Source organism: Telopea speciosissima, chromosome 7 (assembly GCF_018873765.1).
Source record: "Telopea speciosissima isolate NSW1024214 ecotype Mountain lineage chromosome 7, Tspe_v1, whole genome shotgun sequence".
Classification (NCBI taxonomy): domain Eukaryota; kingdom Viridiplantae; phylum Streptophyta; class Magnoliopsida; order Proteales; family Proteaceae; genus Telopea; species Telopea speciosissima.
In genome coordinates, this window is record NC_057922.1 from 51,754,088 (window position 1) to 51,898,266 (window position 144,179).

Here is a 144,179-nt window from a genome sequence, read left to right on the forward strand (position 1 = left end):
GCTAGATGGTCGGAGATTGCCCGCCCTTTCACAGACTTTTGACTGACATAAGTTATGTCAAATTTTGATAATAACAACAACCACCTAGTCATTCTCCCTGTCAATGCTGGTTTCTCGAAGAGGTACTTAATTGGATCCATTAGAGAGATCAACCTGACGGGATGTGACACCATATAGTGCCTCAGACGCTTAGTTACCCAAACTAGAGATGTGCATGTCTTCTCTACTGGAGCATATCAAGTTTCATACTCGAGGAATTTCCTTCTTGCATAATAGATTGCGTGCTCTTCTCCATCTGCCTTGCCAACTTGGGCCATCATTGATCCGACTATTGTTTCTCCTACTGACAAAAATAGGAGCAAAGGTTCACCGAACACTGGAGGGATAAGCATAGGAGGAGAAAGTAGATACTCTTTGATTTTCATAAAGGCATCTTGGCATTTCTCATTCCATTCTTTCGGCTCTTTCTTCCTTAGGAGTTTGAAGATAGGTTCATAAGTGGATGTCAACCAAGATATGAATCTGTTGATGTACTGGATGCGGCCCAAAAACCCTCGTACCTCTTTTTCTGTCCGGGGTGGTGGCATTTCCGTGATGGCTTTTATCTTGTCAGGGTCCACTTCTATCCCTCTTATGCTGATAAGGAACTCCAGTAATTTTCCTGCTTTGGCCCCAAACACACACTTCTGAGGGTTCAGTCTTAGCTTGTATTCTTTGATTCTTTCAAAAAACTTTCTGAGAGCTGCAAAATGGCATTGTCGGTCAATAAATTTGACTATCATATCATCGACATATACCTCTACTTCTTTGTATATCATGTCGTGTAGGATAGCCGTGGCCACTCTTTGATATGTTGCCCCAGCATTTTTCAACCCAAAAGACATTACTTTGTAACAAAATGTGCTCCAGGGTGTGGTGAAGGCAGTTTTCTCTCTATCCTTCGGGCACATACTAATTTGGTTATATCCTGAGAAACCATCCATGAAGGACAGTAGAGCATGGCCTGCAGTGTTGTCTACCAAAATGTCAATGTGGGGTAACGAAAAATCATCCTTCGGGCTAACCTTGTTTAGGTCACGGAAATCCACACACATTCTGACCTTCCCGTCTTTCTTAGGGACTGGGACAATATTGGATAACCATTGAGGGTACTGGGTTACTTGGAGAAATCCTGCATTCCATTGTTTAATGACTTCTTCCCTAATCTTCTCACTCCATTCCGGCCGCATCCTTCTTAACTTCTGCTTGATTGGGCGAGCCTCCGGATATGTTGGTAGTTCATGTTGCACAATCTTTGGATTGATGCCGGACATATCCTTGTAGGACCAGGCGAAGACTTCCTCAAATTCCTTAAGGAGAGAGATCATTTGGGATGTTTCATCATTGTTGAGAGAAGCGCCAATTTTGATCATTCGAGGGCATTGATTGGTCCCTATATTTACGGGGTGGGTGTCCTTTCGGATGGGTTAAGCTCTTCTTTGCTCCAATTGTTCTAACAGATTACAATGTTCTAGGACATTATCATCATCTGAAGAATAGGAAGAAGAAGAAGAAACATACTCAGAATCAGCAATTTCATTCATGATAAGGGGAAGAGTACAGACAGACCCAATGGACTGGACATTTCCATAGGACTCAGATACAGACTCAGAGACAGACTTAGACAGGACTATGCTAGAGCTGGTTACAACTTCAGACTCATTAATATGGAAATCTTCCATCATTCTTGCCCAATTCGCTATGGATCCTTGGAGAGGTTGTATGAGAAGATATGGTGCCGGTCCTTCTTCCTCTTCTTCAATGATCGCCACTTCGAACAGCTCGCCGATCCCTTGATCCCCTGTAACTTCCTTCTTGCTGGCTTGATCCAATTCCATGGCTATCCAGTCCACTTCATGCTCAAAGAATATTTCAAGTCCTGGTAGACGTTCGCCCTACTCTTGATTGAACCATAGTTCTTGACTTCCACAGTAAGGGAAGTCTTCTCCCTCTTTCACGAAGTACCCGTTCAGAGTCTTGAAGTATGGCATGCCATTCGCTGCATTGTCCCTCTATCCTGTGGCTTTCTTCCTTGGGTCCTTCAGGTTAAACCCTAATCCACAAAGGTTGGCATTGGCTGGTATCTCCGAGAATGCCGGTACCCCCTGTTGGTTCTTTCCCAATCCTAATCCAGGAAAATATTTCATCTTTTTCATGATCTTTACAGAGGCCTCGCTCCACATCTTCAGAAATTTCCTTAGACTCTAATCTTCTTCACTTACAGAGGTAGTATAAATGTGGCCGATTTTAAACCCACTCAGCTGCACTTCCTGTGAGGATGAACCACCTACTTCAATGTTGGCCAAAGTGTGTACCATTTCTGGGTCTCCAAAGATGGTAATTACTTTTTGGTCATATATCAACTTCAGCTTTTGATGAAGACTTGATGCTAGGGCTCCTATTGAATGTAGCCATGGTCTTCCAAGCAACATATTGAAGGATGCTTGAATGTCGATCACTTGGAAGTCTATGGTAAAGCAAGCTGGTCTAATCTTGACACTGGTGGTAAGAATCCCAATTACCTTCCTCCTGTTGGTTCTTTCCCAATCCTAATCCAGGGAAATATTTCATCTTTTTCATGATCTTTACAGAGGCCTCGCTCCACATCGTCAAAAATTTCCCTAGACTCTGATCTTCTTCACTTGCAGAGGTAGTACAAATGTGGCCGATTTCAAACCCACCCAGCTGCACTTCTTGTGAGGATGAACCACCTACTTCAATGTTGGCCAAAGTGTGTACCATTTTTGGGTCTCCAAAGATGGTAATTACTTTTTGGTCATATATGAACTTCAGCTTTCGATGAAGACTTGATGCTAGGGCTCCTGTTGAATGCAGCCATGGTCTTCCAAGCAACATATTGAAGGATGCTTAAATGTTGATCACTTGGAAGTCTATGGTAAAGCAGGCTGGTCTAATCTTGACATTGGTGGTAAGAATCCCAATTACCTCCCTCCTGGAATTATCGTATGCCCTAATGGTTTGACTGGACGACTTCATCTTATCTAGAGATATACCTATGCATCTGGCTGCTTTGAGGGGCATTACATTGAGGGTGGACCCATTGTCTATCAGAACCTGGGGAACCTGATTCTTGTTACATTCCACCGTAATGTAGAGTATCCAGTTGTGATTCTTTCCTCCCGGGGGTAAATCCTCTTCTGAGAAAAAGAGTGACTGAATGGCATAAGTGGCCCCCACTATGTGAGATAATTTCTCAGGCCCCATTTCTATGGGCACTTGAACCTTGGTGAGAGCTTTCAAAACAGCTTCTCGGTGGGTTGGTGACGCCATTAATAATCCCTAGATTGAGATGTTAGCTTAGGCCTTCTTCAATTGGTCTAGTACTCGATTTTCTGGCTCAACAACCGTCGTTGATTGGCTAGACCGATATTTTTCCGCTGTCAACTCCTTATTCTTAAAGTTTCGGCTGCTCCTGGTTTCCGCAACCTCTAACACTCTTTCTTTAATAACTAACTGGACTGGGCAAAAGTCTCCATCTTCTTCGTCACTATCAGTGATGATAAGAGGACCCTTGGGACAAATTCGGGTTTTATCTCCTTCATCAGACAAGGCCACAATAGACTTCTGAGCCTGATTTAGGATTCTTGATAAGGTTTCTTGCTTTTCAGTAACCTGCTGGACTGTATGAGATTCTTCTGGTATCAATTGGTTAATGGCATGAAAGGCTTCCGAAGCCTCTTGGTACATCTTTCTTGCTTCCGCCAATGACTTATAGAAGTTGCGATCCTTCTTTTCTTCTTGAGAAACGAAACTTTTGGACCTCTCTTCTGGGCTTGAAATAACTGGGTAGATATTCCTTGTTGGGTCAGTTACTGCTCCTCCCTCATTGATATGACACATATAGAAATCGTCATGTGCTCTTACCCACGCATGGTATTCTCTGTTAGCCTGATACAGAGACAGGGGAGGAGTCCCACATAGGTCTTGTGCCAAGGCTAAAGTTAGCTTTACAGAGTTTTCCAAATGATGAATTGCTTGAGGGAGCGCCCACTGTTCTTTAATAGGTTCCAGTTGTTGAAGCTCTTCTTGGTACTTATCATCCAAGACCACTGTTCTCATAAGCATTTCCTAGATTTTATCCACATCCCGATGGATCTTGTTCACCTGGAATGATAATTCCCATGGTGCGGGTCCGCAAATGTTCTCATACTTCTCCAGACGTGTCCTTAGTTGCCAAGGTTCCCCATCCTCTATTTCCTCTTCCCCTTCAGACCCTTCATCATCGGATTCTTCTGATGTAGATTCTTGCTCACTTTCATCTTCTTCGGATGATTGTTCTTCTTCTAACGGTTCTTCCCCTTCATCATCGATGTTCATAGGAAAGATACCTCTAGTGGGGTCATTCTGAAATTCCCTTAGGCCAATATCATTGATCCATGCGTCCCATGTTTCACTTCTTCGGGGTCGATCCGGATAGGAGAATGAATCTGAATACAAGGCTAGGTCTTCTGGAGGAGTTCCAAACAGATCATGAGCCAAAGCATTGACTAACCAAGTCATGTTTTTTAGGTCATGGAGGGTCCGAGCGAGTACATCGCTCTCATTTGGCATTACCAAGCCCTCACAACGTGCTGCGAAGTTACTACATTCCAGATCTGGGAATAGAGAAGTAGCCTTGTACAGGATCTCTTGAGTATTGGTGGAAACATCAAGTATATCTGCAACCTGGTAGAAGGCGCTCATGCTCCAACGCTCGAAATCTTCTCTTGACACCGTCCAATCGCCTCTGGGGACCTCTGGAGAAGATATCTCCTCATCATCTCTGCTTTCATCCCCATCTGATGATATGGGTTGAATAAGGCTGGTAGGATCATTATTATCATCGCTTCCGATGTTATTTACCCAATCCATCGCTTCTACTCCTTCATCCTCCATCGTTGGACTTTGCTCGGCATACTCTATCCATCCCTCGTGAATTTTTTGGTCGTCCACCTCATCTGGGCTGTCGTCAGTATCCCCCCTATATGGATAAGAGAGACTTCTTCTGTCAGAGCTTGACCAATAGCTAGTGCTGAGACTGCTTTAAGGAGCTGAGGTGTGACTCTGGTGATTTCATTCCCTTCTTCTTCTTCAGGAACCAGGTAACATATTTCGGATGATGAGAAACCATATTTGCACAATGGTGTCGTTGTCTCGAGACCTTCTAATCCATATTCTAAGAAATACAACTTTCGAAGCCGGTTGATGGATGCTATACCTCTGCCTTGATCACATGGTTGCCCACCTGTTCGGATATTCCTGTCACAGTTAGTTCGGTCGCAGTAAATGCAAACCTACATCCTTTCTGCCCGTGCTTGCCATGACTGCTCATCTCTTCCCAAATACCACAGGATGGGCTAGATCAATGTAGTAGGATCTTGGAATGGTGTCTCTTCCTGCAACATGTTTACTGACCCTGTAGATGACTCTAGAGAATAGGTCCCCTTCACCAGTGGTTGCGAGATTTTTTATGCAGGTATCTGGTACTCTACCCAGGTGGCACCTTTTGACTTTGGATGATAGAAAGGGGAATTGGGCCGATCCACTTCCTGAGACACCTCTTATTGATTCTGTGGTTCTTTTTCCTCCTTAAGTTTCTTGGTCAACATTGTTATATAGATGTGTACCTTCATTAGCTTCCTCTTCCCGACTAGATGAATCAAAGTGGTAGGATCTGCTTGCTTGGCATCCTCTTGAAGCATATTTACTCCATGGTTAGGCAGAGGATTTGTGGTGACATTTGGCAGTTGCTTCTTCTGAAGTTCAATTTTGCCCTCGTCAATCAAGTCCTGGATCGCATGCTTAAGAGATAGGCATCTATCCATATGATGGCCTTGTTGGTCATGGTAATGACAGTACAGATTGGACTTATACCAGGTAGGTGGATTGTTTAAATCCACAGGCCTAGGAGGAACTGAATTGATCATTCCCTGCTTCTTGAGCTTGGTGAATAACAACAAGGGTGCCATTCCTTCAAAGTTGAAATTCCTCTTGGATGCTTCAATTTCTGTTTGGATCACAAGAGGGATGGATCCTGTGGCTACCACCTGGACTTCTGCCGCCTGGCTGCTTGTCCCTGCAGTATTTCCTCCTTTGGCTCTTGGGCTTTTCTTCGTCGAATAGCTTCTTGATGCTTCACGGGTCATACCCTGATTCTACCTTTCTTTAAAGATCTTGTCTTCAATCTTCTTCCCAATCGTCATAAGAGCATCAAATGTCTTGATATGTTGGTAGTATATCTTCTCATGGTACTCCCCGTACAGATTTTCTAACAATATCTCGACCTGCTCCTCCTCAGTAGGGCGGTTCCACATCTTTGTAGCCTTCTCCCTGAACCGCATGATGTAGTTTGAGAACTCTTCACTTGGTTCTTGCCTCAAGGTTTCCAATTCTCTTCGAGTAATATCCATCTCGGTGTTGTATGAATATTGCTTAGTGAAGGCTTTAACCACAGAGGCCCATGACTGGGTTTGAGTGTGGCAAAAATCTTGAGATGAGCCCTAGGATCTCCCAATCCATCGAACTTATCCAATTTCCACTTGAAATCTTCGGGAATTTTCCCTTCGGGAAAGAACACCAGGTCTTCTTCATCTTTTTCTTTGACTTTGCCCTTGACAACCACTTCCAACTCGGCTACTTTCTCTCTAATTTTCTTCTCCCTTTCAGTCTCAGGAGGGTCCATAGGATGGCTATCTTCCCCTTCTTCTACTGGTATGATGATTGGAGTCTTGAGGGTTACGGGGTTAGTTTTTCGGACTTCCTGCTCTGTTAGTCCAGCTATGGATCCACCCTTAGATAGTTCATTGACCAACTGAACTAGTTGTGCCATGAGTTGCCGCATTTTGGCTATGTCTACTTACAGCCTATCCACTCGATCTTCGACGTGACTTTCAGACAAGTGATCCTCCAGAGGATTCATGTTACTCACAAGTGATATCTCAGAAGATGAACTAGAAGAATGAGAAGGAATCAGGGATCTTGAGAAGAATGGTGGGCTGGCTCGAGTCAGCCTTCCACCGTGTCGGATCCAAATGGGCAAGGACGGAATTGTGCTTCTACGAAAAAGAGAAGAATAGTCTAGTTCAGGTCCTAAGAAGGAATAAATCTTATTCAACAATCCCCTTTTTTTTTTCTTATTTTAATTCCCCTTTTTTTTTTGTTATTATTATTTTTTTTTATGACATTTTTTTATTATTTTGTTTGGCTCAGGTAATTGAAACCATCATCAGAGTTCCGGTTGGGCTTCTCTGAATGCGGGCTTCAAATGCCGTCATTGCCCAAGCATGTTTGAACACAATAAAGAAAACAAACAAAAGAAAGATCCTAGTTACCGGGTTATTGACGATTATGTCTGGAGTCAAAATGAGATGCCCTTATTTTGAGGGACATGTAAGGTTCCATCATTTGGAAGTGAGCTTCTATTCTTCTTCGAGGGACCATCGTGGGACTACGGAATTCCTTACCTTCGGTGGCATCTCATGTCAAAGCCAGGTTAATCGTCAAATGACCCTAAAACTCTGTCTCTCTCTTACAGCTAACAAAGGTTAGTTTGTGTCGTACCCTAGTCATATATGGTCTATTTTCCTACATGATGGATGCAATGGGTAGGTTTTCATAGGACAGAACAAGGTCACCCTTGACAGAACCGATATACCTATCGCTCGTGGTCGCGAATTGTAGGCACGTGGTTCTTTTGATATACCTGGAGAATAGGTCACACAAACTCAGAGTAATCGAGCTAGTGCCTTTTTTGAGTGGCAAAGCACTCCACAGCATACTAGTGAATACCCTCGCTGGTGATTCTAAACTCGTATAGTAAATATCAAAGGTTGTAGCTTCGCCGCAAATTACCCATGACTACTCGTGGGGTCCAACGACTAACTACGGGGGTAAGAGGGGTTCCCATACAGTGTATGTGTGCAAGAAAGTGGTACAGGAAGCGGCTATCATCCGATCTCAGAGTACTTAGTATGATATGCCTCACCTCCCCGGGGGTAAAGGCATGACAGGGAGTACCCTCGCCGTTTGATTTCACTTCGAGCACTATGCATGATGCGGTTAGTACACACAGGGGTTAGCCAGGCAAACATATTATGGTATTTATTTTTTTGTATTTTATTTTGTATATTTTTTTTTCTCTTTTATATATATATATATATATATATATATATATATATTTTATATATTTTTTTATTTGATTGTATTTTTACATAAAAGTTTGGAGAGAACATTCTGTCATTTATTGATAGCACCTATTTAGAAAGTTTGACCTCAGGTGGACGTTTGTCCACCTTCACCCTAGCGGAGTCGCCACTGTAAGTACCGTGGTCCTTGGGACGAGGGTTCCCCAGCCTTATGGCCACAAGGGTTCGGTGTATGGATATATATATATATATATATATATATATATATATATATATATATATATATATATATATATATGTATATGGATATGGATAATATTGTCAATGTATAATATTGATAAATAGGGGATTGGGATCATGCATTAAAATATGCTAATATAATGTGAAGTCGTCACCTAGGGTTAGGGCCTATGACCCATTAAGTGTAGCCCTATCCGTTGTGAACGGGATCGGGCTACGTGACTTCATATGATCTGACCAGAGGTTTGGGTAAGGGGTCAGGTTACGAGTGTGGGAAGGTGTTAGGCACCCACCTTGCCTGGCCGAAGCCGGTCTCTCTATATTAGGTGCTACATAAGGACGAATGTTCTCTCACTTTTATTACGGGGATGGGGGATATTATGAACTATATTCAGATGATATGAATTGAACTAAAACATAATAAACTACATTACATATATGAAAAATATGGACTAAAACGATGGAATACGAAAGGACTACATCGAATCAATAAGAATGCAGTTATTATACCTGTGTGGTTGTATTCCCCTGGGTTAGGGGATATAGACGAATAGATTGACGCTGATTCCTTTCTGGGTAGAGTAACATCTCTTTCAAGTGATTTGGAGAGGAGTAAACAGACAGAATAATGTCTGTAATAAAAGGGTTTTGATTGTTAGCCGCACACTGGCGGGATAACAATGCCTAGGAGCAAAAACACTCTATAATCAGAGGGATAATCGAAGGATCTATCCGCAACCAAGAAAACTTCACTCACTCACACTCTTATGAGAGAAGGAGGAGAAATGAGGGTGAAAAGGGAGAAAAAAGAGGGTAGGAATTACTTGGGGAGGGTCTCTCCACCCAAAAATTCCTTGAAAAATATGGGAGAGGACCCTCCTATTTATAGGGAGGGACCCCCTCTCTCTCCTGGCCAGATAAGTCCTCCACGGCGTCATGGAGATGTCCACGACGCCGCGGGGGACTTTTCCACGGCACTGTGGGTGACATCAGCAAGCTGATGTCACACCCCCTCATGGCGCCGTGGAAATCCGATACACATCCCCACGGTGCTGTGGGGGCGCAGTGCCATTTTTCTTTGTTTTTGGGCCTAAAATGGGTCATTTTGTGTTCAGCATGGTTCTTGGTCTTATGAGTCAGGTATCTTGGGTCTAGAAAGAGGGAGAGTGCGTCGTCCATCGTCCATGTCCCGATGTCATCATCGCCAATTAGGGGGTGACAAAAATCAACATCTACAAATGTAAAGGAAAAATATACAAAAATTGAAATCCACAATGGGTGAGGAAGCAAATCCTAAAAATTCAAGTTCTAAGCTTAAGATGCATGAATGATAATATTTCTATTTTAACAGTGAAAACTACCAAAGAAGAAGATGAGATGCATAATAAATATGAATTGGTGATGCATAAAAATCCTAGACAAGGGCAAAATTCATGAGCAAAATGGGCCTAATATAAGATGCATGAGAAGGAAAAAAGACAAGTTGAAATCATGAGGGTGCAAACTAAGCCAAACATGAGGAGAAATCCTATTCTAACCATGAAATCCATAAGAAAGGAGAAAACGCACGAAAGACGCATGATGATGCATAGAGGCATAAAAACATGTTAATGATATATTAAAGAGAGGTAAAGAAGGACATAGATCTAAACAAGAAAAAACATTGATGTGAGATAAAGAATGTCTAAACTAAATACATGTATGCAAGTAGCTAAGATAGCACTGAATGTGAGGATGTAAGCAATTATCCATAGATGATCATCACAGCATAACAGTAAGAGAAATCAATAAGCATATAAATCATTGTAAGGATAACGAAGAAACTAAACATGAACATGCTAACCACATACAAATCAATGACATCTATGAAGCATAATCTAAGAGAACATAAAGATGCATCTTGTCATTTATGTAGAGAAGATGAGTCTTAAACTATGGGGGATAAGAATCACGAATTGTAAGCAAGAGAAGTATAACAACAAGAGTATGTGAACAGCATCTAAAGAGATGGGATCACACGTCACTAAGAGATGCAAAACGAATGTGAGAAAGAAAGCAAAAAACTCAGTTAAAAATAAATAATATAAAAGAGGACGTTACCTAGTTAGAAGAACTTGCACTTGAGTAAGAGTGAAAGCTTCCCTTTTGTGACTCGGGAAGTTGGCACGTAGAGACAGCATCACTGATAGTTTCGACTTCTCTTGTCTCTCTTTAGACAACAATTCGTTGTCAAGCACCCAAATCACAAAGTATGATGACTCTAAGCTATGAACTTGAAGCTTGAAGTCTAAGGACCAACTAGTGAGTTGTGAGTGCCGTATTGAAAGAGTTATTAGATACAATGCCATTAGTGTTGAAAATACCATTGGTGTATTGCAAGGTACGTTGGGAATAAATTTGGAGGAATTTTTCTGATCCTGATTCACCCCCTCTTAGTGTCCACCTGTGAATATCAAAAGATTTTCAAAAATAATTTGAAAGTGACATATTATTATGTCGTTATCAAAAGGTGTCATCGTCATGCTAATTGTTTAAGTATACATATGAAATGACACTATTATCCTCATTAGAAAGAATTGTGTATCTCAATAAAAGGGTAAAAAAGTAAGGTTGCAAATTATTTGACGTCTTAATGGGTGTCAATAAGAAAATCCCTTTATAATGGGTATGTTTGTTTGTAACCAAGTAGGTTACAAAAAGAATTTATAACCATAGTTTTTTTGCCCTCTACACAATGACATGACACTATAATAAGATGTCTATAAATGTAATGGAAAAAAGATCTCTACTTGGTAATGTTTCCTACGCCCTCTCACAGGGCACTGTGAGATGATGCCTTTGCCCCCTGGGCAGATACCCAGGCGTGCTCCCCCATTGGCCCAAACGCTTGTGTAGAGACCATGCAACCAAGTAGAGATCTCTTGTCCTAATGTAATTTAACAACATCGTCTAACCACCTCTCTCTTATCTCCTCTGACCACTTCTCTTCCTTCTACTTCTCCGGCAATAGGTCTACACTTTCACCCTCTAGGTTTGTTAGAGGGCTTGGGAAGGAGTTGCAGGTTGACAGGGTGGGGGCGGGAACTGGGACAACATGGTGTGTGGGAGTGATCTGCAAGGACCAGAAGTGCAAGGAAGAGGAGGGGTGGGGTAGAGATTGCCAAAGGGGTGTGGCGGGAGTTGCAGGTTAAGTGGGTGAGGGCGAGAGTTGCAGTAAGGTTGGGCAAGAGTTAAGCCATCATCAACCCTACAACTGGTACAACTTCATTAGGATGTATGGTGCTAGTTCCCAAGTCCAAGGGGCAGGTCTCTCGAGAAAATATCTAGTTACCTCTGTAAATACCCATCCTTCGTTTCTCTAGCTCTTCTCACTCTCAAACTTTATATATACATACGAAGAGGAAAAAAAAAGTTGTTCCTAATTTCATCTATATGCACGCATTAACAGAATGAGAATAGATTTTTTATTTTTTAAACAAAAGCTTGAAATGTCAAGTGGCAATAACCATTGCAGATGACCATAGCATACTGCCTTTCATCTTTCCATCTAGAGGGCGGAAGAGCTTCCAAGGGAATATCATGCTAGTATGTCGTTGGATATCACTATAAAACAAATCAAAAAGGTTCGTGTACAAAGCTAACGACCCATCCCATATGAACAAGGAATAGACTCTGTTCTATGTTGAGAGAGAGAGAGGTTTTCCAAGGGGGTTGCAGAGTAGGGGGATGGCGGCGAGGAGAGGGGAGAGGGAGGTCAGAGACGGATAAGATAGGAGAGGGGGAGTGAAATTAAAAAAATAAAAAAGATCGGTATATAAAATCAAGGGTTAAAAGGGAAAATAAGTATGGTTACAATCATAATTGTAACCAAGGTGGTTATAAATATATTTTGGGCTGATTTGGTACGATTTCTATTTCAATTTTATGGAATGATTTCTATTTTGGAAATTGTTTGGTTTGATTTTACACCTTATTTCAGAGAAATAGAAATCAAATGTAATAGAATCCGGAAATACCTGAGGAGTTCTTGAGGAGTTCTTTCAATTTTGAAGTTGAAATTAATTTCACTCTTGCTCTTTAATGAGCACATGGTTAATTTGATGGGTAAAGTAGTAATTTCATGTTAAAAATAAAATACCATCCTTATTCGGATTGGGCTCCTATCTTGTGAGCCCAATGCCCAATGAGTGCCTAGTGAGGCATCCATTGCCACCGCCACTATCACCACCATTACCACCACCATCGCCACCACCCCACCACCACCCTGTCGCCACCGTCACCAGCTCCTCCCCGCCACCATCACTTTGCTACCACCACCATTGTTGCCACCTTCACCATCACCACCATTACCACCATCGCTGCCACCCCATCACCATCGCCACCATCATCACCATCATCACCACCATAGCCACCACCACCCTCTCCTACAAAAAATACAGAAAATATATTCTTAGAAAGTGACCAAATGGATTTCTTAGTCTTGAAATATTTCAGATTGATGCAACTAAAACAATTTCAATTTCTTGACAAAAAAACTATTTTTTTATTATTTTTTTAAATCAATCTAAAATTAAAATGGAAATCATAAAAACTGGCCTTAGTATAAACTAAAGAAATACTTGTATTATTAACATTTCATACTTGTTTCTACTCTTTTTCAATGACATAAATATTTTTTTTTCTAGTTTTACCATACAACATTTGTTGGTTTAAAATACTCGGACTTGAGTGGGTTGGTTTAATATTTGTTTTTTTTTATTATACGACATTAGTTGATTTAGAATACTATGCTTGAACGGATAAAATCAACATTTGTTAGTTTCAGAAATAGAAAAGAAAAACAACAGAATCAAAACATTTTGGAACATAACATTTGTTAATTTAAAAGCACTAAAAAACATTAGAAATACCAAGGTCGCGTTTGGTAATGCTTCTATTTTAGAACAGTTGTGTTTTTTTTTTGTTTCTGTGTTAAAAACACGTTTCTGTGCTGTAAAATGGTGTTTGATAAACTCGTTCCAGAAACGTTTTTAAAACAAAAAAACAACACAATTCTATTTGGTAAAACCTATATCAAAACACTTTTTACCAAATTAATGGATTGTTACAGAAATGCCATTACTTGACCAAACTTACTTAAAATTAAGATGAAAACATCTAATATGATCATCATGTATGACCATCTAAAATTAATGACAATATCTGAAAAACCATTTACTCACAAAAATTACAATATTTCAATTCCTTAAACAATATTCTAAATTATTACAGAATCATTTATCAATCTTCTTTCTCGTTTAACTCCAATTTTAATATGGCATTGAGAACGTCTTTCAAGCTCTTCGTATGATCCTCTGACTCTTTAATTGCACCTTCAAGATATCCTTTCATATAATATGATGTAGGGAAAAGAAACGTAGATGTTAATGTTTCCGAACATGGTGACGTAGACAAAGTATTCTGTATGAAAGAGCTAGACGTCGCCACATCTATCCATGCGAACATACCACAGCCACGGTTGTTAGCCTGTTGGAAAATTAAACATGATTATCATACTTGCTAATACTAGCCATGGAAGCTGACAATATAAGAGTTACAGTCAAATAATATTTAATGTACTGATCATTTGATGGGAATATGTTCATATGTACTATCATAACATGCATAAGTACATTAAGTTTTTCTGATACACCAACCATTAGTGCATGACACAACAAAGCAAAGACTAAACATAAATACTCACACTCACACTCACCCACCCCTTGCTGCCTCTACACACACACACTCATCCCCACCCCTTGCTGCCCACCTACACACATTTGGTTAGACTCTTACATAATTGCATATATAACAATCTACATTTGGTTAGACTCTTACATAATTGCACGAAATTGGGGTTGAATCTATATCATGATTTGATATGTATGTAGTAACTTTTTACTTGCTGACTAGTCCTCTAAAGTTTTGACAATCATTCATTTTTTTACCCAGAACCATCAAGCATGTTTCAGTTCATCAACAGGTTGTCAGATATGACTGTCTAAGCATGACATGCCTCACAACTTATTAGTTATTCCACATCTTTTGCTATGTATCCATCAAGAAAAGGCTTTACTTAGAGAACAACTTGAAATAAGAGACAATCCTTTGTTTTACTTGCAGAAAATTTTGAAATCAGAGACACTACTGACCAAGGTAATGCCATATCTTGTATTTTTCTGATAAGAACACAAGTGACCAAATTTAAAGAAGTTCTTCCTCATAAGATGCCATATCATAATTTAGCATGAGAGAGCTCAGAACAAAGGATATAAGATACTAGTTGGATATGATCTCAAAATTGTCATCCAGAAAAGACAAAATTACTTTGTATATACCTTGAAAATTCCACTTAGTTCCTCATAATCTATAGTAATCCTACCATATACTGTGGGGTGATTGTCATTTTATCCAGTTTCTGTATCTGTTTATCATCATTCAACATAAGGGATATTCTACAGGAGGAGAGCAAACAACTTATGGGGAACACTTAACTAATGTGACATGAACAGAAGAATTATAATGATGATTGCTACATCTGGTTTTCTAAATCCATAAAGAATAAACTCATATCTTAGTACAATGCAACAGAAGCATGTTCTGAAATAAGGTAGTTCAGAACCACATAATTCCTTCTTTTGTGACACTAATGGAAACCTCAACAGCACCTGAGGTGATAGTTTTTACAGTATGGATCAATGACAACATTCAAAGAGAGTTACCAAAATGAAGACTTAGATTGAATAAAATTACCCAAACAAGAAAGACAGTCACTAACCTAAGCTTAATCGCGTAGATATGTGCAAGTGGAAAGCCCTCTGTAATCTGCAACTACCCAAATACCCTTAGAGGGGAAAAAAAGACGTGAGATATACAAGGTTTCGAATTTTACAATATGAGAAGGGGAAAAAAATATGAGTATTTTCCAACACTGATTTTCTGAGATCTGAGACGATAAAAGGTTTCGGATTTTACACATTAGACGTTTCCAAATTTCTGAGATCGAAATCAAAAGGAAAAAAATGGAAAAAAGGACAAATAGGTAATAAAAAAAAGGGAAAGGGCTTACCTGTGGAGATTCGATCTACTTCGAACTCGGTGAGAAGATGTGAACTTGGTGTTTCTGCAAAATCAAAAGTACAGGTTAGACCTAAATCACAAGAAAAAATAGGTAATAAAACAGAAGAAGATAAGCAAAGGAAGAAGAAGATGAGCAGAGGACGATGAGCATACATGAGTTCGATGGAGCTTTGCTAGGGTTTCAGTAGGGACGATGGCGAGAAATGTGGGAGCTTTTGGGAGTGGAGTTGGATTTATGGCGCACAACGTTCCCAAATCTCTTCAATTGTTTCAACCAAAACGTTTTAAAAATGCAGAAACATGTCTGTTTCCTTGTTTCTCTAAATGGTGTTTTGGATGTTTGTTTTCCCGATTTATTTCATTGACACATAAAAACATACCGGTGAATCCAAACGTAATATTCTATTTTTCTATGCTACTAGTAGGGGTGTCAATGGGCCGGTTTCGATTCGGGTTTTTTGGTTTCGGTGTGACTTTTATAGAAATCGAAACCAAACCATTAAGAAATGTTCGATTTCAATGCGGTTTGGTTTCGTGTCGATTTTGATTTATAGTAACGGGTTGATATCGGTTTGGATTCGGTTTGGTACCGATTTTATATAACTAGTAAGGTCCGATTAGTGCTAATTTTTCTTCTCTTTCTCTTTTAAGTACATAAAATATTTCAAATACAATGCATCTTTGTATCCTATGTCCTATGGCCTATGGATACAATTGGTTGGGTAATCACTAACAAAGGATATGAGATAAAATGAGAAACTATCACAACACATTTAGGGGGCAATGGGGCATTAGGCATTTATTGATTTACTTATTTATCGGGTTAGGTCGGTTCGGTTTGGGTTCGGGCTACCGGTGCACCATCTGGCTAGCCCAAACCAAACCAAACCGTTTGCCTCTCTGGATCCACAAACCGAACCTGAACCATTAAGAGTTCGGTCCGGTGTGGTCCGGGCTCGTTCGGGCCGATTTCATCAGTTCGGGTTGGGTATTGACACCCCTAGCATAAAAAAACACAAAAAACATGAAATAGAAACGTTACCAAACACGACCCAAAAGATATTTCTGATTCAGGAACACTATTTTGGAGCAGAAACGGTCTTATGCACATCCGTAGCTTCTATTACAAGTCGATAAAGCTTCTATTACAAGTCGATAGCGTATGGACCCTCTCCCGAAAAACATTGAATTTCATTTCAACAAGAACGAAAAAAACAGCTCCGTTGCATTATTTCGAGTCTCTCTCTTCCTGATCTCAACTCGGTGCAGTTTCTTCGAAACCCTAATTCTGTGTCTGCAATTCCAATTCGAGCTCCTATGCTTCTAGACTCCTTTGAATTTCACAGCTTCTTGAGCAATATTAGGGTTTTTACTCGCCGACTACTTTGGGAGTCCGTCAACGGGTCTGTTGAAGCTTCAGAGCTCCAGTGTTTGAACTTTCTGTATTGATAGAATTGTTGAGTTTGGAGTCTTTTCGAGGTTGTACTGTTTCGTTTTTGATGTAGGGTGCTTCGCCATCAGTAGGATTTGGAGTTTGTTAAAAAGTTCCGACCTTTGAAGCTTTGGTTCTCGACATTTTCGTGGGGCCTTGAAGTGGTGGATGGATTGGTTTTTAGGGTTTCAGTGAGGTGTGAGGAAGATGTTTTATTCGCAGTTTATATTGGCCAAGAAAGGGCCACTTGGAACCATATGGATTGCGGCACATTTGGAGAGGAAACTTCGGAAGAATCAGGTGGCTGATACTGATATTGGCGTCTCAGTAGGTTGGTATCCTTTGTGATTTAATATTTTGGCTTTCCTGAGTTTGGTTTTTGTCCCACTCCTAAGATTTGAGAAGTTTTGTGAAATTATCAGTTTTACTTTCTCCCTCTCTCTCTATTGCAATGGGGGTAAACAGACACTACATTTGCTTAAATAAACTAGAGAAGTTTCTTTAGGAACTAGTGATATAAATTGGAGCCAAATATATTCTAAAATTGTCTTACAGGATCTGGCAATTTGATAGTATTAAATCCGAACTGGCTTTAACTTTGTTTTCATGAAATTTATTTGCTTATGCAACCCTATAGGTTTGTTGTTGGTGTATGTATTTTTTTTTGTGTCCACCAAATATCTTAACAAAACCTGAATTAGAGTGTAATGTTTTTTCTTTGGCTGGGTTCTTTTAGTTAAACTCAACAACTTGTACTTATCAATTTTTTTCCCCTTCAATTCAAGATGGGATTGTATTTCACACTGCCCATCCTATCTTATTCCAAAGTTAAAAACTAATGGGTGAAAGTATGAAAGAAGTCCTGGAAATTATCAGTGATGGGGACTGTGAGGAAAGTAGCTGCAGAATACAAAAGTGAACTTCTGAGATGCACTACAACGTTAGGTTCGGATCTTTGTTATATTCCACTAAAGTAAGCCTTATGCTTGCTATTTGAGGTGCCACATGGAAGGGCGATGTGGCATTTCTGACTGTTGGATATCTGTGGAGACAAGCATACGCCCCCAACGTATTGGCATATACTCCTGTGCTTTCAGCTGTCCATGTTGTCATGCACCCTTCCATTGTTTTGTATTTTCAAAACTATATTTTGCTACTTGGCCAATTCCATTTGTGATACAACATGACATTTGGCGTGGGAACCTTGGGCAGATATTGGCCCTCCCAGTAAAACCATTAGGCAGGTAGTTGGGAACAATTTTACCCAAATTAATATCTTAAATCTTGTAAAGATCCTTTGGGAATTAGAGAAGGTGATGAATAAGTTTTTTCACTAAAGAAGGTTGGATGAGTTGGACATCAAGTATAGAAAGATGGTTGCCTGATCTATGAAGCTCTTCCAACTAAATTGCTTTGTTAGTTTAGTGAGGGGTCTGGCATATGGTTATACTGTTATAGTAGCAAAAAATGTGGTGGGTTTTGATGGGTAGTTAAGAAATGTAGTTCTGATTTAGTTGATAAACCCACACTAATAACAGAATCGATACAGAGATAAAATTCCAGAAATAGGAGAAAACATATAGAACCAAATCAAATAATCAAATCAGGCTGAAAGCCTGGTTGAATTCTCCTTTTAGAGGGTATGAACCTTGCTGAAAATCACAGCTTATTCCAATGGCTTGGTGCCTGGATCTGAAATTATGGAGGATTCCTAGTGGCACTAGGAAAGGGGTAAATCTATCAAACTAGAACTCAGATTAATGATCAGATTACATAATTATAAAACCTAGTTGAAACTTGATTTGAGATGTCAAAACAAGATGAAACAGCTCAGTATATGATAGATTTTGACTTCAGCATTCAACCAACAAAATCCAATTCTATTCGAAGTTGGACTGTAACAAATAGCCAACAGAATCAGGTTATGAAAACAGATTCTGAAAGAGGGCAATATCGATTGAAGATTTAGGAAATCAGAGTTTAATTCAGAGTTGTAAATCACCTTCAAAATCAGCAGTCCTAGTGAGGATAGGACTGAATATCACAAGAACTAGAACTGAACAGAATTTCAGAGATTATATGGACAGAACAGTACCTTGATGACTAAAATAAGAAAAAAAAAACAATGGCACTTGGGCTTCCCACCACAAGGTGTTAACTAGATTCACACCAATCACACCTTGATTATCATAAGGAAGAATATCCTGAATCACCACAGAACAGAAGGCAAAAGCCAAATTTTATTCATTAAATTCGTGTACAATGCTAGTCCCACTTACAAACTTATATAGAAGACTCAAAAGCAGACTCAACCACTAAGAAGGAAAGGCCTAACCCAATCCTTAACTAATAAGGTAACCTAAATTGAATAGGAAACTAGAATAATGAAGGAAACTACCTCAAAACAGGACTAGGCATATAGAATCCTAATCTAGCCTATATAGAACTTAATAACAATTAAAATAAAGAAATAAAGACATTTAATAATACCATATGCCTAGACTCAACCCATATTATAGGCCCATTAAAGTGGTCCATTACAATGAAAACACATAAGATCAAAGGCCGAACACATACATAACCCAACCCAAAGCTTAGTTCCAATTAATAACCCATTTAGGTGATTTAACTGCATCAATTCTCCCCGGCTTGAACAAACTCGACCCTGAGTTTTGCAAAGTCAAGGAATCAACTTTATGTGGTGAAAATCCATCTTCAAACTGTGATAGAACTTTGATAGCTAGTGGATGCTAAGAATGTAGTCTTCAAGGCGTGGAGCTTTCTCTTTAAAGAACGTTGGTGGCATAACAAATTTTGTGTGCTCTACCTCTAAATCAATATCAACTGTGAATGTCATATTCATAGAGTCCTCAACTTTGGTAGCCTTTTCATCGTGAACTTGAGGCACAAGCTCTACCTCTTGAATAACAACGTCATGAATGTCGACGATTTCTTGTGGAATGCTCTCAACCATTGCCTCATATTCCAATTTTTCAGATTTGTTGACTTTGATCTCTTCAACATAGAGTTCTTCAATAGAATCTTCTACCTATTGATCTTCCGCATTTGAAGCTTCAAGCACAATCTCTTCTTTTTTATCATCATAGTTCATTGTGATCACTTCAACTTTATTTTCAACTTCAGGCTCGTTTTCTTTGAATGCTTCCTTCGTGTCTTCCTTTGATGGTGCAAAACTGTGCTTTAACAATATTGGTGTCAGACTTTCGATATTCTCCAATTTGCGAATTGAACTTTATATATGGCTACTTAAGTTCTCTTCAGCTTTCAACGCCTTTTGTTGGTTCTCTTGTTGAATGGGGAGCTTTCTTTGGATATGCTTTGGTAGGTACTTTTCCTTCAGGTCTTCTTTCATCTCCTCCCACGTAGTGGGTGCTCTGCCACGAGTCTTAAGCTTCCTTTCATAGGTTCTCCACCATTCACGTGCTGCACCAAACAATTTGTTCGAGTCAATTTCATCTTAGAGTTTGAACCAGTCAAAATAATCATCCAAGGTTGCTAACTAGTCATGGAATATTGTGGATCATGTTTCCCATTGTACTCCTTCAGTTCGAGCTTGACCTTCTGTTTGTCATCAAGCACCATTGGGGTACACCATTACCACCATTACAATATGCTCGTTTGTGGCCTTCAAAAGTTGCTTAGGGTGTGAACCCTCTGTGGACCTACATCCATGAACCTTTGAGCATGGTTGTTAGCTGTGACAAAACCTGATCTTAACAACCAGGAACTGTGTAGGGAGAGAAAAGAGCCATGGTTAGATTAGATAGTCTAACTGTAGGCAGCAACTCTTATTTATGTAGTTGGTTAAAATAATTAGAAATAGAAAAATAAAAGACTTCTAACTCTATCTAAACTTTGCAATAAATATAAACACCACCATGACTAGAATTCTGACACGCCCCCTCAAGCTGGAGCATATAGATCCTAGGCTCCTGCTTGGAACAACAAGGACAAACATAACCAGCAGAACCCAACTTGATCAGATAACCATTTGTAAAAACCAGTAGTCAGCAACATCACCTTCCAGTCACAACACAGTCATAAGCACATCAACCATCATCACAACAATAAAAAAGAACTCTGGTCCCTCTTACAAACTTATATAGAAGACTCAACAACAGACTCAAACACTAAAAAGGAAAGGCCCAACCCAATCCTTAATTAATAAGGTAACCTAAATTGACTAGGAAACTAAATAATGAAGGAAACTAACTCAAAACAGTATTGGACTTGCAGAATCCTAATCCAGCCTAATTAAAACACTTAATAACAATTAAAGCAAAGAGATAAAGACACTTAACTAATCCCATATGCCTAGCCTCTACCCTGCTATAGGCCCAATAAAATGGCCCATTACAATGAGAACACATTGGATCAAAGGCCCAACATACACAAATCTTTGTTTTTTTCAGACTCTTTCATTTTTTTTCTTAGTTCCTTATAGTTGTTTACTTGTTTTTGACTTGCACTGAAGTCCATATTGTGTTATTTCTCTTTTGCTGTTGAAATGAATTCCTTATTGATTTCTTTGACTCTCAATTGATGTCCATCTATTGCAGACTCAATTCTTTTCCCTGAAGTACCAATTGCACTTCGGCTATCTAGTCATCTTCTGCTTGGGGTGGTGAGGATATATTCCCGAAAGGTGAATTATCTTTTCCATGATTGCAGCGAGGCTTTGCTTAAGATAAAGCAAGCTTTTCGCTCCACTGCGGTTGATCTGCCACCGGAAGAATCTACTGCACCCTATCACTCCATTACCTTGCCAGAGACTTTTGATCTTGATGATTTCGAGCTACCAGACAGTGCACTTTTTCAGGGGTTGGTTTCTAAATGTTTAATCTACTCTTTATTGTAATGGAATCCAGTGATTGCAGAATCTGCCATTGAAGGGTCCCATCAAGAATATTCTTCTATATGAAAAATTATCTCCTTGTGATGGTTGCAAAACTATGCATTGCTTTTAAAACCGGGTCAGGGTCAAACTGAAAAAGGGCCTTCTGATTTTATAGTGGTTTTTGGGAGAAAGCTAGGAAAAAGCCAGGAAAAAACATGAACCAGGAAAGAAGGCAGTTCTTTTTTTTGTTTTTTTCCTGGTTTGACAGCTGGCTTGGTTTGGTTTTAAAATTGAGCCTACTTACTTATTTTGGGACTATTCGTCTGATATTTTAAAATTTCATTTAATGCTATAGATTTATGATTACCAACCATCATTTGAGTGGGTTGGATTATAGATGACCGTCAAAGTGGAATCCATTTAATGGTGATTCTTTCCTCTCGCTGACTTTTTTTTGGTTAGACTACAGCAATAGGTGACATATTAATGGCGTCCAACCCAAAAGCCCGAGCTTATGGGTGGTGAGGGCCTTCCAAGGTCATAAGCCAAACTGCCGTACACTACCCGACTGATGAGGGACAACTCCCCTCCCATTCCTGGCCATGGAGCGCATTCACTGCATCAACTCCCCCCAGCTTTGGGCCATTAGCCCCCACATTACCGGTGCACGGACAACCTGCTTTGATACCACTTAATGGCGTCCAACCCAAAAGCCTGAGCTTGTGGGTGGAGAGGCCCTTCCAAGGTCATAAGCCAAACTGCCGCACACTACCCACCCGATGTAGGACTAAACTCCCCTCCCATTCCTGTCCATGGAGTGCATTCACGGCATCACATATGTTCTGTGTTATGTAATCATAAGGAGGGTATTCTTCCTTTTTAATTTAGCATTTACATTATGCTTATGCTGAAACAGGAAACAATGGCCAATGAGATAGAAGTAATGAATTATAAATAGAGTTCAGGTTTGAATTCCATAAATAATATAGATGGGATTCTCTACAATGATAGAGAAATGAAAGACTTCCGTATGATTTTTATTTTTTCTATATGATACTACTTGAATCATATTTTACCTAATTGACATTTAAAAAAAAGTTGGGTGAATTTTATATTTAAATTCACTCGTTGAATGCTGGATGAGTAAAGGATTGGATTGGATTGGATTCGGTCGGATGGTACCAACGAAATCGAATGCATACTCCTGTATCTTATTGAATTAACCAATCAACTTGCTATCGGACATTTAATTTATTTTTTATTTTTGATATTCTTCATTTCTAATCAGAATCAACATTACTTAGCTGTATCTCTCATGCATGCAGTAACTATGTTGACCATCATGTCAGTACGAGGGAGCAGATTACACTTCAAGATACCATGGATGGTGTGGTCTATTCCACTTCACAGTTTGGCTTGGATGGTTAGTATTTACTTTGGCATGGCACGACCTAGGATTTAGTGGATTAGACAATGTTGTTCACAGCACCTCACATTTTGCATTTTTTCTTTTTAATTAGAGCGATTTGGTGATGGTGATACTTCTCAGATTGGCTTAGATCTTGATGAGGTAATTCTATAGCTTTGATCTGTACCATAAATCATTGATCGTACACATTTTAGTTTTGCTTTAAATACACACATGTACACGTGTGTGGTTTCAAGGATCAGTCTCAGTTAATCTACCCGGTTTGTGATGGATTTCCCTGTCCATTGTTGAGATTGGATTATGTGATGTGGGTCATTTGTGACCCTTTTTTGTAGCAGGATCAGCTGATTTTAAAATGATTTCCTGGATCAAACTTGAACAATCCTTAAAACAATGATGTAACCCTATCCGTAAGGGTTTGCTGAGTTGCTGTGAACTATATAATACTTGCATTGAAATCTTTCTATGTTTATATAATATGGATTTGCTTATCCATACTGAGAGAGCTGTTAAGGCATGGATTTTGAAATATGTGCATGATGCATAGGGAGCATTTGCATGACTTGTTTGGTTCACCAGTGCTATGCATCATTCCTTGGTGAGCATGTATGCTAAAAGTTATCATCCTAGTTGATGAATGCTCACTTCTTTGAGATGCAAACTGTAGCTTCTCAGTGCTACAAATTTTTTTTTTTTTTAATTTATTGCTATCTACTGTTGGTTAGAGTTATAAACCAATCCAATGAAAATAATTTTTTTAGCTCTTGTCTGATTTTTCCTAACTAACAACAATTTTTAATTGTGACCTCGGACTGTAGGATATCTGTAGTTGGGCAGTTTAAGAAAGGCCACTAGTTGCCTGGCAATGATCTATGAAATCTCATTTGGATGTCCTTGGGGCGAATGTGTGACAGTACAGGAGGTGAAGTGAAAAACTTTATCATGAGCAGCCTGTGTCCAAAAAGGAGAAAATATGGATTTTAGTGTTGGGGCTCAGATTACAGAATTTCTTATTGCTTAAACATATTGTAGACGTCATTTGTACCTTGAAGCAACTGGTCAACTGATCCTGGTTGCCAGGCCGATACTTGGTCTCTTGGAGGTTACTACCAGTTTTAACTTTTAAGTGATAGCTGATTTAATAGTAGGAGTCAAATAGTCTTCTTTGGCTGCAGCTCAACTCAGCCCAGCCATACTCAATTTTAAGTGAGTCATGGAGTGGCTCATCACTTCTCTTTGGAACTAGGTGAGGCATTGAATTGTAAATTAACATGAAATGGACATAAATACATAGATCTTGTCCAATATATGTTTGTCATAACCCAAACATCAAGATGTGCAAGAAGATACTAGCATTAAGTATTTTCCTTATCACGGTTTGGCCAATGTATAATGCCCTCCACATTGTTAATAATTATGCTGAATCTGAAGCCGCTGAAATCATATTGAAGTATCTTTCCTTGTGGTGATGAGGTGGATGAGTAACCATTGATGATTTGTCCTTGGTTGCATTGTGAAGTTCTTTGTCAATACCTCTCACCACCCTTGCAACCACCTGTCAGTGTCCTGAAAATCTCTTCACACTCACTTTGATGATGCTGGATTCTAAGAAGTAATGTATGAGAGAAACTCTCTTATAAAGAGATGTCGGTATGACAATGGTGGTTTTATATGGATGTCAATTTAATTTCAGAAGTTGACTATAAGGGTTTGCAACCACTAAATGACAATCATGAGCAGTGTAGTAAAAGTAGAGCTCCCTATTAGTGCCATCTCCCTTTTATGCCTGTGTGTTGTCAGTAAAGTGAGGGTGGGCCGAAGTTTGGGCCGAAGTTTGTTTTTAGAAACCAGAGGGGATCTATGTCTTATATTTTCCTTTATACAATTGAAAGTATCATGTAATTATATACCTGTAGGGTTTTTTAGTTAGCCATTAATTGTGTATTTTGCTAAGCTGCAGATTTGGTTCATTGGATGGGTTTATAATTGAAGAACTGATTGATATATTTCTCTTATTTAATTACTTAACTATGGTTTCCATTGTTGGCTTGGTCAAAATCAGGACTTGTTTTTAGATAAGGCTATAGCGTCTCGGCATGCTGAAGATTTGTTGGCTACAGAAAAGTAATGTCTCTTTCCCTTTTCTAGTTTTGAATATCTACTCTGTTATTCAATTATCAGAGGGTGGGCTTCAGCGCAATGGTAAGGTTGCTCCATTGCGATCTAGTGGTTGCGGGTTCAAGTTGGGAAACAGCCTCTCCGCGAAGTGGGGGTAAGGCTGTGTACATTATGACCCTCCCCAGACCCCACAGTGGTGGGAGCCTTGTGCACTGGGTACCCCTTTATTCAATTATTTCGAGTTCTGATGGGAACTGTTCCTCTCATACTCATTTGGTATTTTCATTTCTTATGGATGACATGAATGGTTTCACTCTAGCATTAGCATAATGAATCAAAGGAGCATGGGTTACTTGTCTCATTTTTATTTGTCTTTTATACTTCCAGTGTGGATCCTCCTCAGCCATGTGGTGAACCCATGACACCATTCACTGGCATGGACATTGATGATGATGAGAATTATGCCGAGAGGACAGCTGGAATTCCAGAAGTCATATTGCCTGATTGTAGTGGCAAACAGATTGGTTCAAATGCCCAAGAGCTGAAGATGGATGATGAATCTGCTATTCATAGTGATCGAATTGAAACTCCAGATCTAAATGCTGAGGGCTTTCGATACGAACAGATTGAAGGCCGGTGTACAAATCCTACAACAGATTTGGTTGACTATACTGTGTCTCCATCTACCACGGCATTAGCGGAAAATGCAATCCTGGCCAATGTTGAAGTGGATCCTAACCAGATGGCTTCATCATTTCAGCCTGAAGATTGCAATTCAATTAATTTGGTGGTGACAGGGAAACTGGGTGATTCTTTTAAAGAACCAGATGTCAATATTGGAAATGCAAACAATGCATTGGAGTGTTCTTTGCATAATGGTGAGAATCCTGGGGCTGATGTCCTTTGCATGCCCGTTGGGGAAAATGAGTCTCTTATGGGTGGTGTGCAGGCCATCCATGTAAAACAAGGAAATTCTACACCTGTTGCAGGAAGTATGGATCTAGTAACTTCAGATATTTCTCGTTGTGTGTCCTCACCTACTTCAGTTCTAGGTGAACAACCTAAACCTGTTTCTCCTGTTTTGGAAAGTTCAGACAGAATTGCAGCTGTGGTGGATGGTCAGGAAGGGATTATAAGTAATAATGGGTTGGCTGTTTCCATTGCTGTTCAAAAACATTCTGAAGATATGGCCACACAGACAATTGCTGTTGACACAACTGCAGCATTTCCTGCTTGTTCTCATGAAGCTCTCATGTTGGAGGAAGCCTGTGGTGGACCATCTTGTATTAATGGCAGTGTTTCATACAAGGAGACCTCTGAGCCAGAAGATTTCAAGAGGGGGAAACTTGTTGGGGATTGTGCTGAATCATGTTCCTGTAGCCATGAATTGCAGTCCAGCGCTGATTTTCTGTCAGGATCAGCAGGTAGACATGAGCTTGGTCAAGTTGAAGATAATGCTTCTGCACAGCCACAAGATTCCAATATTGTGAATGCATGTGGTTCCAGTGAAAAATCTCATGCTTGCAGCCATGTACTACGACCATGCAGTTTCCACTCTAACCAACCTGGTGTATCATCTCTCCCAGATGGTAGTTTAGTAGAAATAATCCCTGATGTATCCTCCAAAGGAGATGGGATGTGCTTAACCAAGACATCGGAAAGGGAGGAGATGGCACAGGCTTCTACACTTTCAGCTGATATGCAAGGTCTGAAAAGCTACAAATATTATATTGCTTGATAATTTCACTGCAATTTGTTGTTTATACATGTTATTACTTTCCAGGTGAAGGGTGTAACCTAGGCTTTGAGGCAAATGTAGCTACAGAACCATTTCGGCCTGAAGAAGTTCAGGCACTTGGCAAGGCAGATGAGCATCCTGATGGTGTCATCCTGGGAGACACTCAATTGCAAACTTCCAATTTTTCAACCAGTTCTGACTTGCCTGCTCCTGAAACATTGCTTTCAGCCCCTGCAGGGGCTGAATTACCTGCTGATGTAATGATTGAACTAATTTCAGATAAAACAGAAGTAAGTGGGGATGGGTCCAAAATCCTTTCTGGTAAAAGGCGTCGTTCAATGGAAAGTACACCAGTTCTACATTCAGCTGAGCTTTCTGGGTTGCCTCAATCAAGAAATTTGGATTCTATTCCGGATGATAATGATTTATTGTCATCCATTTTAGGTATGAGATTGGTTCTTGGGCTAGAAGTTGAGAAATCATTTTGTTTAATGAATTTTATTATTATTATTGTTGTTGTTGTTGTTAGTTGTAGTAGTTGTTGCTTTTATAATTATTTTTATTGTTTTGCTTTCTGTTGATGATGCTATTAACTAGTATCTGCCACTGGAATATCATGCATTTGTGATCAAGGCCTTGACTTTAGCTGAACTTACTTGTGCTTCAGTTGGAAGAAGAACGTTAGCTTTGAAAGTGAGACCTACTCCGCCACCTGAAGGACCATCTTCAAAACGCCCCCGAATGGCTGTCCGTGCCCATGCCCCCAAGAGGAAGGTGCTTGTGGATGATACCATGGTCTTGCATGGCGAGTATGTTCCACATCTTTCTTGATCATTTCATAAAGTGTTTCTCAGTTACTATGCTCTCACATTTTTCCTAGTTTCCTTTTGAGCTTTAGCTTAGCCTTATCGCAGCTGCTTGGGGTCAACTCTACATGCTCTGTTGGACCATTTACTTCATAACTTCAACTCTAGCCATTGCAGCCTTTCCTTTAAGACCTTCAAGATGCAACATATAATTCTTTACTTGTGTTCTTTGGCCTATCCCATTGTTTATAGTGATTGTTTCTCTTACCTATGAATTCTTGATGGAATGGTGTGCTTCATGCTTTCCTATGGCATGTAACTGCCTAGTGCCTACTAGTGAAGCTGGGCAATTCTTATGTTGGACTGTTTATCGTGTAAGGTAAAGTGCAAAAAACTGTACATCTTCAATCTTGCCTACCCAATGTGTTGTTTCTGTTTTGATTCTGCTATTGAATGGTCTCCTCTAAGGCAGTCCAAAAATATTGGGAGTTGCATGCAGAAGATGAATTCTGTCCCCTTTGTTTACTCAAGTGTATTCTGTTTTCTTGCTGCACTTGGTTTCTGAAAGTTGAATTAAAATGGATTTGGAATAGAGGTTGTTTATTATCAACACCCATATATTTGCATGTTGATTCCTTTGTCTTTTTTTCTTAAATAGTACAATACGACAGCAATTGACAAATACTGAGGACATACGCCGAATACAAAGGAAAGCTCCTTGTACCCGTCCTGAAATTTGGATGATTCAGAAGCAATTGTTTGAAGATGAAATCTTCAATGAACCCATTTTCACTGGTGAGTTCGTCATCTTGAGTATTATTTCTTAAGATTATTCATAGTTTGAGTACTAATGCATCCTTTTGTCCTGCATTGGGGAATACAGCTCTTGGTTGATCACAATATTGATCCATTTTTTTTCACATGGTAAAATTGTGTGTGAGGATTAATTCTGTACATTTTGGTGACACATAAAATAATGGGTACCTTCTGTACAAAAGGGGGAAAAAAAGATGGGTACTAACCTTTGTGACCTTCTCCCCCAAGAAATTGAGTTCATGGGTTTAATGCCTGCATTCCTTTTATTTTCTTTGAATTAGTTATTCCCTTTCTGATTCTCCAAAATAATGTGAAGTGTAGCCAAGGTGGCTAGTTGTTTGTGTTGCCAAGGATATTAGTTGACTAGTTCATTATGAAGTGTTGCCTGGTTGATGAAAAATCAAAATAATCATTAATTAGGCTGTGTTTGGTTGTCAAGATGATGGGAAATGTGTGAAAACGAAGTGAGAGAGAATTCAGAATAGTGAAGTAAAGTGAAGAAAATGAAACATTATCCAATTTAATATTTGGTTGTTCTAAGAAAATGGTTAGGAAGTGATAAAAAGTTGGATGGAACCCACCCTCAAAAGATAGGAGAGCACCCTTCTCCGGAAGTTATGGGGTCATTTTGCCGAGTTCCTTCGACATGGTTCTCTCAAGTGCCCTAGTATACTTTACTTGTTCACCTGTGTTGGTTTGGGGTACGGTCAGTTCACCGGGAGGATTGCCCTCCCAATTCGAAGTCCTTTTTGAGCTTTCATATGCTCTCTCTCAAAATCTGACCAATTTTGGGAGAAATTTGTAACAAATCTACTTGAGAAAAATTAGAGACTGTTAGAAAAGTACAAACCCCAAGAAATTGATTATTTAAACAACCAAACATGGAAAATGTGAGAAAGTTGCCAGAAAGTGTACTTGTTACACATTATCTCACATTTTCTTATACTATCTGAACCAAAGGTTCCAAATTTTGGTTTTAACCAGGATCAAAATCCTGGTCGAAACCAAAATATACCGTTGAACTGCGAAATGGGCTTGAAGTTTAGTCCATTTTGCTGGTCAACTCAAAATGGCCATTTAAGTGGCCAAGTGATGGAATTTTGTCTTGAAACTTTCTTGTAGTGTCTATTTAAGTTTGTTTACACATATTTAATCCATTAGATTAGAAAAAAACCCCAAAAGTGGTAGTTTGGCTGCAGACCCTCGGTTGTTAGTGCAAACCGTAGCCTAATGTATCCTTTCCCTTATATAGCTTATTACACACATAATTTAATCATATGACATACAACATTCAATAAAAATTGAAATATGCAATAGGAATGAAGAATCATAAAATTACAATTTCGAGTAAAATGTGGCATTTTATGACATTGTACCGTTTCGACCGAATCCTTGTACAACAGCAACAACAACAACAATAAACTCAGCCTTATCCCAACTGAATGGGGTCCTCATATGATCATTCCTTACTTTATCCTTCCTAGTTTTTTCGCACATCCATCTTAACATCCTCATCTCTGCTACACATAGCTTCTCTGTATGATACTTCTTGACTGCCCAACACTCCACCCCATACATCATAGCCGGTCGAACAACAGTCCTTTAGAACTTTCTTTTAAGCTTTAAAGGAATGCGTCAGTCACATAGTACTCCGATCGCGCTTCTCCACTTCATCCATCCCACTTAAATTCTTTGTGAAACATCATCGTCTATGTCACCTTTCTTGTTTATGATTGACCCTAGATATCTAAAATAGTCACTTTGCGGTATCTCTCTCTCCTCAATTTTCACCATGTCAGCGGTGCGACTAAAGTTACACCTCATATACTCTGTCTCTAACTTAGTATTGATCCTTGCTTTTGTCTCATCCACCAAAACAGTGTCATCAGCAAAGAGCATAAACCACGGGACTTCGTCTTGAATGCTCTTGGTCTCATCCATGATAAGCGCAAATAGATAAGGGCTTAGGGCTGATCCTTGATGTACTCCAATCGTAATTGGGAATTCCTTGCCCTGGCCTCCAACAGACCTCACACTAGTCACCACACCTTCATACCTATCTTTAATAACATCTATATATTTGCAAGACACCCCTCTCTTCACATGAACATGCCAGATTAAGTCTCTAGGGATTCTGTCATAGGTTTTTTCCAAGTCAATAAAAACCAAATGGAGATCCTTCTTGCTAGCTCTACATCTTTTCATGAGCCTCCTCAATAGGTAAATAACTTTGACCGAAACCTTGTAAACCTGTCAAATCTCTGGTGGTTTTGTTTTGGTCAGGGTTGAAATCTTGATAAGCCATTGAAATTTCAGTATTTCAACCAAAATTTCAAACTATGATCCAAACAAGCAAAAAAAAAAAGACAGCCAAAAATCAAGAAGAAAGAAAAAGGCTCGTCCCGTGCGGTACAACATTTGAGCCATAGTGCTTGTTATAACCATGTACAATGCGATGGAGAGTCTAAATCATATAATTCTCTGTAAAGCTTTGTGGACCTGTTTTCCATCTTTTCAACACTTGCATGAAAATATTTTAAATTATCAGAAGAAAAAGAAGCATTTCTAATTATTTTTGTTCTTAGGCTCTTCAAGTCTTTTTATATTCTCTCACCACACACATGGGCATTTGGCCATTAACTCAATTCAACCAAGCTTCTAAGCATTTTCCCAACTAAATGGGATTTGCTACATGGATCCTGTTTCGCCGTTCATGTCTGTTTAAACTTCAAGGCCACTTTTTTGTTGATGCAAAGACACTTATTCCTTTCCCTGTCGGTTCTTTCCAAGTGATTTCAGTCTGTCCCCTGCCCTCTTTTAACATCTCTAGTCTCTCACATATAATTCCTACTTACCCGTGCACTCAATGGCCTTCACTGCGAATGCCTATGCCACCTCAATAGGGCATATAATGTGCATTCAGTGAAGATAAATGACAAAGAAGAGGCCATGTAATCAGGAGCAGCATAATGTATAATAGAGCAATTATTTGAGTTACTGTCTCGAGTTGAAAAATAATCAAAAACATTTGAAGAGCAATAGCATTTGGTTTTTTTTTTTTTTTGGGGTGTATGGAAAGAATAACATCAACATTCTTTCTATTTTTCTTCTAATTCTGTTGCTGATAAAACAAAAAAGTTCGTCAAAAAGTTCACCTATTTTGTTGATTAATGACTTGTACCTGTCAACACATGGTCCATTCTAGCCATGTGAATGGTCAACATTGTTCAACATGTACCAAAGTCATGTTTCTATGAAATGAATTCTTATTTGCTTAGTTGTTGACTAGTATGACATTTTAATTGCTCTGAATCTGATGAATAATATGGACTTTTTTTCTTTTGGTTTTTGTATTTTGGGTGTATGATTTTCTCTGCACCGCACTGTTAATGCTTCTCACATTGATGGTATTTGTGATTTTATTTTGCACTTAAGTGGTGGTTTTAGCCCCTTTGCATGTAGCTTCTCCTTGTGTTCGAGTGAAAGAGCATTTGTTTCTTGACCTTTTATTTTTTTTCCTTGTCAATGGTCGTGGTCTAGTTAGAGTCAGTTGTGAGCCTTTGGTTTCACCTTTTCTTATTAACTTTTTTGTTGATTTTTAAATTTATAGTTTTATTTCAGATATGTATGTGTGTGTATTTATTCTCTGTTTTATTTCTTCTGATTGTACTTTCCTATCAATAGTAAGGTTTTTTGCATGTAGCATTGCATGATCCGTGACTCGGTATCCATTTATTCTTTTCAGGAATGTCAATGAAGTTGATTGGTTTGCAGAATCGAACATATGATTTGACTAAAGCTGGGCTTGACCAAGTTGATGCAAATTGCATTCCTTTTGGAGTACTAAAGGGTAGGGAGCATGTGGTGAGCACAGATATTGCCAAAGAAACTAGTTTGGAAGGTTGCAGCGAGAATGTCACTGTCAGAAACGATGGGGAAGCACTACCTGCTGGAGTACATGGCCAGGCCAAAGACCAACATTTCGAAGAGTATACAACCTTAGAGGGTTGTGGTGAGGCTGTATTAGTGACAAAGGAAAGTGAAGCACAAACAGCTGAGACACTTGTACAGACTGAGAACCAGCAGCAGGGCGAACATTCCATTAGGTCCTGCAGGCATGACACTCAAGGGCAAACAGGGAGTCCAACTGACACAGCTCCATTGGGCTCATCAAAAGATGGACAGTCGGAAGAAATAACTGCCATGGAGTTGGAGAGAGTGGATGATGGGATTTCTGATGTAGTGGATCATGTTGCCACTCCTGGGGCTGAACTAGTGGTACCCTCTGGTCCTCTCTCTGGAGATAATAGTAATTTGTCAACTGATTCTTTCAAGTTGTCTTCTGTGGATAACAGTGGTGGAGCAGAAGTTATTCTGCAGAACAATGAAGAACATTCCTCTCCAAATCAGAAATTGGACTTTGAGCCTGATGAAAAGGGTGCTTTAACTGTGTGTGGTAATGATGGCAATGACATTCAGGCCATTCATATTGTGGAAGTGAATGGCAAAAGTTCAATTCCACCTGAGGTTTTACCTGCTGCAAAGGATGAGTCTGTACTGGTGGAAGCCGAAAGCGGCAGGTTATTAGCTCAAGACTGCCAGATTGGCGAGGGGAAGGATACTTCTTCTGCAGTGTCTGTTGCTGAACTGGACAACTGTTCAGTTGAAACAAGCGCGGATGTGCAAGTAGCTCCCTCTACCCCCTCATTTGAAAATATAAATTCTTCCTTTCCAGGCATTTGTTTGGAAAGTGGTGAGCAAACTGATGTGGTTCTTACAATCAGTTATCAGAGCATTGGAGAGAATAATGGGTTTTTAGATGAGAGTGTAACAAAGTCTGAGCAAGCCATGGATGAGGATGGCCCGACTATTGGTATTGATTACCCATTAGAACCTAACGTTGACATGGAAGATGTTTTCTTTCCTGAAGGAGAGGATCCAAGCTGTGTGGGTGCCAATCAAAATAACACTACAGATGCTAAAGTTTGCGCGTTTCATAGTTCTGCTGGAGATTCTGATGTAAGTGATGCACTTCTACCGAGTTCTGAATTTTCTCTTCTTTAGCTTTTCCCTGCATCAGTGAAAGGATATATCTCATCTGATTTGTTTTACTTTAGTTGACACTTTCTTGTAAAGCAGTATCTCTGCCTCATATCTACTTGGTATGGGTAAGAGATCTTCACCCATTTTTAACGTATGCTCCAGATTTATTTGCAATTTTGTGCTCTAAACTTCTCCATCGAAACATTTTATAACCTCTTGGTTGTTTTTTATTTATATTTCTTGATTGAGGTTGTGCCTCTATTTTTTCCCCAAATGAAGTTTTGGCATAATTGTCTCGATACTTTTATGTATAATAGCATAGTTGTCATGGCGTCTAGGCGACCCAAGGCGGTGGAGAGGGGCCAAAATCAAGGAGACACAAATTAGGTGACCAAGGCATCCAAGACGCCTAGGCGACGCTTTGACAACTATGTATAATAGTCTCGTTTCCCTTTATAACCTGCTGGTGTATGTAATTTACTTTTGTGCATGTGTTTATAAATGCTGGTGTTTGCAAGAAATAATTAACCGCAAGCGTACGGATCAATCGTAGCTACGGGTCGAACTCAAAGAGATGTACGCCACTCTATTTTACTCACTTAAAAGTAATGCAAAGTGAACCAAATTAATTAAAATTTTGAATTAAACTAACGACAATTAAGCAAACGGATCCTAACTCACAAGCATCTACGGCCTAACACACATCCATCTAACCTATTATGCATCTAACGCGGATTGACAAAATTGGAGGAATTAAATTGCCACAACCACACAATCAAAAACTAAAAATCAAAGAAATAGAACTAACTAATTGAAGCTTGAACCGGATTGAAGTTGATATCACACGTGAAATGGCGCTACCGAATCTGAAAAATAAACAAAAGTAATTAAATTAAAATCCTACCACAATGCATGATGATAATAGTGAATAAAAGTCCTAAAAGCATGATTGAATTAGAGAGATAGAGAATGAAAATGAAAATAAAAATAATGGAGAATGAAAATTCCTAATAGAATGGAGGGATTAATGGAGATGAAAATACTAATAAAATAAAACTCCTAGAAGAAGAAAGAGGTAGAGAATAAGAAGAAGAAATTAGAAACTAGAAGAATTAAGAGGTTAAGAAGAAGAAGAACACAAAAATAAAAATAAGAAATTGATACTCCCTTCTACCAAAGTTGAATTGCACGAACTAATTAGGCTTTGTATGAATGTAGTTGAAGAAGCTTGAACACTTGAATAATCCTATCATGGCTTCCTCTTCCAAGTCTTCTAAATCTTCTCACTAGAATTTAGAAGCCTAGACTAGAAAGCTTGAAACTAAACTAGAATTATTACAACCATATTGAAGACATAAAATTAAAGCATGAATCAAAAGCATTACAACCATGGAATTGAAATCATAAAATCAAACTAGAACTTAGAAAGCCAAAAACTAGAAGAAGAAAAGAAGAAATTTCACTAATTAATTGAACAACTTTACAAGAGAGAGGCTAGGGGTATTTATAGGGGGAAGGGGAGAAGAGAAGAGAGAAAAGGGAAGAGGGAGAGGGGCTCCACGGTTTTGAGGCCTCTCTCCTTCTAAAAAACGTGGAGAGTGAGAGAGAAAATCCAAAAATAGGGAATATTCCCTTCTCCTTCCTGTTTTACAATGCCTTGAATCCCAAGAAAAAAGAGAAAAAATAGAAAGAGGGAGAGAAAAGAATCTTAGCTACATAAACCTTCTAATTCTAATCTTGTGCTTCCTTATCTTTGTAGGTGTCTTCTCCAAGCAAGGAGATCAAGTTATCTTTGACTTTTCAACCTTCCAAGGATAAGAGCATATTTTTCAAAAGAAATCTATCTATAGTAAAATTCCAAAAGTGCCCCTGAAAAGTTGGAGGAGAGAGAATAAGGGTGATGACTAGGATTCCACTCAGTCAATTAATCAATACCAATTAAGTCCTCTAGAAAAATCGTGGAGGGTGTGTGTGCACCCTCTAAAAATCGTGGACAGCTATGGGCCTTCAAAAATCGTGGAACCCTGTGGTAATGTGGGTCCCCCCCATGTGGGTAGCAGTCCTTCTCTCTCTTCAAGAATGAAAAATTGCCGAAACAGTCCTGTACTTGCAGTAGATCTCCACCACTGATTAGAAATACCTCTTTTGATGCCAAAAATATCCTTGGGAAGTGGCAGAACGGCTATGGGCTTGCTACATCTATTGGAGCGGCGTTTTTGGCCTTCCCATTATCCTTTCTTGGGCTGAAAGAATAATCAATTGCATGGAGGCCTAAATGGATGCGTAACTGAATTCTGTCACGTCCATCTTGCTCAAAATTTGGCTCTGAACACAGTCATGCAAAAACATTGGGCAGCTTTACGTGTAAATTTGGAGATGCAGCCCCCGATAGTCCAAAATAGCAATAAATATCCCAAAAACCTGAAAAGCACAAGAAAGCATCAAAGTAACTCTGTCCAATGTGGTAAAATGTATGCTCTATGCCCTAGGATTTCACACATAAATGTGCTCATCAGCTGGCATGCACATATTTGCTGCTGGTAGAATCAACTTAAAGTTCCTAGTACTTTAATGTCAACTAGTTTTGCTTCCCTTTGTAACCTGCTGATGCATGTAATTTACTTTTGTACATATACATACATGATTTTATAATTAATTTACTGTTGAAAGCTGTCTTTTGTCCTAGCTGCGGGTAATATTACAATCTTATGGTTGTGGGTGGGTAATGCAGCCGCTAAGAAAAGAAGAGACTGGCCTGCTTGTGTTCCTTTAGCAATTAAGAGTTGGATTTTAGTCTGGTCGTGGGATAGTTATTTAGGAGTTTTTTTTTGTTATTTGAAGGCAGTTTGGTGGAATCCGGATCAGCTACCACATGGGGACGGGTGGGGACAAATCTGACCCCTCCATGGGGCGTGGGTCCCACACCCTAAAGGCAGGCCCCACACCCCCATGGAGGGTTCAGATCTGTCCCCACCCGTTCCCATGTGGGTAGCAGATCTGAGCTCAGTTTGGTGTCCCAGAATTGATAGGTTTTGAGTTGTATTTTTTCCCTTATTTTATTTATTAATTTCTAAGTGTCCTAGTCGGATTAGGATTAGTCCATAGCCGGCAGCAGGTCTGTTCTAGTTTACTTTCAGTCTCTGTTTCAAATCAGTTCTAGGAATTTCTAACCAGTGTTTGATTATGTCCAGGGTCAAGTCTATAATAAGATAAAGGGAAAATTACTCATACACCCCCCATGTACTATGGCCCGATTGCTTGATACACCCAACTTTTCAAACAATTACTTGACACACCATGAAACCTGACGGATTTAGTCTGCTGTTAGTGGTTACATGGAAAAGTCCATTTTACTCTTATCTCCTATTCAATTGAAATAGTAAAGTTAAAATTACCAACTTACCCTTTAACTTCTTCTTCTTCCTGCAATCACACCTCCTGTTGCAACCCACCCACCCACCCACCCACCTCTACCCCCTGAACTTCACGCCACCCCCACCGCCGTCCTCCTCTCCACCCCTGTCCCTGCCATCCCGGCCACCCTTGCTCTGCACTCCCAGTGATCACCGCCAAACCCACCCCAGGTCCTAAATCTCCTTTCCTCCTTTTAATATTTCTTCCTTTTCTTCTTCGAATTCTCGGCTTTGGTGCTTGGAAATCGCTAGCAAACTTCATTGTTTTCGAAAAAACCTTGTACATTTTGGCTCTTGAAAGTCACTTCGATACAAAATCCCTATTTTGCAGCTCTTTCTGTGAGCTGAAATGAATGGTATTGGAATTTCCGATAATGGTTTTGGATCTGAAAATCTTGGCTGCAACTGGAAGTCTGTGATCTCTGGTTTCTTCCCAACTCGCTGCCACCATTTCCATTCTGCCACTATATCTGAATGCGACGAATCAGACACCTCTACTATTGATTCCGGTAGATGGGTCAGCTTCCAAATGGCAGCATCACCGCCTTTTGCAGCTCCGGCATCTCCTATGTTCAATCTGGTGAAGCCCCTGGTGGCTCAGACGAACTCAACCCATGACGACCCCACCTCAAGGTGTGGAGGGATAGGTTGGAAGTGAGGACCAGAGTTTCAATGAACTTTCAATTTTAGGTGTGGTTTGACAGGGGTGGGTGATGGCAGGGACAAGTTGCAGGGGACGAATAAGTGAGAATCAGAAAACTTAACCCTCATGTGAGAACGTAGGCCTCAAAAGCCCTAAAATCACCGAACCCAACTAGAAGAAGAAGGGTAAAAAGGTCGCTTCACTACCCTTAAAGGGTAGTTTGGACATTTAGGATTTTTCTAACCTATGACGTCATCACTAAACGGTGACTGACTAACGGACAGGGGTACTTGTAAGAAATCGTAAAATGCAGGGGGTATTCAAGTTATATTTTGAAAAGTTGGGGTCATCAAACAATTGGGCCATATGTGTGATTTCTTATGATAGTTAAGACCTCTCTCTCTCAAGAGGAGAGTTTCCTCAAACAAAAATCTTGTATTAAATGGCTTGAGCTTGGCGACTCGAACACTGCCTTCTTTCATCGTTCCCTCAAAGCCAAATCCAACTCCAACTCCATTCTCTCTCTTACCACCTTTGATGGCTCGATTCTTTCCTTTGTGGAAGCTATCAAATCCGAAGTTGTGGCCTACTTCATTGGTATCTTTTGCCCCCCCTCCACCACCCAATCCACCATCCCGGACGACTTAATCAACAAATTCGTTCCTTCCCACCTCTTCAACTCCCTCTGCTCCATCCCCTCTTACTCCGAGATTGTCTCTGCTGTTCGCTCTCACAAGGCTAGTAAAGCTCCTGGCCCCGATGGTTTCAGCATGGGGTTCTTCTCCACTTGTTGGGACATCATCGATGCTGAGCTTATTAGTGCCATCAAGAGCTTTTTCTTTAACCTCCACCAGATCCAAAGCATCAATCACACCTTTCTCTGCCTCATCCCTAATTCTTCAGTAGCCTCTTCCATGCCTGACTTCAGACCCATCTCCCTCTGCAACCTCCTTTATAAGTTCATTGCCAAAATTCTTGCCAACCGCCTTCAACTTGTCATTGACTCCCTTGTCAGCTCCAACCAGTCCGCCTTCATCTCCGGAAGAAGCATCACGGACAACATCATCCATTGCCAGGAAATTGTTCGAGGCTTCGACCGTAAATCCCACTCTCCTTCAGCCCTTTTGAAGATAGATATCCACAAAGCCTTCGACTCCATCCGTTGGGATTTCATCTCCCAAGTCCTTCTTAAGATGTCCTTCCCTCCCACCTTTATTAACTGGATCCTCTTCTGCATCTCCACCCCTCGCTTCTCTGTCCTCCTCAATGGCAGCTCAGCTGGTTACTTTACCTCCTCTATTGGTATCTGTCAAGGCTGCCCCTTTTCCCCTTTCCTTTTTTGCCTTTCCCTTAAGGTCCTCTCTCATAGTATCCAATCCAAAACCGACCTCCATCTCATCTCCCCCATCCCCAAATACAAGCCTACCAACCTGACTCACTTTGCCTTCGTTAACGACCTCATGATCTTCTCCAAGGCTGACCCCCTCTCCATTGAGTCCATTATGTCTTCCCTTCACCTTTTCCAGGGGTTTTCCGATCTTCGCATCAGCCTCCTTAAATCCCAAATCTTCCTGGCTGGTGTTTTCGATACCACCAAAGCTTCCCTCTCCTCCATCACCGGCTTTTCCCTTGGCACCTTACCTGTCCGTTACCTTGGCCTCCCCCTCATCCCTGCTAGACTTTCAGCTCACCACTGTAACCCCATCCTTGACCTCCTCTGCAAGAGGCTGCAGCTTTGGAAAGCCAAACTTTTATCCTATGTAGGTCGTCTCGAGCTCATCAGAACGGTACTTCAGTCCTGCTACATCTGTTGGAGCGGTGTTTTTGGCCTTCCCAAGGCTACCATCAAGGCTGCCGAATCTATTATGTGTGCTTTCCTATGGAAAGGTGTGGATTCAGCTAGGTTCCTTCACCCCAAGAGCTGGTCTTCCATTTGCACCCCCAAATCTGAAGGAGGTCTTGGTCTCAGAAGGATTAAAGAGGTAAACATTGCTCGTTCTATCAAGTTGTTATGGAAGCTCCTCACCAACAAATCCAGCATCTGGACTTCCTGGGTGTATGTTGGGCCTCTCCGTAGAGACTCTGTCTGGACTGTTAGCTCAGTGCCAGACTCCTCTTGGGTGTGGCGCAGAATTCTCCAAGTGAGGCATATAGCTAGGGGCGCTATATCTTGCAGGATCGATGATGGGTTGCAGACCTACCTTTGGCTCGATAAATGGCACACTTCAGGTGTCCTAGCTTCCATTGTCGGCTCCCATGCCATTTATGCTTTCGGATTGGACAGATCTACCCTTGTGGCTTCCATCATCACCAGAGGTTATTGGTTCCCCCCTCCCCCCCTCCCCTCGTAGATCTTTTGAGCTCCCTATCCCCCCTGGTCACCGAGGTAGAGGCGACACCATCTTGTGGCTCCCCTCCCCCTCTGGCAGTTTCAGTTCCCACTCCGCTTAGGACATGGTTAGACATAGAGGGACCCCCTGTCCTTGGCATAAAGTTGTCTGGTTTAAAGGGCACATCCCTCGACAGAGCCTTACCGCTTGGCGCGCCCTGGCGAACTGCCTCCCAACCCAAGCATTCCTCATTCATCGCCACATGCAAGTCTCCCCCAGCTGTTGCTTTTGTTGGAATGGGCACGAAGATGCAGATCATCTGTTCTTCACTTGCTCCTTTGCTTCCTCCATCTGGAACCGTGTTCTTCGCCACTGTTGGCCTGCTCGAAGAAGGCCGCTGCCCCTTTCTAAGGAATGGGTTTGGATTGATATGACTTTCAGGGGCAACTCGATTTGTGATTCGGTTGGCAAGCTTGCCTTTTGTGCCACTATCTCCCACATTTGGATGGAGCGTAACCTTAGAAGATGGACGTCCAACTCCCGCTCTTTCGACAAGATTTGGAAGGCCATCTTCTTTGATGTTTCATCTAAAACTAGTTCCCTCCCCCTTGTTGATGTAAAGGATACCCCAAGGAACAGGATCATTGTTGTCTCCTGGGGTCTTCCTACTTCCATTTTGCGCCCTAGCTAGTCTCTAGCTTCAGTTTTGTTGCTCCTTGGGCTTGTATATTCCCTCTCCTTTCTTCGTAATTAAATTTTCATTCATCCAAAAAAAAAGTTCAGTTTTTTTTCTTTTTGAAAAAAAAAATGCTCTGCTGTAAGGGAGTTACAGTGTTATACTTGGTGGATTCCATGAGTGGCCACAGACGGATTCCTGTTGTATATATTTCTCTTCTATTGTCTATTTCTTTTTCTTCTAATCTCAGGTCAGTATCGCCACTTCCCTCAAGCTTGCTGTACCCCCGTTTTCTACTCAATTTTGCATGCTGTGAGCATCTCTCTCTCTCAATACTGCATAGAATCCTTTAAAATTTGATATCTCAGTTCCTGTTTACAGCCTACTGAAATCTGTTCTGAAAATCTGAATTTGATTGCTCACAATTTTAGTTTCTATTCCCTGCTCTGTTTTTCTAGTGACACTAAGACTTGCCTTCCTATCTCAGATCTCTTAAGACCTATTGCAGTATAACAGTATTCATAGAGTTGAGCACTCAACCTGAGTTTCACGTCACTCTTTAAAGTTATAAATTTTCTCTATTATTCCTTCGATTCTGAGTTTGCATACTAACCTCTGTTATTGGAGATTCTATTCAGCAAAGCATCCTTAGTATCTATGTTGTTAGAACTTGGATATTCTGATTTTCTATCAATGGGCTTGGGTTTTCTTAGTAGACAAAATATTTGTTCTTTGTGGCTTTAGATAGTTTGTGAGAGTGAGGTATAAAGGTTTTAGGGCTTGTGTTTGGGATCTTAGTTTGCTTCTGTTGACATGGTTCTCATAGTGAAGAACAAAGTTGTATCATGCTCCCCATGGTATAGGTTGCATAGTCGAATCATGTAACTTTCTTTGTTTTGTGTTGCTTTGTTTTCCCCCCCTTGGGCTTCGTTTGGTTGCATACAAAGGAAAATGGAGGGAAGTGAAATTAAATTGAAAAAGGGAAAACTTTTGTAATCATGATTGTGTAACTAACTTAAAATCTTACAAAATATGGTAATAAAAATTGTCAACTGATTTCTTTATTTTCTTTTTAAATCCAAACAATTTTGGTAAAATGTGAAGTACAAATTAGCTATTAGATTTGAAAGTTTTTGAGTTAGTTGCACAGGCATTATTTGTTGACAAATTTTATTTTTTTTGGGTTTTAATCTAAGATCCCTTCCCTTCCCTTCACTTCCAACCTGACGGAGCTTTCAGTTTTCTCTATGAAATCCTGGTGAATAGGTGCCACAAATCACAACACACGTTTGTTGTTGATAGAAACCATCATAAAGTTTCTCATTTGGTTATCTCATTGTATGATTGCAGTGTTTAAGATACATTTCACGCACCAACCACTGGAAGTTCAGTGAATACCAAACATATATGAGATTTTTTTCGATCTATCAAAGGACTTTATTTTATTAATTTTTAAACAAGCATTATTTGCAACGAGTCAGTATTATTTTCAAGAATCGGGCCTGCCTGTTGTTTTTGCTTTTCTTCATAAGCAATATTTTATTTTTCATGCATATCTGCTAAAGAAATTGTTTCTTGTTGTTCTGCAGGTTTTTGAGGATGTAATAGATGGGAATGACACAGGTTAGTTTCTTCAGTTTTTCTTCTTTCCCCTCCCCCTTTTCTTTTCTGTTGTCAAGAGTGACATATTTGATCTTATTTTTTTCTTTTAGTTTGTGCTCTCATTCTAATGTAAGACTAGACCAGAATGGGTCTAATACCAGGCAGAATCAAAAAGAAAATCAACAAAAAACAAGAAAGAGAGCAATGGAAACAAAAATCATGAGGGAACCAAGAGAACAATGGGAAGTACGAATAAGGGAAAACAAGAGAACAATGGGAAGTAAAACTAAGGGAAAACAAGAGAACAATGGAAACTCAAATGAGGGAACAATTTCCTTGGTTGAAGTAACAAATAAAAAAACCACAAATTTGTAACCTGTTGAAGCAACAATGATCTTGATGTAATAATCTTCAAGAAATCAATGTAACAATCAGTTGAAAGAAATCCCAGCAGCTTGTAGCACTCTTGAACATGATTTGAACAAAATTAGGGTTTGGATTCAATAACCGATGGAAGGGGATGGGGAAGGGAATGGGAATCTCGCCCAACTTATCTCAGGATTTTAACAAAGGCTAAAGCCAATATTTCATTAATCAAATTCGTGTTCAATGCTGACCTCCCTTACAAACTTATATATAAGACTCAAAAATAGACGTAGACGCTAAAAAGGAAAGGCCTAACCCTATCCTTGACTAATAAGGTAACCTAAATTGACTAAGAAAGTGAAATAATAAAGAAAACAAACTCAAAATAGGACTCTAACTAAACTAAAGAAGTAAATCCCGTTTTCCTATTTTCTACCCATATTTTAGGCTCATTAAATTGGCCAATTACAAAATAAACCCATGGGATCAAAGTCCCAATACATATATGATCCAACCCAAAGCTTATTTCCACTAAAATAAGCTCCAAGTGACTTATCTACATATTCTCTTGTTCTCGGTTTTCATGGGCTATTTTATTGAATTCTTCTCTACTATTTGATCATTACTCCTTGACGAGGCATGTTGGCTGAAAGAATTTTAACTCATGAAAGATATATTCATCTATTCTATGAATTCTCCCCTTTTTTTTTGTGAGAGAAAAGTACAGAGTTTTTGTATTAATATTTTAAGAAAAAAATGTAACGTCTAGTCTCTTGATTTGAGTGTACAAGTGGAGCACTGAGGATGCTGAGTTCCTCCCCGCGTTTTGTTTTCCTCCATCTTTCCATACCTCTTTGTTTGGGGTTACCTGGTGGATTGAGCTAATGGTTAAGGGAATCTAGGCCCAGCCTGAATCGTGGGCCAGATTGAGGCCCAATACTGTGTTAGACAGTCAATGTGTGGGGTACTTTAGTAGCTTTATTTAGTTTCTATTTTGATACTGGTTTCTTTTATGTACTAGTTACTATAGTAGTTAATAATTTTAGGACTGTTTCTATTTTGTTAGGTAGCTACTAGTTAGATTCTATTTTGTATTTAATTTTTAATTAGAGTTACCATATCGTAAGGAGATTTCCTTTCCCACGCAAGGAGGGACCCATGTTGCTGTTATCACTAAAATAGGGGGCGTCTAAACACACCCCACGATTTTGAGTATTAAAAGAAAAAAGCTTTGCTTTAGTGGCTGTGAGATTTAGTTATGGTGAGAGACTGACCAAGGCCATGAGTGAAAGGCTTTGGTCATATTCCTCTCCCTTCTTCTTCTCTACCTTTTCTCTAGAGTATCTATTCTTTAAACCTGTAACCAGTGTTTTGTTGTGAGGAACCAAGACTCCCTTTTAACTCTGTTTGATTGCTGTTACAACCCTTAAAATCTGCTCCATCGATTTCTCCAAGTAGCTGGTGTTAGAAGGTTCATATGCACCTTGAGGCACTGGTGGTTTGGTTCCCTGTTTCAGTCAACAACTCTAGTTCAAGTCCGCAGTGGTTTGTTTCCTACCAATCAATTGTAAGAGATGGTAGCTGTTTGGTAATATCTTCTTGTCAACTTGAGAGTTCCTGTGGTTCTTATATGTTGACTTGTATTCCCTGTTGAAGACAACTATCGATTAAAGAGTCCAGGAAGTTATAATTTCCTATTTTCGTGGACTACCCCTAACAGTTCTGTTTGGTTCAATTCAATATTCTTTACTGAGATAAGTGATCTACCTTCCCTAATCTCAGTTCCTGGACAGAATCAAATACTATGTTAGATTGTCTGAAGTTGTTCAGCAATTAAACTCAGATTTGAGCTTCATACGGATACTCTGTTTTAGGGAGTTATTTATCAGATTTGGACACTAACAGAACACTGCATTCAATCGATCACTCATCATTGTGATATTTTTGGACCAGATTCCTTTCCTCACTTGTCACCTTCAACCAGAAATTCAGATGGATCTGACCTGCTGATCTGCAGTTCTGTTAGATCTCCTAAAAAAATAGGAGCTCAGTTATTAATTCTGTTATTGGGCCATAATCTCATATTCAGCCATTGGGTGATCCTGAAAATTTGGGATTTGTTCCCTCATCTGAGTATTATATTTGACCAGAATTCTGTCTAAACTCTAAATATGAAAATTGGATTTTGAGCTCCAAATCTGGTGCACATTATGCCCTGCGGTCCTACTTGCTGAGTGGGAACTTGTAACCTGTTGAAAGGTTAATCCTACTCCAGCAAAGAATTTGGCTAGTGCCAATGGTCTTGGGTGGCCGGTGCTTCTGCAAGTGTAAGTGATTACAGAATCAAGAATTGAAGGTCAATTTGTTAGGTAGAGTTGATGAGAGGTGGGAGATAAAACATTGGTGAAGAAGAAATCCTTGCCCAAAACATGAAACCCCCCCCCCCCCCCCCAAAAAAAAAAAGTGATAAAAATCCCCTTTCTTAAGTGGGTGGGTCCAGCCAGGCTGAAATGAATTATAATGATCTTTCAGGTCTGTGACTTTATGCCTAAATTCCAACGCATTAGTGATTAAGCTGTCAGGCATTACCTTCTGACAGCCCATTTATTAATTGGTCTGGATATAGGGGGTTAGATCGGGGTGGGTTCTGTCGAGCTAAAGCAAGCCAGGCTGAAATTGCCACCCATACTGTTTATGTAGTTGTAGGATAGTCCAGTCTTATGTTTAGCATACCAACACTTAAATTTAGGAGTACAGTTCTAGGTTATTGTATATGTCTCCATTGATTGTGATGCTGACTGGTCATATATATACATAATGATATTCCTAGGCTGACACTGAGAGGGATGAATATGTATATTCATAATGATATTCCCAGGCTGACACTGCGAGGGGTGAATGAGTGAATCAGTGTATTTAAAAAATCTCCCAACCGACCCTGATGATCACTACACTCCCGGCATTGTTTTTGGCACACACACAAAGGCACTATTTCAAAAACACAGTCATGTACACATCCACCCTGCTACCACAAAGTGGCCAGGTCCACCTGACTGTGCACACCCATTCTGCAAGCAGACACAACACTCCAATCCACAGATACAATCACACAATACACAGTCAATAGGTCGCGCGAAAGAATCATTTCCGCCAGACGACCGTGCCTTGAGTGCGCATTAACTCTGGGCATCGGATTGGTGCAAGGGGCTCCTTTTCGTTCCCCTGAACGATTGATTGGCACCAAGGAATTTTGTCGATGTCACTGCGTTGTGACAAATTGGTGCAGCACGACTGACATGTATTCTCAGGGTTTTAACTTACCGAGAGCTTTTCATTTGGGCTCTTCTCAGAGACAATACGTTGAACAAGTTGAGAGCATGCCCATACTTGGCCATTTCTTGTGGTTCTTCTTGCGCAGATGTTGGCCCGCTGTGGCCCTGCTGCGATATGCATGCACAGCTGTGCCATGCTTGGCCTTGACCTATGGCCTGTGTCACCCATGACCATGGCCCTTGGCCTATGCATGACATTTTGCAGCAATTGAGTGCCCATGTGCACATGAGCTATGGCTATGCCTTGGGCCCTTGTGCCCATGGATGGCCCTTTGGCCGTAACTCTTCAGGTTTTCTCTGTTTTCACGCGAAGATACAGAAATCGCTATTTCGCCATACAGTATCGGATCGGTGTGATTGTAGTTGCGTTGGAAAGAAGACTCTACGCACTGCAACTTCCAAGAGCAGTGCTCCTTCCAATTCTGCCACTTGGCCTGCTCAAAAGGGTTGGCACAAACAAAGCTGCTTCTTCTTGGCATCACTTCACCCCTTCCCCCAGCTACAGCTAGAGAGCAAGATGGAGGCAACTTTGCTTAAGACTTGGCATTGGAAGTGGGATGGGATGGGTATCACCTTGAAAGGTAAATCAATCGGACTAGGCAGTCTGTCCCTGTGATCCAGGGCGTTTTCTGAAAGCTCCTCCATATGACGCCATTTCGATTGGTGTTTTTCTCCGTGCGCCATTTGGAATGGCGTCAAGCTTACCAGGATGCAGATCTGTGCTCTCTTTTGCCCAGTGACATATTCTGGGTTCTCTGGTGATGCTGCTTTAGTTTTGTTGCTTTGCAGTCCTTGTTTGAAATCATCATGACACATCTGCGCGAACCTATAAGTTACTTTTCAAATTGCAATTGCACTTCACGTCTTCACCCGAAGCTACCATATGCTGCCAAACACTGCCAAATAAGCTTGGATACTTCAGAACCCAAACTGACACTCATTGCCATGTCACTACCTGCTCTGCCCATTCACCTGCCCAGTCATCAGAACACACTGCCGCATCACCTGTGCACTCTGTACAGTTACCAACAATGACAACACTCCTCCAGTTGCCCAACGCATAATTACATGTGTTTTTCCATGTCTTGAAAAATAAGGCTGAGAGGCTTACATGGCAGTGGTGCTCATTTAGTAACTGTTCTTTGTCAGATGCATCGAGTTCATGATTTCCTGTAGTCTTTTTACCACCCCCTTCAGTTGGTGAGCTTGAAGGGGAGCTATTGCAATGGTAATTAAATCACTGAATGTATAGATGGAGAATATTATCTCGATGCATGCATGAGTGTGAAGTGTTCAGGTGTTCATTTGTCTCTGTAACATCATCCTTCGATAACCATATCGAAACTTCTAATTATGAAGAGACAAAAGATTTCATTTAAGGCAGTGCATGGTGCATGGTCGTACTGATAAAGCCCTCTAAAATACCAAAACCCATCCCCTATTTACGAAGCTTTTGTTTTTCGAAAGCAGTCGTACACAAAACCCCTCCCCTTGTGAAAAATAAATAACAGAATATATGGCCAGTATGAAAATAAAATTGAATATATTCTAATGCTGTGATCTTACTGTTACAATCTAAAGAAATTTATGACAGTTCTACATGTGATCAAGGGATAAAGTTACAGATGATTACACAAAAATAACATGGAAGATAAAATTAATGGAAAATCAGTGTGAGAAGTAATATGGTCTACTCGACTAGTATAGAGCTGGAGAAGTCCACTCTAATTATGTGTTTTCGAGTCGGAAACAAGAAGGTAGGAACAAAGAAATGTATGCGTTGTCCTCACTTTTTCTTGGGGGGGGGGAGGGGGTTGGGGGAAGAATGGTGAAAGGGAAAAGAACTAGAATGAATAGTTTGTGAATGGAGAAAATGATAATGAAGATACATCCCTCTTTGGAAAAGACGACAAGAAAGCTCTCTTTCTGAAGAGAACTTCAAAGTAATACTTCTATGCCTTAACTTACTTTTGTTCTATGATCCAACTTGTGTGGTTATTTGTAGTACAGTGTCAAAATTTCTAACAAGACCAATATTTAAGGAGTCTATAACAATTCATTGTGCCTTGAAATATAAGCCTGAAATGGTCAAGGAAAGTGCTCAAAGTTTAATTTGAAGTTCTAAAAAATCATGAAACTGCCACAAGAAGGAAACGAATATAAAAGTGAAGATGAATCTTCACAATTTTTAGCCACTTCCTATACTCTGTTTGGATTTTAGAATTGAGATGGGTGGGTGGTTGTCTTATTTCATGGACCAACCCGTGTATTGCCACGGGATGGGTCATTCATACTTCAGTGTACATAGAGAAGTGTAGTTTTTCCCATATTTTAAAACCTGGCCTGGGCACAGAACTGAAGAGGCCCCAGGTTGGTTCTACTAGGTTCAATTGCCAGTTTGTCCAAACTTTTCTCACTGTTGATGTGAAGCCAATTCGTGATTATCCTTGTTCTTTGGCAAGATAATCACAATAACTACTCACCAATTGTCTAATTAGGTAAATAGATATCATTTCCAAAGAATAGTTCAGACTTTCTAATTTTAAAAATTATCACTTTTTTAATGATCGTTTAATTAAGGTGAGCTTTCAGGAGATTGGTAATATAATTATCTAATTATGAACGCTTAATATCGTCATTCAAGTGGTTAATAAATAGTGCACAGAAAGTTGAAGTGTTCTTTTTGTTCCTTTCTTCCTCTAAATGATTGTAAATCAAATAATGTAACTGAACTGTCAAACCATCCAGTCAAGTATTATGTCATGAACTAAATGGTTTGGACGGTTCAGCCTGGTTCCTGAACCTTTTGAGGCAATCATCAACTGACCTGAAAGTGTCTGGTTGATGTTCGATCCGGTCCAACCATTCAAATGGTTGTGATACTGACTGAACTAGACACCTTTCTGAAAATGGAAAAATCCAAGTTTTAGAAATGAGTGAATGACTCAATTTCAATGAACTTTGGCATGGGGTGACTACTGATGGCATGTTGCTCAACTTGTTAGAATGTGGTTGGCACGTGGTTTTAACTTATTTTATACAGAGTTCTTTGCAGTCTTCACATTCCCTTTTTTGTTTGGTTATGTTTTTTTCTTTCAACATTTATCACTTATTGCCTTTTTTGTGCAGAGTTTCTTAATGTAGATGATGATGAAGTGGCCGAAGAAGAGGACAACATTATGCCAAGTGCCGAAGATTCACAGTTTTTTGAGAACAGTGGATGGTCCTCCCGCACAAGGTGGGTTCTTTTCTTGATGGTATATCATTTAAAGTGGTGTTGTTGAACTTTTCCTAGGAAAATACTTGTCAAGAAGGCAGACAGGATTCCATATCTGGCTTTTCCCTACCTCTTTTACAGAATGAACCAGAGGGGAGGAACTAGGGTGTGCATTTTTCACAAGATCCACAACAAGTGTGAAGACACATTGAATGCAGTTAGAGGGTTTGAGTCAAGGGAATGATTATTTGACATGAAACGATTAATAAACGGGTTGTGGTAGCTCTGGGAATGTGTGCAATCTATCCAATCCATTTGACACATTAACATTCTAACTGTAAAAACTAAAATGAAACAGGAAAAAGGGACAACAGCTGAATCTAGGAGGGTATACCCAGACAATTGCCTACTTTTGGCATGTGGATTGATATGTAGGTCATTCATTCTGAAGAACTAAAAATAAACAGGAAAAAAGGGGACCTTGGCTTAATCTAGGAGAGCATTCCCAGAGAGTTGCCTATTTTTGGCACCTGCATTGATAAGGTCATTCTTACCATTTCATAGCTAGTCATGGATGGGCTACATTTCAAATTTAATGGTTATCTCAAGCATTGGCCTTGCCATGTGTTTTGAGTGGTTTGATGGTCCATGTTTTTCCTTGTTCAAAAAGAAGTGAGTTTTTCACAAAAGTTTCAACACTTTATTCTGACACATTGCAATGTTGGTTTGGGCTGAAGTCAACTTGGGTAGATGATGTGGAGATGTCCATGACCTATGAGCTTCGATAAGCACTGCAATTACGGACAATGTGGCTCAGATGCCCTGTTAGAGTGCCAGTCTAGGTTCCCCTCCCTCAATTAAATATTATTTACATTATACTCACACATATGTAAGATGTCTAGCTTGGTGATTTGAGTGTGCTTTCTATGCAGGAGTTGAGGAGTTCACTTTTTGTTATTGCCTTTTCCTGAAGAACTGTTGACTCCAGTAAATCCAAATAGGTCTTTATTGCCATGAATCTAACATGATCAGAAATAAACCATTGACATGAAACTGACGTGTCATTAACAAGCATTGGTGGGTTCTCCCCGAGACACATTCCATTTATCAATGGGTGTGCTATGGTTGGAATACTTTAACATAATAAAATAGCAGTCTTGTTCTGGCTAAAGACAGTTTCAAACTTAATTGGAGCGCAAACCTGCACGGACCATCACCAAACCCCCCTAGGATGACGGGATCCTTGTCCAGTGTTTTCTCACCTTGGAGATATCTTGTGCTTGAAATTTTACAAGCTTGGGTGACACCTGATCCTTTGTTCTTTGTCTAGTTTACTAAGATATAGCGCAGTCTAGCATTTATAGATAGATGGGTCAATCCATCCATCAGGACTCCTTGATTGCTGCAATATCTCCTACATTGGCCCATAATTTGGTGTCCTCTGGCCGACTGCATATCAGCAGAACGGTATCATGGGTGGACATTTTTTCCTGTTCAACTTGGAGTAAAAAGTGTCTTGTTCATTTTTTCTTTCATTTTCCTTGATTCGTAAGGCTTCAACATTATTTTCTGAAGTTGATTTCCTGTATACCTTTTCCAATAGGGCTGTTGCAAGGTATCTCCAAACCATGTTTGATAATGATGCTCGCCATGAAAGAAAAGTTGTTCATATGGACAACCTCTTGGCTGGTAAAACAAGGAAGGAAGCAGCCAGGATGTTTTTTGAGACTTTGGTAAGTTGACAAAATCTCTTTCGTAACTTGATCAAGTTTTGAACTATTAATTGCATTGTAATTTCTATTCCTTCCTACTTGTTCCTGGTGCATTACTACACTAGTATAAGAGGATCCTTTGATTATTCCAAAAATATGTCTCCCCACCAGGGTGAGAATGTTAAAAATAGATAATAAAAGATAAAAAGATCTGTCCATCACTCCATCTTGGCCTCTAGTTGCTGTATGTTAGCTGCCAAGACATGCCTCATAGTGATGATAGTTTATTGAGGGTGGAAAGAAAATCAAATGGATACAAGTGTTAACCCTAACATGTAAGTAGGACAAGTTAACCAAAATGGGCTACCTAGGATACATGAATTCACTGTGATACTTAGATCAGGGATATCTTATGTTTGGAATTCAAGTTTCTTCATCGGTTAGAATCATTTTTTGGTACAGCAGTTGGTTTCAGCCAGCTGAGACGGAGGGTTTGCATCGCAAAGTAATCATTGTGAATTAAGACATGCAAGTTGTGGAGGACTTACAAATAACAAAATATTTCTTTTAAATTGTATTACATTTCCATACTAAATTAGGAGATCTCTATGCAGTAAATTACATTATCTTGTATTCTCCAACTCTGGTCGCCACAGTAACAACTTAACTTTCTATAGTGGTAACCAATGTTCTCCACTTTGCTTTCGATGCATGTGTTTAAAATGCTAACTAACTGTAATGCCATTTTAACCTGGATGCTTCTAACCAAATGCTTCATTGCGTGTGAAACACTTTTTACTGCACTATCCATGGTGTAACAGAACAGAACCCTAGGCTAATCAGTGGAGAACAAAGAAGAAGAAGAAGAAAATAGAGAACAAAAGAGAAGGAGAAGGAAGAGATCGATTAAGAGGTTAAAACTCCCTCACGATTTGATTAATTTCAAATCGTGGGGAGGGGGATATTATTTATAATCTCAGCAATAAATTTAAATACAACCAATCTCCCCAAAATACCCTTAAGTCAATAGAACTAACTAGAAAACATAAAACAAGACTAAAATACCCCCAGAATATGCTAAACATAAAACGATAATTCTTAACACTCCCCCTCAAGCTAGAGCGTAGACATCACCAAGATCTAGCTTGGAACAACCACTCAAGAACTGAGGTCGAAATAGAGCCTTCGTAAACATATCTCCAAGCTGAAACTGGGAACGAACAAAAGGGGTAGTAATCAGCTTCTTCTGGACAGCATCTCGAACAAAATGACAGTCAACTTCAATGTGCTTGGTTCGTTCATGAAAAACGGGGTTGTTGGCAATATAGATGGCAGCTTGGTTATCACAGTACATCTCCATGGGCTGATTACTAGAATAACCAAGCTCATGAGCAAAAGAACGAACCCACATCAATTCTGCAGCTGTATGAGCCATAGCTCTGTACTCAGCCTTTGCACTGGAATGAGCAACAGTGGTCTGCTTCTTGCTCTTCCAAGTAACCAGATTACCTCCAAAGAAAGTACAATAACCTGTAGTCGATCTTCTATCGCCATCAGAACCAGCCCAATCAGCATCAGAGAACCCAACAATGCTGGTATGACCATGGCGACAATAAACCAACTCCTTACCTGGAGCACCCTTGAGGTAGCGTAAAATTCGACAAGCAGATTCCCAATGTATTTGCTTAGGTGTCTGCATGAACTGACTAACAACACCCACAACAAAGGAAATATCGGGACGAGTAACCGTAAGATAGATAAGTTTACCGACCAGGCGTCGGTACTGATGTCACTAAATTCCTTGTCATTAGCAGAAGTACCAAACTTAGCATGGGGACCCATAGGAGTATCAATAGGTTTGCAACCCAACATTCCTGTTTCATCAAGTAAATCAAGGACATACTTCCTCTGAGATAAGCTAAGACCTCGAGAACTGCGAACAACCTCAATACCAAGAAAGTACCTGAGATTACCCAAATCCTTGATCTGGAAGTTATCATGCAAATACGTCTTCACCTGTGCAATTCCAGAAGCATCACTACCGGTAACAATGATGTCGTCGACATAGACTACTAAGATGACCACGTTAGACCCCTGACGCCTAACAAAGATAGAGTGGTCAGAATAACACTGAGAAAACCAACCAGCCACAACACTGCTGAATTTATCAAACCACGCACGGGGAGACTGTTTCAGTCCATAAATTGCCTTATGAAGGCGACAAACCCGGACACTATCCTCCCCCTGAGCAACATAACCAGGAGGTTGCTCCATGTAGATTTCCTCCTGGAGATCACCATAAAAGAAAGCATTCTTCACATCCATCTGAAAAAGAGGCTAGTCAAGGTTGACTGCCAAGGAAAGCAAAATATGGACAGAATTTAACCTCGCAACAGGAGAGAAGGTCTCGAAGTAGTCGACCCCATAGGTCTGTGTAAACCCCTTGGCAACCAAACGGACCTTGAGCCGCTCCACAGTGCCATCGGGATTGTACTTAACTGTGTACACCCAATGACACCGAACAAGATCTTTACCAGGTGGTAGATCAACCAATAACCAAGTCTTACGAGAAACCAAGGCATCCATTTCCACATCCATAGCATGTTTCCACCCAGGGTAGGACAAGGCAGACGTATAAGAGGTGGGAATAAAAGTAGAATGTAATGCAGCAGCAAAAGCACGATAATGGAGTGGAAGATGAGAAACAGAAACATAATTAACCAATGGGTAAAGAGGATTCTGAGTGCAAGTACGAGTACCTTTTCTCTTTGCAATGGGGAGATCATCCGTGGCTAAAGTGGGATCCGCAGGCAAGGAGTCGGCTGGTGGCGGTGGAGGGGCAGCCACAATCGTTTGAGATGGCAATGATGGCGGCTGCTGTTGGGCACGGCGTGTGTAGACCTTAACATTGGTGGAATCAAGATTCGCAACTAATGGGAGAGGAGGAACAGGGGTAGCAATAACACTACCGCCACCACCAGTATCAAACTCAAGACCAAGGTCAACAAAAGAGCCAACAAAATAAGGAGAGTTTTCAAAAAAGGTAACATTAGCAGAAACAAACTGCTGGCGAGAGACGGGATCAAAACACCTGTAACCCTTCTGGGTACGAGAATAGCCAAGGAACAAACACTTGATGGCCCTAGGAGATAGTTTGTCAAGACCAGGGTGAAGCACATGAACAAAGCATTGGCAACCAAAGACACGAGGAGGAAGAGAGAAAACAGCCTGGTCAAGAAAAACAATATTAAAAGGAATTTGATTATTAAGAACAGAGGAAGGCATACGATTAATTAAGAAACAAGCTATTAATACTGCATCTGCCCAATAGAACTTAGGGACATTCATATGAAACATCAATGACCTAGTAATGTCTAACAAATGGCGGTTTTTGCGCTTTGCCACACCATTTTACTGTGGTGTGTATGAGCAACTAGTTTGATGAAGGATACCATTGTCAGAACAAAAGGAGGAAACCTCACGTTGGACTATTTCTGGGGCATTGTCAGTGCGCAAAATTTTCAAATGAACACCAAATTGAACCTGAATTTCATTAAAAAATTGTTTGAAAGTAGATACAAATTCAGATCGATCCTTCAAGAGGTACAGTCATGTCATACGAGAATGATCATCAATAAAACTAACAAAATAAGAAAAACCTAACTGACTCTTGACCCTACAAGGACCCCAAATATCAGAATGAACTAACTGAAATAAAGAAGTACTCCTAGATTCTGGACTCAAAGGAAACACAGTACGATGATGCTTGCCAAGCTCACAAGCTTCACACTCAATGCGGGAGACAGATTTGCATCTAGGAACAAGATGACACAGCTTGGATAATGAAGGATGTCCTAGCCGATAATGCCAATGTAAAGGAGACACACTAGAAGAAGTAGCAACCGCTGCCGTAGAAGTAGATGCCAAATCAAAATAATAGAGGCCACCCTTCTCATTCCTGCCACCAATCGTCGTCTTTGTTGCAAGATCCTGAATGACACAATGAGAAGGATGAAAGGTTATAGAACAATTCAAGGTCTTAGTTAATTGACTAACAGATAGCATAGTTATCAAGGCGGGAAGGCGGCCATGGCGGCAAGGTGCCCGCCATGACGCCCAAGGCGACCAAGGAGCCTGGACGCCATGGCGACGCCTTGATAACTATGACAGATAGAAGATTAAGAGGAAGCTTAGGTACATGAAGAACATCAGATAAAGAAAAAACAGAAGATAAGGGGATGTCCCCATGACCAGTAACAGGTATAAAGGACCCATCGGCAATAGAAATCCGAGATGGGACAGCAGACTGGGTAAATGATGAAAACAAATTAGGCTTACCAGTCATGTGGGAGGAGGCACCGGAGTCAATGACCCACGGAGAAGGTGAGGAGGCAAGACATGCAGTAGTTGTACTTGGGTGAGCAAGAACAGCTGTAGATGTAGATGAAGATGCCTCAAGTTGCTGAACGCGTTGTAAGAGCTGAGAGACCAGGTCATTAGAGGAACTACCACTATCGGTGGAAGACCCATGTGTAGTGTCAGGAGGATGCACAAAATCAGCTACTCCATCAGAAACTGCAGCATTTGCAAACTGCTCTCGCGCCCATTGTGGTTTACCATGTTTCAGCCAACATTTATCAATAGTGTGGTTAGGATGACCACAATGAGAGCACCACCGAGAACCACTATCACCAGAAGACGAACCAGCAAGGTGAGAACCAGTTCCACGACCATTAGAACCAGCCCCACGACCACGACCACGACCAGATCCAGAACCACGACCTCGAGAAGAGGTACCACCACCACGACCACGCCCTCCAGTAGAAGTGAAGAGGGCAGAATTATCTTTGGAAATAGGGGCTGAATCAAATTTCACCACCGTAGGGGAAACAGCTCTCTGAATGCGACAATATGCTTCATTCATAGATGGAATCTTCTCACCAGCCAATAATTGGCTTTTGACAGATTGAAGATCAGAGTCCACTCCAGAGAGAAATTTAGCAACCAAAAATTCAGATCGTTGGGCTTTAATCACAGAAGCATCAGTAGATATAGGCTGGTACACATTGAGTTCTTCCCACATCCCCTTCAGGGAACTATAATATTTGCCAAGAGACTTTCCTTCTTGCTTGAAAGAGAAAAACTTCTCATACAAATCATAAATTCGGGACAGATTGGTATCTTGAGAATACCTCTCCTTGAGTTCTTCCCAAACTCCCTTGGCAGTTTTATGAAACATAACATTAGAGGCAATGGAAGGCTCCATGCTATTCCAAAGCCAACATAGAAGGGTTGCATTTTCTGCCTTCCAATCATCATATTTGTCATCAGCAGGATCTGGTGGTGTCATAGTGAGATACTACATCTTCCGGCGAACAGTAACGTAAACTTCAAAGGCTTGAGACCAAAGGAGGTAGTTGGAGGCACCATTTAATTTAATGGTGGTAATCTGAATATAGAAGTTGTCCGTAGGAGGCTTAGAATCAGCCAGTAGAGCAAATAAAATTGTGAACCAATTCCTGGGATAGATAGAGAGCAGAGACAGCCAGCAATAAAGGGGAATAAGGCACAGAATCGATTCCAGCAAAAACCCAGATTAGGGTAAAAGTCGACAATCTGCAGGAGGCTAAAACAGCCCAATATTCGATCAGTTATTGGTGTAAAATAAAAGGGAATAAAGGTCCCCAAACCGGCAGCAGATGTGAAGAAGAAATCCCAGGAGATGAGAAAAATCGATTGCGCAGGGTTTTGAGAAATCAATTTCTCAGATGTAAATAACCATCACTTCAATCTGCAGTAAACTTGGACAGCAGCAGATGCAAAACACGATCAATCTTCAACATATCAGGGAACCCTAGTCCTTCATTAGTGTATGACTAGGGTTCAGACAAGAGTAGACAGCATTTGGTTGCTGTGGACCACGGTAAGGGAGCAAGGGGAAGGAGGAGCCTTCAAAACCGCAATACTAAGGACTGTGGATCAGACTTAGGGCTCTGATACCATGTAACAGAACAGAACCCTAGGCTAATCAGTGGAGAACAAAGAAGAAGAAGAAGAAGAAAATAGAGAACAAAAGAGAAGGAGAAGGAAGAGATCGATTGAGAGGTTAAAACTCCCTCACGATTTGATTAATTTCAAATCGTGGGGAGGGGGATATTATTTATAATCTCAGCAATAAATTTAAATACAACCAATCTCCCCAAAATACCCTTAAGTCAATAGAACTAACTAGAAAACATAAAACAAGACTAAAATACCCCCAGAATATGCTAAACATAAAACGATAATTCTTAACACATGGGATTGGTACCTATGTAGGGAATTGGTTACTTCTGAGCTACCGAATTAGATCTCATGATTAATTGCCAAAATGTTAATGGAATTGTGGGGTTATATTCTAGAGTGTATTGTGTTGCCCAACCAACAAATAATGGTTTGTACACAACCCAACTTAAATCTTTGCTGGTGATTTTCAGAAAACATAGATAATCCATATGTAAAATTCATTCAAAAGAAGAATCAAAATGCCACTAGATACACAAAGAGCAAAGCTCTACAAGAGGAGGGGGAAACAAAAGAAAAAACAAAAGATACTGAAATAATCACCCTAGGACCAGAAATAAAATGGACTTGAATCTCCCAAGAATGTACCAAATGTCTATTGACTGGAGAATCATGGCAAGCTGCAACTTGACTACTGAATCGATTCCGGACCTCTTGAGTCCCTAGTCTGATTGATTGAGCGAGATCTATTCTGAAACCTCTTCATACTCCTCTCCATCTAAATGTAATATATGGCAGCACATAATAACAACTTATCCACTGTGTGTAATGGTTTTCCCTTCAGAGAGAAGGGGGAGAGGATAATGGCTTAATAATAGGGAAAAAGATGGATTTAGTTGGCTACAGGGCATTCAGGTAGAAAGATAGATACATGATTCTGGTTAAAGATGGATTAACAGGCTGATTGATGACACTGTTGTAAGCAAGGATTAAAACTCAGAATCCAGATCTTCCACCTCAGAACACAAGATTGTTGGGAGAGGGGGGAGGGTGCAGATTGTTGGAGATTTACTCAAGATATGAACTTTGGAGATTTACTCCAGAATGTTATAGACTCGGCCAAAATGGCAAGTCTCCTTGTATTTCTGTGTTTTTGGAGACCAAAGGGAGTAATGGTAAAAAATGCATTGCTTGGCCAGTACATTTCTTTTTTGGTGTGGAGAACTGTCATAATTAGGATTTGCCTCCATGTATGATGAGCAGAATTGACTGATTCACCAAGGCTTATTCCAATTTTGAAACCATGATTGTAAGTGCCAAATGTTACTTGTAGTTGGTAGTTTCACTCTCGACATCAACGTAGATCTGAATTGGAAGTAGGCTAATGTCTTAAACTATAGAACCTGTTGAGCAAGAGAGGAATACGAAATTGTGGACTTAGCATACTACTGATTAATTTAAAATGAATATTAAACTATGTCTGCTGAACTTTGTTTTTCATTTTTGTAACTAGATGAAAATCCTAGGAATCCAAAGAGAGCTATGATTCACTCTTTCATGGCCCATGAGAAGGCCCATTATGAGGCCCATATTTAGCACTCCTTTGGTGTTTCTCTAAGACCACACCCTTTTGGCAGGGTCATGAGTATGATAGATCTTCTGCCTCATCCCCACATTGGTTATAATCCAGTTGCTACTAATCCATGCTTTCTCCCTGTCGAAGGAAAACATTTTTTCAAGTTCGATTATGTTTTTTTGTCAGGAAGCAAAAATCGAAGTTTTAGTTTCATGGTTAGAATTTGATGCTCAAATTGTATTGTGGTGCATGTGTTGTTTCTTCACAGGTTCTTAAAACAAGGGACTATGTCCATGTTGAACAAGAGAATGCATTTGCGGGCATCAATATTAAGCCTAGAGGAAAGCTCATGAAAGCAAACTTCTAATAACCTCTGTAAAAAAAAAAAAGGGGCTTTAGAAAAGTAGCTAGCACATACCTCTGTATTCTACTACACATGCTCGACCCTCTGGATCATCTGTCCTCTCAGCTGTTGTATTCTTTTTTGTTCTGAGCTCTGGGTTTTCTACTGATAAATTTAGCATAGGTTGGGGTCGGGGGTTAATGTATTCACTGATTGTACCCATATGTAAATATGTTGTAAAATTATTTTGCCTGCCATTGAAGGCAATATTTAACTGGGCATTCTAAAACTTAACACTGTCATGGTTGTTTAGTCATATATTTAGTTGTATATTGTTATTTTCCTTTGCCTGCACAGGCCTAGAAGCTTATTCAGTGGATGGTATCTATGCATGAAATGCCTTTGCTCTTTAATTTTTATAGTTGTGATTATTGAGTGAATCTATCTAGTTTTATTATGTAAACACAATGGTGCATTTTCCGGTCTCTATTCACTTGAAAGGTCATGCCTTGCACTGTCCATCCGTATTCTTATGGAGGGAGGAAACATCATTGCAGTTGTTGAACTCTTCTAATCTAAATCAACTGCAATGTGCTGTGGATTGACAGTGCAAGGTCATGCCTTGCACTGTCCACTTATGTTCCAAGATATTGTATTAATAAACGAGGAGATTGTACTTGTGCAAGTTAAGTAAGGCTGATTCAAGTATGTATATCTTGATTTTGGGATTAGAATTTGATGCTCAATGTGATTCAAGTGCTGCATTACCTTGAATCACTTATGTTCCAAGATACTGTAATGTATTTTAAAATTTATTTGTAACATATATATTTTCATCAAATAGATGATGATGCTACGGAGCTAGTTACAATGCTAGTAAGATCATGTTTAACAAGATGACATTAAAAAAGATGGGAGACGGTCTCCTTTTTCAGCCATAGCACCAGTTGAGCAAAATCAGTCCATACTACTATGTGCTTGATGCCCCTGTCCTGTCGCTTATTGTAATCCTTGGTCAATAGCTTGTCTTTCTGCTTCATCTGTAGATTTTACATATCTAAAATCAAATGAAAAAAAAACATAATTCTCATCTTAAAACTTCCATATGTAAGGAATGAATAACCTTCTTGTGAGCTTAAACTTTGGAACTCAAGGGTTATAGGTGATTCAGGATGATTCATGATGCATCTGTTAATGTTGGACAGAATTCTATAGGGATTGGGTTGCTCATTTCTGTTTGGAACTAGATTCCTTTCATACCAAATAAAATACATGATTATAGAACCTATTGATCAAATGTATTTAATATCTGATTTAGTATGTTCTGTATTCGTCAACAAAACACCTATTAAGTCCTGAACTGAACTTGCTCGAAGAAGTCCTATTATAATTCCAAGAATACTATCAAACCATTTTCTTTAAGGAAAAAAAAACCCAAAAAACAAATGTCAGTAAGATTCATTAGCTAACTGACAAAAAACAAAAAGGGCATAACCAGTGCACGAGGCTCCCGCCACTGCCACTGCAGGGTCTGGGGAGGGACATAATATACATTGCCTTACCTCTGCTTTCGTAGAGAGGCTGTTTCTAGACTTGAACCCGTGACCACTTGGTCACAATGGAGCAACATTTACTGTTGCACCAAGGCCAGCCGTCAACTGACAAAAAACAAATGGTGTATCAATTTAAAAAAGCCTATTTATATTAACCCTTGTAAGTAAACCATCATGACAACATTTTGATAAATAAAAATTTTGTACTTATGCACATTTAGCTTTCAAATAAAATTCCAAACATTTGGTCAATAAGGTGGGGGGTTGAGGTGTATGGTGAGAGTGTATCTTAGTAAGACAAGATGCTGCAGTCTTGGTATTAAGGACCCTAGATATGGAGAATGGACAAAAAAGTTCATCTCAACAAGAAATAGATAAGTTGTAAATTCCAATTTCTAGAGGACTCTATAAGTTCAGATACTAAAGTATAAACATTCACAGATTGCACAGAAGAAGGGGTTTTGATTTTGAAATCATTGAGTTGTTGGTATCCAAGGGTTAGACCAGATTTTGATATCACAACCTGAACCGACTCTCCAATAAAGAAGCTGAAAATAGAAATTTGGAAAATGGGAATTGCAAAAAGGACCGAATTTTTTTTTAATGGAAAAAAAAAACAATTAAAATTAACTAGAAATAGACAACAGTATCCCCACTTCTATATCATTGGCCACATCCATATTTAATCTTCTGGTCTTAGCCAGAAACGCTAATCTCCTAATTAAACTTTTCTCACAACATCTCAACTTAAATTGTTTAAACTTATTACAGAACACTGAAATGTTTAGGAGCAACTTAAAGAGAATCAGTTTCAGCATGCACCACCTCATACATCTTTTGCTCCACGACTAAGATTCCTTTAGCAAGACATCTGATTTTTCTGCTTCTATCTTGTCATCTGTACACACCCAGAACTAAAACCAACAAAAATAAACTGAACGCCTAACCAGCTTCAGTCGAACAGGCGTCAAAAGCCGCTCCTACGTAGATCACTGCGTTAGGCTATCAAAAAGATCCACTGCCTTCCTCATTAAAAGAGTTAGACCTGGGAATCAAAGGTGTTAATGGACAGGTCTAAAGTCCATCGAAATACATTCTGCAAGATTGCAACTGGATTGGATTTTTTTTTATGATGAAAAATTACTTGATTCCGATTAGTCCAGGCTAAAAAACCACTGTAGATCAAGTAAATCAAAGTCATATTGAAAATTAAATATGGTGATGCACAGGTCAAAGAGTAAGTTACCCATGGGAGATTCTGTTTGGAGGCCAAGCATCCCCCAATCTAAACACATTTAGAGAACTCACACGAGAGAAGCAGATGCCACAGAGTTTCTTTTTCCTAATTACAATAGAGTGAAAGACACAGAGATCATCAAGGATGTTTCCTAAGAGGAAAAATCATTGTTCTCACAAGGTGTTATCTGGGCCAATGTATTGATTTTCAGAAAAGTGAGCTGTTCTTCAGTACAAGGTATCTAAGGCACTCCCTATTTAGATGCCGGTCAAAATTGAGTGAATATCGGCATGTTATCGGTCAAGTCCAAGTTGGACTTGGAAGAGTTTGGAAAGATCAAATCTATCTTCAAAAATGGGTATGTTGGATTGTAGAATCATGTGATCATATCAATATACAGACCCTCCCTGGATCTCTATATTTTCCAATCCTTTTCCTAATACCAAGTTATATCCCACATAGAGCTCAGTACAGTCAGATTTATGACTGATTCCTCCAAGTAGGGAATGGAATGTCCCATTTGTGAGTACTCTCTTTCCTACAGAGGTTGCCCAGTCCATTCTAAAAAATTCACCTACCAATGCATGGGGGCCCTTGACAAACTGGTCTGCATATGTACTTAATTAGGGGATTTGTCGACCAAGCAAGCATACAATGGTCTACTTGCCTTAAGATAGACCAACCATACCATGGCCAGTTTTATTTGGAAGGAGATATGGAAGATTTCCCAAGGCCAAAATTTACTCTGTTCCTTTGGAAAGACTTGCATGATATATTCCCTACTAGAGCTTTCTTGGGAAAAAAAATCAGGTCTTCATTGAATGAGGAATGTCCTCTTTGTAAGTATTGTAGAATTACGAAAAATCCCACATCGTCTGGGGATGTGTCATGGAATATGCATATATGCTTGTTTCCCTTACTTGGTATGATGCGTTTTAAAGTCATGATGCCCACTTGTCAAAGCGGATAATATCGTTCTATCAGTGGGGCCGAGTTTCGTGACACTTCAAGTATTGCCAGGAGTCCTTGTGGCACTCCACCTCTTCGGTCCATGTTCCAAAAGGATCTGGCCGGGCAACATCTACACTTGGTGTTAGAACTAAAGATTTGCATATTGTATCCACCAAAGTCTTAGTGCAAGGAATGTTATTATCTCCCAGCTTATCAATAAGGGATAAACACCCGATTCGTACAACTTGTGAGACCTTAACAAACCCTACAACCCATTAAGAATCTGAAGTCTCATATACAACTAATTTATCCATTGCCAACCTTTTACAATGGCATGTTGTGAACATCTCTGATGATAGTTTTAACATATCCTCTAGCCAATATGGATGGTGGGTTCTCTTTTTTCCAAGCACAGCTGAAATCTATGCTAGACTTGGATCAGGACACTGTTGCAGTGCCATTGAAGCTGAATTAAAGGGAATCAAAACGGCAAACCAGGAATCCGAAAAGAATGGAGATTCTCACCAACTACTATTCGGAAGCAGCAACCTATTTACAATTCCAATCAGTTTGAGGGCTGACCTTGAACTTTATTCCCAATGTTATTTGATTTTTAAGTTAGCTCATAGAACCTGCAAGGAAAGCAAACAGTGAAAAATTAGGTGACATCTATGTGGACTTGATTTCTGTGCTTCAATATATTCTCTCTTGTTTCATTTAAACATACACACACAAAAACAACCACCCAATCAAAAAACAGAGCTACAATGGGTTTCTAATTTCCCGAGGCTTAAATTCTAACAACGCTAACCATGGATTTGCAATTTCTTGACCTTGTCACCTATCCAACCCCACCAAAATTGGGTTATATGAAACGAAATGAGAAAAATCAGAATAGAAGGTTGCAAGAAGGCTTTCTTTTCACTTATATTATGGAGTTTTATTGAGAATATACATGACAATATTCAAGGTAAAGCTTTTCAATACTACTTGATTGGGTCAAGAAGCTACTGCTTGGATGGAAATATGTTGTCATTATTGGGCTGGCTCACAACATGGCGGGTCTCCAGGCTGAGAACGGCCCTTTTGTGTTCTTTACTGCGATCACCTTGGTAACCAACAACCTCCACTTCATGTCGTCTTTCTTGCTATGGTGCTGCATTTTTTCCTTGAAATGCCTAAAAGAATAGAAGAGCATAAGCAAATAATAACAATCAATTCGGTTTGATCTATGTAAACAGTTTCATATTCACGGAGTTGCTCGCTTACCCACACAAAGGAACCTTGCAATAATCAGGATCGATGCACATGCGGGAATGCAGCTCAAGCATCTGCCACATGCGCTTACACTGAATGCATCCGCCAGGGATGCGTGTCTTGCAACTAGAGAAGTGGCGGACCAATGTCTCAACCCCTTTGCATGCTGGAAAGCCGCAGGACACCTGGCTTGCTTTCAGCACCTTGTCACAAGGCCCAATTGTCCTACACCCATCTTTGCATACGTGCAGCAGAGCCTCCATCGTTTCATACAGCTGCAGGCAGATCTTCTTCTCTTCCATCTTTTTCACCTTCTCTTCCTTTCTCTGCACCAGAATTCAGTTAAAATAATAGCTAGATTTCCATGATCAACTTCTAGAAACAAGGAGTCATATAAAAACAAAAACAAAATCTAGAGACAAGGAATGAACACTCGACCATGCAAACAATGCAGGACCAGAACCATATGTGACCAAGCCTTCTTCCGTAAAGCAATGAATAACATGAAGAATATGGGAGCCTGGACTAAATTCATCAGTATTGTAGCTCCTACATGAGGTCCCAAGCAGAACAATTGACGAAGACGGAACTACTTCCATTTGACATTCCCAACAGATGTACACCTTGACCTAATCGACAATTATCTCAAGTAGACAATGAGAACATAGGATTTAGGGATCCAAAGGAGTTGACCTGGTAGTGCGGGGATGCCATTGCATCCTGACAGTCAGAGTGACACAGATCATTTTTTTAATCAGGTTTCCTAAAACTGTAGACAAATAATACAATTTAAATAGTAAATTTATTTTCTGCAACTATCCACATCTTATTAAGACAAAGTTATATTTGCATAAGATATACTCTTTGAGCCCACTTGGAGAGAGAGAGAGAGAGACACTAGGATAATTTCTTTCGAACCAACTTGGTCTATGTTATTAAACAATTTTAACAGAAGTAGCATAAATTAATCCGAAGAAATATGGGATCCGACTTACAGAATCTGCCTCAACGACTGATTCCAGAAGCTCTTGCTCAAGGGCAGGGTTAGCTTGCTTCATCACCTTCCATCCTTCCGTTCCAGAAATGGTCTTAAAGTCCTTCACTATCCGATGGACGCATATGAGAGAGAGACGTGGTGAATCACACTTCCTGGCTAATTGAAGCACATCAACTGTATTATCAGTGGTAAGCCAGTCCTGCTCCAGGTGGTCTATGCAAACTCTTTTAAGTGATGGAATCGAGAACGAGTGAGACAAAACTAGCAAGTGAAGGACAAACTTCTTCAACTCATCCTTCTCATAGCTGTCCATAGTAATCAAATATAAGACATCTCTTAAGGACTTTAATAAAAACTAACAAGCAGAAAAGCACTGTCTACATATAGAAGAACATAGTGAACTTATTCCAGATGGACTGAAATTGCCAAATCCAAAATTCCGATCTCTTTTAATTTGTCCCAATGCACAAATGAACACATCAGGTTGTTTATTGTCAAAGCTGGTCCAGGAACTCATTCACGTTCAAGGTCTTGGAAACAATACAGCAAATTTATCCACCCAACAATTTTTATGGTACCCAACGGGACCCAAATTTTGTGGACAGACTGACCCCAAAATCCCCAACCCACATTTCAAGTTCAAGCCAATCCGAGCAGGCCAGGTGGCAAAACAAACCATAAAAAAAATCCAGGACTATGAAGAGGGTGCCTGGACCTACATGAGAAGGTCCATTACATCGGAGGTTAAACAATTGAATTTGCTCCTGAACATATGGCCAATCAGGACTTTGACCTCTCTATCCAATAGTCGCAATTGATAACATCATCTTGGAAGTAGGGGCTGATGTGGTCCCGGGGTGTGAAAACCCTATTTGGGTCACTTATGGGCCCACACAAATGTGCAATAACCAAATATTTAAGAATAATGGCAATTCTGTAAATAAACTAAAGTTGCAAGGGGGGAATGGCAATATGGTAAATAACCAGAATTGTAAAGGGGTTACTTTGAAAGTGGATGTCGGTTAGGGCACAATTGTCTTTTCCATATTTTGTCTGTTGACAGAATTGGAAGCAACTATAAGGTATAGGACAAAATAGAATTAATAGAAACGAGAGGGGTATTATGTAAATATAATAGCAAAAACCAACTCACGGCTCATCTTCAACAACAACAAAGCCTTATCCCAACTAAATGGGGTCGGCTACATGGATCCTTGAAAAGACTGAGACAAAAAAAAATAATAATAATAATAAAGGTTAAGAGCACAACAGCATCTGCAGAAAACACCAAAGCCACCTAAAAAGGGTCAGCAACATGTATCGAGGTCCTCTAAGCATTTCTATTCGATACCATGCTAGAGAGGAGCCCCAAACTATGCGAGTCTTTCCTCACTACTTCTCCTAAGGTCATTTTAGGCCTGTCCCCAGCTCTTAAATCCTTTTACTCGATTCAAGTCACTCCTCCGAACTGGAGCATCCAGAGGCCTCCGTAGAAAATGACCATGCCACCTCAAACGACTCTCCAGTAGCTTCTCATGTATAGGGGCACCTCCCAACTCCACTCTAATAAGGTCGTTACTAACTTTATCCTTTCTAATCTTGCCACACATCCATCTCAATATCCTCATCTCCACCACACTTATTTTATCAATATGCTGCTTCTTCACTGCCCAACACTCTGCACCATACATCATGGCAGGTCGAATGACGGTCCTATAAAATTTTCCAGAGTTTTACAGGAATACGCAGATCACACACAATGTCGTTTGCACCTCTCCACTTCAACCATCCTATTTTAATTCTCTGGGAAACGTCATCCTCTATATCGCCTTCTTTATTTATGATAGAGCCCAGGTATTTGAAAGAATCACTTTGACGAACCTCTTTATCCTCTAATATTTACGGCTGATCTTCAACCTTCGACAAAATAAGGAACCAGCGGTAGAAGAAACTGGGTCGAAGAAGAGATCTCCTCCACTATAAGTCGAATTGAGTTGGGGATTTAGGGAGGAAATCGCAACTCACTACTCTCTTAAGGGTCACTAATGGTTTCCATAAACAGCAAACAAATCAAGAGTTCCATAGTTCTGAAACTGAATTCAATGATATCGTTGGCTTCAAATCTGAAACTGAAGTTCAATCACATGATGGAAGGAAGTTCAAGAACCAGGGTTTGGGGGTTTGAGTCACCCAGGAAAGAGATTCCTTTGCCCAAAATCTCGGTCCATATGGATTAAACGTGAATGAGATCGATCCTACTTTCTCAAACCTGTCGATAGGTGTATAGCAGGAAACAAAAAAAAAGATGGCCACAGGAAATTACAGTAAGAAGAAGGAAAGGAGATTGGAAGTAGAACAATATGGAAAAGAAGAAGTCTAAGGGGAAAAGACAGTACCTGAGACGAGAGAGAAGATCAGAAGAGGAGAGGTACGCGCAGATGGCAGTCATCAGTATCAACTCAACAAAGCTTTCATTCAAATCTCTAACCTTGCATTGATTACGAATTATTTTAAAGAAGAAAATAAAGTCTCCTTATTGGAATCGAAAACAGAAAACTGAAAATAGAATCAGAGTTTGACTCAATCTCCTACTGGCTTATGACAACTAACATTATCTAATTGAAATAAAAATTTTGTAATAACTCAATGAAACAACTAGTCTATTCGAGAATAATGAAAAACTAGCAGAGTAAGCCTCAACTTCATCATCATCCTCTAAAGTATAAGTGTTAACAAAACCAGAATTGGATGAATGCTTGAATGATCGATGTGATCAGCCAAGCCTAATATTTATAACTTTAAAAATTACATCATGATGACAAGTATACCCCTGCCATAGCGGCCATACCTAGGCAGTACATAAAAAACATAAGAAACATAAACACCAAAAAGACCAGAATACCCCCACGGTATTCTGGTTTACATTATTCAACACTCCCCCTCAAGTTGGAGCAAAGATGTCGATCATGCCCAACTTGACCATAGTCCGAAATCTCGCCGAGATTCTCGGTTTTTCGAAAAACCGAGTCGAAATGGCAGTCGAGTGTAAAAAATACCATATCTCGCCGAGATCTCAGGTAATTTCTTGTTTCGGGTGACTATGCAAATGACTGAAGAGAAATTGAAAATCTCGGCGAGATCTCGGGTCTCGGGTGGGTTTTTGACCCATTTTAGTTATAAGTTATAAGCCATCTCGACAGAACTCGGCGAGTTCTGTCAAGAGGCCTTTTTATCTCTCAAAGCTCACTTCTTCTCTCAAATCCTCTATTCCCTTCTTTATTTTTTACATGGATTGAAAGCTTTGGAAGGTGATTTTGCTGCCAAACTGAAGATTGAAGCCCACTTTTGCAAGATTGATCAAGTTTTTGCAGGATTTTTGAAAGGTAACCCATTTTCCCTAAATCTATTTTTTTAAAAAAAAATTGATGAAACCTTGGTGGATTCAAGTGATTTTGAGTTATGTTACACAACTTTGGCCGATCTATCACTTGATGGAGGCCGAATTTTTTTTGGGTTATTAAATTTTTTAGGGTTTTTGTCAAATGCCCCCCTGAAAATGCCCATTTGTCCAAATACCCCCTTACAACTTTTCTAATTGCAAACTCCCCCCTACTTTCAAAACTTTGTAGCACTTCGGTCCTTGCCGTTAATTTGAAACGTTAAATGTTAGTTTCAGGGTATCTAATGACCAAAATGCCCTTCTGATAAAAAATCACCAGAATTTAAAAATAAGATGACCAAAATATCCTCATCTTCTCCAAATGGTTTAGGGTTTGAAACTGAAAATCAAACCCTAAACCATTTGGGGAAGATGAACCCTAAAATCAAACCTTCAAAACTAAATCAAACCTCCAAAATTGAAGTTGCAGTGGAGGGCGTATTGATCGACATGATCCTTTTAGACTGAAAACCAAACCTCCAAAACAGAAGGAATTATTTTTCGATAATTTTTTTTTAATTATCAAATTTTTTTCTTTGTTATTTCTGGTATTTCTCCTCTCTTTCTCTCCTTTCCATCTCGATTTTCCAGAAAATAGAATATAGCTTCTTTAATGGCTTTAGCCAATTGAGAACACAAAAGAATCAAAGGTTCTTGATCTCGACATGCCGTTGGAAGTCCGTCTTGGCCAGAATTCCTGCTTCGAAGGTTTGGATTTTGTTCGTTTCCTTTGCTTACTACTGGATTCTGGCCTGATACGCGACGCTCTTCGGTTGGGGTATTTTTCTTTCCCACCTCAACTTCCTCTCTTTTTCCCTCTTTTACTTGGAGGAGTTTCTTGTTCGGAAAATTTGATTTCTTTTAAGTGGGTTTTCCCCTTTAATCGATTTCGTCTGATTTGGAGATCTGGGTTTTTGGAGATTCCATATTGGGTACTCAGATTCTGAGATTCTTGAATTTGGTATCCGAACTTCTCTTTCTTTCTCTGTTCCCGTCCCTTCTTTCCCATTGATTTTTCTTCTATTTTTTTTTTTCAATCCAATTTCTGGATTTGGAGAGTGAATGCGAGTCTTCTTGGTGTTATTGCACTAACAGGGTTTGGATTTTCAACAACTGCACTTGAGGTGGGATTAGGGGTTTGGCAAGGGAAGAAAGCAGCTGTCTTGGATTATCTAGAATTTGGATTTGCAAGGTTTGGATTCTGGAAGAGAAATTCAGGGGTTCAGATGGTCACTAATAATGTTCAGTGGTTGGCTAGGATCAAGGGTTTTGGATTCTGGATATTGTAAGGGCAACGGTAAGCTGATTCGGGTTGTCTGAATGCTTGTTAACCTCTGCACTTGATGCGTCAGAAGTTACAGGCAATATAGCAAGATATTTTTGTGGGGAATTGCAGGAGCCCAGAAGTTATTGTGTGACTAAAGGAGGAGGTCAGGTGGGGTTATGGGTTGCATTTGCTCCGCCCCTCTAGTGATCAGCCTGCTGAGGTCCAGAGAGAGAAAGATTCTAACAAGTCCACAAAACCCTAAAAAATTATCGAAAAATAATTCCTTTGGACAAATGGACATTTTCAGAGAGGTTTGAAATCATTTAGGGTTTTTTCAATTTTCAATTTCAAACCTAAACTATTTGGGGAAGATGAGGGCAATTTGGTCACTTTACTCTTATTTTTTTGTTGGTTTTATCATAAGGGCATTTTGGTCATTAAATCCCCTAAAACTAACCTCTAACATCTCGAACTAACGGATTGGATCAAAGTGTTACAATTTGTTGAAAATAGGGGGGAGTTTACAATTAGAAAGTTGTAAGGGGCATTTGGACAAATGGGGATTTTCAGGGGGGCATTTGACAAAAACCCAATTTTTTATTATAATTTCTGGAAATTAAAATGAATTTTTTCAAAAAAGAAATTAAAAAAAATAGGATAAATACTTATTGTTTGGATGTGATTTTGATATATGTTAGACAAATTTGCATGCTCTACAGTCTCATGGAGTCATTTTTTTTTTCACCCATTAAAAAAAATATATTTTTTTTCAGATTTAATAATAATATTATTAAAATATATATAAAATTAAGGAAAAATACCTGTTTTTGTTGGAAAATTATGCACAACATTTGTACATAATCTCCAACTTCAAATGATGTCAAATACATCATTATGTTATAATATTTTATATTTGAAGGTATAATTATTTTTAATAAAAATTGTAAATATTATTTTTAATTAATAAATAAATACTAGGGTTAGGGAATAAATAAGTGATAGGTATTTGATTGTTCTAGTAGCTTCATATTATGTTTAATAGTTATGAATACAATACTTTAAGTGTTTAATACTTTACTTTAAGTCTTTAATAGTTACTAATACATGTTTTTTTATGTAACAGTGTAAAAAATAAGATATTTCTTACACAATGGGGGATATAGCATGGCTATATGGAGTCCCGATGTCTAAGGATAAAAAGAAGTCAAAGTGTAACTACTGTGGAAAGATTCTAAATTCTGGAGGAGCAACTAGGTTAAAGGAACATTTGTCTGGTATGGGCAAGGATGTTGCCTCATGCCGAAATATTTCGAGCCAAGTGAAACTGGCAATGGCACAAAACTTGAGAGGAGTATAGAGAGGCCGGGTGTAGAGATCCATGGAGGAGTAGGAGATGATACTGAATATAGGCCTACACCTGGTGAGTTCGAATCAGAGGCTGAATGGAGGATTTACCAGCAGACTTTGTCAGAGAGTAGGCAAAGTTTTCATTTTGAGAATATAAGAGCATATAAGCAAGCAAGAGGAGCTGGTAGATCTGGCTCAGCTGCACCAGTGCAACAAGATGAGAGGAGGAGAAGCACTGGCACAAGAGATATCCCACGGCCCCAAGCTCGACCGCAAGCACGTTCCCCAGATACCATTTTTGAGCAGGATCCATCTACCTTTAGGCAACAAGATGCCTTCCAGCCAACCATCCCGCAAGTGTTTGGTGGTAAACAAGAGGAAGCACGAAAAGCCTTCAGCAAGTTCATGCTATACAATGGCATTCCAGCTAATGTAGCACAAGGAACATATTATAATGCATTCCTTGACACTGCAAGGAGGGCTGGCCCAGGATAGAGGGGCCTACACCATATGAGTTATATAATGTATATTTGCCTAAAGAGTACATAGAAGGTCTGAAGCCAAGGTGGGACACATATGGGGTTACTCTTATGGCTGATGGTTGGACTGGACCTACTAGACAGTCCATTATAAATTTCATGGTGAGTTGTAATGGGAAGACTGTCTTCTTGAAATCTGTTGATGCATCAAAGCATATAAAGGATGCATCATACTTGTATAAGCTACTGAGGCAAGTGGTGGAGGAAGATATAGGAGCAAAGAACGTTATCCAAATTGTGACGGATAACAGTTCTAATTTTAAGAAGGCTGGAGAGAAATTGATGAACAAGAAGAGTAAGAGGATCCTCCTCTTTTGGACTTCATGTGCAGCCCATTCTATTGATTTAATGCTGAAGGACCTGGGGAAAAAAGCTTTGGTGGCTGGTGTGGTCAATAGTGCAAGGCAAGTGACCAACTTTGTGTATAACCATGGTTATGTTTTAGCCATGATGAGGGAAAAATGCAAGGGGGATTTAGTGAGGCCTAGTGTCACTCGATTTGCCACCAATTACATTGCATTGAAGAGCTTTCAGACGAAGGTGGTAGGTCTGAGGTCAATGTTTGCAAGTGAACAATGGTTTACTTGGCGAGGTTCTAGGACAGAAGAAGGGAAGGTAGCACAACAGACCATTGCAAGTGATTAATTTTGGAAGGACTTGTATAAAGTTGTTGCCATATTAGAGCCAGTGGTGGCAGTAGTAAGGATGGTTGACACGGAGAAGAAGCCTACCTTGCCCCACATATATGCTGCCCTGGAGAAGATGAAGGAAATGGTCCGAGCTGCAATACCCCGAAGTGCTCGGTCATATATTAACATCATTGATGAGCGGTGGGAGAAGCACTTGAGTCATCCATTGCATAATGCTGGTGAGTTCAACACTTCAACATACTTTAAACTTTATATGAGTTTTTACATTTACATATTCAAAACTCAAAAGTATTAAATCACTAACAAGTTATATTTGTGGTTTCCCCTTGACTAGCCTACTATTTGAATCCAAAGTACCAGTACTCGCATAATCTTGGGCTATACACAGATTTGTTACTGGCAGTTGAAACTGTTATTGAGAAATTGGAGTCCAATGCCAAGATACAATCTGACTGCAATGATGAGGTGAGAGTATGAAACTTTGGTACTTTGGTAGTAAGTAAAGGAATGTAATTACTAAATAGAAAATACTAATGCCTCTAACAATGTTTAATATTTCAAATGAAAATAGATCAAATTCTTCAGAGAGGCCTCAATAAGTTTCAGTCGAAAAGCTGCAATGGAGGGTAGACAAAAGTCAGACCCTGGTAGGTGGCAATGTGGCATGACATTATATTTATGAATTATAATTTTATCCCTTTAGAATGCACATATTCTTAATATTCTATGTTTATAATGCAACTGACCGGTGGGTGCTTTATGGTACAAGTTCCCCCAACCTGAGGAAGGTAGCAGTCAAAGCGCTCTCACAAACTTGTTCATCCTCTGGGGGCGAGTGCAACTGGAGTACATTCGCATTGATACACTTTAAGAGGCGGAACAGATTGGGTAGTCAGCGACTGGAGCAGCTGATATATGTGCATTATAATATGAGACTAAGGATGAGGCACATACGTGAAGAATTTGAGAACAATGACAGATCCCATCGAGCTAGCCAACATATTCCAGGAGGACTCTGATGATGATGAGGATCCCCTATTCCAGTGGGTGAGGGATCGTGGTGCACCAGAGATGGATGAGCCTGGAGGTAGGCCCGACTCCACTATTGCGTCCGTAACCGGTACAGATGTTGATGACTATATATCGCAAGAGGGGCGTGCACATTCAGAGTCACCGAGACCTTTTAAGGATGCAACAGGAACTGCTCCTGATGATGATGATGGTGATGGTGATGGTGATGACCCTACTGGTGGTGATGACCCTACTGGTGGTGATGCTGGTGGTAGTGGTGGTGGTGGCATGCAAAGTGGTGGTTATTATGATAGTCATGAGGGGATGCGCGAGCAATACCAGCATGATGTGGGAACGTAGGAGGACCCTGTGCGTTTCACAGGTGAGTCTCAGTTTACACATGCCACACAAGATCAAGACCATGGTGGCTACAACAAAACGTATAAGAGAAGGACGGGTCGTAAACACAACCAACCATAGTATGATGACACGAGTATGAACACCATGCTAGCAAGTTTTGGAAGCATGAGTATGGATACTGATAGTGAGCATCAGTCGTGGCAATCATATCAACCTCATAATCACTATGATTATGGCCAACAGAGCACCGGTTCTGAATATAGTGCCTATGGTCAGTTTGGCCAGTCAACACATGAGTATGACTATCAAAGCAGTGGGTCTGGCATTGGGTCCAGCATTCCCAGTCCCATACATTCCTCAATATGACAGTAGCATAAGCAGTGGATCTAACACTTTATGGCAACGGTCTAACGCCACTGTGCAACAGCTATACCCTAGGATAGGGGTCTTGAGATATGTGGATGAGAACTCTTATATGAATGTTGTGGAGAACTATATGCAACAGTGGAACAACAATATGTCATGGGAAGACTATGTGGGACAAATGGGGAATGAATATGTGATTCAATCTCATTTTATGTGATGATAGTTGTAACTTGTAACATTGTTAAGCTTGAGCAATTTGATGTATCACTTATTCACTTTAACATTTGTAATGCTTATTAAGTTGTTTTCCTATTGATTGAATGTTTTGTTTGAGTCCTATATACATAAATTATGTCATTAATGTATATAATATGCTATTTTAATACGTCGTCGCCTACCAACTAAGGGTCCGATGTAAAAGTCCTATTTAGACTTTATTTTTGCAAAATCTGATAATGCCATTGGGTTTAAATGGCCTAAAATAGGCTGTATACCGATTTTCTGACCCAAAAGAGGTCTAAAACCCATCGAGATGGGCTTCCGAGTCGGAAAAAAAAAAAATACACAAACTCACCGAGATCTCAGCAAAATCTCGGCTCAACTCGGTTTTGGGCTGGGCCGAGATGGCTCCGAGACCTGAGTTTTCAAACCTTGAACTTGACTAGATTAGGATGAAATAACTTTCCAGGCAATCCCTTGGTGAAGATATCAGCAAGTTGATTAGTAGATGTCACAAAGGGAATACAAATCGGCCCATCTTCTAACTTCTCCTTGATGAAATGCCTATCCACCTCAACATGCTTGGTACGGTCATGCTGTACTGGGTTGTGTGCTATGCTGATTGCAGCCTTGTTGTCACAGTACAACATCATAGGAGGACGAATAGGGACACCAAGGTCTTGTAGCAAACCTTTGAGCCAGAGTAACTCATAAATACCTTGTGCCATAGCTCGAAACTCAGCTTCGATACTAGAACGAGCAACTACATTTTGCTTCTTACTACGCCATGTGACAAGATTTCCACCTACGAAGGAGCAATACCCAGAAATAGACTTACGATCCGCAAAACCTGCCCAATTAGCATCAGTGTATGCCTCTATACGTAGGTGACCATGTGCAGACAGAAGAATGCCTTTTCCAGGAGCTGACTTCAGATAGTGCAAAATACGAAGAACAACCTCCATATGAGAAGAGTAGGGATCATACATAAACTGACTCACAGTACTCACGGCAACAACAATGTCAGGACGAGTGTGTGAGAGATAAATCAGCTTCCCTACAAGTCTTTGGTACCGGCCTTTATCAACAGGCTCACCCTCTTTTTCCTTGAGCCGAACAATAGGATCCATAGGAGTATCTGAAGGATGACAGCCTAACAACCCGGTTTCAGCCAATAAGTCTAGGACATACTTCCTTTGGGAGAGAAAAATACCTTTAGACGATCTGGCCACCTCAATCCCAAGAAAGTATCTTAGTTTCCCTAGATCTTTAATCTCAAATTATTGTCCAAGGAAGGTCTTCAATCGCCTGATTTCATCACCATCATTGCCAGTAACCACTATGTCATCAACGTAGACTATAAGAACAGTGAGTTTTTCACCAACCCTCTTTATAAAGAGTGTGTGATCTGCATTACTCTGTTTATAGCCCACAGAAATCATGGCCTTATGGAACTGGCCAAACCATGCTCGAGGTGACTTCTTCAGCCCATATAGTGCACGCTTCAACCTACACACTTTTCCTTGGTTTTTGTCACAAGAGAACCCTGGTGGAATGTCCATATACACCTCCTCATCCAGTGCTCCATTTAGGAAGGCATTTTTCACATCTAGCTACTGCAAATCCCATCCAAGGTTTACTGCACAGGATAATAACATACAAACAGTATTTAGCTTCGCAACAGGTGCAAAGGTTTCCTGGTAATCAATGCCGTATGTCTGAGTGAACCCCTTAGCCATGAGTCGTGCCTTATACCTATCCACAGTGCCATCCACCTTCTGTTTCACCACAAACACCGATTTACATCCAACGGTTTTCTTCCCAGGTGGAAGAACCACAAGCTCCCATGTATTATTTTTCTTCAAGGCCTCCATTTCTTCCATCATTGCTGCCTTCCACTTTCCATCTGATAGAGCTTCCTGCCAATTGTTAGGAATACGAACAGAATAAAGGGAATAAACAAAAGCACGAAAGGATGGGGAAAGGGAGTCATAAGAAACAACATGAGATATGGGATGCTGAGTGCAAGTCCTGACACCTTTGCAAAGAGCAATAGGTAACTCAGGAGAAGGAACATTACTAGGTAGAGAGGCATGTTCTGGATTCGGGTTCGGCAATTGGATGGGTACTGGAGCAACAGTTGATTGAAACTGCTTATGTTTCCTTGCATAGGTCTTCACAGTACTATCATCAATCCTCCTCTGAAATTCACTAATTGTCCTCTGGACAGGAGTCTGGACTGGGGTAGTTTGCTCACCCTGAATAGAGATAGTCTCTCCCTGTATAGGGACCTCTCCCCCTGACTCAGGGGGGGACTAGGAGCAGGCCGAACTAGTTCAGACTCATTGTAAACAGACTGAAATAGAGGTGGAGAGTCAATAATCAGCACATCTTCACTAATACTCTCCCCCTGAAGAGGTGGGGACACATAATATGACACTCTCATGAAAGACGACATCCATGCTAACAAAGTCCAGCGGGATGGAGGGCAATAACATTTGTACCCCTTCTGTGTAGCAGAGTAACCTAAGAAAATGCAGCGGAGACTACGTGGTTCAAGTTTACCAGGGGACCTTGTATCCCTGGCATAACAAACGCAGCCAAATACCTTAGGTGGGACTATAAAGGAAGAAGGGTCAAGTAATAACTCAATAGGGGGTCTAGAATTCAGAACCCGACTGGGCAGCCTATTAATTAAATAGGCCGCAGTAAGGACAACATCCCCCCAATAAAGGAAAGGGACATTGCGAGTAAACAGAAGAGCTTTAGCTACCTTCAGGAGGTGGCGGTTTTTCCTCTCAGCCACAACATTTTGGGCTGGAGTGTCAACACAGCTGGTCTGATGGAGGATTCCATGGGCAATAAGGTATTTTTGGAACTGACCTTCCATATACTCTGTCCCATTGTCACTCCTCAAAGGTCTTAACCAACTGGTGAAAATGCTGAAAACATGAAAAAAATTCATTTTTTGTGTGCATAAGGTAGACCCAAGTAAACCCAGAATAGCAGTCAATAAAAGTTACATACCACCGATAACCAGAAAGGGAAAATTTTCTACTAGGACCCCACACATCAATATCAACAACATGAGATAAGGAAGAAGATCTTTTATTAGAAATGGGATAATTTGAACGTGTTTGTTTAGCCAAGACACAAGGCTCACAAAAAAAATCTTCCTTTTTACAATCTTTAACTAATGCTGGAAATAAAGTGGATAAAGTACCTAAAGGGGGATGTCCTAGCCTAGAGTGCCATTTGTGTAATTCAGAAGAGAAAGATGTCGGGTGACAGAGCCTAGAAGGTAAAGCCTGGGTAGATGTAGGGTCTCCATCAAGCAGGTACAATCCGCCATGCACTTTACCCGATCCAATCGTCTTCTCCGAGTCCAGTTCCTGAAAAACACAATGAGTGGGAAAAAATGTCACTTTACAATTCAGGGATTTGGTGATACTGCTAATGGAAAGAAGGTTAGTGGTAAACTTGGGAATATACAACATAGATGACAGTGTAAGAGAAGGAGAACATCCAATGGATCTTTTCCCTGAGATGGAGGAGAGGGACCCATCAATAATTTTGACTTTATCTTTACCTGAAGCAGGAAAATATGTATTAAAAAGGCTGGAAGAACCTGTCATGTGATCAGTAGCATCGGAGTCTATAATCCAAGGAGTGGAGACTACTGATGCACAATGACCAGCAAAGGAAATACCTGTACGGATAAAGAAGAAACCTGAATTGGCAGTAGATGTAATAAAGGCAGTGGATGTGTTCAACAGACGCCAAAGAGCCTGGAGTTCTTCCTGGGAGAAACCAATGTCAGCAGTGGGAGCTGGAGCTACACTTTCAGCGTGATTAGCTTTGTTTTTATATTAGCACGACCACGTTTGGCCTCAAAATCAGCAGGCTTCCCATGTAATTTCCAACACTGAGCCTTAATGTGATATGGCTTGTGACAATGATACACTTCACAGGCTCTTTGGCAGTAGCAATAGCAGCAGCAGCAACACTGTCAGAAGAAGGATCTGGGGTAGAGCCAGTAGTCTGTAAGGCTGATCTCTCAACTTTAGGAGTAATCATCATGGTAGCCCTTTGTGTCTCTTCACTGTGAATATAAGAAAAGGTCTCCTCTAAAGTGGGGAAAGGAACCCAACCAAGAACTTGCACCCGAATAGGATCATAATCATCATTAAGGCCAACCAGGAAATCATAGACCCGAAACTGATCAAAATAAGAGTGATAGGCAGTAATGTCAGCAGTAGTAGTAGGTTGAAATCGAGCATACTGATCCAATTGTTGCCATAAACACTTGAGGGCAGCATAGTATTTAGTGACAGACATCTCCTTCTAAGTAGTATTTTGGAGTGTTTTCTTGATTTCATAAACCTGAGCACCATTACCTGAACGACCATAAGTTCCCTTGACAGCAGTCCATATCTGAGTAGCAGTGTCAAGGAGGAGATATTGACTAGAGAGGTCAGTGGTCATAGAATTCAGAACAAATGACATCACCATAGCATCTTTGGCAGCCCATTTAGTACGGGCAGCACTTTCTTCAGTAGGCTGTTTGGTGGTGCCAGTAAGATGGCCAGTGAGTCCCCTACCAACCACGGTCAAGGATAAGGATCTGGCCCAAATTAAATAATTCGTTCCATCAAGCTTAATGGCAGCAGCATAGGGAAGAAAGTCATTCCTAGTCTGACCATCTCCTCCAGAAGTAGCAGTAGTCATCTCTGAGTCACCCATAATTCAGCCAGGCAGAAATCGATCCACTAATTTAAAAATATCTGATCTTCAAAAAGCTGTAGCAGATGAGGCTGATAATCAGGTTGAGTGTATCAATGTGATAAGGGAACTGTCCCTCAAAAAATCTCCCCAAGCAAGTAGCCCAAAACCTAAAATCGATATGGTGTCAAGGTTTTGAAAAACCCTGACAGTTGAGACCGATAAAGGGAAAAGAGGGGCTAGAACTTGTGGGTCTTCAGTATTTGATGATGTAGCTGTGATAGATGCTGTCCAGAGGCCTACCAGTAGTGCTCCAAGGTGAACAATCAACCTCCCAAGTCGATAGGGTTGATTTTCAAAAAATAAGAGCAGTCCAAAAATCGCAGAGAATAAAGACAGCATCTATCGTGAACAGAAATTAGGGCATACAATGTGAGGTGAGATGGAGGGCAGCAACTAGATCATAATGGGATCACCTCATTAGTGCTGCCCTTGAAGGATGAAGAGAACCAAGGAAGGGAGAAGAAGAGAAAGAAGAGAAATATCGATGGAGCAGGGTAGAAGAGAAGATCGATGGAGGGGGGGAAGGTTTTGCAAACCCTAGATCAGAGAAGAAGGCTCTGATACCATGTTAACAAAACCAGAATTGGATGAATGCTTGAATGATCGATGTGATCAGCCAGGCCTAATATTTATAACTTTAAAAATTACATCATGATGACAAGTATACCCCTGCCATAGCCGACATAGCTAGGCAGTACATAAAAAACATAAGAAACATAAAAATAAACACCCAAAAGACCAGAATACCCCCACGGTATTCTGGTTTACATATCATCATCCCTCTTTGTTGGTTGTTTCTCTGCCACATTCACGGGACAAGACTTATAGGGACAGTTGTTGTTGAAGTGACCCTTCTCACCACAATTACGACACACGATGTTCTTCAACCGATCATTGCATCTGATAATCTCTGACTTCATTTCTTCAATCCGTGGTGGAGGTCTATAAACTGAAGTAGTTTTTAAGCATATTCTTCAAATAACTGCACTTTGCTTCAGCTGTCTTGGCATAAGCTGTTGCCACTTCAACAGACCTAAAATCAGTGTTAGCTAACTCTAGTCGAATCTCAGTACTTAGCCCGCTGATATATCTTATAATCCATTGCTGGTTTGTCTCCTGAAGTCAGCACCATGAAGATAATTTGTGGACCTCTATCGTGTAAGTATCTACATCTTTGTTGCCTTATTGAAAATTGATCTTCTCATAATTAGGAGGAACAAACTTCTCGTTCAGAATCTGCTTCATGACCTCCCAATTAGTAACAGGTCCAAGGCGCTTGCTAAGCCTCGAATGTAGTACGCCATCCCACCATGAACATGCTACCCAATAAACTTGGTGAGGATGAGTTCACATTTTTTCTTGTCCGAAAAGGATTTATAAGCGAAAAGCATTTAAACTTGGTAAGCCAATCAAGAAAATTTTCTGGCCCGTTTTCACCACTGAACTTTGGAACCTCAACCTTGATGCCATAGTTCCTGTTGGAAAATTTCCATATGATATCCTAGGGTATAGCTGGATTAAGTTGCTGCCTTTGAGGTGTATCTTCGATTTGTATGGTATGAAACTGAGGAGCTGGCATAAACAGTCCTACTTCATCTTGTTTCTCGGCCCTCTCCATAAAGGCAAAAATCTCAATGAGAACGCCTTAAGTTTCTTCAATGAATTTTTCAAGCTTGGCATCGGTCCTATCAAGCCCGACTTCTCAGTCTTCTGCTGATTGTCAGCTAGTTCCCAATATACTTGTGCAACTCGGGGTTGGTGATGTGACCTGTCATGGTGTTAGTAATTGCCATGAATTTCGTCTCTGATACCAATTGATGCAATCTGGGGTTGCGAACATCCAGCTTGGATCGCAAATGGGCCCACTTTAAACAATTAAAATCCTAGTACAAGAAGCAATGGCAATCTTGTAATAAACCAGAACTTTTAAGGGGCGATTTGGTAGCTAAACAGGGAAGGGCACAAGTGAGAATTGTATTTAACTAGGGGTAGATTTGGAAGTGTTTGTAAACTGTGGAAAAATGAGAATAAAAGAAGGGAAGGGTACTTTTGGAAAAGCAGAAATAAGGGTTTGTAAACAAACCCACGATCTGATTTTGAGGTTGTCTTCAACCTCAAGACTTCTCAGCCATACACAAAACCAGAGATTCCAGTGGCAGAAACAATTAACGCTGTCCGTTTTTGTGATTACATAGTTTTAGATCAACCACTTTCTATGTCATATAATCTTAATGGAGCCAACATAACAATAAGGTATGGCGATTCCTCACTCCTACACCTTCCATAGATATTTTACTGTGTAGCAACAGAAGTACTTGATTATTGGCAACCATAATATATGCTATATTATACAGTACCATACATGTGTTTGTTTTGAAGAAAATGAAACCTATACCTAAGCAATTAGCATACTGTCTCTAAATTTTTTACCGTCCACCCACTGCACCTTATTGATGAGACCAACATCGTATGTATAATCTTGAGAAGATGGCCTAATCTGTGAAATGATTACCCGTCGAAGGTTCTACTGTATCTTCAAAGATCCAAGATCGTTCAATATGTCGTTCAGGAATTGCTCAATCCAAGAGCTGACCCACCCGTAAGTGATCCTGGTAGATCTGAGCGCTCCATTTGCAGAGTAAGAGGATAAGATCACTTGAGGACAACCTCAAGCCAATTACATTTCCTCTTGAGCACAGGATAACTAAAATTAATGAAAGTACACTGGTGACACCAATAATGACCAAAATAAGTCTGAAAATATGCATAAATGTTTCTTATTTGTATCATGATCATATTCCATTGACTGATAGAATTTAAGACTGACTGAAATTAAATAAATATGGCCAACAGACATACCAGGAGGAGTATAGGAAACGAATAAATAAATGAACAGCTTCGGAAGGTACACCTGTAACCTTGATATAATGAATACCATCCTTAACTTTTGCTTGCAGCACAAAGTTCCTCAAAACAGGGGATGCCACACCCTGCACATCAAAGAGCCATAACTAAATGTCCGTGTCACCCTTTACTATATATATATATGATTATGGTGGGGTACTGTTGTTCAAACTCTAAATGTAGATCTAACCAATTATCTGTAGAAAGCCACATATTTTCTTGTACCTTGAGGGATTAAAAAGCATTTGTACCTTTAACTCACTAGTGCAAGATAACCCTTTACTGAATCCCAACCCCCCAAAAAATGTACGGTTGATAGACCATGTGGATGCATATGATTTTGTTCTCTGAATCTTCTTAGAATTCAGAATATCTGAAGAAATAGTTAACTGTCATAATCATGATCTATCACTGTTAATTCATAAGAGAAATTTTGAGAGAAGTTTTTTTTCTTTGAAAAAACCTATGAAAGCTAGTTGGCAGAAGCTTAAGGTTGTTTGCTCACCAGAACACTAGAATGGGCTGGAAAGATGGCATTGTACTCTGTGAGAATATGGACATCTGCCCTGTATCCCTCCTTAAAAAGCTTGTCCCATGTATCTCTTGTTTCTTTTGGAACATAACTACAATTGTCAAGCTGCTTGCGAAAATTGGTTCTACTTCTACAGTTTGCACTAGGAAGAGGAGGTGGAAGGGGGATATTACTTATATGGCATTGAGAAGATGTGAAAGCTTCCAGAATAGGTAAAAAATCAGCCGGAGTTTCTTCCTCTATCTGTATACCCAAAGAGTTCTTAAATGAATTGCCAATTGAGGATACCCAGGACGAATCGAGTTCTGACTGTGACATCAATTCCTGATGTTCACTGGTTTCTATCCCCCGAAATCTGCACAGAAAGAAGAAAGAGATCTGAGATTAATTAGATCAATTACATAAGCATATGAAAGTTTGAATCCACAATCAAACTCTTGCAAATGTTGAAATATAAAGATTGCTGGCACTGTATCTCTAAATTTTCCCAATGGATGACCCAATTTTTCATATGAGCTAAAGTACACAAGTTGCTGCTGAATTTAAAGCAAGGGCACAGAAACAGATTCAAAAACTTATGGTTTCAAACAGGAAAAACATCAAAATTATAAATCCTATTGATGCCTTCTTCACAATTAGCAGTTTTGGAGGTTGTCTTAAAGAAGTAACTCTGGGGTTCCTTGCTCTACGTCTCTAGCTGGGCCTTTGAGAAGGAATGGTCGGTTTGTTAGTCTTAATCCAGTGATTGGCCTTACTCCAAGCGATATCCGAAGCATGGTTCGCTTAGCTAATTTAGCGGGATCTTATTTGACAACTTCATTCCAGACTAACAAATTCTATGGAATCAGAACTTATCGCAAAAAGAGGCATAACCTGATAGTTTCCATCATTTTTGAAAAGAGCAGCAGAATAATAAAAAAACAGAAGTTTGATCATCCTAACATCCATGAACATGAAACTAAAATTGGAAGAAAATTATATAAAATAGACTGATTACTAAAGTTTTTTATCTTTACTACATTCACAACAAGATTACTGTGCTATGAAAATAACTCATAAAAAGAGATCTTTTATTGAAAAAGTTGTCAAACGCCCAAAAATTTTATATCAAAAGAAATAGAAAAATTAAATGAATGTACAGATTAAGAGCCAGTCTAGCAACATTTCACAAACATTCCAGGAACATTTACAAAAGAGCGTCAATTTTAACAGAAACCAAAGCCACATCGATCATAGATAAAATCCTTGAAGATTGAGAAATAAGAGTAGGCCTGAGGCTCTCTTAATATTTCCAACCTTTTCAACAACAGAAAAGTTAAAAGAACACAAGGAACTATTTCGACCTTTCAGGTACAATCAATGTTTGAAATTATGGATTTTGGAGGGATTTCAACCCCTGCAAAAACCAAAATATTTCTGTCAAATTTTGTAACTTTCAACATGTAAAGTTTAGTAGTCACTTTGTTTTGATTCTTGTTGAAACTGAAATATTTTGTAAATGTCTAAATTTGGAACCATGTGTACAATATAATTATATAATAGGGGGCTATCACATGCATCTAAGATCGGTAAGCACAGTTGTAGAGGGAAGAGAATAAAACATAAGTATTAGATTTAATACTTTATAGTACTAAAAAAGTGACTAGATTGTCATAGAAACCCATGTGGTTATGAAATCTTCATTAAAAGAAAGGAAAGAGAATCTCACAGCTAGAAGAAGACTTCACAAGCTTTCCAAATTTAATAGCTCTACAACTTCTTGCTGTCTCATCTGATTGTCAGCATCTTACTAACAAACAAAGCACATACCTTAGCGAACCCCCGCAACACCTAAGGCAGATAACCCAAAAACAAATAAAAAAAAATTGTAAGAAAATCATTATATAAATTAAAGAGAAGACACTAGAAACTCCATAAACTTTTCAAATCATTCACAAATTTGTGTTTTCATAAATCCTAGTAAAGGAACTGTTTGGAATGTAACAACTACTGAATTTATTCCACACGACCACAACTTGGACGAAAGGTCGCAGATATTTTATCTCCAAAACTACTAAACCTGAAAAGATTAAAAAATTGATACAAATATAATCAACAAAGCACAGGAGAAGTCATTAGAAACCACAAACTCCACCAGTCATCCAAAACCCTACTAATCACTCCTCTCCCGTAACTGATTAATTAAACAACAAAAATCAATCTAAAGCAGTAACACCTGAAACGGAATCAAAATTCACAAGAAAAGAGAGTTAAATAAAAAAAAAACAAAAAAAAAAAAAAAACACATTAAACAGGCGAAAAGATGTTTAAAATTTGCCAAATTCTTCAAAAGAGGACAGAGGAATTACCTGGATCATATCATGTCGACGTTATCGAACCGTAGTGAAATTTCCATCTTCTTCCATGGAAAAACTCTCGATACTCTCGATTGGAATGTAAAACAGAGCAGATTACAATCTGTGGAGAACTGAGAATCGCACATTAGGTGCAAAAAATACAAAAATTGATCTTTCCACTTGTTTGAATAGTTCGCAAGAGTTTTCTGCAAGTACTGAAAAAGAGAGGTGGTGGGCGCTGGGCTAAGAAAAGGAGGGAAAGTGGTCACGACTCACGAGTCCGTTATCGCATCTGGGCGTAGGCTACGCCTAGAGAATTCTTATCCTGTCTGGTTCCTGCCCGGTAAGGTTGTCCAGTTCCTCTCATAGCGAGGTGGAGGACATGACAACTTTCGGACAGGAGGGGAATCGATAATGATCCATCTAGGCGTGGAGAGAACATTATCCTTTTTTTTATAGGGTTATTTTCAAATGTCCTCCTGAAAATGGCCAAACTTATAGTTGTTCTTCTAAACTTTTATTAATTTCACATGCACTCTTATTTTTCAAATTAAGTATCATTATAGTCCCTCCCGTTAATATGATCCGTTTTATTACAATAGATTCCAGTTTTTGAACATCGACGGACCATTTTACCTAGGATAAAATAACCAAAATGACCTTACCTCGGAAAAAAAAAAAAAAATCTGCAACTCATCTTCCCCAAATCGTTTAGGGTTTGGGGAAAATGAGTTTTTGAATATGAGAACCACGTAAACCAAATCTAAATTAAATATGAGAACCACCTAGACCAGAGAAATCAAAATGATAGAAAATTCCACTTATTCTGTCGAAACCCATACCGTAGAACCCAGAAAGCATTAGAAATCCAGAATTAGAGAATCCGAAGAAAAAGAAGTAAACCATCAGAAGACGCTCTAGCGATGTTTTCCTGAAGAAAATGCCCAAACCTGCAAATTTCCAGAACAGTTGGCGGGAAATGTAGGTATGGTAAGACAAAGATAATTGGAAGAAAGATTTGGAGAGGAACCAAAGCAGGAGCTTGGCAGTGTGAAGAAGAGTAGAAGCCATTATTGGTGTTCTCCCTCCCTCAGTTTACTCTGTAAAATCTGCAACTCATATTTAATTTAGATTTTACAGAGTAAACTGAGGGAGGGGTTCTAATATTCAATTTCCCAAGAGTGTTACCGGACACGAACATTTTTATTGAAATGAGGAAGATGATTCAAAAACTCATCTTCCCCAAATCGTTCCCCAAACCCTAAACGATTTGGGGAAGATGAGTTGTTGGTTTTTTTTTCTTTTCAAGTAAGGTCATTTTGGTCATTTGACTCTATCAAGGGGTAGAATGGTTCATCGATGTTTAAAAATTGAGATCCATATAACATAACGGATCTGTATAACGGGAGGGACTATAGTGGTATTTAGTTTGGAAAATAGGGATGTATATGAAATTAGTGAAAGTTCAGGGGGACAACTATAAATTTGGCTATTTTCAAGGGGCATTTGGAAATAATCCTTTTTTTATATGGGTCAAATATGCATACCCACTAAAATGCACCCAATATTTCTCATGCCCCTCTAAGGTTCTGACAAGTCCACACGCATCCCCTGAAAATTTCATGTACCATCCCTATTTTACCCCCTTAAAGTCATTTAAGTCCACCTCTATTTTAGCATTTAACGCCTTTTCAATTTCCATTCACCAAAAGTTGGAAGTGGTGTTGGAGGTGGGGCTTCACGGTGGTGATGATGTTAATGGTGGGTGGCGGTGGTGGTGGTGGTAGTAGTATTGGGTATCTAAATTGGAAAAGAAGATGATGATTTAGGGAAGATGAGGGTATTTTGATCTTTTCAAAATTTAGCAAATAGATTAGGGCAATTAGGTCTTTTCAAATTTTAGAAAAGATAGAAAAAAAAAGGTAGTTTTGTCATTTTTTAGCATTTAACGCCTGATATGGACTTAAATGGCTTTAAGGAGGTAAAATAGGGGTATTACGTGGAAATTTCAGGGGGTGCATGTGGAATTGTCAAAATCTTAGGGGACATGAGGAATATTGGGTGCATTTTAAGTAGGGGTGTCAACCGGTCGGGCTCGGTCGGGTTCAGTCGGGCCTAGCCAGGCCTCACGGTGCTTAAAGCCTGCACCGTGACCGCCCGTTTAAGTCTTCGGGCCAGGCCTGGTAGCGCTAGGTCGGGCTAGGTTGGGTTTTGGGCTACAATCGGGCTAATGTAATCGGCTCTTAACCAGGCCTTAATCGGGCTGTGGGCATGTTTAACTCTAACCAGGCCTTAACCGGGCTCTAAATAGTGCAGCCACAGATTCATTGAATATTAAAAAATAAAAACTTGTCACTTTACAAGAAGCATTAAACATGAAACCCAAACCTTCATGGGTACTTGTTTGGGATTAGAGACTTGTAACTCCAGAGGATGTGGATGACTGAAATGGTGGATTGAAGGAGGAGAATTCGAATTCCGATTTCCCATCTCTCACCCTCTCTATGAAGACTTTGAAGTGAAGAAACTCAAACACCCCAAATGGGTATTATAGAGTGTAACCATGAAAATTTGAATTATAGAACAATGCTTATGGTTCATTGTTGACTTCTAATTTTTTTCTAAGTCAACTATAGTGGTAATGCACTTGACGATCATCAGAACCGTTCCTTCCTGTGTTTGAGACAGAGTGAGAGAGTTGGGGTAGCAAATTGGGCTTTGGATTTGAGAAGAGACTGAAGGGTGAGAACGTTGATGAAGCACAAGATTATGCCACATTTATAATCTAGTAGTGCATGTCAGGGAATTTTCCCAATAACCAATAGAAATATACCACATAGAATAAAGTTAACAAGTAGAGAAAGGGCTAAACAGTGCCAGAAAGGAACAGAAAAAGGTCGGGCTCGGTCGGGCTACCATTTGGTCGGTCTGGTCGGGCGCCTGACGGGCTAAAACCCCACACCGGGACTGCCCACTTACTAAACGTGTCGGGTTTAAGCCCGACATATTTAATAAACGGGCCAGACTGGGCTAGGCTTTATCCGGGCGGGCTCGATCGATTCTATCGGGCCGGGCCGGGCCTGAAATTGACACCCCTAATTTTAAGGGGTATGCATATTTAACCCTTTTTATATTTGGGACGAATATGTGAAACTAGCCAACAATTACCATCATGGTTGGTTTAAAGGAATCAGACTCGAATAAGGTGAATTGCCCAAAACAGTTACCACTACTGTTGTGACTTATAAACAGTTGCTTGGTCAGTTGGTTGGTGGTTTGCACATTCCTTAGAGACTACCAGCTACGTTGTGGCAACAAGGCAGTTGCATCTTCGAGAGGGATCACCTGCATGAACATGTATGTTACACGTAAAGGTGTCAATTTGGAAATGAAACCAATTATCAAAATCGACCGTTTAGAAGTGTATCGAATCTTACCAAAGAAAAATTGACACGGTTTTGATTAAAAAAAAAAGGAATATTATTCAGTTCGGTACGATTTGATTACAAGAGTGAAACCGTTCAATAAAAACTGAACCGAACTATACCGAATTACTTGTTTTCACACTAATTTATGTTACAAACATATATCTCTGAACCGAATCGAACCAAACCGAATCATCTGAATTACCTGTTTTCACACCGACTTAAGTTACACCCATACATCTCTACTATATTTTTTTAAATCTCTCTCTCTCTCTCTCTCTCTCTCTCTCGTTTTTCAATCTCTCTACGTTTGTTTTGTATTTTTATTGAATTCATTCCACTATATTTTCTCTCTCCACTCAATGCACTCATATTTCTTCCATATATTTTTTTAATAATATCACTCTACTTTCTCCCTCTCTCTCCATTCAACTGAATAAAACTCATACCAAACAGAAATCGGTTTATTGCAAATGTGTCATCCAATTGATTAGTAAAATATTTATTTATGTGATTTGTGATTACACTTTCATTAAAAAAAAGAAGGGGTGTGTGGGTTTAGTCCCATATCGGGTGTGTGAGTGTGGTGTATGTGTGTTGTGTATATCCACCATTCTATGGTCCTAAAAGTTGGTTAATCTTTTGGGATTGGTGTGTGGTTTGTGTGATTACACTTTCATAAAAAAAATAAAATTTAATTATGCTTATGATTGCATGATATTAATGGACTTTGGTTGTCCACAAGTCTTAACCTAGAATTGCTCATGGCTAGGGACAAAATTTGACATTCTATTCATATGTACGTCACAGACCAGGATCCTCTGCCGTACTGCAGGGTGTGCGGTGCACATCCTACGGCATAATAGAAGCCACATGGCACACATGGCACACATAGCCTTTGTTGTGCCGCAAGATGTCCACCGCACACCCAGCAGTACAGTAGAGGATTTTTATTCGTACGTCACACTATGTGCACTCGAGAATGTTGAGTCGAAGAAGTAATTTTGAGTATACATATATTTGTATATTGAATTGAATCACATGAAAATCTTGAATGGACTGTTGCCAATTTCTTGAGAACCAACCAATGATTGATGTCTTTTTGACTAAATATTGGTCTATTGGATACGTTGGATTTGACTTTGAACGAAAGAGATGCTCAATAAGAAATTCACTTCCCTCGATAAGAAAATCAACGAGAGATTATTTGAACATGATTGATAAAATCCAGATTCGGTGGCACATTTTGTAATATTTTTATGAGGTTTGGAAAATATATATTAGTTAATATAAATATTTATTTTTATAGCAAATATTTTTCTGCATTGCTGATCAGCTAAGAGTTTTGGTGGCATCTAATAATCATAATCGTTTGTCCATTGGCCTACCTATGTCTAATGAAATTTGTTCTTTTGTAGTTTGAAAATGTTTATCAGAATTCATTTTCCCTTTCCAATACGAAACAATTCCCATTCTCTAGTGTTTCCTTGTGGACTTCATCCATCTAGAATGCGATAAGGAGGCCAAGATCACACAACTCTATTGATGTAAGAGGTGTTGCTTACTGTGATGTTAACTCTAATTACATACGGGCACTCTACATGGAAAATTCTGGTCAAAACACGAGGTTGTTTTACTCTGGGTCTGCCTACAACTAGGGGTGTCAATTGGTCGATTTGGGCAGGTTTGAGTCGGTTTCGGTGTGGGAATGGTGAAACTGAAACCAAATCAATAAGGAAAGTTCGGTTTTAGGTTTACATTGGTTTCTTGTATCGGTTTGTTATCGGATCGGTTTCAGTTTCGATCCGGTTTGGGTTCGGTTTACCATACACATTTATATAAAATTATAGAATATATATATATATATACAGGAATTAGACAACATGGAGGCATCCTTAGAGGGATGTATGATGAGTTTAAAAGTTTAGAAAATCTAAGTGATGGATCAAACCAGGATGAAACAGTCACAAGGCCAAACTCCCCATCCTTCTCCCAGATGGAGCCACCAGTAGGAAAGGTAGGAGTAATAATAGCAGAACAAGAGTTCGAAATAGACAAACCAATGTTAAGAAAAGATTTTGATCTTCCAATAAATAAAGACAAGAAAGAATGGTTTTTTAAAAACACTACTTCGGACCAACAAGCTAAAATCAGAGAACATTGGTGTGAACAAATGAACAAACATAGAACCAACATAATATTCTTCACCTACCTAGACATTTACGCCCAGTACCATGAGTTAGAATACCCATTTGAAAACATAGCCCCATGGCTACAATATGAAGCCTGGATCAATACCCATAGCAGTAGTCCATAGGATCCAGTATAAGGCCATGAAAAAAATCTCAGGACCTAGGGCCCTCCAGAAATCTGAAAAGGGATACACCAAGTTCGTAGAAACAGACTTTGCTCATGCCAGGGCAATTTTACCCAGAATGACTAAATGGGATGACATTGCCTTCCCAGATGAATGGAAACTTCAGGTTCAAGTGCCCAGGCCACAGATAGAAAATAAAGAGGTAGAATACATAACCCAAACATGTGCTGGCGAGGTGTCCATCAGGTTTGTTAGAAACCAGCCTAAGGACAAAGAACCTGCTGAGTCTTCATCCAGAAGACCCCCAGTAAGAAAAATCATTGAACAACCTGCCAGAGCTTCGTACTCGGGCACACCCTCAAATTACTGTCACTCATCCAGAACTAGTAACTTAACAGGAATTAGACAACATGGAGGCATCAACCCAGAAGACTACAACTCTCTGGATAACAGATAAAGATGAGGAGATTGAATCCATTCATCCTCCCTATAACATAATCAAGATAAAAACAGGAGCACCAGAGACCATAGGAGCACCTTGCAGATCAACATCTGGAAACACTGAGAGCGACAAAAAATTAATCAGTCTAGCAAACTGTTCAAACCAGCACCTCCTAACCATAGGAAGACAGCTAAATAGGATAGAGAACATAGTACAAACAAAACCCAGTACTTCCCAGGGAATTTCACCATCTGAGGAACACCCAAGTACTCAGAGGCATATGCCTCTATTCATACCTCATAACATAAGCTTGAGATCTGCAAAAGCTTTGAACAGAGCTGATGCATTGAAAGAAATTGAACAGAGGCTCAAAGGCTTAGTAATACCAGAGACACCAAACAAGGAATCCCAAGACTCGGCAGTAGCCCAAGTCGATGTAATAAGGTCTCAAGAAAATAAACCCAGTTCCATACATAGGATTGAAGAAGACTATTACCAAAGGTCCAAGCCAAAACCCAGTTTTTTAGATCTACAAATAGAGAACAGGGGAATGTATCCCCAGGCCTCTTATCAAAGTGGCGTAATCTATGAATGGAACATAGACGGCATGTCTGAATATAACATAAAAAATAAGTTACATGAGATGACAATGGTAGCAAATGCCTACCGGATAAAAGAAACTTCTGATCAGGCAGTAGCCGATCTTCTAGTCTCAGGCTTTACAGGCCAATTAAAAGGATGGTGGGACTTCGTCCTAACCCAAGAACAAAGAATAGCAATCCTGTATGCAGTACAGATTGATGACCAAGGAGAAGTAATCCAAGACAGGAATGGACCTATTGAGGATGCAGTAAATACACTCATCTTCAACTTAACCAAACATTTCCTAGGAGATCCATCTAAACTCAAAGATAGATCCGCTGAACAATTATCAAACCTAAAATGCAGAAAATTACATGACCTTAAGTGGTACAAAGATATCTTCATGACCAGAGTTATGTCCAGGGAAGATGCAAATCTCCCATTCTGGAAAGAAAAATTCCTAACAGGCCTCCCCAGAATATTTTCAGAAAAGATAAAACAGAAACTGAGAAAATAGAACAACGGAGAAATTCCCTACGACAGTTACACTTATATATATATATATATATATATTGGCTTTCGTGTTGTTATCGATTTCTTATCGGGCTAGATCGGTTTGGTTTCGATTTCGGTATGGTTTTTGAGCCGGTTTTGATTTGATTCGATTGAGTTTTAGGATCGTAATCGCCCAAACCAAAACTAACCCAATAAAACTTTGGCTTGGTTTGGGCTGGTTTAACCGGTTCGGTCCAAACTTTGACCCTCCCTACCTGCAACAAAGGATCTCTTGTGGAAGATGTTTTGTAACGACGTCTCAAAGAGATTCTAAACCGAGCAAGTTTTCAGTAAGTGCCACATTTTTTGATCCAGATCCTCTATTGCCGAGCTGCCCGGCAGGACTGTGCTGCCCAGACATGGGATTGCGTGCAATTACCGCCTTACCCCCACTTGGGCAAGGCATTTGGGCAAGGGTAAGGCAGACATTGCGTGCAGCCCTGTGTCAAGGCAGCATGGTCCTGCAGGGCAGCTCGGCAGTAGAGGATCCAAATTCCACATTTTTTCACGTTTCTTAGTTGTTCTAGTGCCATAGAGTAGGGTCCGGTCTCGAAGAGGATTTCTCTTTGTAGTTCGAAAACTTCACATTGAAAGCTTTTTACTTTAAATTTTGGGGAAAGGTTTCGTACATGGTCGTGTAAACCGTGTACGTGAGAGGGTCTCTCACAAAAAGTTGGAAAAGTCATAAATACTCACCCATTAATTAATCCCTTGAAACTCCCACCCTCTCACATACACGGTTTACACGACCGTGTCTTAAATTTTTTTTATACTTTTTTGTCGATGCTTTTTTTTTTTAAATTTAAATCTTGGTTGTGGATGCCTGTGTTTTTCCTTTGAATTACTTAAAATATCGAGCTTGGATTATCCCTCTTCCTTCCTGATTTGTTTTCGATCTCCCTCTTCCTTCTATCCTTTCCCTTTTTCTAATACAATTTTGTTTCTAATCTCATTTATTAGTTCTACTCTCTTCTTTGTTTTCCTTTTGTTTATTTCTGTCCAATTAGCCATGACCATCAACTATGATCATGATTTTCCTCCTCCCAACCAACCTCCTTCATGTTCTATTCTTTACTCCATCTCCATCTCCTCTCCTCTACCATCATCATCCCCTCCACCCCAATATCAGGGTCTATGAGGACATAAACATGACTCGAGATCGCCACATGTCCTCCACCTCACACCTCTTTGAGGGAAGGGAAATGATATGAATCAAATAGAATCGCCATTTAAATTAGTGTCTACGACCCACACAAAACACAAAATTGACTCTACCTTCTAGTGCAATGTAATGATGAGAAGGTTTGAGCAATTGTTGGGAGGACACAAGGGGAGAAAAAGGAACTCTCCAGAGAGAAGGATTCAGCAATCGTCGGGTTCTCAAACAGCTGAGATTCCTCACATCTCAGTCAATCCGACAGCCCCATCATCATCTCCGATCAGATGTCTGAGATGGCAGCAGGGAGAGTTAAGTGGGCCGAGTTTGATGGGAGGGAGAGGTCGTTGAAGAAGAAGAAAGCAAACATGTTGTAAAAAGAGATGGAGGGAGGACATAGAGGCTGATTTCTACTGGCAGATCATGTTAATCAATACCACCATACTGTGGTAGATCTCATACAATCTAATCTAGATAACAAGTGTGACACTAATATTTGGCCAAAGGTTGCCATAAACAACTATATATCCAAAGACAGTTGCAAGATTTAAGCCAACAGAGACTTAAAAGCTAAATGTCACAGGCCAGATCCCAAAACCAAGTTCCCAATCCAGACCCCAATACATGTATAACCGATATAAACCCTATGTTGTCCATGTTCAATTTGAAATGATGCATTTTTTCTAGCATAATACTTTAGAACTGGCAATAAAATGTCTTTCTCCACGCTCGACAGAAAAAACTTATAATAAAAGAAGGCTTCAGTAATCTACTAGTGTATCTACTTCATCCTATATTTTCAGTGGTCAAATTACATGACCTAAAAAAGAAAAGAAAATCACATACTGTACAGTGATGGATATGCTTATCTAATTACTCATTCTTTTAATACATACGAACCATGTTATTGTTTCACGGTACATGAGAAATAGAAGAGAAATTCTAATGAATTACATTGAATTAAGGACTGAGTTTTCCTTCACCCACCATCTTCATTGCTGTTGGATGGGATTCTTTGGGTACTCAGGGCACTTTCGGCACTTCATACAATAGGGAAGGAGGGAGATTATGATCATCAATTGACAGGGAATCTCTTCACGGATTGAAGAGAAACTTTCTCCTTGGATTAAACAAACAATGAGGATGGAGGGGGGAAGAAGAAAAACAAAAAAAAAAAATTGAGGGCTTGGTGGGGTGTAGTGTGTCAAAGAAGCTCACTTTTCTCATGAGACTGGAAGCAGTTCAGAAGATTTGGCTCGATCTGCTTCAATCATGGACTTGATGTAGAACTCACCTGCCTTATAGGAGGACCTGACCATGGGACCAGATGCCACGTACCGAAATCCCTGACCATACCCAAGATATACATCAACACAGGTAAATATGTATTCGAGATTGCTACCAATTTAAATGATGAAAATAGCAAGAGAAGAGAAGACAACACATGATTAACGATCCTGATTTCCGTAGGTTGATTGATTCCCATATCATTACTGACATAGACTTGGTTAAGTTTGGTGAGTGGAAATAGCCAAAAATATAGTAACATTGACTAATTTTGCAAAGAGAGTGTTTTCTTTGTTTTAATTTTACATTATCAAGTGAATCTTGATAAATTTGAGAAAACTAAATAATTCTTAAAAAAGGACATATTTCATATTCACCCCCTTCTAGGTTATCCAACATAAACCATTAAGAAAAGGAAATAAATTAATACAGCAACTAATATGAATATCCTACGTAGATCCCACCATGATCCTGGATTTAAGGAAACCAGAAATCTCTGATCTCACAAAATTTGGTTCAATGATGAACCAGACCAAACCGCAAGAAGACTATCATTCTCTTCCTTCCAGCTGCGAAGTGTGAACTGCATCATCCCCTCCTCTCTCTCTCCCCCTCTTACCTCCTTACTTTTTTCAGTAGTTTTAGTTTTGTTCTTTCTTTTCTCTGTTCACAGAAAATTAAAATATTAATAACCTATTCAATTATAATTAGGTCAAACTGACTATTTAGATGACTTTTTGGGTCGGGTCGACCCGGGTAGAGCCATAGTGTAAAGTTGATGATGTAGTAGAGTATGATATTGGTAATGGAAGTTAAAGGTAAATGTTTTTATAACAATTGAAGTCATTTGATAAATTCTTATTAAATGGGTTATAAATGAGTTTGCAGGTGATCGGGTTGAGTATATAGGTTTAATTGGTAATGAATGGGTCATAAATTGGTTGGGTTGGAAGGTCCCAACCAATACCCAACACGCTTCCAATTGGCCACTCCTACCATTTGCATTTAATAGGATTATGAAACAAAAATTTAGGCAAAATATTGAATATTTTATATAAATATGGTAGTAACATATAGGTTACATATCATAGATATATCCATCATACTCATGTGAGAACTTGAACACCTAAGATAGTAAGATACTATGTACTCTTAAATCTTACTTTTGTCAACCCCATGTTTATGTTTTTTCAGAGAGAACTACAGCTGTATTTCAACTATTCTAAGTTTTGGCAAAAATATACCAATGTGCATACATATGATCAATTGCCAAAAATGATTCTACCACTCTGCATAATATGTATACTCTCACATGCATTATCATAGGTAGTAGAAGTATAGAAGTCATGAGTCACATGTCAAATTAAGAAGAACCCTATTATGCAGAAGAAGAGCATGTACTGAGGTAATAATTTATGGAACTGAATAGGTTGGAGCATACCATCTCCATGCCCAGAATTCGATAATTCTCAAAACCCTCTGGAGTTACATATTCGGATACTGGCATATGGCGCTTTGATGGTCTCATATACTGCCCAAATGTCATGACATCAATCCCTGCAGCCCTTACCTTCTCCATTGTTTTAACCACTTGATCAGGCGTTTCTCCACACCCCAACATTATTGATGTCTTGGTAAGTGTACCAGAAGGAGAATAATCTTTAGCCATCTTGAGAACACCTAGAGATTGGTTGAAATTAGCACGATGGTCCCGAACAACACTTTGAAGCTCTTCCACTGTCTCAATATTGTGAGCAAAAACATCTAAGCCAGATTTTGCTACTTTTTCTACACAGCCAGGGTCCCCTCGAAAATCAGGAACTACACAATTACAATAAGATGCAGACAACGTCACATGCACATACAAAAAAAAAGAAAGAAAGACAAATGAGTGCTTCTAAAAAAACAGAACAATAAATGAACAGTAGTGTTCAACAGTAATTATATCTCCAAACAATCATTGCTTATATGAACAAAAATCTTAACATTTGTCGACAGGGTCTCAATGAATTCAAACAGTGGCTTCCTTCGTAAAATAGTTAGTGTCAGTTTTAGAATATATGGTCATGACTCAAGATGACCACAAGCTTGACTTACAAATATCCTCATGGGCTACATGTGTGATTGTGCAGAGATTTCGGATCCATTATTTGGTACACAACATTAAGACTCCTTAGTCAAACATCAACCAGATGTGATGGTCCTGATCACTTATTTGTACACCTTTCAGTTGGTAAACTATTTCAACTCTCAACAATGTTACAATCGCCAAATCAGGTAAATTCTTACATATTTTCTTCATTTGACATGTTAATGTGAATCTCACACCCCGGTATGTGTGTTATATGATAGCTAAACTAATATTTGCATTTACAGTTCATAATTTCCCATCAATCGTTGTAAGACTTTAGTTGTACTTCGTGGTGTTTCGTGTCTTTGGTGAAGTGCAAGGAGTGGGGTTAAGTGTGTCAGTTGGAGAGTCCTAAATGGGTGTACTGTGTGTTCTATTATGACTAATGGGTTGTTATCTACATAATGAAGTACTGCCCTGCTCACGGTTACACCTTCTTGCAGTGCCATGAGCTAGGGTCTCTCCTAGTCGCTTATCTCTTTTCTTCTTAATATCTCTCTTCTCTTCCCTTCTTCATTCTCTCACTATTTGAGTACTGTTCTAAACTGTTTTGATTCTGCTACATGGTACCATAGCAGGTCTGATCGGTGCTTGCATATCCATCTTCTCAGTTTTGAGAGTTAATCTCAGATTTCTCTTTTGGGTGGCAGGCAGGCATTGCAATTAAACCCTATTTGAATAAACATTAAAAATAGGGTTTCTATGTGCTAATTGATTCTGCTGATCACATGAATTGTTGGCTGGAGTTGCTGGTTTTACTGTTGATGTTATCTACTCTCCAAGTCTCTGTGCATGAGGTTTTTTTGCTGAACATGGTATTCTTCTATCTGCACAGGAGTTTTCTACTGATGATATATCTTCTCTGCAAATGAAGCTTTCTGTGCACGGACTGCTCTGGTTGGATTGGTGAAAATCAACACCTTGCGGTACCCTATTTTTGGGTGATCTTCCTCCAGCAGCACCCCTGTTGTGGCTGCCATATTGCACCTTGCAGTGCCCAGTTCTTTTGGTATTGTGTTGCTGAATATATTATTTTTGGTTTTCATCTTGTGGTACCCCTGTTGTGGCCGCCATATTGCACCTTGCAGTACCCTGTTTTTGAGGTACTTTCTAGCACTCCCCCAAAAGAAAGGAGTTGGGAGGGATTCATTGGTTCCTGTTTTCACGTAAGAAAGAAGAACTCCTCCTCCATTGCTTTACCCTTTTCTTTGGTATTCTCACTTTACCCTTCCCTTCTTCTTTTATCCTCATTTGCCCATATTTTATAAACCCTTCCAAGTGTATGCCTACTCAATAAATAAGAATTCCGTTCATATCCTTTCTCTGTTATTTACCAAGTGACCCCTTGAAGATTCTGGTTAATTCAGAGGTCGCCATTACTCTCTTATAAGTGGGTATATTCTTTGGGATTGTTTGGTTTTCTTCTCTGTCAGCTGAACTTATACCTGCCTGGTTATAAACTTATAATGGGTGATTCTAAACCCTCTGTGGACTCTGTTAATCTCCAAATCACTTCAATGAATTTGACTAGTGCCTCGAATCATCTACTCTGGGCACAGGGTGTCAACCTATATATTAAACTAAAAGTAAACTGGATTATCTGACTTCTTCTCCACCTTCTTCAACTGATAGTATAAAGACTGGATGTGTGACAACTGACAATGACACATTGCTTGTATGGTTGTGGAATATCATGGAACCATCTGTGGCTGCTAATGTTATGTTTCACAATACTGCTAAAGGACGACTTGAGAGAGAGTTACTGACGTAGATCCCACGACTGGCCAGAAGAAGAAGAAGAACCAAGCAACACCGAACCAGGTCCTAATGGGCCAGAACTGGACCAGGTCGAGCCAGCCGAGCTGGCCTTCTAGAAGACCCAGGTTGCAGCCCCACAATTTTGACAAGGATGCTGGTCTTTGACCAGTCAAATCCTAGTTATTTAATTACTAAATTTATTAGTTTCTATTTTGATTATTCTTGCATGTGGCTGGATTATAAAGCCTTAGTAGTTTCTAATTCTAGTTAGTTGCTATTGTCACTAGTTGCTAGGTTTTGGTAGTTTCTATTTCCCTATTTTCTATTTTCAGTTAGTTTCTATTTTAGAAAGTTTCTATTTTTCTACCTTCTATTTTTTAAGTTTGCCTAACCTATTGGCCCCCTATTGTGAGGAAGGAATAGAATTTTCAGGCCATGTTTGCCATCGGTTATGGGAGAACATTTCCTGTTCAACAGCTGGGATAGCTATGGGTGAAAGACCCAGGGCTGAGAAAGCCCATCCCTACCCCCTTTCTCCTATCTTCTATTACCCACCTCTATCTTGTGTTCTCTTCTTCTCTGTTTATTTTTTTTATCGTATGCTGCTGCTACCTGAAGATCACCAACCCATCGAGCTTACATGCTACTGGACACTGCTTCTGCGCAAGAAGGCTCCATATTTGTGTTGCTACAGATTTCAAGCCTGCCTGGGACATTTAAACCGTAACTAACCTGGGCCTTGTCTGCAGAACTTGATCCCCTGTGGTTTCTAATCCTGGGATTCAATCACAGCAGGGTTTTGGGATCTTATTCTACCCTTAGAGAAGGGCACTCAATCCCTGTGGTGGCACCTATCTCTTTCTCTTATTGCTGCCTCTGCAATCTTTCATTCGAACCAGGTTTGGGACCCCTGCTTGACCTGCTATTACTTCTCCTCTAATTCCTCTGTGCCAACAAGGGTCCTCTATCTCTGTCTTATTGATTTAATTCCTACTAATTACCGCTGCTCTTACTCTGAAACCCCACTGTGAGTAACCTGGTTTATCTCCCTGTTCAAGTTTTATTCTCAGAATTGATTGTTTAATTTCTCTTACCTAAACCTGAGTTTATAGGAGTTTGAGGACTATTATTAGGACTGTTACCTTCGGTATACAGTCTTACATTATTTGGTATCAGAGCCATGGGTGAATCAAGCTCCAATCAACTGACCGAGAATGCTTGCCTAGCACAACTCATCCTAGCAGTCCAGTAACTGTACGATAAAGTTGCTGCTATGGACCAAGAGATAAAGGAGATGAAAACATCATAAGCAAGCAGCCAACAACCCACTATGAACCATGCTCCTAGGCCTGTAACACGTCCACATCGTGGAGTTTTACAACCTGTATATCCAGATGAGGATGAATATGGTGACGAGTATGATCCTAATTATCGTCCACATGACGACAAGCACAAAGTGAAGCTGGACCTTAAAGAATATGTTAACAGTTAGAATTAGAGAATAATGCATAGATAGTCTAAGGTAAACCCCAAGCCATATATTTATAATAAGGAATAGAAAATACATGGACGGAATTGTCCCTAACATAGCCGACATGGCTGTAGATGAAATAAAAATTAGAAAAAAGCCCAGAATACCCCCACGGTATGGGGTATTCTGGCCCATACAATCCAATACTCCCCCTCAAGTTGGAGCATATATGTCATGCATGCCCAACTTGACTAAGATAGGCAGAAACACTTTGCCACTTAGCCCCTTAGTGAACACATCTGCTAACTGATCAGCAGACTTCACAAAGGGAACACAGATGAGTCCGGCTTCGAGCTTCTCCTTGATGAAATGTCAGTCAACCTCCACATGCTTAGTACGATCATGCTGGACAAGGTTATGAGCAATGCTAATGGCTGTTTTATTATCACAATAAAGCATCATTAGAAGATGGACAGCAACACCAATATCCTACAACAATACTCTAAGCCACAAAAGTTCACAGATTCCTTGTGCCATTGCACGAAACTCTGCTTCGGCACTGGACCTTGCCACAACATTCTGCTTCTTGCTATGCCATTTGACAAGGTTTCCACCCACAAAAGAACAATATCCAAAAATGGATTTTCTGTCAGTAGAGCCAGCCCAATCGGCATCAGTATAAGTTTCAACCTTTAGATGATCATTGGGAGATAAAAGGATTCCTTTTCCTAGAGCAAACTTTAAATATCGCAAAATGCGAAGGACTGCCTCCATATGAGAGAAATAAGGATCATGCATAAACAGGCTTACCAAACTTATAGCAATGGCTATGTCGGGTCATGTGTGAGAGAGGTAGATCAGTTTGCCCACCAATCGATGATAACGACCTTTGTCAACAGGTTCACCTTTTTTCTCCTTAAGTCTTGTAGTAGCTTCCATAGGAGTATTTGAAGGATGACAACCTAGCAGCCCGATCTCAGACAATAGATCTAGGATATTGTTGGAATATGTAATCCCGAATACCATTGGGGTATTCTAGTCTTTTTGGGGTAATTTTATTCTTCTTATATTATTAAGTTTATGTCGGCTATGTGGGTTTTAGTCCCACATCGCCTAGTTTAGTCACTTTGTAATTTTCCCTCTATTACAAATAGAGGGGCTTACCTATCAATTAAATAATTCAAGTATTACAACCAATTCTTCTTCCATCTTCTCTTCTCTCTCAAGTTACTGGTTATAGGTCCTAGGTTTTCTACATGGTATCAGAGCTAGGCAACTAGTGACTGATTCTCTCCAAGATTGCCGGTTTGAGAGTCGTGTCAAGGTTCTCCGATATATGGAGAAACCCTAGTTCATAAAAGAAGGAGAACTAGGGTTTCGTTTCTGTTTCGTTTTGGTTTCTTCTTCTGGTTGTTTCCGCACCGCAGGCTATCATTCTTAGTCTGCATCTGCTGCTACTGCTATCAATATGTTATTGCCGCTGCTATAATTATCAGGTGCTATTATGCCTTTTTTTGCTGCTGGAATTGACTCTAAAGGAGTTGATTGCAGAATATGGTAGAGTGGATGCCTTGCTGCTTCTGCGATACCCATCGTTTGAAGCATTTTTTATGGAGTCCCTATGATCAAGCTACAACCATTCCCAACATCAATCTACCCATCGATTTTTGGGTTAGGGCTGCTTGCTGCTGCAATAATTTTTTGGAGGAGTTTCTACCATCAAGAGAGACACTCAACTTCATCAATTAATGGTTTGAAGAAGTTCTTTTTCCTGCGGTAGCTGCTGCCCTTCTTCACCTGCGTTTTTTGGAGTCTCTATTCCCTTGAAGACAAGTCTTCTTTTTTGCCTTGGAGATTGGTTGTTCTTATTGGAGATTCATTCTAGTAGCCATGGACAGCATCTATCAAAGATTTTCACTCTCTTGAATCGATTTCTCCAAATATCGAACTATTTTTTTCTGGTTCTTCTTTGACTGGCTGCATCGATCACTTGCTGGTTTATGGTTTCTCCCTGGTTTCGATCTGAGCTGCAACTACCGCCACAGCTGATTTCAGAATCACCACTTCAACTCTATCGTTACTCTCTGAACTCAATATTGTGGGAATCAATAGGCCCTGGTATTACGTCACAACATCTTAAATTTCAGGTTGAACCACGCTTACAAGAGAGAGATCTATTAACTGAATCATGTTGGGTTTCCGCTGGATTTGCTGGTTCTCTTTGAGTCGTAAGGAAGAAGTTAACATCCTTCTTTATGATTCCTTTTATTTTATTTTAACCTAATTTTCCCATATTACCCCCATCTTATGTCACTACCCATATCACGTTACCTCTTGTTGACTCCCCCTTCCTCACGTTTCCTTTTCCTTTTCCTTTTAAGTTTTAACTTATTAGGTATTTAATGCTACTAGCCTACTACCCTACCTTTATTAGTACCTATCCTTCTTATGATTATTTACATCTTGCCATTAAGAGTTTGCTCCTTCCAAGTATATCCCTCATCTATAAATCTAATTCCCTACATGACCCATTACTTTCTTATTTACCAAGGGCCCCTTGCAAAATTCTGGTTATTTACCAAACTGCCATTACTTTTTCATACATTCCCCTATTTGACTACCCAATTGACCCTTGAAAATTCTGGTTTATTACCAGTTTGCCCTTTGGCTTGGATTGTATTTAAAAGTGGATTTCCACCACATTACAGCCATGCCATCCTTTTTTCCAACACCGTTCTCTTTCAATAATTCTAATTTCCTTCATATCCCATACATTTGGTATTTACCCAGAACACCTTTGGAAACTTCTGGTAAATTACAATTTTGCCATTCCTTCCTTTTTACTTACCCATAGCACCTTTGGAAAATTCTGGAATATTATGTTTTTGCCCTATTTCTTACATCATCTCTATTATGACCACGTGTACTACACGTGAGGGGGGGATTATGTACAATACACCTGCAGACATTGCAGAACGCAAAACTTGCAGGAACATTGGTGCAAAACATAGAAGATCAGTTTTCTCCACCATTGCCATTGGGTATCCTTTATTATTGAGTTGAGTTTGCCGTAAGGGGGAGATTGAAGTATTGAAGAGTATTGAAAATATTTGATTGTTGCCTATTTGAGGACTTTCAGTTGGGTTGATACAGTATTTTTTCCGTTGCTTGATTCAGTTTGTTTTCGCTACTTACTGCTCTAGTTATTTCACTTCAAGATTCTATATCACTATGACAATTTGAGATTCATCACTAGATAGCTATTGAAGATCGTTGAAAGCTGCCTTTTTTGGAAGACATTCCAGTCCCGGTTTGCTGATCATGTCTGTCCAAGTTTTAAAGATCTATTTTTTCAAGTTCTTGAAGGTTTATTTGGGAGCTGCATTCATATGTCAAGCCGGATTTTGCTGCAACTTAGTTTTTTCCCATTTTGTTCAAGTTGGGCATTCGTACCTTGTATGTCCCAACTCGAGAGGGAGTGTTAGCATTATTATGGAGTTCTTTTTTTATTTAGTTCAAGCTGGATTTTCCTTCTTCTCTTATTTGTATAATCCAGCTTGAAGGAGAGTGTTGGAATATGTAATCCAGAATACCATGGGGGTATTCTGGTCTTTTCGGGGTAATTTTATTCTTCTTATATTATTAAGTTTATGTCGGCTATGTGGGTTTTAGTCCCACATCGCCTAGTTTAGTCACTTTGTAATTTTCCCTCTATTTATAATAGAGGGGCTTACCTATCAATTAAATAATTCAACTATTACAATCAATTCTTCTTCCATCTTCTCTTCTCTCCCAAGTTACTGGTTATAGGTCCTAGGTTTTCTACAGATATATTTTCTTTGAGAAAGAAAGATGCCCTTTGAAGATCGGGCAACCTCTATCTCTAAAAAATATTTTAGAGTTCCCAGATCCTTTATTTCAACTCACGGCCAAGGAAGAGCTTCAATTTGTTGATCTCATCACCATCATTTCCGGTTACAACAATATCATCAACGTAAACTATAAGGATAGTTACCTTATCACCAACACGTTTGATGAACAAGGTATGATCAGCATTGCTTTGCTTGTATCCCACAGAAACCATAGCCTTGTAAAACCTGCCGAACCAAACTCTAGGTGACTGCTTCAACCCATAGAGAGCACGCTTTAATTTACACACCTTGCCCTTGGTAGTATTACCTGAAAAACTTGGAGGAATGTCCATATATACCTCTTCCTCCAATTCTCCATGAAGGAAGGCATTCTTCACATCTAACCACTGAAGATGCCATCCAAGATTCACAGCACAAGATAACAACACTCTTACAGTATTTAGCTTTGCTACTAGTGCAAAGGTCTCCTGGTAGTCAACTCCATATGTCTAAGTAAAGCCCTTTGCAACCAGACGGTCTTTGTATCGATCCACTGTTCAATCTGCCTTTTGTTTGACCACAAACACCCATTGACATCCCACTGGTTTTTTCCCTGGAGGAAGAGCCACAAGATCCCACGTATTATTTTTGTTCAATGCTCTCATTTCTTCCAACATTGTTGCCTTCCACTTTCCATCTATAGATGCTTCCTGCCAATTCTTAAGAATGGAAACAGAACAAAGAAAGGATACAAATGCACGAAAAGAAGAAGAAAGAGAAATATAAGAAACAAAACAAGAAATGGGATGCTGAGTGCAAGTCTTAGTACCTTTGCGATGAGCAATAGGTAGGTCGGAAGAGGAAGGCTTACCAGGAGAAGAAGGATCTGGGTCTTGAGTTAGCAACTGGATAGGTATTGGTGGTACGGTGGATTGAAGCTGCCCTTTGTTGGAACATCTCTTTTTATAAGTGAGAATGTTGGAGTCGTCAATGGCCTTCTGAAATTTACTAATGGTTCTCTGTACTGGAGTCAGCTCCCCCTGAATAGGAACATCACCACCACTTGTTTCCATGATCTCCCCTTGTAAAGGATTCCTTTTGGGTGAAGGGGCAGCAGTCAAAAGAGGTTGGGCAGCAATGATAGGAGGCTGGACAACATCCATAGGAGGCAGGGCAGCAGCCATGGGAGGCTGGTCATCAGTCAGAGGAGGCGGGTCAGCAACCATAGGAGATAAAAGAAGGGGAACCTCAAGAGAAGGAACCACATCTTCACTAGAACTCTCCCCCTAAAGAGGTGGGGAAGAATAATAGGGAAGGTTTTCATGAAAAATGACATCCATACTGACCATAGTACAACAGAAAGGAGGATGGTAAAACTTATAACCTTTCTGGGTAGGAGAATAACCCAAAAATACGCACCGTAACCCACGGGGTTCAAGTTTGCTAAGAGATTTGGTATCCCTAGCATAACAAACACAACCAAACACTTTGGGAGTAACTACAAAGGAGGAATTCCCAAGTAAAACTTCAGTTAGGCTACTGGAATCAAGAACTCGGGAAGGTAACCAATTAATGAGATAAGTTGCAGTTAGGACAGCATCACCCCAATATTGGGATGGAACATGCCGAGCAAACATCAATGCTCTTACCACTTCCAACAAGTGGAAGTTCTTTCTTTTAGCCACACCACTTTGAGCTGGGGTATCGACACAACTAGTCTGGTGTATAATCCCACAATCAGCAAAATATTTTTGAAATTGAGATTCCTTATACTCAGTCCCATTGTTACTTCTTAAAATTTTGAGAGTAGCCTGGAACTGAGTTTGGATCATTTTATGAAAATGCTGAAAACATGCAAAAACCTAATTTTTTGTATGCATAAGATACACCCATGTGTTTCTAGAATGACAGTCAATAAAGGAGACAAACCAACAATGGCAAGAAAGAAAAATTTTACGACTAGGCCCCCAAACATCAGAATTTAGCAAATGAAAACAAGAAGAACTCCTTTTATTTGATAGAGAATAAGTGGAACGTGTCTGTTTGGCCAGAACACAAGCCTCACAAAAAAATCATCCTTATTACATTTGGTGACCAAAGTAGGAAATAAATGTGCTAAAATGCCTAATGGAGGGTGACCTAATCTAGAGTGCCATTGGTAAAGTTCAGAAGAGGCCAAGGAGTTCTGGTGTAGCAGAGAAGGTAATGGTGGTGGAGAGAGACGACCATCATCAAGCAGGTACAGTCCACCGTACACTTTACCCAATCCAATTGTCTTCCTAGAGGCCAAATCACGAGTAATACTACTAATGGAAAGAAGGTTAGTAGTAAAATTAGGAATGTGCAAAACAGAAGACAGAGGAAGGGAGGAAGTGCTGTTGATGATTCCTTTTCCAGATATGGAGGAAAGGGAACCATCAGCTATTTTGACCTTGTCTTTCCCAGAAGTGGGAGAATATCGATGGAATAGGCTAAAGGAACCAGTCATATGATCTGTAGCCCCAGAATCTATGATCCAAGAATGGGAAGCTACAGAAGCACAATGACCACCAAATGGAATACCTGACCGGGCAAAGTGTGAACCTGAAGGAGCAGAAAAGTTGGCAGTAGCTGATGTAGTAGAGGCAGCAGTAGTGGAAGACCTTAGCACACGTAAGAATGCCTGTAGATCATCCTGGGATAGACCAATGTTAGTAGTCGGGGCTGTAGGAACAAATTCAGAGTGGTTTGCCTTATTTTTTGTCTTCTTCGTGGCAGCCCGTTTGGCCTCAAAGTCAACTGGTTTCCTGTGAAGCTTCCAGCATTGCTTCTTTGTTGTGGTAAGGCTTGTGACAATGTTCATAAGTAACAGTCCCTGTAGTAGAATCACCAAGAGAAACATGTCCGACAAGTGCAGGAGTAGCTTGGGCAGCAGTCTGGATGGCTGATCTGTCAGTAACAGGAGGGTAGAGCATAGCAGCCCGACGGTTCTCTTCAGAGGAGACCAAAGCATAGGATTGTTCAAGTGTAGGAAAAGGGGAATGACCCACTTGAACACGAATCTGGTCATACTCCATGTTCAAACCAGCCAAAAAATCATACACCCTGGTTTTGTCCAGATGCTTCTTATATGCAGTGATATCAGCAGCTGTAGTGGGGTGGTAATCAGAAAAATGGTCCAATTACTGCTAGAGAATGCGCAAGGTAGCATAGTACTTGGAGACGAATAACTCCTCCTGAGTAGTATTATTGGCCTTTTTCCGGAGTTCATACATTTGTGCATCATTACCGAGCTGTCCATATGTTTCCTTGCAAGCAGACCAGATTTGATGGGCTGTATCAAGGAGAAGGAAACCACTGGCAAGGTCTGATTGCATTGAGCCAATCAAAAAGGACATGAGTATACCATTATTGGAGATCTATCTGGTCAAAAGAGGGCCAGGTGCAGTCGGCATAGCAGTAGTACCATCAATATGGCCAGTAAGCCCATGACCAGCAATAGCAAAGTATGCCGAGCGAGACCAGATCAGATAATTGTTCCCATCCAGTTTGATAGAATTAGGGAGGAGATCACGGTTGTCATTCCTACCAAGCCCATCAGCAGCAGAAGTGCCAGTAGAGACTTCAGAGTCACCCATAATGCAGCAGAGAAACTCAAATCGCAAAGAAGGGCTGTGGTGATGAGAAACCCAAGATTCCCTTCAAGTTAAGGGCTGAAAATTAGAGGAGAATCCCCTTTCAATGGGAGAAAATGTCTCCAAAAATATATCGATATTGTCAAGGTTTTGAAAAAAACCTTGTTTTGCTGAAATTGATGTAGGGAAGAACGGACCCAAAAAATTGTTGAAGCTCAAATTGAAGTCGAGTGTGCCTTTATAAGTAGTGAACCACCCTTCAAAAAATCAGAACCAATAGAAATCAGCAACTCCAAGATCAACAGTTGTCAGGGTATTGAAAAAAACCCTGTGTTTGTGCAAAATAGATCTTAGGAGGTCTTCAATACAACTGGAGATAAGAACTGAATCAGAGAAGAGAGCCTGCTGCAGTTCTTGATCTTCAAAGAGGAAGATTGGTTCCTTGTAGCAGAGATGGAAGAAATCCCAAAAAACTTGAAGCTCCAAATATCGCAGGTAGGTAACTTGTCCCTATCGATCAAAAACTGCAGCATGGAATGAGATAATTGAGGGCAGCAACTGGATCTGTAGATCACCTCATCAGTGCTGCCTTAGTGGGAGAATGAAGACAAAGGAGATCAAGACAGAAGAAGAAGAAGAAGGGAAGAAAATATCGAAAGTGAAGGGGAGAATAAAAAATCGAGAATGGAGGGAAGGGAAGGTCCCTAATTCACAACCAGCTCTGATACCATGTTAACAGATTAGAATTAGAGAATAATACTTGGATAGTCTAAGGTAGACCCCAAGCCATATATTTATAATAAGGAATAGAAAATACAAGGACAGAATTGTCCCTAACATATCCGACATGGCTGTACATGAAATAAAAAATAGAGAAAAGTCCAGAATACTCCCACGGTATTTTGGCCCATACAATCCAACAGAATACAACCAGAAGCATGATCCTATTGCTTTCCTTGATTGGGTGAATGCTTTGGACAATTACTTCAATTGGTTTCAATTGATGGAAGGACATAAGATGCAGCTGGCCCGCACTAAGCTCACAGGAGGAGCTAGAGAATGGTGGCGTATTCATGAAACAAGGCTTATACGTCAACAGCTAGAACCTACTATATAGGAAGGCATGAAGGGAGTCCTTATGGAGAAGTGTCTTCCCTCTACTTACCGTCAACACTTGCACGATCAGCTCAACACTCTACGCCAAGGTACTGTGACTGTTGAAGAGTACATTGATATATTTAATGATTTACTTTCCCGTATTGGTGTTAATGAAGATGATGAACAGCTCTTATCCTGCTTCAAATTGGGATTAAGAGGTGACATAAGAGACAAGATGGGAGTAGTAACAGTGCTTAATTTGAATGATGGTGTTGAGAAAGCTATGGAGGCCGAAGATTTGACAAAGGCAGCCCCACAGCAATTTAATAATTCATCTGGTGACGTGAAGAAGCCTTTCACCCCTAACCGACCTAGTGGTGCCCCTACCCAAGCTCCACAAGTTACACCGGATAAGGGTAAGGCCCCTATGGACGTGGCGAACACACGATGTAATCATTGTAATAGGATTGGTCATTATGCTAGATTCTGCCCTCGGCCTTTGGTTGAATCTAGGAATCAGCTTGATTATATCTTTATCAAGGCGCTGTTTCGTCTGGATTTTCTTACAAGATGTTCCAATCTGGGCATGGGTGATGTCTATGCTCCAACTTGAGGGGGAGTGTTAAGACTTAGTTGTACTTGGTGGTGTTTGGTGTTTTTGGTGAAGTGTAAGGAGCAGGATAAGTGTGTCGGTTGGAGAGTCCTATATGGGTGTAATGTCTGTTCTATTATGATTCTAATGAGTCGTTGTCTACATAATGAAGTATTGCCCTGCTCACGGTTACACATTCTTGCAGGACAGTGAGCTATCCTAGTCGTTTAGCTCTCTTCTTCTTAATCTCTCTCTTGTTCTCTACCTTTCCTTCTTCATTCTCTCACTCTTGAGTACTGTCCTAACATGTTTTGATTCTTCTACAATTCTAACATCTGCAGGCATTCAAGTTCTGATGTAACTTCTGAATATTACTCTTTGGCTTAACAAGCACATTGCTGAGTTCATTGAGAATGAGAAAAATCCGTACCAAGAGCCTCTATCAGAATACTCGGCTTTAAAACCTTCAACTTCTGCACTGTCTCTGCAAAATGACCACTCCCTTGATCAGGTAAATCATCTCGATCAACACTTGTTATCACCACATAATCCAGACCCCATGATGCAATCGCTTCTGCCACATTGGCAGGTTCATTTGGGTCAGGCTGAGGTGGAGTTCGTGATGTCTTCACATTGCAGAATCTGCGAAGTAGTATAAACAGAAAACCACGTTTCAGCTCCAAAAATAAAAATTATAAGAGTGAAAGAAAAAGGCAATAGGTCTTGCAGAGAAACTTATGAATTGTAAACTTCTAGTTCCATCATCAACCCTTCTGATAAAAATGGGAAGACATAAAGATAGGTGCATATAATTTTATGCAATACATAGAAACAGATGTGTTCTAAACTTTTTTATTTTTGTTTTGATTTGACTTTTTTTGGGGGGTGATATATATTGGCATATAATAGATTTTTCCCAATACTCCATAATGTGTAAATGTGTTTTGATAATGATAAAAAATGAACACCTAGGTGATTGTCTGGCAAACTGAACATCTTTGTGATGACCTTGTGGTCATGGTGAATTTGGGAATACAAATGTTTTGTTGTGTAAAGGTTTATATATTCCCACAAAGATCAAAATTTATAACCAATGAAGCAACATGCATCAAGCTTGAGTTTAACTAGACATTTGAAGCAAACATCTTTTGAAGAACAATGAAGAAACCAGCAATCACAAGAGTCAAGCTTCACCGAGCAATGGTTATTCAATAATTGAAGAATGCCAAGGATTTGGAGGAAGCAACGCACATCAGAGGGATGAAGTGATCAAGACCAAGCTTCAAGTGTCCATAGGTAGGTCTTTACTGAGAATTTTTTATGCAATCCTGTCTAACACTACAGCTGCCTAGAGGCCCAACTAGATTGCCTCTTGGTGTCAATTAGACTTCGGCTGATTGGGTGTGTGCTTCTAAAGAATTCAAAGGCAGCAATGTTTGGGATCATAGGGAGAACAATTGCTGCTTGCTGGAACTGTGATCTCACCTAACAAGATATGCCTTTTCTTTTTTTGGTATTTCCTCTAGAGCTTTTAATTTTGTATAGTCTTTTGATACCTTGCCATTCATGTTGTTTGCATACATCAAAAACAAACTCAGCCTTATCCCAACTTAATGGGGTCGGCTACATGGATCCAAACAAAAAAGGGTGGGGAAAACTGAGGTCTAAACAAAAAAGGGGAATGAGGAGATGGGAAAAGAGGGATGAAATGAAAATGAAAAATGACAAATGAAAGATGAAACATTAAAGTAAGAGGAAAGAGGCACAACCCAGCAAGTCAGGAGAATCTCAGCTAAATGGGGTCTGCTACATGGTTCCCTGCCCTCCAATAGGCTCTATCTGAGGTCATACTTGGTCCTCTTACTTTTATTTTTCACTTTTTAGCTTTCATTTTTCTTTTTATTTTCCATTTTTCATTTCTCATCTCATTCCCCATCCCTCTTCTTCCATCTCTTCATTCCCCTTTTTTGTTTAGACCTTAGTCTTCCCTACTTTGTTTTGTTGGGATAAAGCTGAGTTTGTTGTTGTTATTGTTGAATAAAGAATTCAACAATACAGCTCCAATCCCTAAGGCCCCGTTTGCTTAGAGGGGACTTAGGTGGGGTGGGAAAATACTGATATAGCACTTCAAAATCCCACCCCAACCTTGTTTGGTTAATTGTGGTGGTGAACTTACAAAAGCTCAGGGAAGATCATTAATTGATTTGTTTGCTGATGTGGCAATTCAAAATCCCACCCCTTTGCTATCCAAAGTCCCACCAATTTGGTGGGACTTTGAATATTGTTCATGGGAAAAGTAACTTTACCTCAACATTTCCACCCCAACATGTGGGTCCCACCCCACCTTCCCCTCTAAACAAACGGGGCCTCAGAGGAAGGGTCAGAAGACTGTATCAAGAAAACAGGTAAACCCAGGAAACAATAATACGCCTATTCCTCAGGGTATCACGAACTGAACAATGAGATAATAAGTGAATCTTGGAGCTGATTTCAAAGTAGATGGCTTTCCAAATCATGTCGAAAGAACGAAAACTAGAGGTCCATCTTCGACGATTCCGCTCCATCCAGAGGTGAGTAATGGTGGCACCAAAAACAAGCTTCCCTGCAAAATCACATATGGAGCTGCCTAAGAAGGTCATGTCAATCCAAAGCCACTCCCTAGAGAAGGGGAGAATTCTTTTATGATGAGGCCAGCAACTATCTAAGGCTCTTTCCCAAACTGAGTAGAGAAGAGGCAAGAGAAGAAAAGGTGGTCAATGTCCTCCAAACCATTCCAACAAAGAACACAGGAGGGTGGGACATGCATTTGTCTATAAATGAGGAAGGACTAGGTGGGGAGGCAATGGGTTAGGTCTCTCCAAACCGTGAAGCTATGGTGAGGGATATGACCCTTGAACCAAACAACCTTATGCCAAAGGGCTGGGGAGTGAACTCAAACAAAGTCCAAAGCTGAGTAGGAGCTAAAGAGGCCATTAGGAGAGGGGAGCCAAGTCACACAATTGGAGGGAGGGAGAGGGGCAGCCAGAAGGGGGAGTAGGAAGGTCCAAACCGAGGAGAGAGCTGGAGGGGAGGGTTAAGGGATGGACCAAGAACCTTGAGAGATGATGGAAGCAACAGTGGAATGCTTATCGATTCCAGAGGACTAGACCACTTGTGCACCAACCACAAAAAAGAGAACAGTTATAGGGTGCCAGTGGTCGAGCCAAAGGGATGTAGAGGCTCCATTAGCTATCCTAAAGGAAATGGTTCTATTAGCAATGGGGCGGAGGAGAAGGATTTTGAGCCAAACCCAAGAAGCATCTGAGGATTGGGAGGCTATCCACAGAGTCATTTTTTAGAGGACTTGAGTAAACCCACTTGATCCAAATACTGTCGTGTTTGGACAAAAATTTCCCAAATCAGTTTGACAATACCCACAATATTCGAGTCCTTGATCCTCCTCAAGCCAAGACCTCCCTCCTTTTGGGAAGGCAAGTGTAAGCCCAGCTAAGAGGGTGGAGGAATCTGAAGGTTTCAGCACCTTTCCAAAGGAAGACACACATTAATTTTTCCAAGGCTTTGATGGTAGATTTAAGCAGCCCAAAATCCCCACATCAATAAATATAGGATGATTGTAGAACAGATCTGATTAGCTCTAACCTCCCAGCGTAGGAGAGAAGTTTGCCCTTCCAAAGTTGGAGCCTTCTATAGATAGTCAAGCATCGCAGTACAATGATGGCTGATCAGCCTGGTAGGAATCAAGGGGAGCCCCAGGAATTTTATGGGAAGGAGGCCTAGGGTGAAACCAGTCAGCCCAAGTAGAGTGTTCATAACAGCTTTAGAGACTCCAGAAACAAAAAAGATGGGATTTGAGAAGATTGATGCTGAGGCCAAAAAGAATCTCGAAGAGATGGAGAGGACATGATGGTCGAGATGGGTGAGGGGTTAGCCTGTGGGTAAGCTTAAGAGCTTTACATTTGGGAATGGGGGAGATGAGAAGCTGGTCGATATTGGATTGGATATTGTGGGAGAGGAATTCAAGAGCCAAAGAGAAGAGGAAGGGGGAGAGGGGGCGGCCCTGATGAATGCCCACAGAAAAAGTGAAGTAACCAACAGAGCTACCATTCACTAGAACCAAGGATGAGGGGTTAGCCTTGAGAAGATCATGAGGTCATCCACTAATGCAAGGTAGGTAAGCTTGAGAGGTTTACATTTGGGAATGGGGAAGATGAGAAGATGATGGTCGAGATGGATGAGGGGTTAGCCTTGAGAAGATCATGAGGTCAACCGCTAATGCAAGGTGGGTAAGCTTGAGAGCTTTACATTTGGGAATGGGGGAGATGAGAAGCTGGTCGATAAAGGATTGGATACTGTGGGAGAGGAATTCAAGAGCCAACGAGAAGAGGAAGGGGGAGAGGGGGCAGCCCTGATGAATGCCCACGGACAAAGTAAAGTAACCAACAGTGCTACCATTCACCAGAACCAAGAAACAAGGGGAAGAAATGCAAGAGTGGATCCAATGGACAAGGATAGTGGGAAAGGACATCTTAATCAGGATATTGCAGATGAAGTCCCAACGGAGAGAATCAAAGGCTTTGTGGATATCAATTCTCATGAGGGTCGTAGGGGAGTGGGATGTTCAATCAAACCCACAGACAATTTCAAAACATAGGAGAATGTTATCTAAGATAATCTTACTACAAATCAAGTCTGGTTGGTTGGGGCTGACCAAAGAATCAATGAAGGAAAAGGATAACTTGAACTTAGATGAGTGCTCTTTTGTGGTCGGACATCCATGATTTATGAATTGTTCTCAGTTGAAGTAGGGCTGGATTTCTCCATATCAAAGTCTCTAATCGGATTATTGTGGTAGGAGAGTTGGCCAATAGTATTAAGTAGATGAGAAATGATGGAAGAGATCCATTGCGTCACTGTGATCAGCTCAGATTCAATAGAACTCTTGCAGCAGGTTTAATTGCACATTCCTTTCTTTGTATCATCCAAGATGTGAGTTCGCAATGCATTGTAAGAAACAGGTGTTCGCTTGCTAATTGGTATGTGGTCTAGAAACCAAATTTTGATTATGACTATGAAGATATTTTCTTATCTTCTAAGTAACAAAACCTTTATTCAAAGGAAGAAAATAGTTATTGATACAACCTAAAAGAGGAAATGTTGACTGTATTGTTGATCAAAAGATGTAACCCAATAGGGGGTTGATAATGCAAGAATCGATCTCGAACCAGGGAGAGACCAGTGAGAGATCGATTGCAGCCAGGATCAACACATTAAAGATCTATTAATGGTGTGCAACAGCAACAAATCTCACCCTAGTTGGGAGGAAGGGTGCTGAAATTAGGATCTTCGAAACAGCAGCAGAGACTGAGAAACTGATGCAGACGCAAGTGTGGAAAGTGGTCTTCTTTGCCTCTGGACAGCAACAGCAGATTCAGTTGTTGTTTAGGATGCTTTCTAGGTCGTCGCAGATGTAATAGTAGGTAGCAGCACTTGATTGCAGTCACACAACCGCAGGAACAGTAAGGAATTGAATAAGAGAAGAAGTAGAAGACAAGAGAAGGGGAAAGGGATAAGGAGATTCGGCTCTCTCACCCAGGCACTCTTGGCCCTAGGATTTTGGCTCTCAGCTAGGCCCCCCAGCCCTTCATGTCACAACCATTGGACAAGAGTATCTTTTGCTTCAAAGCAATTTTTTCATTCAACTGTTCAAATCGTCTCCTTGGCTTCTAAAAGCCGTGCATATAAATAGGTAGCAATGACTTGCTCCTCAAGTTACAAAAATTAGAAAGTTTTAACTTTGACAAGTCCTAAAATTGGAAACTATAAAAATAGAAACAAGAAAATAGCAAGTCTCTTATAAGGCTGAGACTTGATTACAAGTAATGAAACTAAAATAGAAACTTCTAAATAAAATCTAAGCAACTAAAATAGAAACTCTAATTCAGAAACTATGAAAATAGAAACTTAACACCAGAATATTCCACCAATCCAGCACCTAATCTTCACTCCAGCAGTCCATACCAACCCCAAATCACTGTTCACATGAAAAGTAACCCGTGGTACTGTTCACGTGAACAGTAATTCGTGAACAGTATTTTCTGACTTTTATATTTGTCCTCTTCTTCAAGCTCTGATCTGCATCAGTTGAACTGGAAATGCTAAATACACTAATTTGAAGGATGCGAGTATGCTACTGTAACTAAAAACACAACCACAAAAAGAGATTTTTTATAGTGTTTCAGCAAATTCCAACATCCACTGCCCAGCACGAAGTGGGACTTTTACTATGCTATAGCTTTTTCCGGTGCCATCAGAAACAATTAATCCTGCTCACTCAGTGGAGAAGCACTTGTTGTTTTCCTGGATTCACAACAAACCCAGTAATTTTACCCTACTACAAGTTACAACCCAAAGTCTCAATCACTCAGTGGGGAATAACTTGCTGTTTTCTCGGGCTCACAACAAACCAAATTGTTTACTAGGCTAACAATCAAACCTAGCTGGTTTAAGGATCACAACTAAAATTTTAACTCACGGAGGAGTTCTTTTAAGTTTTTGCAAAATTAGGCTCTTGATTTTTGCATCTCAAGACAACAAGCCTCTTGATAGGGAGGTATACAATCAAAGCTCAAATACAATCCTCTAGGGTGGACATACAAGATAAAGGTACAGACTCCCTCAACCTATTATCCCTTTTTAGATGCTAAGATAATGCATGCAATAAATACTTCAAAAGGTCCTAGGAGGGGAGTAAAGAAGTTCCTATTTATAGACATTTACATAACGGTCAGAAAACTAGCCATCATAGTTGTCAAGGAGTCGCCTAGGCGTCCAGGCGGTTTTGTTGGGGCCTAGGCGACAGCCGCCTTATTGCAAGGCTCCTTGCAATCCTTTTTATTGGTATCGAACCCGGTAATTGTTTTTATATTTGTAATTTCATTTACATAAGATATTATTCATAATTAAGCAAATACCCCTAATGTAGTCCTAGATAGGTAGGAGACCTACTAGGAACCAGGTAGATCAGACCCTCACAAAGGTGCTGGCCGATTGGGACAGATTGGGGTATTTTAGGTCAAATCTAGGGTTAGGTTTATGAGAATGGGGTTAAATCTTATATGGTTTTAATGGGCAGGTCTAGGAGAAGCTAATAGTGTAGGTTTGAACAAGGCTTGAACAAAATTTAACAATTTCAGAAATTAGGGTTAGGGTTTCGGGTTTTAAAATTTAGGTTGAAATTAGGGCAAGGGGCTAAGGTCGAGTGTTAAGGGCAAGGAGAGGGATGTTCGGCTGTCATATGGTGCAATTTTGATGGCTGGTTAGGTCTACACAGGAATTTGGGATTTTCGCGTCGAGGTTTTACAGAGACAATGTAAAATAGGGTTTGAGTAGTTGGATGGGGCTGCAAGCTAGGTCGAGTGGCGGAGGAAATGAGAGGGGGCTGTGGTTGGAATTTGGTTGAGATTGGATGGAGGAATAAGGCAGGACAGATTTTAGAACAATTAGGGTTTATGGGGATCAATGGGTTTTAATGGAGGATGGTAATATGGATCGATTAGGACAGATGAGGCTTGGGTTGGAGGATTAAGAAGAAGATGGGGAGTGCTGAAACAGTAATAACTTACTGATTAAAGAAGATCTTCAATGGCAGCAACCTTGAAGATAACTTTGAAGAAGAACCTCCCGATCTACAAGATGCAAGGAGTTACTAGAGATCCACCAGCCCTTCACCTTGATGTTACTCACAAGGCAAACTCATGTTGAGTTCAACAGCAGTAGCAATGGCAGCAGCAAACGAAGTCTTTTTTGTTAAACTGAATTGTGTGGGGGAGCCTCCCACGTTTTCTATTAATAAGGGCCTAGGGGCCAAAATCTTAATACAATTTAAAATCCCTCTCTTCCAAAATCATGGAAGGAGTGTGAGACTAATTAAAACTTAAAACAAAAAGACCTATTTACCCTAACTTAAAACACTCTAAATAACTAAGATTCCTAATTAACCAATAGGATATAAGATCCTACCAGCTAATAAGAACACTTCACTTAAATTAGACCAACTTAAATTGAACCAATTGGATGCAACCAATTTGAACCGGTTCAAATGAAGACTTAAAAATAAAACCAAGTATAGAACTAATCAAAGGCTCCTACTATGACCTTATGCTTAAGGTGGTTTCTTCAACTTGAGAAGGCTTGGATCTACATTAACCCCCTATTCGAATCTGTTGTAATATGGGTTCAAGGGTAGAATTGTCCTAAGGGTATATTTATCATTGTATTCATTCCAGAATGTTCTTCTCTTTATTATAAATAAAGATAGTTGTAGTCACTCTAACTCAAGCCAGTATTCACGGAATTCAACATGGTATAAGAGACAAATCTGGGGATATGGGAATTAGAAATTTTTTCCTTCTCTCTTCTTCTTCGTGATTCTACCCTAAGGACAGCCACCACCGCAGGCCCCTCCACCACCGCCAGTCCTGCCATTCCTGGGCAGCTTTGACATCCCAGTCGGCATCTTCTGATTTTGATTCTGCAATATTTGAGTTGAATAATTGCGATCGTCATTTGGGCCATCCTCCGATTGGAGTTTTATCTGATTTATTTCCTAGTCTAGTAAAACGGTGTAATAAACGTAATTTTTCTTGTGACGCTTGCACTTTGGCAAAGCAAACTAGAAGCATTTTTCCTATATCTGATAATCGAAGCATTGTGCCTTTTGGTTTGATACATTCTGATGTGTGGGGCCCTGCCCGATGTATTTCTACTTGTGGGTTTAGATGGTTCGTCACTTTCATTGACTGTTTTAGCCGGACAACTTGGGTGTATTTGATGCATAGTAAAAGTGACGTCTTTACTTGTTTCACTCTATTCCATAAAATGGTCCAAACCCAATTTGATGCCAAGGTGAAGATTCTCCGATCAAATAATGGAAAAGAGTATATGAATGTTGCCTTTCGATCCTATTTGGACAGCTATGGAATCATACACTAGACTTCTTGTGTTGACACTCTTGCTCAGAATGGAGTAGCTGAACGCAAGAACATACATCTATTGGAGGTTGCTCGCTCTCTTATGTTTACTATGGTTGTTCCCCCTCGCTTCTGGGGTGATGTTGTGCTTACAGCTACCTATCTTATCAATCGGCTTCCCTCCCGAGTCTTAGGTGGCCGCTGTCCCTTGGACATGTTGTTTGGGAAATCCACTTTTGTTGTCGGGAATCACCATGTACATGGCAAGTCTGATCCCAAAGGACTATGGTGCGTCTTTCTCGGTTACTCAGCTACCCAGAAAGGCTATAAATGCTATCATCCTCCTACACGGAAAGTAATTGTCACGATGGATGTATTATTCCGGGAGTCTGAGGCTTATTTCAAACAGCAGGTACCTCTACAGGGGGAGATTCTAAGTGGTGAAGAGGTCCTGCTGATTGCTCCTCTAGACATTGAGATACCTAGTATAGAGGATAATTAAAAGTCAAGAACAAGAAGTGGGACAGACTGAGCAACAGCAACAGGTCCAGGGGGAGAATAATGTGAAGACTTACACTCGAGGAACTGATTTTCCTCTTGATGGCCCTCGGTACAAAGAGACCACCACCACTAACACTACACAATCGGCACCTATTCCTACTCCAAGTCTTGCTCCGAATCATATTTCTGGTAAGCCTCCTCTTAATCCTAGTCTTGATCTACCCATTGCTATTCGGAAACCAAAAAGGAGTTGTACTCAACATCCTATTTTCAACTTTGTGTCATACAACTCTCTAACTCCTGCTTTCCATGTCTTCGTATCTTTTTTATCCTCTGTTTCCATCCCTAACAATTGGCAGGAAGCAATAGCTGAACAGGAATGGAAGGATGCGATAAATGAATAGATGCTTGCCCTTAAGAAAAATCAGACCTGGGATTTGGTGAGTCCTCCACTAGGGAAGAAACCTGTTGGTTGTAAATGGGTCTTTGTTGTGAAGCACAAGGGTGATGGCTCAGTGGAAAGATACAAAGCAAGACTAGTAGCCAAAGGGTTTACTCAAACCCAAGGTATTGACTATCAAGAGACCTTTGATCCTATAGCAAAGATGAATACTGTGTGGGTTATCATTTCTTGCGCTGTGAATCAAGGTTGGGAACTCCAACAACTTGATGTGAAGAATGTCTTCCTACATGGAGACTTGGAAGAAGATGTTTACATGGAGATCCCTCCTGGATTTACCTCTTCAGAGACTCAGGGAAAGGTTTGTAAGTTGAAGAAGGCTCTGTATGGCTTGAAGCAATCACTAAGGGCTTGGTTTGGCTGATTCCATAAGGCCATGGTTGCTTATGGCTATAAGCAGAGCAATGTTGATCATACATTATTTGTCAAAAGGATGGGACAGCAGGTGACAATTTTGATTGTCTATGTTGATGACATAGTAATCACGGGCAATGATGTACAGGAGATCCAAAAGCTGAAGACATATTTGGGCACCAAATTTGAAGACAAAGACTTGGGCAGATTAAGGTATTTCTTAGGGATTGAGGTTGCTTATTCAGCTAAGGGCATATCTCTCTCCCAAAGAAAATATACCCTAGATTTATTAAGTGAAACAAGGATGCTTGGGTATAAACCAGCAGATACCCCTCTTGAGCCCAACACACATTTAAAGAGTAAGGAAGGTGATCCAGTGAATAAGGGTAGGAGGTTAGTTGGCTGATTGATATACCTCTCACTTACCCGACCAGATATCACATTTGTTGTGAGTGTTTTCAGTTAGTACATGCATGATCCTCACTCTTCTCACTTAGAAGTAGCCTACAGAATACTCCGTTATCTCAAGTCTTGTCCTGGAAAGGGAGTCTTGTATTCTCCACAAAACCATCTCCAGATAGAAGCATACACTAATGCAAATTGGGCTGGCAGTCCTGATGATAGGAAGTCAACATCCGAGTATTGCACATCTGTTGGAGAAAACCTAACTGCTTGGAGAAGCAAAAAACAAGCTATTGTAGCTCGATCTAATGCTGAAGCTGAATTTCGAGCTATGGCACAGGGTATTTGTGAACTTCTCTAGCTCAAGGGACTCCTTCAAGATTTGGGGATGAATGCTGATCTTCCAATGCGGCTCTACTGTGACAGCAAGTCAGCAATCAGCATTGCTCACAACCCAATCCAACATGATCGTACCAAACATGTTGAGATTGATCGGCACTTTATCAAAGAGAAATTGGAACAGGGAATTATTTGTATTCTGTTTATTCAGTCTAGTGAACAGCTGGCTAATATCCTTACCAAAGGAATCAGTTATAAGTTGTTTTTTCCTATAGTTAGCAAGTTGGGCATGTTTGATATGTATGCGCCAACTTGAGGGGGAGTGTTGTAATCTGGGTTCAAGGGTAGAATTGTCCTAAGGGTATATTTATCCTTGTACTCATTCCAGAATGTTCTTCTCTTTATTATAAATAAAGATGGTTGTAGTCACTCTGACTCAAGCCGGTATTCACGGAATTCAACAGAATCTAATAAAAATAGTTAAAAAATCAAATTCCAAAAGGGTAAAAAATCAACCTCCAGTTCAAGAACAAAAACTGGATTTTCAGCGGTATTTGAAATTTTCAACTTTCAAATGCTGGGGTTTTTCTGAAATCAAAGAATTCTATAAATCTTAATAAAAACCAAAAGTGCAGTAAAATATTCATTTGTTTTTATATATAAAAAAGTATTTTCATTCAGAGCAATTTTGACAGCATTCGCGTAGACCAAATAAGGTTTGACCGAAACATAACTTCTTCAATATAAACAAGGTTCAAGAACTCAGTTTTGGTACAGGTTTCGCCCAACCAAAAAACCAAGTTGGGCCGAGCTCTCGTTCGAGTTGGTGTAATTTTTTATTGTTTTTTTTTTAACTCGAAGGCTGGTTTTGGTGGGTTTTAGGCCTAGTTTGGGCCTGAACCTTGATACTCAACCAATTTTAAGCCATTTAAACACAATGACATTATCAGACTTTGCAAAAACAAAGTCCAAATAAGAGTTTCACTTCAGACCCTAGGTTAGTAGGTGACAACGTACTAATAGGCCCTATTCTACATATAATTTAGTAATTGAAAGCAATCAAATCATACAATTAATATAAAACAACTTAAATAAACATTACAAATGTAAAAGTGTACAATACATCAACTTAACATATTACATATATCTCTATCATAAATCACCGTCGAAAATCCCCAAAAATCAGGTCAAATGCACACTTCTCTGTCGAGTTCACCGAGACAGTCGAGTTCTAGAGAGGTCTCGACTGTCTCGATCGAGATATGTACATTATAAAGGTAAGTTTGGTCCAAATCTCGGTCAAACCGAAATCTCGAACCAAGATCTCAACTGTGTTGGGGTAATATTTCATTTCACCTTAAGTCTCGTCTCGCTTTTTCCAAAAAAAAATATCACTGAGATCTCAGCGAGTTTTTGAACTATTATATAAATCAGATTTAAGCAATTTTGGATTTGTTGAAAAGCAGGTTTTATGCTCTAACTAATACAAAAAGTCTCATGTAAAAATAAAATCATTTAACTAGTCAAACTTCTTAGAGAACAAGAACATCTCTCTAAATCGAAAAAATTTAATTACTTAAAGATAAGATCATATTTTCTAAGAACAGTATAAACCAAATGTATGTTTTAATTGTTTCAAACTTCCAATAGCTTGCTTCTTCAGTTCTGCTGTCTTCTAGTTCTATGCTGATTTTTGATGACTTGATGGGGCTTAATATTGATTTTTGATGACTTGATGTGACGTAATGTTATTTTGATGACTTGATGTAGCTTAATGTTTATTTTTGATGACTTAAGGTGACTTAATGTTGTTTTTTGATGACTTGAGGAGGCTTAATGTTGATTTTTGATGATATAAGGTACACACTAAATAATGTTAGAAAATGGGGAAATAAAAATAACACTTGAGGGCGCCTTGGTCGCCTAGGCAGGCACCTTGCCACCTAAACGCTTAGGCACCTCTCCACCGCCTTGGGTCACCTTGCCGCCTTGACAACTATGCTAGCCATTTATAGCTATTGGATTTCAGTTGGTCAACCCGCCTCCCCAATAGTCTGATTGACCAACCTAACTAGCAGTTAAAGCCAACAGCTCTATTTTAACCTTAACGACTATATTTGTTCAATCGACCGTATGGGCATCCGGTCGACCGTCTGCATCTCAAAATCAAGATCTGGCTCTCGAGAAGTTTTTCCTATCAGAACAAGTTATGTTCGGTCAACCATTCGGTAAGTCAGTCACTTGTCCAGATTATAGGATGTCCGAATGATCCTCAATCTGGATTAAACTATTTAGGCTGGCCATCCCAGCCATTATCGGTCAACTGTATCTTTAAGTCAATCAACTGCCCTTTCTATTAAGTCACAATAATGATTGTCAACTTATCTCCTAAAGAGCGGTTGACTACCTTATCTTCTTGTTGAGGTATGGCAAACACTAAGAGGGGGGATGATTAGTGATCCAAAATTCTTCCCTTTTTAATTGGCCCACTATACTGTGTTGCTAACTGGAGGCACTGATGATCTCAAACACACATTCGTGTGACACACCTTTCCTCTCAACCAAAAATAGGCATACAATCTTGTGGCAAGGTCTACCCGGTGTGCACACCCATCCTGCAGACAACATACTCCATACACAAGCAATGCAACCATAAGACAAGATATACGTGGTTTGGCAAGTTGCCTCCATCCACAGAGCAATGCCTCTAAGGGCTTAGCATTTGCTCAACACACTACGTTTAGCTGCACCTACAGCTGGGAGCACCCACACCCAGATTTACCCAGCATATAACTAGGAGGGCAATTTAATATCAGTACAAGTGACAACACCCATTCCCAGTGTCTAGTACCCATTGAATACCCCTTTTGTAAAATAAAGATAGGCATATAAATGATGCCCTTACAATAATGCTCAATAGCCTAGGTATTCAACAATATACAAGCTAGCTATTCAAATAGATACAAGAATGTAATTAATTAGCGCAAAGTGGTAGAAACCCTTACAACCCTTGTCTTATTGTCGATTATTGGTATCCAAAGGAGTCTCTTGTCACCAACAGTGCGTTGACAAACACTGGAGTCTTCAACTAACTCAATGAGATGAGAAACTTGAATCTTCAAGTATGCACAAGCTTGTGGGACCCTTCTTCTTCTTTCTTCTCTCTCTTTGCAAGAAATCTTCACCAAATTTTTAGTGAAGGCTCAACTATCGTTCAAAGTCTTCAATGTTACTTCAATGCCATTAATGATGGTAGGTGAATGGATTCAATGCACTCAATCACTCCTCTCTCTTTTTCTCTTCTTTTCTCCTCTTAGGGTTTCTCCGTTTTGGTACTTGAGAGAATAGCCCAAATGAGCTCTAGGGGCCCCTCAAATAACATCACTAAAACCCTATCACGTGACACATTTTCTGCATTTGGTCGATCGCCACAACAAACCAGTCGACCGGTTGATGTCTTTAATGCACCGTCAGACATCTAGAAGCATATTGAATGATCCAACTTTGTCCGGATGATCCGGTTGATCGCCAGATCATCCGGCTGCTTCTGACAACTCTCTGGAAATTAACCCTACATATACAGGTCGACCGCTTGGAGCATCCGGTTGATCGGTTCCACTCTTTGGAACCTTGACTGAAGGATCCAGTCGACCGCTTGGCCTTTGAACAGCTAGACCTATGTCCACTCTAATCTCTATAACTTCTTCGATCAGACTCCATTTGCTCCGTATCTTCTTTGGCTGGAAAGCTAACTCAAAGATCTTCGATTCTTGTGTTTTGAGCACCTCCATATCATGACTAGAAGATGATTCAAACTCTCTATGAAGCTGCTGCACCAACACAAAGCTGCTAAGCTGCTCGGAGCGGGGGCAAACTTCGAAATGGATACAATAATTCAAGACATACATAACACTCTTACCACCTCTTGACTCATGTGACTTGAAGTCACCTAAGTCACTATACAATAACTCAAGTTCATTCTTCCTTTCTACAAAAAAATGAGGTTTCTTAGTGCATTTGGCCTCAACGCATATATGACACTTAGCTAAAGACAGTTATGAGTTCCCTCTTATCAGTCCTTGTTTATATAACATTTTTATGTAAAAAGCATTACAATGTCCTAATCTACCATGCCACACATCATAAGAGTCAACCAAATAAACTGAACTACTAGCACTTTCATTAATAACATTATCTACATTCAATACAAATAATCCTCGGAATTATAATTTTTTCTGATAAATACATTATTCTCTATTACAATAGCCTTGTTTGCCTCAAATGACTGTTGGAATCCAGCCTTATTTAGAAAAGCCCCAGGAATGAGATTACGTTGAATATTAGGAACATGCAGCACATCCTTAAGGAAAAGGAATTTTTCTTAAACTTCAGCTTAACTAATCCCTTTTCATAAACCTGAGAAGTTTGGGAATTTCCCATAAATACGTGTATGGGGATTGAAATGCCTTTTCCAACTGTTCCAACTGTTGAATAGTTGGAAAAGGCATTTCAATCCCCATACACGTGCTTAGTATCACCCATGTCTAGGATCCAATCCTTTGGTTTTTCAACCAAGTTCACCTTAGTCACCATGGCTGTGAAGAAATCCGCTTCAGTCAGATTTGTATTTGCTTTGCTGAAATCTTTCTTCCGATTTTGACACTCTCTTTTGAAGTGCCTAGGTTTGACACAAGAAAAGAAATTTCCTTTTTTTTTCCTGAACTTGGTTCCCTTCTTGGCCTTCAGATTCTTCTTAAAAAGCTTTCATTTTTACCTGAACAATAGTTTGGTCCAAGGTTTAGTCCTTCCGTTTGTGTTTAAACTCCATGTTTGGTAACTTCTCAATAAGAGATCCAACAACAAAGCCTTCCATTAGAACCATTCTTTCCTTGGTCAGTTTAACCACAAGGACTTAAAACTCATGAATTTGGGCAGAAACACTTGTCATTTTTCATTACAAACTCAAGAAAGTTTGCAACAAAGTATTTCTTACTCCCTGCATCCTCTATTGCATATTTCGTGTTCAATGCACTCCAAATCAAATAAACATTATTCATATGATGCATAAACATTATAAAGCTCATTTAGTCATTTGACAAGGCATTTAATATACAGTTTTTGCATTGATAGTCCACCTTAACCCATGAATCTCTTTGGGTTTTAAGGATAGGATCATCACTTTCAGTAGGGATGGATGTAGTCAATACAAATGAGACGAACATTTGATCCAAAGCAAACAGAATTCTCGGCATCCATCTCTTGTAATTCGAGTCATCAAATGAATCAATGTTATCAAAGTCAATAACTATCTTCTAGATCTCCATTGCCGGCAAGAGAGTGTTGACCATCTAGAGAGTTTTGGTTTATCAACAGTCAATGATCTCTCTATGATCTTTAGAATTGTAAAAATAACATGATTGGTTGTAAGAGAGAGAGAACCAAAACTTATTTGTAATGCTAGCCAAATAAGCAGACCTATGCCTTGGTCGGAGACCTTCAGCAACAAATTTGATGATTGCTTCAACAAAAACAACAACAACAACAAACTCAGCTTTATCCCAACTTAATGGGGTCGGCTACATGGATCCAAACAAAACAAAGTAGGGAAAATTGAGGCCTTAACAAAAAAGGGGAATGACGAGATGGGAAAAGAGGGACGGGAAATGAGATGAGAAATGAAAATTGGAAATGACAAATAAAAGATGTAAAATAAAAAGAAAAATTAAAATGAAAGATGAAAGTAAGAGAAAAGAAGGACAGCCCAGCAAGTCAGGAGAATCTCAACTAAATGGGGTCCGCTACATAGATCCTTGCCCTCCAATAGGCTCTATCCGAGGTCATACTTGGTACAAGACCTAGACTATGCATGTCCATTCTCACAAATTCTCCTATGGTCATTTTAGGCCTGCCCCTAACTCTTTTAGCCAGTTAGAAGAACAGCTAGTAAAGCAGCTAGTTAGGCTAACCTGAAAGCAGAAAGCCAGTAAGACAGCTAGAGAGAAGCAACTGCTCTAGAACTGGAAGGCAGGAAGCAGAGGTATATTCTCCAAACTACTTTCAACTAGTTGGAATAACCTATCAATACTGGCGAACCTACACAGAACAACCAAAAGCAGGAGAGTTCAGTTATGGCGAAAACCAACGTTAGGGCTGCTTCGCTTCTTGGCGAAGATTTAGCAAGGGTCGTGATCGGCAGAAAGCGCTTGTAGAGCCCTCTGCCTGCTTCCATTGGGACTTCATTCCGCAACCCGGGGGAAGTGGCTCCTTCAATAAGGATCAAATTACTCGTCCTTACTAGGGTGTCCCTAGGTCTCCGTTGAACATGACCATACCACCTCAAACGACTCTCTTGGAACTTGTCATTGATTGGGGCAACTCTCAAATTAGCTCTAATATGGTCATTCCTTACTTTATCCTTCCTAGTTTTTCCACACATCCATATTAACATTCTCGTCTCTGCTACACATAGCTTCTCAATATGATACTTCTTAATTGCGCAACATTCTGCCCCATACATCATAGCCAGTCGTACAACAGTCCTGTAGAACTTTCCTTTAAGCTTTAAAGGAATACGTCGGTCACACAGCACTACGGATGCACCTCTCCACTTCATCCATCCTACTTTAATCATCTATGAAACATCATCTTCTATGTCACCTTCTTTATTTAAGATTGACCCCAGATGTCTAAAATAGTCACTTTATGGTATCCCTCTTTCCTCAATTCACACTATGCTAGTAACCATCTTGATGATTGTTTCAAATGTATTTTTGAAAATTGTTAACGTGGGCTGAGTCACGTCATTTGACATAGTTGTAAAGACCATAGACGCCCCCGAGGTGTAATCTCCAACATAAAACAACATTTGGCTTCCGCAAGTAGTAGAGCACTCTCCTACTGTACTCCTTTGAATTCTACAAAGTTGTGCCCAAACTCATAACATACTTTCAACAGAGAATCAGTAAATCAAATAACACTCAAGAAGAAGAACAACAACAGTGTGTTACTTGAATACACATGCACAAGATAAGAGAGTGAGAGAAGAGAGTAAAACACTTAGAAAATCACTTCAAATGTGTCAACAATGTCCTCTATTTATAGAGAGATACCCCTTGGAAACACCTGTCCAAGGGGTCCAAGAGATGTGCCTCTCAGAAAGAGAACACACTGAAAACTAGTCATTACCCATGTAAGGCTGGCGTACAAGTGTACAACGTACAATCGCTGACATCATCATGTCAAAAAACAAACAATCGACGTCAATAAAACCTTGATACACTATGCGCGTGTGTGAAAATAAACCTCAACCCCCCCCCCCGGCGAAACGAGAGCATTGTAAACCTTTCTTTCATGGAACCCTACCCTTGTAGTTCTCATTCCAATATATAAACCTCATTTCATTCTCTTCCGTATCCAATTGTGGGACTAAAGCTTTTCCCACTCATATGCTTTGCAAGAAGCAACATCGAGATTGTCTTGGGTTCAAAGGAGGTGTTTTGAAACTTCTTTCTGTTTTAAAACCATTGTATACGAACAACCTTACTGTAGTTTCTTTTCCTTTTCCTATATTTTGCTTACATATAAGCGAAAATATCTCATACTGATCACGAAAGATGCATAAACTGATTCTGCTTTTGATGTTGCTCAAATGATTTTATTTAGGGTACTTCATATCCAATTACGGCAATCCTTAATCCTCGTCTATAAGACGTTTATAGTTTCAAATAAGAAATTATACCCATTTTTTGAAAGTTCAAAACAAAAATTCAGAATTTTAAAACACAGTAATTCACCACTCACCTGCAACCTCGAGTGCAAGTGTCCCCGAGTATCATTATTGTCGCAGTAGCGGTTCCTGTCTCTCCACCAGACCAACACTCCCCCAAATTAGGGCACCGGGCCTCTTCGCAAACGGTGTGAAGCTTCAATTCCCTGAGCTTGTTCTTGATCTTACTATACTTAGACCCACCAGGAATGGATTCTTTCATCCATTTCGGCTTGGGGAGGGGATTCTTCTTTGTTCCAACCTCGGCCGAATACTCATCATTCTGTTGAAGTCGTATGAAATCGGCAAGGGAAGGTGATTCAATGGCCAGTCGTTCTTTCAAACCCGATAGAGTTTTTGGGAATTCAGGTTTTGAGGATTGAACAGAAGAAGCTGTTGAAGATACAGATCGAAGAGAAGACTTGCTAAGAGATTGAGATGATCTGAAGGATCGCCCAAGGGATAGCAAGCGAGGATTCATACTCTCTCTCTCTCTCTCTCTCTCTCTCTCTCTCTTCCCCCTCTTTCTCCTCTGAAGTCTATTGACTATTGAGGAAGTTTTCTGTTGAGATTTGTCGGCCACGTCAGCTCCTGATGCTAGAGAAGAGAAGAAGAAATGCACAGCTACGATGCTGCTGAAGGAATGTGTGCCGTCACAATTGGACTAATGTAGCCGCGTGGGAAGATGCTTGGTTCTCAAGCATTTTGAAAGTGTCCGTGTCGCCCAACCACTAGTGTGGAAGTAGAGCTGCAACAGGGTCGGTTGGGCCGGGCCTTTTAAAATCCTAGCGTAACCCTAAGTCCCCTTAACTAGGCTCAAGCCCGACCTGACCCTGACTCAGAGCCAAAAAAATCCAATCCTGATCGGCCCTCAAGGTCGGGCTGGGCTGACCCTGATTAGCCCTAATCAGGGGGGGAAGGGAGATATGCATGGGCTAGCCAAGCTGGGAAAGGGAGATCCATGGGCTGGCCAGACTGGGAAAGGAGATGTGTAGGCTGGCCAAGCTGGGAAGAAGAAGAAGAGAAAGAAAAAGAAGAAAGAAGAGAAGACGAAGAAGAAGAACAAAAAGTTAAAAAAAAAAAAAAGAAGAAGACAGGGTCAAGTTGGACTGGGTCTGGCTTAGCCCGAGGCCTCAACCCTGACCCGGCCCGACCCCGACTCAGGGCCAGAAAATTCCAACCCTGACCTGCCCTCAGGGTCAAGGTATCTCAACCTAACCCATGTTTGGGCTCAGGCGGGCTCTGACCGTCAGGGCCAAACTTGCACCCCTATGTGGAAGGTAGCGTTTCACAACTCTCCAACAAAATAGTTCTTTCTATTCTTTCATTATGTGCAATCTTGCTTGGCCACGTGATAGCTTGTTCAAGGGTTTGATTGGCTGAAGACAACCACTTGCTCAATTGGTTGGTGCCTTATTGGTAGAATGCATGCTCAAAGGAGATCATTGGTTGCTTCCCCACAAAAAACAAAACAAAACATTGTTGCCTTCCCCAAAACCTTTAGATGGTGCCTTTTGAGTCGGCTCAGGTCCTTGTATGAGGGCGGTCCTTGGGATCTGAGCACCACCCATATAGAATCCACTGCCCCCTTTGGATTCCACGTGGGTGGTGCTCAGGTCCCAGGAAGCGTCCTCTTATGAGGACCATAGTTAGTAAATCTATAATACGCGGATCCGAACATTTAATTCAAAAACTCGCCGTATTGTGTATAAGTCGTCGAAGTCTGATAAATACGCGATCTTTAAGGGTTGAAGTATTATACATGTATAAAACGTGTATAATACTCGTATAATACGTTTTTTTTTTTTTTTTTTAATGAAGTCTCAATTCTAAAACCAATCTAACGGATGTGGTTGTTCATCTTTTCCATTCTTCTCCGTCTCTTCTTCCTCTTCTTCTTCCGGCGATTATGGTTCTTCAGCCGACGATTGCAGCAGCTTAAGGTATTTGCCTGAAACCCTTTCCCCTCCCCTGATTCTTAAATGTGGAAACACTTTGCCGGATTCGACTGTGGTACAAAAAAAATGACGGATTTTTATTTAACTCTTGGTTCCAGGCACTCTCTCGTGGATACCAAACCCCAGCGGTTGTGGTTCTTCTCCATTCTTCTCCATCTCTTCTTCTTCCGATGATTGTTCTTCAGGCCGGCGATTGTAGTGGCAGATTGCAGCAACTTAACGTATTTTCTTGAAACCATTTCCCTCCCCTAATTTTTGAATGGGAACACCCTTTCCCCTCCACTGATTCGAGTGTGGTACCAAAAAAAATGAGTTTGAGATCTTCTAGCTACTGATTTGAACTTTGAAGATACCCACCTCTTTGCTGTCATTTTGTTGATAGTAAGAATGATCTTATATTCTAATAGTCTACTAAGTATCTCAGTTTTAGAAACTTTCTGGCATTCTAGTGGGAGAACTCAATCATTGATCGGGTTCTCTTCACAAGCCCCCCTCAAATTACCCAAACGTACAAATGCACCCCTAAAATTTTACTAATTCCAAATGCAATCCCTACTTTCCAAATTTTGTAACAATCTAGTCCAGTCCGTTATTCTGGAACGTTAGACGTTAGTTTTAGAGAATCTAATGATCAGAATGCCCTTATGATAAAAACCCACCAAATTAAAGAGTAAAGTGATCAAATTGCCCTCTTCTTCCCCAAATCGTTTAGGGTTTGAAACTGAAACCTTAAACCTAAACGATTCCAGAGAAAATCATATTATTAGTTCGTTTCATTTACTAATTGTTACCTCAGAGAAGGATTATTCTATTTGCAGTGCCTATCAGCAAGGCAAAGGCCATAAGCTCGCCTTTGACCGGTCTACCACTGTTTCTACCGGTCCTCCCCAAAATACTCCAGGGTCTTCAATAAAAAGGTAAAAGTGCCCGTAATCATTGTAGCCAACCAGGTACCAAGCTGTATAAGGAAAGTAGGACCCTTACAAGAAAGATTCATAAAAATGAGTCCCAGTGGTTAATGATGCATGTAAGTATGATGGTATTGAGCTATGCAGCTCTTTTATGCAGATCATTATTATGAGTAGCTCTTCTAGTCATTACATTTCGAAAAAACATTGAGATTTTTGGTAAAAACAATCATTTATTAATTGGGTCATTTTTCTTTGGTGAGATTCAATGCATGAATGGAAGAAACAATGTTTTACGAAATACTTTCACATGTTTGGGGACCATCACCGATTCCATCTACCAATGGCCATAGATATTATGTCATATTTTTGGATGATTACAGTAAATTTATCTAGTTGTGTCCCTTGACTGTTAAATCTAAGGTTTTAATAATTTTTCAAAAGTTTAAATTACTTGTGGAGAATTCATTTGATTGCAGAATCAAATGCTTTCATAGTGATTGGGGTGGCAAATTTCATACTGTTTCCTGATTTTTGGACAATTGTGGTATTGGTTATCGTGTCTCATGCTCACACACACATGAGCAAAATGGTTCCGCCATCGTCACAGGCACATTGTTGTAACTGGTGTGGCGCTCCTATCCCATGCCTCAGTTCCTCAATAGTTTATTAATTTGCATTAACAGCCGTCTTGTTGGTACCATCAACAATACCAAATAAGTCATAGCTCTTCAACAGAGGTACAAGTTGAGAATGCCACAAGTAGTTGGTGTCATGGTGTTAGTCAGTTTAATTGGAATAAACTGATTGAAAGAGGGGATGGGAATAGTAGGGTGGGTAGAAGAGGTGGAACCCAGAGGGGATATAGTGGAGCTAGCAACGGCGGGAGAGGAATCCTGGTGCTCTGATGTCATGTTAAGGAAGAAGAAGAGAAGAGAAAAAGAGATTGACACAGTGGATTTTAATGTGGCTCGGTTTTGGTAACCTACGTCCACGAGAGAGAGAGAGTTAATTTCCAAGAGGATAAAGAAGTCTTTCCTTGATTTCTTGTGATTTTATCAACACTGCATTTATCCTTATCACATGAAGTTACAACATTATCGCCAACTCTTTGGGAGAGTCCTACATTATCACCAACTCTTCCTTCAATTTGGATCCTCTACTACCGAGCTGCCCAGCAGGACCGTGCTATCAAGACACGGTGAGGCGCGCAATGACTGCCTTAGCCCCACTCGGGCAAGGCGCTTTAGCAGGGATAAGGCAGTCATTGCACTCCTCACCATGATGAGTTGTGACGTTGGTGTTCTTTTCAACACACACAACCGGCGATGGGAGAGTTCTTATATACCCGAACCGCTGTATATGTTGTTATCAAAGAAGCTTTTGGAGTAGGAAATGGCGGAGGATCTGGGATTTGGAAAGGATTCGGAGGGGGAGGATTTGAGGGATGGGGAAGGAGGAGAAGGAGGGTTAAATTTGGTCTTTTCCGATTGTTGGGTGTTTGTGCTTTGATGATTTTGTTGAGAAATAGCAGGAAACCTGAGACCGATTTGGCTAGCGGAGTTTTAGGGTTGTATCTATTAGGATCTTTGGTTTGGGATGAAGGGGTGAGTTTTGGGGTTTTGCTCTTGTGGTTTGATGGTGATTTTGGGGTTGGAGTGAGCATTTACAGATGCGCGTTAAAGGTTTGAGGGTTCATTCTCCCTTCATTAAGATTGTCAGGGCAAGGAGAAGATGAACTACCTAATCTTAGATTAAAAGAAAAGAGGGGAATTTTTTTTGATTAGTTCTCTTCTCCCTTCATTCCAGCTGGCTGTAGATGACTAAATTTATACACCATATATGCCATTCTTGCAAAACCCTAAAAATAATGGAAAAGAGGTTTATTTTAGTAGGAAGGGTAATATGGCAAGTATAGTAAAAAAAATTTTTACGTTTTTAGTCCCAAGTTAACGAATTGGATTAACTTATTCAATATTTTGAAAAATAGAGGAGATACGTGCAAATAGTGAAACGTCATGGGTGAATCGGTAATTAGTCGATACCTCAGGGGAGGTATGTGTAAATTTCCGAAAAAAATAAAGAACTCTATTGCCAGATCCTCTACTATTGAGCTGCCCGTCCTGCTTTGTGTTGCGCAAGCACAACAAGACGTAAAATGACTGCCTTACCTCCACTTGGCCGGGCAAGGCGCTTGGGCAGGGGTCAGGCGATCATTTCACGCCTTGTTCTGTCAGGCGCAGGACGGACAACTCAGCAACATAGTTAGTAAGTTTGCGTATTATTTGTTGTATTAATTGTCGTACCCGATTGTATAATTCAAATTCTCGACTCTTACCATATTCTATGAGGGAGCTTAATTCCGTACGTGACTTTTAAAAGTAGCTGTATTAATCACCGTATCAAATGTCGTATTAATACATATTTATGTATTTTAATTTAATTAAATAAAATAAAAAACTAAAACCTAAACCTAAAACCTAAAAATCCAAAAAACAGTGAGAAAACCCCTAAACCTAAACCCATTCATGAACAAGACAACCCTAAAGGCCTTAACCCCATCTCTTTCCCATCTCGTTCCCTTCTCTTTCCAAATCCAAATAAAAATGAGAAACGTTGAACCCTAAACAGCCTAAACCCCTTCTCTTTCCTGCAAATCATCTACACATCAGAAAAGAAAAAAAAAGGAAAATCGTGGAACCTAAAGGAATTTTGAAGTCTGAAGTCTGAACTTTTGATGAAACATCAGGATCGTTGAACATATACAGCTCTGAAGACGATTCTTGAATGTAAGTTGTAAGAGAACCCTCTCCTCTGCCATCTCCCATCTCGAATCGCCTGTAAGGCATTGTAAGATTAGCATTGTCTCTCTTTTGTTAACATATATATAATTTTTTCTTTCTTTCTTCAACAGCTCTGTTACGTCCGATCCCATTTTTCAAAGCTTCGAGTCAGTCAGCAAAAATTTCCACTCCTCTCTTCATTAAGCCAGTAAGCCTATTTGTCTTTTGTTTCTTCTTCTCCCAATTCTTAGAGCTCTGTTTAATTTCTCCAAATCCGATAACTCTGTTAGAAAGCATACCAAATTCTGAATTGAGTTTACTATTTCATATTTTGATGCCTCCATTGCTACATGATTAATGAGCTACTTTCTATTATTTCATAGTGGAATTTTTGGGATATGGGTCCTTTGTAGCACGACACAAAGTGTAGCGCACCATCTGACAGCCAAGAGTGCTCGGGCACGCAACCCAACACATAGGTGGGGTGTTGGGCTACGTGCCCAAGCACTGTGGGCCGTTGGATGTAGGCTACACTCTGTGTCGCGCTACAGAGAAGCCCAACACGAATTTATTTTACCACCTTTGTAGAATTGGGATGCATGAAATTTCTTTCTTTTGGAAAGCCATATTAGTTTTAGGCGTTCATGAATGCATGAGAAGATTAGAATTTAGTTGCAAAAAAAATCAGTTTTCCCCTTGATTTTTATTAGGATAAATCCGTATTTTTGCTCCCGTTTTATTTCAAAGCAACCATATTAAAACATGTATTAAATATGTACCAATTAATTACCGTACACGTTTTATTACACCGGATTTTTTTAAAATAAATTATTGCTGTGTGGACCAATTAATTACCGTACATATCCATTCCCGTATTATTGACGTACCCAAACTTACTAACTATGCTCGACTCGACAGTATAGGATCCAAATTGGATATATAGAGAACGACTACTGGCAATAGAACAAGCGCGAATCAGATTAATTAGAAACGACAACATGCTCTTTAAGAAGTCCACTACGTGCGTGTGTAAAAGTGTAACTGTGGATTTCAATATCAAAAGGGTTTTGACACTTTGTACATGTTTTGGTAGCAGAGAAGAACAGAAGCAGAAGACCAATGCTGACTGAGGTTTGCTGCTTTCTCCCCGACTCCTTAGCCTCAGGGCGAGGGCGCCCGATACTCTCTCTCTCTCTCTGATTCTTCTCTTCTGTTCATCATCTTTCTGTGCTTGTATTCTGCTGTTTTCTTTTTTAATGTTTTTTTTTTTGTTGGTTTATTTATATTTATATATATGTCTCCCAACAAACTCACTAAATCACTTCTTCTTCTGCTTTGTGTTTTCCGGTGAATCAGACTGAATTCTGGGCGATTAAAGAGAAGTCTCCACAACGAAAAGAGAGAAGAGAGAGAGAGAGAGCTAAAAGACCTGTACTCTTGTGGAGACAAAGGGAAGAGAGACTCGAGAATAGGTGGTGGTTGGTGTGAAAACGATGGGTTGAAAACTGAGTGAAAAAAAAAAGCTTTTCCAAGTAAAGACTTCAAACTTCGATTTGTGAGCAAATTAAAGAAGGTTTGGAGTTGAAGTCGAAGAAATTAATTCTGACTTTTTTTATATTTACATGTGCTGCATTATGAAAAATGGGCATTTCAAGCTTTGACTGAAGGAACCGAGGTTGAGCTTTCCCATCTCTCTCTTTGTTTGTCCTTACTTTAGGAAGAAATGAAGGGATTGTCAACAGATGCAAGTAAGATCTGCTTTGGTTCTTGACCCCATATTTCCCTTTTCAAATTCTCTTCTCCCTACTTAACTTACACGCGATCCAATTCTCAAACTTCTAACTCCATCTCCTTCTCCTTCTCCTTCTCCTTCCTCGAAACCCTAAAACCACTCTTTCTTTTTTTCATCTTTGAAGTACAGAGATCTCATATTTTCGGAGAGTGAGTTCTAGCTCATCCGGTATTCATTCTTCATTCATTTATCTCTTGTCTTTCATTTTTTCTCTCTCTCTCTCTCTTTTGTTTCGGTTATATAGGTACTAATCTAGCTACCAATTAATTTAATTTGGTACATTTGAAAAGATTCAAGAGGATCTGGTCGTGAATAGAGGAGAAGAGAAAGAGAGAGAGAGAGAGAGAGAGAAAGAAGTAGTAATCATCAAAGGTACGTAATCTTCATGGAGAGATTTCAATACATTTGTCAAACCCATATCTTCTTTCATTCTTATAAATTAGGGTTTGTTCATATGTGGGTTTAATTTCATTATTATACTACTAAAATTTGTATATTCTGTAGAATCATGGAAAATCCCACATCGCCTGAGAATCTGCTATAAAATGCCAAGGGACCCTGATCTTCTACGGAGCCACTGTCTGAGCGGTCTGAGCGGCGCACATACAGGTCGCCCTGCAATGACCGCCTTGTCCCTGCTCAAGCACCTTGTCCGAGTGGGGGTAAGACGGTCATTGCAGGGTGCCCTGTTTGTGCGCCGCTTAGGCCGCTCTTGGCAGGGCGCCGTAGACGATCTCGATTGAATGCTAAAGCCTCATTTATTTGACATATGACATGTTTTAAAGCCGTAAAGCACACCTGCTAAAGCGGGTTTTATTTTTTTCTCTTACATTCATATCTAGTTTGTGCAGATTACCGCTTTCCATTCTTCTTTGAAGTTAGAGAGAGTTGCACCAACGTACTTCTACCAGGAGAAAGAATAATTATATAGTCTGATTGGGTGATGGCTTCATCCTCAAATTCTCCTTGTGCTGCATGTAAATTTCTCCGGCGAAAATGCCAGCCGGAATGCGTGTTTGCTCCTTATTTCCCACCTGATCAGCCACTGAAGTTCACAAATGTACACAAAATCTTTGGTGCCAGCAATGTAACAAAGCTCCTCAATGAACTCCAGCCTCATCAACGAGAAGACGCCGTCAATTCCCTTGCTTACGAGGCGGACATGCGACTACGTGACCCGGTTTACGGCTGCGTCGGCGTGATTTCCTTGCTTAACCATCAATTGCGTCAACTACAAATGGACCTTAATTGTGCCAAATCTGAGCTATCCAAATATCAGAACATTGGTCTCACCGGACATGGTCTAATTGCTGCTGCTTCTGCCGCCGCAGCGGCAACCGCCAATCATCATCATCCTCAGATGGGGATTAGTCTCCTGAGCGGCGGCCGAGATCACCACCAAAACCATTACCAACTCTTCTCTAGGGACCAACAAGAAGCCATGAGGGGTTTTGATGCCAACAGTGGCTATGGTTCTGGTCTCATGGCCTTGAATGTATCAGCAAATATAGGGCAGTTGGGTCAGTTCCAGCAAACCCGAGCAGCTAGTGCTGATGATCTCCGAAGTATTGGACCTTCATAGGATCTGCTTTGGATCTCCTTGGATCATATACATACCCAACTCCATTTCAGAGGTAAATTTTACTCATTTTGTAGAAACTTTATCATCTGATTCGCTTGATTATTGTGGGTACCGATTAATAGTCACAATATGGAAGTATATTTTATCTTTGAGATTAATGAATTGAATTTGGAGAATTGTATTCAACCCATGAGTGGAATTATCTTATAACCCTATCAATGGTACTAGGGCTGCAACAAGGACGGGTTGGGCCCGGGTTTATAGAACCCTAGCCCAATCCTAAGTCTCCTTAGCTGGGCCCAGGCCCGACCCGACCTTGACTCAGGGCCTGAAAAATCCAATCCTGACCCACCCTCAGGATCGGGTCGGGTTGACCCTGATTGGCCCTGATCATGGGGAGGGGGAAGGAAATGCATGGGTTGGAATGGGCCGGGGAAAAAAGTATCAATTTTACGTAAAATAATACTATAATAAAATGATTATATCATTTTATTATTATTATTATTATTATTATTATTATTATTATATATATATATATATATATCAATATATTTTATATTACAACTTAAAACAGGGTCGGGTCAGGCTTAGCCGGAGGCCTCAACCCTAGCCCAACCCGACCCTGACTCAGGGCCAGAAATTTCTAGTCCTGACCAGCCCTCAAGGTGGGTTCGGGTCGACAATGCCAAACTTGGACCCCTAAATGGCACAATAATATAAGGACCGATTTTCCCTCCACTCACAATCACATTCACCGAGGGATGGCAGAAAGCGGGAATGAGTATCGGTAAGGTATTTTGAAACAAACTAAAACCCTAGGAAGGGTTTATGAACCCTAGGTTGGTGGGTGAACCGTCCTTTATTATGGGTGGAAGAAAACTTTGTTCATAATATAAATTTATTTTTTATTTTAAAAAGAATTGAGTCAAGAAGCTCATAAATACACCAAATCCCGAGAAGGGAAAAAGAAAAGGAAAAACAAGGTAAGCAATATGGACATTCCTAGGGGTAGCACTGCAAGGGGGAAAAAGATCTTATCCCGCCGTGGCAGGAGCTGCACCTGTGCAGCACCACTAAATGACAAGAAAAATAGGGGTAAGGTAGTCATTTCATAGGTGGGTCCCACCTGGGCCCCACATGTGAAATGACCACCTCCCCCCTGTATCCAAGGTGGGTTTTGGTGCTGCACAGTGCAGCTCCCGCCACAGCTGCACAAGATCCAAGTCCCTGCAAGGGGGCAGCTTCAAACTTGCTTTAACCTTAAAAGAAAATTGCATCCAATATCTGAGAGAATGTTCTGGACTTAGCCCATTTTCTAAAGTTTCTTTCCATCCAAATATGATTGATGACTGCATAGAAAACCCGCTTACCAAGGGATTAATACAAGTCCTCCCATTGAATTTCACACTCAAAGTTGGAGATAGACCAAGAAACTCACCAGCATTTAAGGAGGCTCCTCTAAATACAAGAGGAGAATGAATCAGCAAAGAATAGATCGATGGTTTGTGTCTTTCAGAACATTCCAACAAAAACAAGAAGTAGAGGGAGAAAATATATGTCCTTGGTGGAGAAAGGCCTGATGAGTAGGGAGAGAGTTGGTATGGGCTCTCTAGGCAATGAAACTATGATAGGGAATATGATGGGGAAACCAAATCACCTTGCACCAAGGCACCTCAGTACCTTTAGATCTCACTAGGTTCCATGCTGAAGTTGAGGAGAATTTTCCACTAGAAATTTCGACTGAACAACCAAATCACCTTACCCAGGATGTCTCCTGGGGATCCTGTGGAGCACACCCAAAGCCTCCAAAAGGCTAAGGGAGGACGGCCGAACAAGAAGCCAGTTACCTTCACTCATGATAGAAGCCACAATAGCCACTATGCCAAGCCCTGCCAAGTATTTCATCTATACCCATTAGTATTTATTAAGATCCCATGAGGATGCCAATTATCAAGTCATAGGAAGGTAGAAGTATCATCATCAATTTTGAAATTAATGGAATCAGCAATCAAGTGCATATACTTCAAGATCTTACTTCAAATCCAAGAGGCATCCTGAGAGCAAGCGAAAGGGTGAGTGTGGTTGTTGCTAAGGCTCCGTTTGTTTCAGTGTAAAATTTTACCTGAAAAATTAAGTAAAATTTTCACTTCAAAAAAAATTAGATGTAAAATTTTGAATGTTGAAAAGTGTTCCAATGTTTTTTTTTTTTTTTTTTGTGGAAACAAAAATTAGAAAATTTTTCAACATGTAAAATTTTACATCTACGAAGTAAAACTTGGCGCGTAAAATTTTTCAGCTAAAATTTTACGTTGAAACAAACGGAGCCTAAATAGGCTTTAGAATGAGAGTACACTCCAAATTCCTCACCGTGAAAATGAAAAACTGAAGACAACATATCACTTACCATAAACAATTTCAAACTTCAAATAAATTCATTGGTATCTGATTCTTAAATAAACATCCTTGAATATCAATTTCTTTTTCACAACTCTAGAGCAATAATATGGGTATTCCTCCTACTGATTACATTGATGGTTGCCCTGCAGGCCTCAGAGGGAGGCAGGTTGTCTAAATTTCAAATAAAAAAGAAAAAAGAGAAGAGAAGGGGCAATACTCTTGTCGTGGTAGAAAAACTATCGCTAAAGGTTACACCCTTTTTTTTATTAACATAGGATTCATACCTTTATAATTTGGAAATGAAACTACTTGGATGATGATAATGGGATTAATAAAATATGTATTGAATGTGAAAATTCAAATCAATCTTATATGTTAAAGACATCAAAGAAGATTACATGTTGAAGAGATACAGGCATTGTGGAGCAAAAGAAGAATGATTATATCATGCAAGAACTGGAGAGACTTTAAGTCAAGATGAAGAACTTGGCCTCAGAGAATCATAAAGAAGAAGGCACCATTAGCATTTTTTTTTTTGTGTGTTTATTTCATATCTTTGTAACCTATGTGTATTACCTCTCAATAGTAAATTCCTCTAAAAGCCATTAAGGACCTTCACTACAAATATCCTTACCTTAGAATGACTGGGAAATCTGGATTAAATCTGTTGGACAACAAAACTATTGTCTACGATTGTCCGCTTCTCCATGCAAACCTCTGCTGACAAAGAGATGGTTAAATATAAATGAAAATTCTCTAAATCTTTTGTTAGCGGTTGTCTGACGATGGAAGAAGACATCTGCTAGACATGACAAACGTCTACAAATCCATGTAGATGCCTAAGCAATGGTAATACGCTATAAATGTGGTCTTTGAGTCAGAAGACGTCTGCTTAATGAAGTAAATTTTGTACTTTAAGGATATGTCTGATAATCCAGCGGATGAGAAAATAAAATGGTTGACTCTAAGATATATTTTTTTGTTTCTTAACTTGTCACACATTGAAGATACCCACAAGGTCAATCAGACATCCGCACAACGTTATGGATATATAGCTAAATGGCTTGAATCTCAATGGTATAAAATTTAAGCATTAGAGTATTAACAACCAGATTTTTTACCATTAGAGTTCAGTAGACGCCTACAACGCAACAATGGTCATCCCTCCATTATTTTAGTTTTTACTTGAGTTATTCACTCATCAAATATTTGAAGCCAATATAAAGGGAAACTCTCAGACTTTCAAAAAGATTTTGAACAACATTACATACCCTATGGTCTTGAGTTTTAACCGAGGTATATTTTACTATTTGAGCTTTATATTTTAAATGAAGGATTTGTGCTTCATTTCCTTGAAGGTTTATCATTTTTTCTCACTTGAAAAATGTTGTAAGTTCCTTGTGAGGAGTTGTCCCACAAGAAGAGCCACAAAGGTGATATTGTCGAGTTTTGGTGTGAGCTTAGAGAAACACGAGAAACACCTATTAGGTTTGTAGTAATTTGTGGAAAAACTACATTATAAAGCTTTAATTGCTACATAGAAAAGAAGTTGAGATAGTGAAAATGCAAGAGCTCGTAAAGCGTAATGGACATAAAGGGTTTTCCGAACCACTTTAAAATCATCATGTACTCTCTCTTGCTTGATATATTTTTCCCCATTAGATTATCTTAAGTGTGGGTGAGTGTTCCAAAACCCCTTTTCTTCTTTGTCTTATTTTGTTCAAAGTTTTTGAACCTTGTGTTTACTCTTCACTATATTTTGAAATTCAAACTAATCTATTTTTGGGAGATATATCAATCCTAACAAGTGGTATCAGAGTTTAGTTCACTTCATAAAGTATCTAATCAATCCAAAGAGTAAGATGTCCTCTAAAACTTTTTTTCGGTTAGAATGAAGGACTTTCACCACTCGTCCTCCAACTTTTAATGGTGAGAACTTCAATAATTTAAAAACAGGGATGATGGTTTTTCTAAAGTCTCTTAACTATTGTTGTTGGGATTCCATCAAAAGTGGGTATCAAATGCCTACTACAATTGTTGAAGAAGCTCTAGTTCTAAAGGCTAAGTCCATCTTACCTGTCAAAGAAGACTATTACTCTGAACTCGAAAGCACTCAATTCGATTTTTTGTACTCTCAGTCCTGAAGAGTTCAACAAGGTGTTAATCTACAAAATAGCCAAAAAATATGGAATGCTCTAGAAGAACCGCACAAAAGCACAAACAAGGCAAAAATCTCTAAAATCAGTCATTTAGTTTATAAATATGGCTTATCTAAGATGAATAATGATGGGACTCCTAGTGATATGTACTCAAGGTTCACCACAATAGTCAATGAACTTAAAATGTTGGGGAAATCTTACCCCTCAATAGAACTTGTGAAAAGGTTGGAGCCTGAGGTTACGACCATTGAAGAGGCCAAGGATCTTACATTACTACCCATAGATGAGTTGTTAGGCTCTCTCTTGCTCTTCAAACCGGCCTATCGTTCTCCTCTATGAAAAGGTTCTTTCGTAATTGCTCTCAATAAGACATCCATTTCTCTCTCAGATGAAAGAAATACAGCTTTCTTGATAAGGTGTGAAGGATTGACTTTACCTCGTGCTTGGAAAGGAGTAATCGAATAGTTCACTACTAGCACACAATGCCTGTAGTAATTGTCTGAGTATTTTGTAAAAGGTAGATTTGGATGAGAATTCTTGGGTTGAGCCCCGAGGGTCCTCCTAACCCATGAGATGGTAATTGGTAATGCTAAAAGTAAGAAGAAAGATTTGGTACTCAATGCCTCTTCGTCAAGTGATGAAAAATGTAGTAATTGTGACATTTCCCTTATGTGTATAAAAATAAGAGCAAGGGTGCATCCTCTTCGAGATGTATACAATGTTATAATTGTAATAGACTTGGTCACATGGTCAATGAATGTAGAATAAAAAATGTCCTTACCTGAAAAGACTAACAAGCCTAGGAAGAAATAGAGTGTTTTATCCAAAACATGGAATGAAAATGATGAGGATGAGTTGTGGGAGAGTCGCGCCGAGCCATAAGATATGTCCTTGAAATCCGCCGGGGGGGGGGGGGGTCAAGGCGTTGGTCTCGATCGGGCCAACCAAGGCACTGTTCTATTCTTTGGAGTCGCTACCTAGGTCTAGGGTCTATGTCTCATAAATGACTTTCCCTCCCCTTCGGGAGGAAAAAAACAAACTCTATAAGGCAAAAGGTTAGCTCCAGAGATTGGGTAAGGATCAGGTTACGTATTGGGAAGCCGTGAAGCACCCAATCCTGCCTAGTTGATGGCTGGTCTTTCTAGACCATTAAATATTCTATTAATCAATGAGGAATTGCACAAGGTGTTGAAAGGTCGAAATATGGAAATCTAAGTTGGGAGCCGAAATTGGCCATCAAAACGTGTTTGTTCATTTTATCTTATTTTATTAATAACAAAGGTCCATTTTGAAATTCCTTTTGGGGGTTCATTTATAGTCCTGCTATGATTTGGCACGTTATTATGATGCTACGGAACTTTTGGCAACATAACAACGCATTGCTATAAAAATGGAGAGGGAAGATACATGTGTATTTGTACATTTATGATATACTATTTCTGGAAGGACCAGATAAATAGGAAAGTTGGGAATGATCGGCATCATTGGTGGACAAAGCCTGCTAGTCTCTCAAATTGTTAGTATAAAAAAAATGCGATATGATACCATCTCCTTACAACTCTATTGAGTGCCCGAATATACAAGGGTGAAAGGAAAATAGAAGATTATGTAAATATCTGGAAGTGGTCAGACTATTTCATATGAATAAATATGTCTGGAATGAACAGATTATAAAAAGAAAGTCAAAAATGATTGAAAAGTAATGATCTACGGCATCATTGGATAGCGTAATGCTAGCGCCTCAACTAGTCAGATCGGATCGTTAGTCCATAAAAACACATCTCTAACACTATAAAAAAGTAAGGGAAATTTATGAAACACCCCCTGGAATAGAGCCCAATACTCAGATTCAACCCTACCGTTAGTGGTCCATCGTTAAACGATGAAGTCAGCCATTTAAATAATTTTTAAAATCCTAAACTACCCTTGTGCAATGTAAAGTTACAATATTACCCTTGCCGAGAAAAACCCCCAAAGTCTAATGTTATCTTCTTCGTTCTTCACTCTCTTCCCAAAAAACCTGCAACTCCAAAAGTGAACTTTGCCGGACTGAAGAAAGACAAGGAATTTGTTCATTTTCTCTCCTTAAACCTCTTTCGAACCATCTGGAAGTTCAATGAACCTTCGTATAAGGAACTTCATTTGAATTTCGTTCCCAATCGGACAGAGAAGAAGCGAAGGAGAAACGGAGGTTTTGATTCAATCTCACAAGCGGAACTTGTTCATTGTTCTGTCAATTTTCCCTATCGGATCGGCGATAGCATCTTCGCAGATTGAAAGTTCGTCCTCCTGTAGAAGTTTGTTTAATTTATAGTTTCTGAAACCGGATTATTGTTTGCGGTCAATAATCTCTCTAAAATCTTATAAAGTTTTAGGTTCTTAGACCATGAAACTGTAGATCTGGAGCTCTTGTGTGAAGCTTGAGAATCTGCAAGTTTTGTGTTAGTGCGTAAGGATTTAAGATTTTAGGGAGAAATTTCATAGTCTAGGCATTTCCCTAATACGTTTTGTGTAAATTATTCGGTTTATGTTAGGTTAAGTTTCATGAAGATTTACTAAGACAGACCATTCGGTATACCGTTTCTGTCAATGTCTTCACATTAAAATGAACAAAAAGGGAAACGGTGTACGCCGGATCCAAATCCGGTATACTGTTTTAAAAATAGGGTAAATGTGTCTTTTCACTTTTTTATTTGACTTAGACTAACACTAGACTAACACCGTTAGTCTTCAGGGGGTGATCTCAGTATTTTCAAATTTCAGGGGGTGATCCGAGTTTCGACCCA

General features: G+C 39.9%; 4 protein-coding genes and 1 long non-coding RNA gene across 7 annotated transcripts; 2 read left to right on the top strand and 3 right to left on the bottom strand.

Moving 5' to 3' along the window:
- Positions 1 to 17,122: 17,122 nt before the first annotated feature.
- LOC122668973 (sister chromatid cohesion 1 protein 4-like) lies at positions 17,123 to 59,337 on the top strand. 3 transcript variants are annotated; one of them, XM_043865578.1, is made up of 15 exons: positions 17,123 to 17,305; positions 21,555 to 21,816; positions 23,158 to 23,255; positions 23,353 to 23,402; positions 25,324 to 25,385; positions 25,767 to 26,371; positions 26,474 to 27,085; positions 27,163 to 27,561; positions 27,785 to 27,926; positions 28,582 to 28,718; positions 32,485 to 33,758; positions 42,434 to 42,467; positions 49,274 to 49,382; positions 50,965 to 51,094; positions 58,921 to 59,337. In XM_043865578.1, the coding sequence occupies exons 1-15, from the start codon at positions 17,182 to 17,184 to the stop codon at positions 59,017 to 59,019; spliced, it is 4,137 nt and encodes a 1,378-aa protein (XP_043721513.1). In that variant the 5' UTR covers positions 17,123 to 17,181; the 3' UTR covers positions 59,020 to 59,337. The 3 variants fall into 3 exon arrangements, with proteins under 3 accessions (XP_043721513.1, XP_043721512.1, XP_043721514.1); XM_043865577.1 differs by having other exon boundaries at positions 25,767 to 27,085; XM_043865579.1 differs by lacking the exons at positions 17,123 to 17,305; positions 21,555 to 21,816; positions 23,158 to 23,255 and having other exon boundaries at positions 23,356 to 23,402; positions 25,324 to 25,390; positions 25,767 to 27,085.
- Positions 29,343 to 50,547, bottom strand: LOC122668974. Its single transcript, XR_006333943.1, has 3 exons — positions 50,536 to 50,547; positions 39,920 to 39,929; positions 29,343 to 29,484 (listed from the first exon to the last, which is right to left on the bottom strand). It is a non-coding gene; the product is annotated as an uncharacterized LOC122668974 (long non-coding RNA).
- Positions 59,338 to 63,784: 4,447 nt separating the features above from the next.
- On the bottom strand, positions 63,785 to 82,727 carry LOC122668670 (BTB/POZ and TAZ domain-containing protein 3). Its single transcript, XM_043865206.1, has 5 exons — positions 82,383 to 82,727; positions 81,833 to 81,963; positions 64,989 to 65,295; positions 64,006 to 64,319; positions 63,785 to 63,914 (listed from the first exon to the last, which is right to left on the bottom strand). Exons 1-5 carry the CDS (start codon positions 82,725 to 82,727, stop codon positions 63,785 to 63,787), a joined length of 1,227 nt encoding a protein of 408 aa, XP_043721141.1.
- An 11,638-nt stretch (positions 82,728 to 94,365) lies between these two features.
- On the bottom strand, positions 94,366 to 128,322 carry LOC122666613 (lipoyl synthase 1, mitochondrial-like). The gene is made up of 4 exons (XM_043862640.1): positions 127,850 to 128,322; positions 109,455 to 109,666; positions 95,951 to 96,330; positions 94,366 to 94,568 (listed from the first exon to the last, which is right to left on the bottom strand). Exons 1-4 carry the CDS (start codon positions 128,293 to 128,295, stop codon positions 94,446 to 94,448), a joined length of 1,161 nt encoding a protein of 386 aa, XP_043718575.1. The 5' UTR covers positions 128,296 to 128,322; the 3' UTR covers positions 94,366 to 94,445.
- Positions 128,323 to 136,173: 7,851 nt separating this feature from the next.
- On the top strand, positions 136,174 to 136,837 carry LOC122669579 (protein ASYMMETRIC LEAVES 2-like). Its single transcript, XM_043866372.1, has one exon. It carries the CDS (start codon positions 136,199 to 136,201, stop codon positions 136,835 to 136,837), a length of 639 nt encoding a protein of 212 aa, XP_043722307.1. The 5' UTR covers positions 136,174 to 136,198.
- The last annotated feature ends 7,342 nt before the right edge of the window (positions 136,838 to 144,179 follow it).

Excerpts from the sequence above, each read along its gene's own strand:
- LOC122668973 (XM_043865577.1), top strand. The coding sequence starts at position 17,182 with ATGTTTTATTCGCAGTTTATATTGGCCAAGAAAGGGCCACTTGGAACC. Across the intron at positions 25,386-25,766 it reads GATTTGTTGGCTACAGAAAA|TGTGGATCCTCCTCAGCCAT; the intron begins GTAATGTCTCTT and ends TTATACTTCCAG. Across the intron at positions 28,719-32,484 it reads CAATGAACCCATTTTCACTG|GAATGTCAATGAAGTTGATT; the intron begins GTGAGTTCGTCA and ends TATTCTTTTCAG.
- LOC122669579 (XM_043866372.1), top strand. The coding sequence starts at position 136,199 with ATGGCTTCATCCTCAAATTCTCCTTGTGCTGCATGTAAATTTCTCCGG.
- LOC122668670 (XM_043865206.1), bottom strand. The coding sequence starts at position 82,727 with ATGTCACAGTCAGAACTCGATTCGTCCTGGGTATCCTCAATTGGCAAT. Across the intron at positions 81,964-82,382 it reads CAGCCCATTCTAGTGTTCTG|GGTGTGGCATCCCCTGTTTT; the intron begins GTGAGCAAACAA and ends TTTGATGTGCAG. Across the intron at positions 64,320-64,988 it reads CAGTCGTTGAGGCAGATTCT|AGAAAGGAAGAGAAGGTGAA; the intron begins GTAAGTCGGATC and ends ATTCTGGTGCAG.
- LOC122666613 (XM_043862640.1), bottom strand. The coding sequence starts at position 128,295 with ATGAATCCTCGCTTGCTATCCCTTGGGCGATCCTTCAGATCATCTCAA. Across the intron at positions 109,667-127,849 it reads ACTTGCACTCGAGGTTGCAG|ATTCTGCAATGTGAAGACAT; the intron begins GTGAGTGGTGAA and ends ACTACTTCGCAG. Across the intron at positions 96,331-109,454 it reads TATTCTGATAGAGGCTCTTG|TTCCTGATTTTCGAGGGGAC; the intron begins GTACGGATTTTT and ends GTAATTGTGTAG.